The sequence below is a fragment of the Eleginops maclovinus genome, chromosome 19, assembly GCF_036324505.1.
Source record: "Eleginops maclovinus isolate JMC-PN-2008 ecotype Puerto Natales chromosome 19, JC_Emac_rtc_rv5, whole genome shotgun sequence".
Lineage (NCBI taxonomy): Eukaryota > Metazoa > Chordata > Actinopteri > Perciformes > Eleginopidae > Eleginops > Eleginops maclovinus.
This window is the reverse complement of record NC_086367.1, coordinates 21,719,318-21,861,960: the sequence shown is the minus strand read 5'-3', so window position 1 is coordinate 21,861,960 and position 142,643 is coordinate 21,719,318. Positions and strand designations below refer to the sequence as shown.

General features: G+C 41.1%; 9 protein-coding genes and 1 long non-coding RNA gene across 20 annotated transcripts in view; 8 read left to right on the top strand and 2 right to left on the bottom strand.

Moving 5' to 3' along the window:
* The window catches only part of LOC134881616 (D-aminoacyl-tRNA deacylase 2-like), a 1,806-nt gene extending 743 nt beyond the window's left edge, over window positions 1-1,063 (top strand). The window contains exons 2-3 of the mRNA XM_063909107.1: window positions 8-77; window positions 371-1,063. Of these exons, the coding sequence (XP_063765177.1) occupies window positions 8-77; window positions 371-684 (384 nt within the window). The 3' untranslated portion in view covers window positions 685-1,063. The remainder of the gene's footprint in view (window positions 1-7; window positions 78-370) is intronic.
* A 703-nt stretch (window positions 1,064-1,766) lies between these two features.
* On the top strand, window positions 1,767-12,828 carry LOC134881960 (uncharacterized). 2 transcript variants are annotated; one of them, XM_063909576.1, is made up of 19 exons: window positions 1,767-2,004; window positions 3,196-3,319; window positions 3,558-3,694; window positions 3,786-3,955; window positions 4,441-4,636; window positions 4,741-4,979; window positions 5,064-5,149; window positions 5,258-5,319; window positions 5,509-5,747; window positions 6,455-6,647; window positions 6,885-6,923; window positions 7,029-7,149; window positions 7,594-7,735; window positions 8,037-8,204; window positions 8,602-8,704; window positions 9,144-9,733; window positions 10,502-10,619; window positions 10,869-10,938; window positions 11,389-12,828. In XM_063909576.1, the coding sequence occupies exons 2-19, from the start codon at window positions 3,196-3,198 to the stop codon at window positions 11,715-11,717; spliced, it is 3,126 nt and encodes a 1,041-aa protein (XP_063765646.1). In that variant the 5' UTR covers window positions 1,767-2,004; the 3' UTR covers window positions 11,718-12,828. The 2 variants fall into 2 exon arrangements, with proteins under 2 accessions (XP_063765646.1, XP_063765645.1); XM_063909575.1 differs by having other exon boundaries at window positions 8,602-8,713.
* On the bottom strand, window positions 12,455-22,334 carry LOC134881961 (uncharacterized). Its single transcript, XM_063909577.1, has 5 exons — window positions 21,872-22,334; window positions 15,294-15,639; window positions 14,727-14,930; window positions 14,403-14,613; window positions 12,455-14,014 (listed from the first exon to the last, which is right to left on the bottom strand). Exons 1-5 carry the CDS (start codon window positions 22,229-22,231, stop codon window positions 13,762-13,764), a joined length of 1,374 nt encoding a protein of 457 aa, XP_063765647.1. The 5' UTR covers window positions 22,232-22,334; the 3' UTR covers window positions 12,455-13,761.
* A 930-nt stretch (window positions 22,335-23,264) lies between these two features.
* Window positions 23,265-27,027, bottom strand: yipf6 (Yip1 domain family, member 6). Its single transcript, XM_063909579.1, has 2 exons — window positions 26,450-27,027; window positions 23,265-25,663 (listed from the first exon to the last, which is right to left on the bottom strand). The coding sequence occupies exons 1-2, from the start codon at window positions 26,804-26,806 to the stop codon at window positions 25,316-25,318; spliced, it is 705 nt and encodes a 234-aa protein (XP_063765649.1). The 5' UTR covers window positions 26,807-27,027; the 3' UTR covers window positions 23,265-25,315.
* An 88-nt stretch (window positions 27,028-27,115) lies between these two features.
* snapc1b (small nuclear RNA activating complex, polypeptide 1b) lies at window positions 27,116-32,395 on the top strand. The gene is made up of 10 exons (XM_063909578.1): window positions 27,116-28,229; window positions 28,765-28,921; window positions 29,009-29,149; window positions 29,971-30,075; window positions 30,156-30,305; window positions 30,906-30,959; window positions 31,068-31,130; window positions 31,228-31,366; window positions 31,831-31,902; window positions 32,026-32,395. Exons 1-10 carry the CDS (start codon window positions 28,069-28,071, stop codon window positions 32,076-32,078), a joined length of 1,095 nt encoding a protein of 364 aa, XP_063765648.1. The 5' UTR covers window positions 27,116-28,068; the 3' UTR covers window positions 32,079-32,395.
* A 466-nt stretch (window positions 32,396-32,861) lies between these two features.
* Window positions 32,862-68,869, top strand: syt16 (synaptotagmin XVI). 2 transcript variants are annotated; one of them, XM_063909610.1, is made up of 9 exons: window positions 32,862-32,917; window positions 33,517-33,572; window positions 33,744-33,892; window positions 44,800-44,973; window positions 49,616-49,849; window positions 53,695-53,939; window positions 62,965-63,423; window positions 63,579-63,768; window positions 63,930-68,869. In XM_063909610.1, exons 3-9 carry the CDS (start codon window positions 33,880-33,882, stop codon window positions 64,241-64,243), a joined length of 1,629 nt encoding a protein of 542 aa, XP_063765680.1. In that variant the 5' UTR covers window positions 32,862-32,917; window positions 33,517-33,572; window positions 33,744-33,879; the 3' UTR covers window positions 64,244-68,869. The 2 variants fall into 2 exon arrangements, with proteins under 2 accessions (XP_063765680.1, XP_063765679.1); XM_063909609.1 differs by lacking the exons at window positions 32,862-32,917; window positions 33,517-33,572; window positions 33,744-33,892 and adding an exon at window positions 36,822-36,943.
* A 1,135-nt stretch (window positions 68,870-70,004) lies between these two features.
* Window positions 70,005-75,291, top strand: LOC134881725 (uncharacterized). 2 transcript variants are annotated; one of them, XR_010168076.1, is made up of 4 exons: window positions 70,005-70,349; window positions 72,308-72,393; window positions 72,919-73,037; window positions 73,861-75,291. It is a non-coding gene; the product is annotated as an uncharacterized LOC134881725 (long non-coding RNA). The 2 variants fall into 2 exon arrangements; XR_010168075.1 differs by having other exon boundaries at window positions 70,010-70,349; window positions 72,922-73,037.
* Window positions 75,292-76,837: 1,546 nt separating this feature from the next.
* LOC134881697 (sphingosine-1-phosphate phosphatase 1-like) lies at window positions 76,838-95,813 on the top strand. The gene is given in 4 exon segments (XM_063909214.1): window positions 76,838-77,368; window positions 77,371-78,083; window positions 84,474-84,563; window positions 90,866-95,813. Coding segments are annotated over 4 exon segments (1,593 nt in total). The 5' UTR covers window positions 76,838-77,130; the 3' UTR covers window positions 91,418-95,813.
* A 2,448-nt stretch (window positions 95,814-98,261) lies between these two features.
* On the top strand, window positions 98,262-101,218 carry wdr89 (WD repeat domain 89). Of its 2 annotated transcripts, none has more exons than XM_063908464.1 (3): window positions 98,262-98,476; window positions 98,852-99,364; window positions 99,606-101,218. In XM_063908464.1, exons 2-3 carry the CDS (start codon window positions 98,873-98,875, stop codon window positions 100,248-100,250), a joined length of 1,137 nt encoding a protein of 378 aa, XP_063764534.1. In that variant the 5' UTR covers window positions 98,262-98,476; window positions 98,852-98,872; the 3' UTR covers window positions 100,251-101,218. The 2 variants fall into 2 exon arrangements, with proteins under 2 accessions (XP_063764534.1, XP_063764533.1); XM_063908463.1 differs by having other exon boundaries at window positions 98,262-98,480.
* Window positions 101,219-102,909: 1,691 nt separating this feature from the next.
* ppp2r5eb (protein phosphatase 2, regulatory subunit B', epsilon isoform b) lies at window positions 102,910-141,911 on the top strand. 7 transcript variants are annotated; one of them, XM_063908457.1, is made up of 14 exons: window positions 102,910-103,481; window positions 112,638-112,801; window positions 132,023-132,219; window positions 133,787-133,888; window positions 134,926-135,018; window positions 135,197-135,327; window positions 136,079-136,138; window positions 137,034-137,142; window positions 137,716-137,769; window positions 138,027-138,077; window positions 138,162-138,281; window positions 138,812-138,939; window positions 139,478-139,579; window positions 140,349-141,911. In XM_063908457.1, exons 1-14 carry the CDS (start codon window positions 103,453-103,455, stop codon window positions 140,446-140,448), a joined length of 1,440 nt encoding a protein of 479 aa, XP_063764527.1. In that variant the 5' UTR covers window positions 102,910-103,452; the 3' UTR covers window positions 140,449-141,911. The 7 variants fall into 7 exon arrangements, with proteins under 7 accessions (XP_063764527.1, XP_063764531.1, XP_063764530.1 ...); XM_063908461.1 differs by having other exon boundaries at window positions 102,911-103,312; window positions 112,641-112,801; XM_063908460.1 differs by having other exon boundaries at window positions 102,911-103,312.
* The last annotated feature ends 732 nt before the right edge of the window (window positions 141,912-142,643 follow it).

Sequence of the window (142,643 nt, the reverse complement as noted above, 5' to 3'; positions counted from 1 at the left end):
ATTTCAGATCGACAGAGGAATGGTGATCTACATCTGCTTCTTTAAGGGAGCCACAGACGACATCCTGCCCAAAATGGGTCAGTGACATTTTTTACTTTGACCCACATAGTGCATTAGCATTAGGGTACTTACATCTGACTTTGACGATTTTCCCATTCCTTGGTTATATTCTGCATATTGCAATTTCAACAGATCGTTTGACTGTACATTTTTCAATTTTCTATTAACGGTTGAGTTTTTTACTCCTTGTTTTTTGGTTTTTCTCTCACTATATCAATTTGTTATCCCTGATTCGGATACTGACCCTTCCTGCGCTGCACTTTTCTATAATTCCCTTAATATAAGGTGTAAATATTCTCCCTGTTCCCAGTATCCACACTCTTGAACCTGCGTCTGTGTGAGTCCGACTCGGGGAAGATGGTGTCGGTGTTGGAGCTCCCCGGCAGCATCTTGATCGTCCCTCAGGCCACGCTGGGCGGGAAGGCCAAAGGTCGGGCCATGCAGTACCACAACAACATCGGCAAAGAGGACGGGCTGCGGCTGTACGGCGCATTCGTCTCTCTGTGTGAGAAGGAACTGGCGGCTGCTTCAGCTGAAGTGACGGTGAAACACGGGACGTACGGAAACAGACAAGTGCTGAAGATGGACACCAACGGACCTTACACACATCTGATGGACTTCTGAGGAATGAAGCTTGGATTGTGTCATTTAGAGTTCATCACTGCCTCTTAATTAGTGTCTGAATATCTACCAACAGGTTGGGAAATGGCTAAGACTTCATGTATTTAGAGCTGCAATGATAAGGCGATTGACAGAAAAGAAATATATCAAACTATTTTGGTAAATGAGTAATTGTTCAAGCAAAAAATGGCAGAAAATGCTCAAATATGGGAATTCCCTGCTCGTCTCTATCTAATATTATATGAAAAATGATTATGTAATGAGATTTGAGAAACTGGAATGGACAATTAACTATTTTCTGTCATTTTTTAGGACATTCAATTAATTGATCTAGAGAATTATCTCCAGATGAACTGATAATAAACAATAATTGTTAATTGCAGCCCTGTGTGTATTGATATTTGAGTTGTGCATATATGATGATAATAATATGTGTTTGTGTAATTGCCCTAAGACATAGGTAAATATAATACAAAACTGCACATTAGAATCACATTTCCTAGGATAAGTAGTCTCAGAAATGTGTTCACAGCCACATGCACTAAAATAGGATCAATTTAGTAAAGATTGTTATAATAAATAGTTCTACAATGAGCCATAGGGACGCAGGAGTCTCCTCCAGGCCAGCAGGGGGCGCTCTGTTATGTTTCAGGTAACCGAAACGAACAGCACTCAGAAGCTTTGGTGACAGCAGCGTTTGCAACCTGCGTTAAAACTGAGCCTCTGTCAAGTGAGCAGTAAACATGGATAATGTCATTTCCGGTTCGTTATATTTTATACAAAATAAAAGCATTTAATAAGACAAAACATTCTAAAAGAAGGTTGTTTTTTTAACTAAGACCTCAAAATGTAAAGCTGTACTGATACAATGCATCATCTGGATGTGTTTAGTAATAAAACAATGTCAAAAATATATACACACAAGCTATATATACCTTGATTTGTATATTATACTATATATACGTTAACGTTTAAAATGTTATGAAATTGTATGCCTTTTTTATAAATTAAAATATAGTTTAAAAAAATCAAAAACTGAACTTCTATTTTGAAAATCTCCATAACCGAGACATGTAACAGGGCTGCTACTGCTAACTTAAATGAGTGAACCACCAAAGGCACATTTAGCCTCTAGTTTGTCCTTATATTGAACAATTTGGAGAATATATTTATACATTCAGATAAACGTAACTAGTCGAAGTTGTTAGGGCAAACAGTTGAGTAAAAAAACCAAACGCTTTAAAGCTGAGTTTCCGTTGGAGAAGTTACTGCTGGTGTAACGAGGATTTCAGTCAACCAGACGCAGGATGTGCTAACGTTAAGGTGGGTATACAGGTCAGTGTTTGTTGTGAATCATGAGTTAAATGAAAATGACGTTTATATTTTTTGGAGCTCAAATTTAAAGCAATGGTCTGAGTATTTTGTTCTTCTTCGGAGATTGGGTAACGTGTCTTTATTATATGGAATATTATGAGTTATTTTATTTTTCCTAATTAACAAATAGATTATTTATTGATTCGTTTTCAGACTTAATCAGAAACAGGTTCATTGTCAAGTAGGATAACAAATATTATAACAAAGTTATGCTAAATGTGGTGGAAACTTCTGAAGCAATGGAGACGAAGAGAGACAATGTGGAGAGCTGGAACTTTGAAGGCAAACACTGGTCTATCCTGAGGCAACTGCCCGAGAATTGACAATACATGTTCTGCAGCCACGAGTTGACACAGCGGTTGCTCAACCAGTTCTAAAGATCTCTAGTACAATACGAGGTTTTAACCTGTTTGGAATGGACAATCAACATTGCTGAGTTGCCACACTAAACAAATATGGATCCTCAATCTAACTAAAGCTGTCGCACATTGGATAACAATGTACTTCAGGGAACCTAAAGTCCAGATAAGGAGGGCGTCTAGATGTCCCTAAACAATAAACTAATCTCAGGTCAGCTTGTGCTCGGTCTGGCATCACCAATGCACCCAAGCTGTCCCTCTTTAAAGGAGATTACAGAAACCCGAAGGCCAAAGAAAATATGCCATGGGAGCGCAGACAGAGGAAGGAGAACATTATGAACCAAGGTTAAACACCTGAGCAAAATATTCCCTAACACCAATAATTTAAACATCTTTAGTGCTGCAATGAATATTTAACAATGCATTAATCGATGCAGAAATAACTATTTGCAACTAGTTTTGATCATCGTTAATGCAAGAATGGCATAAATATTTTAGGGGTTTGGATCGACAAAACAAGACAACTAGGATCTATCTAGACTATTTTTGACAATTGATTAAATTATCTACCCTGAAAATTGCATTGCTAATGACAATAAGTGTCTGTTGCAGCCCTATAGTTGAGCAATTCTACTCATTGCATGTAAACAATTAATTAAATACCATGAACAGTTGTTTTTTAGATCAGTAGTCCCTGCATCTTTAGATAAGTTTGCCTGATTTATGATTGGTTATGTGATTGCATTGAAGGGGTTAAATATTGTTGTCTCTTCCCTCACAGATGCCTTCTTTTGACTTGCTGCATAAGGTCGAGCAGTTTGTGAAACATGGAACGTTTTCTGAAGACGCATCAAAGACCTCGAAGAAAGTGACCAAAGCTGCGAGCAAAAAGTTCATCTATAAAGGTAACTCGGAGCGAGTATACACAGAGTCGCTTTCATAAAAGAGAACATTTATCACTCAATGGTAAGCACCCTCTGCCTGAAACCAGAGCCCAGTCTGCTCTGATTGGTAAGCTGCCCAGCTCTGTTGTGATTGGTCAACCGCTTACAAATGTCCCGCCCCCTAGCCAATATAAATCCACCACACACAATCCTCTAGCCTGACTTCTATTTCCTCCCCCCCATCCCCCCGGTCCTGCAGATGGCTGTCTGTGGCGTTCGTACCGAGGCCGCCTCCTCCGAGTCGTCAAGAGCGACCAGGAGGTGAGGGAACTCATGGTCCGTTTCCATGACAACAACCACCACGCCGGCCGGGTCAAAGTAATAAAAGAGATAATGGTGAGTTTCTAGGATATCATTTTTGATCGACAGAACAAATAAATGAGGATAATGTGGGTGAAATAAAAGTGTTCCTCCTCTGTCCGTGCAGCTGAGGTACTACTGGGTTGGAGTGACGAAAGTTGTGAAGTCCTGGATCAAAGAGTGCGCTGTTTGTCAGAACCGAAGTGTCCCAGAACCGCATGAACCCCCCGTCCAGGTCTGCCTGGCCTACGGCTGCGACGCAACCAGCTACATTTACCCCGAGCTCAGCTTCCACAGGTTACACAGATTTTAAGTCTGATTAAAAAGGACTTGATGGTGCTCATTTTGTCCCTCTACTGTTACACGTTTACATCCCGATCAGAGTGCTCTAGAGAGATATTAAAATCAGGTTATGAAAACGTCTCTTTCATCCAAAATCAGTCCTCAAGTAATGCATAACACCCACAAGTGATATAGCTTATGGTATAAAAAATAAACATGATTTATGAAACGAATACGTTAAAAAAGGCTGCTGATGTTATACTGTGCCTGTCAAAGGTTACAAAATAATTAGCAATTATTAAGGTATTTCGATCTTTTTGTAGGGCAGAAAAAAGTAAAAGTAAATCAGTTTTTATTAAAGGAGTGAAAAGTTTTGTAAGATATCAACAGACGTGGAAGATCTGATGAATAAAGACCCGTCAGTCGGTAAATCAAAGAGACCCGAGGAGAGAGAAGACTTTCCTTCTTTTCAGTTCTAAAAGTTTAACTCGGTCCCAAAGGTTTCCAAAAGTGGAAGAGCAACGGCGACGTTGGCTGGCGGTGGCTCAGAGGGACGAAGGCTCGCTGCGCACAAAATCCTGCCTCTGCTCGAAACACTTTGAGCCGTCCTGCTTCACGCTGAGCGACGAGGGTCAGATGACTCTGTCACCAGACGCCGTACCCACCATCATCCCTGTGACAGCGCAGGAGGACCAGGTGAGACAAGCACTTTGAGTAGGCTCAAATTGATGATCTATCTACTGAAAAGCAATAACACACCCAAAAGTCTCCATTTAAGAGTCACCCTTCCTGGTTTTCAGGTTCCTGTCGCTTCAGATGAGGACTTCCTATACTCCAGCAGCGTTGAAGACCTCTTCTCTGCTGCCAGGGGAAGAACCAGAAGCCCCACCGATCAAACCTCCGAACGACCCGCGGAGTTGCAGGAGCATCAGTACTGCCTCCCAGGTCCAGACACTAGAGACATCCAGAAAGTGATGGAGGTAAAGAGGAGGAAGACACTCATCGAGCCGAGCTTCAAGCTGTTCAACCAGATCGCCAGGTACGTCACGACGACCCCTTCTTCAACGTGTTACAGGATGCATTTTGATTTGATTTGATGAACTGTTTTGGTTACGTCCTGCAGGTATCTGAGCCACAGAGTCTTACCAATGCAAAACAAGAAATCCAGAGGTAGTTTGAAAAGGATGAGTAAGCGCTTTGGGCTAAAAGGTGAGAGGAAAGAGTGAGAACACTTGCCTCTTTTAATCCTCAATTAACCAGATTATAGCAGCTGATTAAACGGAAAGGCCTTAAAGAAGTGTTTCTCTTCTGCTTCAGACGGTGTGCTGATGTACACTCAAGTCTCTCCTCCTGTCCGAGTGCTACGCAGCAGAGCAGAGGTCAGCGTGATTTACCTGCAGTGTATTATGAGTCCTGTATCAGCGTCTTAAAGAGAATGAAGCTAAAGTGCAGGAACCTTTTATAAAATGACACTCTTTCCTGTCTAAATCTGTACTTTCTTGCAAGTAAATGCAAAAACACCCTTAAAAAATACTACAAACACATGCTTTTTTGCCTCTTATTGACAGGTGAACTCGATCCTGCATCAGTTTCATGACGACCAGAATCACTGCGGGCTGGGAGTCTGCCAGCGTGAGATCACAAAGCGCTTCTACTGGGACAGCATGACCCGGGAGCTGGCCCGCTGGGTCTCCTCCTGCCAGACCTGCATCAACAGGACCAAGAGGAGGTGGCTCCGCTGCAGCGTCCAGACCTGCCCCAACGGCTGCGGGCCGGTGGAGCGCGGCCTCGGCCTCACCTTCCATAAGTATGAGGAGTTTTGTCCACATTAAGGGGTCTAATAGTTATCCTGCAGGAGAGGAGCAGACACTGAGGCTACATAGATAACTGGGTTTCTTAATACTTAGTTCTTTAGGTAGGAAGTCGTACTATAATTGATGCTTTTCTGATAAGTATTCACTGTATATCCTATCATTTATTATTCTTTATGCTCTTTAAATTATTTTTATTCTTAGCCATTGATCTAAGTGGACGCCTCTTTTAACATATGGAAGCCCGTTAATGCCGATAAAGGAAAAAAATCAGAGGAAAAAAGCTCCTGTAATTCCTTATCCATCATTGTTATCCTTAAATAATCAGAAAACGTTTCAGAATAATGACTTAATATCTCAAAATAATGGAACACGTACATAAAAAGATTGACTTGTTTCTCAATTTAATAAGATATTTTATCAAAACGTTGGATTAGTATCTTGAAACTTCAGGAAAATAAGGACTTAATATCTGGAGTCTACCATTGGGATTATTCAAATGTGTTTCCATCATGCCTCTTAATTAATATCTACTTTTATCTGAGTCAGCAAATTAACCACAATTTGATTCTGAGGATTTGTTCTTCATTTATTCTTCATTTAAAACCACTCAACAGAGGACTAACAAATCAGCTCCCAAGAGTTAAATTATGAATATATGCAAATGCTTTCTGAAATATCTATTCATCCGCCTTCCCTCCAGGTTTCCTCTGGACAACACGGCTCTCCTGCGTCAGTGGTTGAAGGCGGTCGGTCGTCCTCACTGGCATCCTCGGCTCGGCTCGTCCGTTTGCTCGTCCCACTTCACCGAGGACTGTTTCGACCGCAGCGGGGAGAAGGTCACGGTCCGTCCAGACGCCGTGCCAACACTTATGGTGCACGGCGGCGAACAAGAGGTGAGGCTTCAGGATGAGAATAAGAAAATGACAGTAGGGGAACAGGAAGTGAACTCCTGTGATGTTTACTTTTTTAAACACAGTTGATTGAGCGGTGTCTTCTGTCACAAATTGAAACCCATTTTTGCCTTTTTTTAAATTGGTATTTTCATGAATAATTGCTTTTATTTGAAGTGACTTTTGTTTAATTAAATGTTGCTTAATTAACTGTAATGTGATGTGTCTTTTCCCCCTCAGACTCCAATCAGAGGTCCAATCCAGCCTGGAGTAGATGAAGTATGATCATTTGGGGTTGAGCGAAATATCGCATGTTACAGAAGAACAAAAGAGTCAGTCAAATCAAACTCTGGTGCCGTCTCACCTGTGTATTTTATTCGGTAGGCCTATTTTGCTAAGTATGATGCCGTGGAGCTCTACCTGAGCAAACAGACTTATCCTCCTGGACTCAGCTACGTGGAGAAGAACACCTTCAGGAGGTTCTGCAAGAAGTATTGCATCAAAGGTAGGTACAAACCAGAACTAGACCCTAAACAGATTTAGAATAAATGACTACAACAGGTCATTAGATTACTCCAGGAGGTCTTTTGTGTCAAATTAATGTACGAGTTCAATTTATGTTTACTCTGGAACAAGTATTGCAATTGTGATATTTGTTGGATTATGCTTTGCTTTTCATTAAGGGGTACCAAGCAAACTAAGATATGGAAACAGTGCTCTTTTCTAACAACACAGCAGTCATAATGTCTTCTGTGTTGCTATGTAGGGAAACAATCATTCAAAGCAACCAGACACCTCTAAGACCCTTTAACAAGCCTCAACAGATGAGTTTTAATCAGGATTAGCATGCATTTACTTCATATAATGCCAAGCTTTCCAAATAATAACAAATGCAGATAACACCTCACGTGAGTTCCCTCGGTCAGCTGATACTCCCCCGCTCTCTCAGGCGGCAGGCTGCACATAGAGAAAGGAGGCCGGCTGTGTTTGATCCTGAGGAGCCGGCAGAGAGTGGAAGAGGCCCTGGTGGAATTCCACGACGAGCTGAACCACCTCAACGCCAACAAGTGTCTCAGACTGCTCAACGAAAGGTGAGCGGGGGGTCTGCTCTGTCACTAATAAACTTGATTCATCCCATTGAGAAACTCCTTTCCTTTCATAACAGAAAATCAACCAATAAATGACGGCTATTTCTAACATATTTAGCTTTAAACTGTCAGGATTAATCAGAGGAGTTTTGCACGTGCAGTCTGTTTAGTTGAGCATACTTTTATTAATCCATTTCATACCATCCTGGTAGGACATCTCTTTTCAAGGAGGTTTTCTTCAAATTTAGATTGCATTGAACTCTGAAGGTGCATTTATTTAATACCAAGCTGATGTCATGATCAGGTACTTCTGGAAAACGATGCGACCTGATGTGGTGCAGTGGATCAACAGCTGCTCGGAGTGCAGCAGGAAGACCAAGAAGAAGAAACCAGAAATCCAAACACAGTCACACACAGCAGAATCTCCTCTGCAGACGCTGAGATCTCCACAGAACCCTGAGGATCTAGACCGGTGTGTGGATGTAGAAACACTTCTTTAATCATCACGCAGGACTGAATGTGTTTTACTTGTATAAAGACTGCAAGATCCAGTACTAGCAGTACAAGTAGCTGTAATTTGAAGAAGTCTAAGGGTGTAGCGTCTTCATGAATACACATACAACATAATACAAGTAGCAATAGACACGTGTTTGGCTTTTAGTCAGCATTATAAAGTTAATATAACAGTTGTAGAATAACCTCTTACATTTCCATTTGTCTCCTATAAACCTTGCTGTTATTGGATTGGAAACCATCTCCTGGGAAAATGGAAAATGAGGGCTGGATTTTAGCAGTGTGTCCTGTGCAGTGTTGCCGACTCCTTTCCAAATAAAGGTGATAATCCTGTCTCTGTATCTTCCTCCTGGCAGTGGGAGGGATGCCCATGATCACAGCGATGATGGCGAGAATGGTGTTGTGGAGCTTGATGAAGATGTTGGTGATGAAGAGAGTTGGACAACACCGATTCTAGAGGCCAGAGGGGTACGTTGCACAGCCTCTTGTACTATTTGTAAGGTCTTAAACTGTCCTAATAGTAGTTCACTATTTATTATTTCTACTGTTGATGTGTATTTGCTAGTTATCTTTATGTTTAGTACATCATTTAACATGTTGCTGTAACCAAAAGAAATTGGGATGAAAAGATATATATAATCAAATGTAATTATCTCCTGTGAATCCCTTATATATGGGCATGCACTCTTTGCTATCTCCAATAAAAAGTAGTACTCAGAGAAATAGTTACTGAGTTTAATACTAGAATGACTATTGAAATTACAGATAATAACGAATGCTGCAGCTACCTCTGAATACTAAGAAAGACCCGGTACACTGTTATGAAAAAGGCATACTCTATTTACAAAGTGAGAACCTGAAGACGTCTCACAGACTCTGTTTCTCATCCAAATCCTAGGAGAACCCTGTGCCCCCTCCGTCTTTAACTCCCGCCAGAATTCCCATCCTCGTTCATCTGAAAACACCCATTACGTTTCAGTTGAGTACTCCCATAATCCTCCAGCCAAGGACTTCTAACGACCCTATCCTGGGCAGACTTTTCCAGAAGCAGACAAACCCCTCCAACAGTGTAGACCCGGTCCATCTGAACCCTCAGATAGAGGAGCAGGCTGGACCTCATGACCAGAAGGAGAGTGTTTCTCAGGCCAGAACCCTTCACTTCGTCAAAGTCCAGAACATCATCAACTCTCTCCCAGAGTCACATTCTGCACCTGAGATCACAGCTAAACACAAAGCTCCACAAACTAGGACCGAGGCAATTACACCTCCAGGTCAAAGCAGAGGGCTAAACACCCAAACCAAGAGCCCGGGCAGCACCCAGCAAACGAGGAAGAGAAGGAGAGACCTGGACGGGACGTCTCCGGCTAAAAAGATCTCCAGCTCTGGTCTGGAGCCTGTCGTGGCCCCGAGCTCCAAACCCTGGCCCGTCTTCACCATCGCTGACTCAACCCCGGCGCAGACAGCCAAACCCCCTCCTAATGTGGACAGGTACGTACCAATACTCACCTCACAAAGATGTGCTTTTTTTTTAAAGAGATGACCCCTCAAACAGTCCAGACTTCCAGGTAATATGATTGGCAGTGACGGGTGAATCATTGATCAGTCTTAAGTACTTTTTTCGCCGGCTAAAAGTACGCACATGTGCCACAACTTTGTTTTAAATTCACAAACAAAAACACAAGTAACAAAGGCGGTGAGTAAAGCTCAACATTTGTCACCCCTGCATGTACAAATAAGATGTGGACTAACAATCTAAAGATATTTGGGGCACCTAACTTGATATGTTAAGACACCTGCACCTGTTTTCTTCTAAAAGATGTTGAAAAAGGGGGATATACTGACCTACGTTTTTAGAACAACCTTTATGTATTCGATATTTGTTTCACTTTTGGAGAAAATGTACGTTATTTAATAGTAAATTCTTCATGATAAACATACAATTATAATATCAGTTTTACGTTAAAGTGAAGTTGCATCAGCAGGTCAGATTTTTAAACTATTGAGACACGTCTTAGGTACTTGATGTGAGTTGAATGTTTTGGTGTGTATCATATGGGATGTGTTTTGATGTATACACTGGCTATGTCTCGAACCGGACACTTCAGACAGTGCACTGAGGTTCAGGGTCCTGCATTGCAGAGCACTGACATCTGTGGTGCGCACCTTCGCTGATAAGTGTTCGATTCGGGACAGCACTTAACGTTAAGCACCTGGCGGAAGTGACGAACGCAAATCTGCTTATGTGTGTGTGTGCAGCGCCACTCCCCTGCAGAGGAACAGGACTCTTCAGGCCCGGACGGTCATCCAGCAGTGCAGCGAGGCCAGGGTTAAAATCCAACCAGCGCACGACGGGGCCGACGCTCAGTGGGCCGAGGTGGGTGGGGTTATTCCTCTGTTAATTTTATTTCAATGATCTTAAATGTATATCTTAATGGTTCTTCTCGACTGTTTGGTTTCACATTTTCCGCTTGGGATGGGCCGAAATACTTGTGCTTTCTGTCTATCACACCCTATGGAGTTACATGAAATCCAGCCCATACATTCATGGTCCTCAGAGGAGCTTTCAGAGGTGGTAGATAAATAATCTACAGTAAACATCTTCACTGTGCCTCTCTGTGCTCAGATCCAGGAGGGATTGGTGGTTTACGTTTGCTTCTTCCATGGAGCCACGGAGGAAGTCGCTCATGAGATGGGTGAGACGTCTTTAAACTCTGCAGACTTTCTCTGTGACTAAATATTATAGTCTGGTTAATATTCCTCAGATAACATGTTAGTTATTAAACATATTGACAGATGAATGCATGTATTAAAACCGATATTTGGATGTAATTTAGTAAAGGAACATAAGTGTGTTCATTATGAAAGTATTTAAGAGATACTTGCAATTGAGAAAAATCATGCAATTGAAATCAAAACCCAACAAATTCAAAGTTGAAAACAGGAGATAAAATATTTTAAAAATTGGACTGTAATTGCAAATTAATACAGGAGAGATAATATTGACTTAACCCCCTAAAGAAACCCCAAAACTCTACGTAAACTCATCTAATCCTAATGGGACTTTTTATTCCAGCATGATGTTGAGTTAAAATATAAAAATAAAGGCAGTTTTATTTAATATTTCTCCGTCCTCTCCTCCACAGCCAGCAGTCTGATGACCACCAAGTTTTTCCGTAAAGACACCGGACACTCTGTCTCTGTTCTCAACCTTCCCGGGAGCGTTTTATTCATCCCCCAGGACTCCCTGCTCGGGGAGGTGGGGCCCAAGAGGAGTAGGCAGTACAGAGGTGGGGGTGAGCTGTGGTTGGGGGGGCAGCTCTTCTCCACCCTGATCTCTGCCTGCAGGGAGATCATGTCCGGCTCGCTGAAGTGTAGGATGGCCGGCGTGAAGGTGGAGCAGGGGGCTTACGGACAGAAACAGGAGATCAGCCTGAAGTCTGCGGAGCCGCTGACGCTGCTGCTGGAGTTCTGAGGGGGGGGGGGGTTAAAAACAGACACTGTGTGTATAAAGCTACACCCCCCACCCTGAAAAGCCTCCATTGGACTCCTTTGTTTACTTCCGGAACCCAGAGACATCACTAAGTAACAAACACACTTTTATTGGCTATCGTTTCAACACATTGTACGTGATAGGCTAAGGGGCGGGACATCTCTAAGCAGTTGACCAATCACAGCAGAGCCGGCCAGCTTTCCGACCTCTTTCAACATTCGAAGCAGGGTGACATGTCACAGGAGAGGCAGACAATACAGATTTGATCCTGAAAATATGGACAGAAACACTGAGGCAATTCTTTCTTTGTATACTTCTGTTATTGAGTAAATATAATACTCTAATTGTTTAGAGTACATCCTTTGTTTATACTGTATAGTTGAGAGCAAAAATACAAATATAATTAAACGTGTTTTATTGTATTTAACTGTCTTTCTCTTATATATAGGTAACAAGTATATTAATATAATGGTATTTTGGTACTTTGGTACTTTTTGCTCGGGTTAATTTAAATAGTTCAACTGATTCCCTAATTGTTTTTGTGCTGTGTTACTACTTTAAAATGGTCTGGTTGTCGTTAAGGGCTTGAATGTCTTTCAATACAAATGTCTACACAAAGATAAACCAAACAATAAATACAATTATAAATAAATTATACGGGGAGGCAAAAGAGGAATGAGAGAAAAAACAGAGAAGGAACAAATAAAACAAATGCCAAATGAAATTCAGGATCATTTTATTGTGAATGAAACAAAATTCATAAATACAGAAATGAATCCAGTTTAACTTTCTGTACTTTAGGACCTAGAAAACATGAAATCTGCTTCTTTATTTTTCATTTGCATAGCTGCTACACTGCATAAATAATAAAGTCACTGCCAAACTCTTTGTGTTTAACTATAGGCAATAACAGATATTACATCAATGAAAAAGACATTCGAACATAGCAAAGAGAAAAAGGAGCGTGGAAGTGTGGGTCCGTTAGACAAGACTATTTATTACTGGTGGGTACGTTTGACATACTGAAATATACAAACAATGAAGTTTGGAGCAATAATCAGTAGTTTGTAATAAACAGTAAGAAAACATTCAACTGATGACTGAAAGCCTGTTCAATACATAAAGCCTCCTGCAAGTCCATACGTATCTTTGCAGTAGAAATGCGGCAAACAAGGTACCATTAAGTCTTTGGGGGAACGTTTACTGTGCGTTCAACACTACAAGACAGACTTCTCACATTAACCATTTGGTTCTGAAACGAAGGCTTGGACGTAATAATAATAATAATAATAACCACCAAGATATGGTTTATAATTCAACATTTAAGAAAGAAAACATACAGAAACTTAAAAACCAAACAAAGAATTCAAAATAAAGTGTCCATAAACAAGAGCAAAAACAGAAACATAAACCAGGCCTGATAACTGACCCGAGTCTCACTGGGTTTTAGTTTATTTAGAATAATACCATGTCTTTATCTGAGCCAGGCTCGGATAACAGACATTTATTTTCTATACTTCTAAAAGCCATTTTTACCTGGTTAATGCAACATCTCCCATACCTGCCGTTTTCATTATTCATTCAGTATGATGTGCGTTTAACATCAGTACAACAAAACAGAGTTCTGGTCTGGCCTTTTTCAGCGGTCATATTGACTTCAGTGCCACTCCTGCAGAGGGTTCACATTGAACTTATAAGAAACGTTCCACTATTAGTTTGTTCTGTCATTTGAAACTTCACCACTTGAGGAAAAGCAGCTTTGAATGAGGGGTTAACACACTGATTGAGTTTTTCTAATTCGTGATCACTGTTGCTGAAGTGGACCCTGCATCTAGTACATTTCAGTGCTTCATCTTCAAGGGGTTCCGAGTCAAAATGATGGCAGCCGTTGCTGTAATATTTGATTGATTGTCCAAAAGAATCATGATTTTATATGATGCATTAAAGTCTGAAGAGAACGTCTCAGTTCCGTCAGTCTTCAAACCGTTCTGAAGTCTTCCTATTACTGAGGGTTAAAGCCCCCTCTTCAGTCACCCTCCCACACACAGTCACACTCCCGCAGCGGGGTCCTCCGGCGCATCGTGGTGATGACGGTGATCCGGTTCTCCGACAGCTCTCGCAGCTGGTTGATGTGCTCCTGTACGCAGGGGCTGGGCCAGGGGTGACCGTTCAGGTAGTCCCTCAGGATGAAGGAGCGCTCCACCAGTAGCTCCAGCTGCACCAGGTGCCGCAGCCGGTGGAGGCTCAGCAGGTCCTTCTCTGGCTCTCTGCGGAAAAACCTAAGGGGGGAGAGACAGGACAGGTGAGTCTTACTGCATGAAATGTGAGAAATCCAGTGTTTGTTTCAGTGTTTTATACAGGGTGTAAGTGTAGTATTGCTCCTGCATGATTGAGAGTATCAAGCGCCAAGACAGCGTGATGCACGGACACTTTAAAGATCAGTTAAAGGTTTAACTTTATGCTGGTAAAGCTTATAAAGACACAAGAATACTTCCCTATTTTAAGTGCATGCAGCCAACTAGTTTTCACTATAATTCTCTCGAAGCACAGGCAGCCACATGTGAATTTGAGACAAATAATCCTGTTAGGAGAAAGCCACTTTGCCGCAGAAATGCACTTGTGAGAGTGTTCCCAGTCTAAAAACCTGAACTGGTTTCTCTGTCTCACCGTATCCTGAGCGTCCTGAGCTGGGGGAACAGCATGGGGATGCGTCTGCAGAGGCTGCCGCTGGACCGGTTCTGCTCGATGTCCAGGTGCTCCAGAGACGGGACTTTGGGTGCGATGGAGTCCATGTCCTTCAGAGTTATGGCCACTCGCAGCGTCAGCCGGGACACACTAGAGGGGATGGTGGTGGTGTAGGCGGCCAGAGAGTTACCGCCTGAGACGACAAGGAAGAGACACATTAAAACCTCTGGATTTATTCAGCCATCTATCCTTAACTATCTGGAGGAAAATCTTACTTCTAGAAGGATAAAATGCATACGGTTTTACCGATGATGGTGAGCGTCTCCAGCTGTTGGAGCGGACTCAGCCAGGACGTGAGGCGGCACTCGATGCCCTCTCTGATGTATCTGTAGCGGACAGTCAGCGACTTCAGCGAGGTCAAGCTCCTCAGCGCGTTCTCCGGCAGGATGGTTTCTGGGTAATCCACCAGCTCCAGACTGGTCAGCGCTGGACCGCCATACCGGGGAACTCCTAGAAGAGGAGGAGAGGGTTTGAGACAGAGTTTTACAGACTAAAGGGGGTTTAAAGAGTATGGCAAATTCTGTGAGGGTTTTCAACATGTTATGCATGTGTGTACTGTTATTTAACCCAGTTGTAAAATAAATAATTGGACAGGTTAATTGATGAAGGAATTAATTGCTTGATGCAGCCTCAATGGGAGGCACAAACTGGGAATATGTTATCATTAATTGCGTAATTTAATGTCAAATAGCACCAATATCTGCCTCTCAACTGTAAGGATTTGCTGCTTTCATCTTTTTTACATTACTGTAAATGAAATATCTCTAATAACAATTATTGAAAATACAGGTGACCGAGGTGCTACTGGCTCACCTGGGTGCTCCGGGTCAGATGGACTGAGGTAGTCGTTCGGCAGAGGCTCAGGCGGCTCCCCTCTCATCCCCCAGGACAGGTGCTTCAGCTTCTTCAGGCTCAGCAGCATTTTGTGGAAGACGGCGCAGGGCACCGGCCTCACCGTGTCCAGCCCGTAGCCCTCCCCCTGCTGATGGAAGAGCAGGAAGCGCAGGTTGACCAGCTGCGACACGGCGGTGATGAACTCCACGGTGCACGGCAGCCTCACGTTACACACACTCAGGTGAGTCAGACGCTCCTGCAGCTTCTGGGTGAGATTACCCCCCAGCATGGGCTCCTCCCAGGTGCCGTTCCTCACCCCAATGTCCTTGGCAGTGGAAAAAATCAGAATCAGAATTGTCATTCCTGTCCTAATTCTAAATATGGTGTCCAATCATACCCGGGTCACAGTGACATGTTCCTAATATCCGCTTACAGATTATTTTTGATTCAACAGTTGTGTGTAACCTTTGACATCTGCTGCTAATACACTGACACTTGTTTTATTTCACTACATATCTGCCCTCTGACGGTCAGTGGTGTAAATTAACTAGGTACATTCACTCAAGAATTGTACTTAAAGGTCCCCTATCATGCTACTTTTCAGGTCCATAGTATTTTGTTGCTCCACTATGACATGTTTTCATGCTTCAATGTTGAAAAAGCGCTTTATTTTACTCACACTGCCTGTACATAAATGACCACTTTCACTCCGTCTGAAAACGCTCTGAAGAGCCCATGCCCCCACCTTTGTAAAACCGCACTCTGCTCTGATTGGTTAGCTTTCGACTCTGTTGTGATTGGTCAACCGCTTAGAGATTTCTCAAATGTCCCGCACCTGAAAAAAAGGCATCGCTTGTTGCGCCGTACCAGTTTATTACAAATAAATATTGATAGATTATCAGTAATCAAAGTGACACAGACATCGGATTAACCTTCAGCAGCGTTTGTATGACCTTCAGCAGCGTTTGTGTGACCTTGAACACAACTTTTGATCACAAACCGCAAAGACTGTTTATAGCTATGGCTCTAGGCTAAAGTGAAGCAGCTTTCTTGCTCTTTCTTGGCTGCTAGTTCACTGGGTTTTGTTCATACAGTGATGAGAATACCAATGGAATCCGTGGAATCTCAGGCTTCAAATGATATGTGGTTTGTGCAGATAGCATGAAGTAAACAAATCGCCATAGCCAGTGGCGGCGGCGCCAGAGTATTTTTCTGGTTCAACTGGTGGGGCTAACCCATACAGCGATGGGGCTCAAATCAATGCCATAATTTCAATGTGAATATATATTCAATAAAACAACGCCCTCCCACAGCTAGAAACACGCACACACAGAGACGGACAGACAGACGGAGAGATGGAGAGAGAGACAGACGGTATAGTTAATAGTTACGTTGTCCTAAAGCCATATATAGTCTACCACACAACAGCTAAGAGTCAAAACACATCTCCAACAAATTAAGTATGCTAATTAGGCAACAAGACAAGGAAGAGCACCACCACTACCCAACAAAATTGTCGGCAGGCGAAGCAGAAAGTTGCGTCCATCTCAACCGAATATTCAAGCCAGCTGTATGTGCCAAACCAGGCAGCATTGAAAGATCTCTGCTGGTTACCTATTGGCCTTGAAGGGTAAATTTCCTGAAGGGGCGCCGCGGTACATCCCCGGGTCGTTGGCTAATGTCAGTGGTAGCATTAGCATCATGGCCAGAGTCCGTGCCCGCAGTGGTTGGCTGTAGCTGGCCATGCCAGCCCCTTTCCTCGTCCTCTTCCTCCTGCTCCATCTCCTCTTCTTTTTGCTCATCTTCGTCCGGCCGAGCCTGGCACATGGAAGACGCAGGACCGGAGTGGTCGTCTTCCCCTGCAGGTGTCAAAGGTGTGTCCTTATCCAACACGCCCGCCAACGCCATCTGTTGTTTCGTCCGACGACGTTTAAAAACAAACGTATCCGTGATAAAGTTTGACCTGAGCTTAATAGGCTACGAGCACAATAGAACTTCTGGTTAACTTCCGTGTGTTGAGGGTACGCTGGACTACTTCCGGTAGGTTGTGTTGTTGTGGAGATTGGAGATGCTAGTTTAGAGTAGCTGCTAATAATTTGACTGACAAAGTTTAAATATGAGTGGATTTCGGGTGAAAGAGAGGCGGTTGGCGTATCAACGCGTATCAACGCGTGAAAAAGACCGCACTTCATTGTTGCGTACCACTTTGTACGAATTTGTCGAAGTACAAATAGTACTATAAGCTTTCATAGCTTTCCAGTGGATGTGTCGGTGAGAGCCGAATGGATGGTAAGAGTACGGCGGGACGACTTCACCCCAAGCAAGATGAGTCGTGTTCGCAGCAGGCAAACATCTACTGACTTATATGTTAATTAATCAATTATTTATTTGAAATCTATATCAACTTGGTCTCCCTTCGAGTTGTTTAAATTCCCTCAAGTGGGCCTGACTCATTGAATATTAGTTGGTTTTATGGTAGGGCTAACAATTCTTGGTTGGGCTACCCTGGGCTATATGGCCATAGCTCACTCGGTGCTATGTAGCGTTAGCTCGTTTTCGTTCAGTGCTGATTTAGACGCTTGGTGTTGGAATTATGTTTCGTTTTGGTAAATGGTTAATATGGTCTGGTAGCTGAGTTTCTTCCCGTTAAGTGGGTATGCCACATTAATAGGTTGTTAAATGTTAACATGCCCTGAGACGCTGTTTCTTACAAGTTGCTGCGTCTGGGCTTAAGAGGTTTAACGTGTTGTGAACATAGACTGTATAAATAATGGACGTAGTATCCGTGACGTCACTCATGGGTTTATGAATTGTCTTCCATAAATCATTGTCAAACTATATACTGTATCAGCTGAAAGGAACAAGCAAAAACATCCTTGAAGTGCTACAAGACAAATTAGCTTCAAACAAGAAACAAATTAACAAATAAGCTTCACCTCAATAAATGAGGGTTGAAAAAGCAATCAACATGTGCATACTGGGTTCACTGTGTTAGTCCACGAGCCCTGAAAAAAGGATGGAACACTTCTAGACAGTCTGGTAGTCTACAGAGCTTTCCACATATGTTTGTACTCGGGCATCTGAGGTGTGCATTGCCTCCTTGCTTGCGTGGCAGAGCGATGGCTTCTCAGCCATGTTACAGGGGGCCCCTTGATGCTGATCATCATCAAATTACTTACATTTGACAACAACAGTGTCGATCTCTTGTCTGTGCATACATTGTTCATGAGACTGAAGCCCCTTTCACACTCAGCAGTGCTGCAAGGGATGGTCTTCATGCATTGTATGAGTGGCTTTAAGCTTTCAGGCTCACTGTCTGGGTGCTCAAGGAAATCTCTCATACCATTAACTGCTTGCTCTTCACCAAGATTGAATCGCCTGCAGAGTCGTTTCACTTGTTCCTCACCATGCCGTATGCCAGGGGTTGATAGCCAGTCGCCTGTATCCAGAACAGTGAGATCATGAAGCACTTCACCATCAAATGAGAGGCGCTTCTCCAAGTTGTTAATCAGACTTTGTAGGAATTGTTTTGCATTGATTGGTGTGAGCTTTGCATTTGCCTCCAAGGGAACAGATCCTAAATGTCCCAAAGCGTGTGCAGTCAGTGCTTCCTCTAATTTCTCTCCTTGGGTATCTTAGAATGATGCCAGCTCTCTGATGGTGCGCTTTAGAAGATGGTCTGCTCTCAAGAGTGTGACAGAATGGGCCTGTTGCTGAGACAGGTTTGTAAGTTCAGACAGTGCATCAAACATGAGTCAGAGGTCACAAAGGAATTCCTTGCTTTGCATTCAACGTGCCAGGCCTCTATAAGTTTGTCTCTCTTTGCTGCTTCTTGTTTGGTCGCCTGCAGCATTTTCAAAGTGTCTATCGAGTGCTTCATATGATGTCCACACAGCCTTTACAGAACGGAAACTGCTGGCCACCCATACTTAAAACTCTGGCAATTTTCAGGACTTGCGAGACCACTTCTTGTACTGCTTCCAGAAGCTCTCGTGAATTTGTATTGGACTGACTGTAGAGATTGTGGATCTTCTCTAGGAACACTTTGAAGTGGTTGAATGCCTGAACCTCATCCACAGCATCAGATACAGCCAGTTCCAAATGGTGGTTCATGCAGTGCCATGTGTTGAGGTTAGGGTACCTTGCTGTCAGCCTGGTTGCCACACCAGAGTTCTTGCCTAACATGACACTGGCGCCATCAAAAACAAATGAGACCCAATTCTTTTGAAGCCACTCTTCAGTGAAGCCTGCAGTGTCCAAACAGTTCAGCAGAGCTTCTTCTATATCCTTTGCCCTTTGGCTCTCCAGCTCAACCAGCTCCAGGAACAAAAATGCAGGAGTAGCTCCATCCACTGAGGCTTTCAAGTTGACAACCATTGCAGATTTGTGGCTAATAGATGTAGCCTCGTCAATGAGAACAGACAACTTGCTTGAAGACGTCACAATACTGTGAAGTTTTTTTTTCTGCATGTCTTTTGCTATGTGTTCTACAATTTTTGCAGAACTGTACCTTGAGTGCAGACTAGTGCCCATGTTGGCACTATTTTCTTATTTTCTGACGCTCAATGAGACTATCATGGTCAGTAAAAGGTTGGTTCATCTTTGCAAGATAGTGTGCTGTTCCGAATACAGAATCTGTCTCAGCAAACACAGTCTCTGACACAGCTCTCACCAAATCTCCAACTAAATCTTGTCCACCCTTCTCCGTGAGCTCCTGGGCTATTTTGTGAGCTCTGGACGTCTCATGTCGTCTAATCTTGTTTCTCAAAGAGGCCAGAGATGTTGTTCAGCTTGAATCGGAGGACTGGATCTTAAAGTGCACCCACTCCTCAGACATAGACACTCGTTGTTCTGTGAGGACACCGGTTGATTTTGTAGTGCTGCAAACAGAACAACCTGGAAATAAAAAAAAAACATGACTAGTTATCATAATACACGTTTTTACCAATAACATCTGCTGAAAAGAGCCAATCTCCACACACACACTCTCTCACACACACACACACACACACACACACACACACACACACACACACACACACACACACACACACACACACACACACACACACACACACACACACACACACACACACACACACACACACACACACACACACACACACACACACACACACACACACACACACACACACACACACACACACACACACACACACACACACACACACACACACACACACACTTCCCTTACCTTGCGGTAGTGCCGGGCTCGTTCTCTGTCACCGTTAGGACAGCCTCCTGACCTGGCTCTTCTTCTGTAGTGGTAGTAGGGGAAAACTTCGGAAACATTTAAATATTGTCGTCTGTTTTCGTTTCATGTTTGCTTCCTGTTTAGCGCTCCGCGAACTTGAATGGTGGACGGATCACATTCTGATAACGTTAGAGAAACGCGGGGTTTGTCAGAGCCGAACAAAGTGTGTTGCTGTTGCCTAGCAACAGGCTACAAGCGACGGAAGCCCCAGACGTCCAACAGTATTAACACAGAAGGGGCGAAAGCGTTAAAGCGCAGTCACAAAATGATGTTGTTACGTATCATCGCTCATTTTTAAGAGTGTATACGGAAATCACTGGCATTTTCTAGTGGGTATACGGCGTATACCAGCGTATCACGTAGACTACACCACTGCATACTACATCTCAGAGATAAATAGTGTACTTTCACTCCACTACATTTAATTAAAACCTTTAGTAGATTTGATGATGAGAAAATATAATCAACACTTAAATCATACTTTTACGGAGCCGGGGGTGGCCATAGACAGAAAAAACGAAAAAAAAACGAGGCCAGGCTTTACTAAATTGTGCGCACGCGCTATAATTCGAGGCAAACGTTTGCACGTTTTAATTCAATCAAAGAATAGAGAGCTGCTGGGGAGTGATGGGAAAGGAAGGGGTTGAAAGTTCTTTAAAGATATTGACAGATTCGAACTTCGCAGATCAATAACTCATGAACATAACGTTTTTAAAATAAAACATAAGGGACTTCACAGCCATAGGAAGGTAGACAACGAGCAACAGATCAGTCTTTATCAGAACAGTTCGATATGCGCCGTCCTCCACGCGAGTTCATTCATTGGTTTCTGTCTGCGGACGAGAGACTGTAGGGACCGTCAACAAACCGCAACGCCGGATATATATGATCTCCAATTCATGCTTTTTTATTTCAAACTATTTTCAATTACTTGCACAATAATGTGGTGCAACCAAATCCCTTCCACACATCACTGGCGCATTGCTGCTCAGAGTAGTTTTATGGAAATATACTTTTAAAACTTTGTGGAGATTTGTTTATTGTAAACTTTTTTTAATTGAATAACCTTGCACCAGGGACTACGGGGGCCACTGAAAAGCTTTGCTTTAAGCATATTTTGAATGCAGGACTTGTACTTGTAACAGAGTATTCCAACGCTCTGGTACTTCTACTTTACTCAAGTACAAGATCTGAGTCCTCCTCCCACCTCTGAGGGTATTCTATAATTTCCCTTATAAATTTATACACACAATAGTTTAGAACTAGGTTTACTCTGCCACACCTTCAACTGGGGAAAGTGGGCCAGGTTCTCCATGTATTTCCCCTTGTATTTCCTCCCCCCGTCAGCGAACAGCACAGCAGTGAGGGACGGCAGGAACTTGACGAGGCGCCGCCACTCTTTACGCCGCAGATGTCGCACCGCCACCCGGGTGAGTTTGCGGTGGCGCAGCATGTCCCAGAAGCCGTACGTGTAGCGGCGCAGGTCGCACAGCACCACGGTGTGATCCTTCCACAGGGACGGCTGGTCGATGAGCATTTTCAGCTGTCTGCAGCCGAAGCGCACCGAGTGTTTCTCCTCGGTGCTCAGGAAGCTGAAGATGTAGACCCAGACTTCAGGAGGCAGCGGTAGGAGATCCTCCATCGTGAAGAGGGTAGAGGTTACCAGCTAGTGCCGCTACATGTATCTATGGGTAACTGCATGCATGAAGCACGGTGAGCTTTTGTTGACACTCCGCCCCGTTTTGAAGGAGTCGCAGTGTGGTGACGTCGATTGTTGTTTAAAAAAGAAGAAAGAAACTGCACCCAGTGTGCAGTCACAGGATTAGAGCCACACACATTCTGGGATGTGACCAAGTTTTTCAAAAATGAGTAAATTCAGAATAATGTTTTCTATTTTTTGGGCATGAACCACCGTGCGCTTTTGTTGAAGGAGTCGCTGGGGGATGACGTCAATTGTTATTGAAAAATCTGGAAACGCTTTCTGATTTTTTTCAGAATTCTGAGAAATCCCAAAAACATTTTCTCGTGTGGCAACAAAGGAAAACATATTCAAGGTGTGACCAAAGGTAGAAAAACTACTTTGAGTTTTGACCTTTATTTTATTATTCTGAAAAATGGATATTCAGGCATTTTTAATCTCGAAATTGTTAACCCACTGAAAACTTTGGCTCTAGACTAAATACAATAATTACATTTAATGAAAAGTTAATATGATACTAAACGTAATGATTTCAAAGCCATTTTCAGGCTTTTCAGTTAAATACTTGTAAACCTGTATTTAAGTTATATTTGTTATATTAAAAAAGCCCTCAACTCAACTTGACTTGACTCTTGCCTTTAACTCTTTATCCACTAACCCCTCGCCCCTATTCCTCCTAGATTAGCACTTTTTACTTTTGTTGTTATTTTTCTTTACCTGCTTGTAAAATTGATTTGAGCGCCAGGAAAAACGCTATATAAATAACATGTGTTTATATTATCTTAAAAGCGTTATTCTCCAGAGGAATTTTAGAGTAAAGAACTAAAACCTGCCAGATGGAAGCATTTCAAAGTGAACACGTCATCGGTAGTGTAGAGAGTTGACTTCTGAATGTCCTAAAAAAGTGTAAAATATATAGAAATGATGTTAGTAATGTGAAACAGGTTGAAGGTAAAAGAAGAGAGCAACAATCAAAGCAGATTCATTATAGTTTAATCTTTTTTACAGGAAATCATATAAATTAAAAGAAGTCAACAAAACTAGACTTGGTGATTTAAAGGAACATAAAGAACAGGTTATCTTTCTACAGAGCCAGGGTCAGAGGGTCAGAGGTCATCAGAAAGATTAGTAGAAGGGCTAAAACATTCGACTGATCCCAGAAGCAGAGCGAGATATCAAATCACTGATGTATTATCAGGTGTGTGGTGTCACATGTCCTATAAGAAATATTACAATTTTACTTTTTTGATTGACCTTTTTTCCCCTCAACGTGATGCATCCATTTCCTACATTTCCCAGAATGCTGTTTTCAACCCAACATTGAAAAGTATAGATTTCCATAATTGGTCAAAGAACATCTGATCATTCACCACAAAGTTAACATTTACCAGTAAAGATGGAAATCTAAATGGTTTAAGAAAACAGAAAGAAGTACATCTCTTACTCGAGACAGAAAAAGGGTATTAAATGTCCTGTTGTCATAAATATTCTATAATAGGAAGCTCTGATTTCTTCTAATATTAGTTGTTTTGCAGTTTGTGCAGCCAAGAATGTATTCAAGAATACTTTAGACAATAAGCACAGACAAAGGTTGACTTATTAAATGCTTTATGATAAAAGGCACAAGGAGTAGGATCTTCCTCATTCATCACGTATGACCCTCTTTAAGCATGCTGCCTTCTGTATCTGCAGTCCTGTGTTCTGGACGTTTCTGTGAGTAAACCTCTCTTAAATAACGTAGTCACAAGGTGCCAGATTGTAAGCATGCATGCAAAGACAAGATACAGAAATGGCGAACACGGTGCTGAAGAAACGCAAATACATCCTGGGCAAAGTACTAAGCAAACAAAGCTTGTTCCAGAGTAAACCGGGTGATGGCTTTTAAAGTTTTGTTTACAAACCACAACCGACAAACCCTACTCATTGTGCCTTTAAACAAATAACAGCTGACTGCCAACGTGCAACATGCCTGCCTTACAGAAATGACAGAAGCTGTTAATCAGACTGACTTATTTTTACATCTTAAATCCAATTAACTTTTTGAATCCACGTGGCTGCAAGAGCAAAGGTGACACCGCTATGCAACTTAGGGAGTTATATCAGAATGAGATGTGCATCTGATGTGCATCAGTTTTAGATTATATCCTTAAGGAAACTCTTGGAGGACTATAATTATCCTTTCTCCTGCTGAAGGTTGGATGAGAAGATTGATACCCTTCTAGTGTTGGTCAAGAACATTCAGGTGCATAAGACCACATAAAAACGAATTACACGACATGTTAATTAATCCTTTATAGTTTAGAGTTGTTGGTAGTTTGTTAACTTTGGACAGAAACAATCCAGTTAATTATCCCTCTCCCTATTCTTTATGCTAAGCTAGGCTGTACTTTCATATTTCACAGACATGAGATACCTCCTGTGGCCAAGAGGTCGTCCCAATCTCTTTCCCTCTTGTTATCTGACAAATAAAAACAACATTTTCCCCCAAAATACTAAAAGAAAGTTTGTTGAAAAGGACAACAATCACCAATAATCACAGTTCACAGTGCACAGCTGCTCACTAATAGCCCAACAGCCAGGATGCGTGGTCAAGCTGCAGAAAAGCATCTGCTAAACGTCTAAAAGTAAAGAATTTAGGATGAAAATGACCATAAAAATAAACAAGTTCTTAGACCCAGAGATAGAGGAAATATTATATTGTAGCCCTGGTAGTTCCAACATTCATAGAGCACATACAAGACTATGTACCTTACCATTACACAGCTCTTAAATGTGAAGATATTCATTAGCTTTCACCATCTGCAGCACAGCGTCCACCAGACTCTTCTGAATCTGAGTGCGATTGCTTTGCCTGAAAGGAATTATTTTGATGTCCCATGAGCCTTTGTGCTTAAACAGAGGCCCAGAAAGACCCACTTCAGCAGTCATTCATCTTCCCTCCAAGGCAGATCCGGTAGTTTGAGTTATTTCACTCCACAAAAACCTTCCTCATCTCTGTCAGTTTAACACTTCCTTTTGGTTTCCCTTCTACTGTGACGGCGAGAACGTCAGGACCATCCAGCCGATCACGAAGTAGAAGAGGAACACCGGGTAAACCACCAGCGCCTTGCGTCCGGGCGGCTGGCTGTCGGCAAGGAAGGCCGTGGAGGCGAAGGTGGACCAGCCGAAGGACGCCGTCACCACCACGAGCCGCACGATGAAGCTGACCGTCCCCGAGCCGCCCACCAGGACGATGCGACACACTGCCATGGCCGCCGTCAGAGGCATGATGCAGTAACCCAACACACACAGGCTCTGGAAGAAGGAGATGGTGCCGCCCAGCAGCTTGGAGTTCAGGGTGATGATGATGGAGCCGAACCAGACGATGACGAAGACCTGGGGGAAGATATATTCAACGTGTTAGTGAGTAGGCAGAGGAGACAAGATATATTACACTTAGTCAATTAACGGATTAAAACAGATTAACTAGTAAAAATTTAACAATACAATACAGTTGTGCTGTGATAAATGGAAACCTTTGGATTTTGATTTGTTAGTTTACAAAATGAAGCTAATTAAGCTTTTTTCACTCTGATCCAAACTTAAGTTAAGGAATTATTGATTAAAACAAATGTTTTTTACATCGTGTTTTTGGTATTTTCTTGTTGTTTTTTCTGTCATCTTTGTGTTGTTACTGTTATCAGGCTATCAGTGGTGTAGAGTAACTTAATACATTTACCCAATTACTACGGGACTTACTTGAGGATTTCAATTGTTTGCTATATTGTACTTTTACTCCACTACATTTATTGAATACCTTTAGTTGCTAGGCAGATTTGGATTAATGATGTTAAATATAATCAACACTTGAATCAGAATTGAGTTACACCTGGAGTAAATACAAAAGCTACCCTGCAGTACACAAACAGATCTATTGATGCTAATACTTTTGTACTTTTACTTCTTTTAACAGTATTCCTACACTCTGGTACTTCTTCCACCTCTGTATATAGTTACCATTACCACAAATGAGTATTAAAGCATCCTGTTTTTTAGAGGGACGAAGACAGTGTCCTGAATTTGGAGAAGAGTGTCGTGATGACAATCCTTTTTAATAAAGCGTTCCTGGCGTATGATATTGGCTATATAAATACACTTTGAATTGATACAACAGTCTGATACCTCAGCGAACTGTGGCCCCCCGTGGTCGTCGCTGTCGGCCGCGCCTCCCTGGAGCAGCAGAGCCAGGGTGACGCAGAGCAGCAGCGGGCCCCACAGGTCCCAGTCCCGCAGCAGGGCGGTGCTCCTCTTCGGGTACAGCACGTGGATGAACTTGCTGCCCACCGCCCGCAGGTCCCGCAGGATGGTCTCCTTCACGGGTTCATCTAGCGTGGAGAACTCATCCTCCCCCCGCTGCCTGTTGGAGGAAGAGGTTCCCATGGGCACGGAGATGTCTCCCTCCACCGGGATGTCCTCCGAGATGGAGACGTCCGACAGGCCGGCGAACGGTCTGCTGGCCTCGTCCGCTGACACCGCCATGTTTGTTTTATTAATCTCTCTGTGGTTGAGTTAATCCCGGGAGTTCAGATGACCCCAACAAGAGACTATTTAATAGATAACGCTCTAAGGAAGAAGCTGGAGGGACACTTGTTGCTGTAAATCAGCGCGTTGTTGGGTTCAGGTTGTTCCAGTTTGTTCCGCAGCTCCACGTCAGCTGAGCTTGTTTACTTCCGTAGAACGCGAGGCTCGCACATCCGGTTGGTGCATTCGGGGACAGGATCAGAGAATCAGAATTCTCCCAACTCTCCCAATCCTCTCCCTCTCCCAATTTATTTTACTGTTAGAAGGTTCTGTAGGTGGTTTACACATACGAGGTATTTGTTTCGGTATAAGTGGTGCATACAGAGACACAGAAAGAAGAATATGTAGTAATGATTAATAAATAGTACTTTTATAAAAGCTATTTAAAAAAAACAACAATTGTAACAAATGAAAAATAATGACAATATTTACCCAAAATATAATAATGTGGGAAACTGAGTACAATAAAGATGTAACAAAATATGACTTTACTGTATACTATATTCATATATGCCATACTACTTCAGTTGCAACAATACACCTATAAAATAGCAGATTTTCGAGTCAAATCACTTGTGGATGTGCACCATATATGAAGAATGGTCATACCTAAATATAATTATAAATCATATCTGTGCAAAATAACTTGAACAGATCACAGTCAAAGAAAAAAAATCCTTACAAAAAGTACATGTAGGCTATAGTATCTCTCCAACGTTGCCTACTATACTTGAGTAAACAAAAGGTACTTATACTATGCAATTAATATGCTTGTAACATATTTGTAGGCTGTCATCATTTCATTAATCTGCGTAAAATATGTTTGTACTTCCATACATGAGAATTATTCATAGGCTGTATGATATGGGAATTACTTTGCGTTGTACTCGTGCATAAATGTCACTTCATAAAAATGTCCCAGCAGTTGTTATTGTTTTTTTTTTTTTAATGAAATGATATTATACAACAAAAGCCCGACAATTTTACACATTTCTGAAACCTACAATTCCTGAAAGACCAGTTTAGGAAAAATACAACTTTGTGGTGTACTTGAAGGCATCACTAACGCTGGCGAAGTGGTCGGGTCCTGATGACGAGCAAAGCCGTCGACAGTCGTTCTGGAGTCGTGTCTGTGTGTGTTTACATCCTGTGTGTGTGTATGTGTGTGTGTGTGTGTGTTCCTTGTTTTTATCTCTATCTTTACATTAAAGTAGTTCAACATGACGACTGCGTCTAGAAGGCGCGGAGAGATGGAGCCGTACCGTGCTGCGGTGACGTCAGACTGCGAGAAGCTGCTGAGTCGTTTCCATGAAACTGACTCTGTCCGATTCCAGGTTTTCTCCAAGATATGGAGGGAGATGAATTTCTCTCAGATCTTCTAGTGAGTCTCCCTGAAACGTGTTATCTTTGATTAATTCATTTATATTTATAATATTTTTGAAATGTATTATTATTTTATTACTTCTATTCAAAGGTGGGAGAAGTACTCAGATCTTGTTCCTAGGTTCAGTAAAAGTAGAAGTACCAGGTCCATTAAAGTGTTCTCAAAGCTGGCAAAGGTGCAGCTAGTGTTAATGGCTTTGTATACTGCAGGGTAGCTGCTGGATTTACTCCAGGTGGACTAAAGTCTGATTTAAGGGTTCCTTACATTTCACATCATTCATCCAAATCTGCCTAGCAACTAAAGGTATTTAATCAATCTAGTGGACTGAAAGTACATCCTTTACCTCTAAATTGTAGTGGAGTAGAAGTACAAAGTAGCATAACATGGAAATACTCAAGTAAAGAATAATATAATTATCAGACAGTAAATCATAATCAGGTTTCCTGCTGATCTGTTCATCTTAAAGAGTGTGCCGGAATGTTCTATTTTCAGTATTTAACACGGTATGTCACATGTTGTTACTTTTTCGCAGCGGCACTGTGAATCACCAGAAGCGAGCGTTCAGCCGTCTGATCCTGGACTCGGCATACAGCTTCTTCCTGCCTCCCTTCAGCTTCCAGATCCGGGTGGGAGGACTTTACCTCCTGTACAGCCTGCACCAGAGTCAGACTGCAGCGCCGCCGGAGCAGGTCGGGAACACAACACAATGTCTTTAGAGAGTCGGTCAAACATTAAACCCTTAAACCAAAGTTACTCTGTTGTTCTTCTGGCTGCAGATCCGTCTGGCATTGAAGGACTGGGAGGACGTGAAGAAGTTTGAGAAGGACGCCATGGACGCTCAGCACCTCGACGCCATTTACATCCTCCGACAGCTGATGCTCAAAAAAGCTTTTCACTTCACGGCCATGCCCACTCATGTGAGTCTCTACTTTAAAGAGGCCCTATTGTGCTTTGAGGAGTTAGTGTCTTTCCGGGTCGGGGGTTTAAAGGTGTTTTTGCAGGTAAATGGAATAGAATCGGAGGATGAAACCCTCTTTATTTGTCACATACATGCACACAGCAGAGCACACACAGTGAAATTGGTCCTCTGCATGTAACCCATCCTAGTACTAGAGCAGTGGGCAGCTATTGTGCAGCGCCCGGGGAGCAATGGGGAGGGGGGATTGGAGGTGTCCGGTGCCTAGGACCTCTCCAAGTAGCAGTCCACTTTCCATATTTCAAGTCTGTTCGGGGACTTGAACCGGCGCCCCTACGATTCCCAGTCCAAGCCCCTACTGACTGGGCCACTGCTGGACCATAGGAAAGAGGTGCTGCAGCAGAGGCAGTTTTAGAAAAGTATGGACAAAAATGCCTGTGTCAGGAACATCAATCAAATATTATATCCATATTGTTTTTGACTTTCCTTGAGATGAAATTCAGTAGAATCATTTTTTGTAGTACATTTTAATTCATTCATTTTAACCCTTTAAACACCTTTTATTTAACATATTGCTACTATTTTTTAGGGTGTTTAAAATATTTACTTTGATACATTTTATATTTATGTGCAGGAAACCAGTAAGAAAGCATGTACTTTTTTAGAAATACAGTTCAGTCAAAGTTGATATTTTTGAACAGGCTTACTGATATGGCCATAATCATTCTAAAAATATACAACACAAACTTGCAAATCCACATATTACTCTCTAACTTATTTAAACTCCTCCTCTTCCTCCTTTTCCTCCTCCTCTGCTACCAGCTTGCCTTCAAAAAGCTGAGGAAGAAGGAGGTACCGGCGCTGTGTGAGAAGTTCATTGAGCGCGCGTGTCGTCCGCAGGAGTTCATCAACAACGATCTGCTGGAGGTGAGCAGAGAACCCCCTCAACAAAAACACTTTCATACGAAATCATTTAAAATGAAGTCGTGTTGTTTTTGTTGTTGCAGGAATTGTCCAACATTCACGAGCTCTACGGGAACCTGAAGTCCTCTGTCTCCGAGACGTCAAAGGAGTCGTCCGTCAACCTGATCCGTCAGGACCTCATCCCTCGGCTGCGCAGAACTGTGGTGGATTTCCATAACTGGCAGCACAGGAAGGTAAGATTCACTACAGGTGATGCCCTCATTACCGTGACTATATGTTGTATAGTATGGGGCACCAGCGTATGTAATTGAAGTCACCGGTACAGGTAGCAGTGATTTGAGCTCGGATCACTAGATCTGCACTTTCCTTGTTGTTTGGAGTTTGAATCATTGTGGTTTTTGCACTTTGCTTTGTATAAAAGAATCAGCCAAAATGAAATGTAATGGATGAGAACAACAGATTTTTGACTGTGTAGCTGTCCTCACGCTGTTTTTGGTTGTAAAATAAATGGTATTGCAAGTTATAACGTCGACGTCATTGGAGAGGGCACGCGTCCAACTAGATTAGCCAGTTTAGCTATCCCTCTGGGATATTGAGTAGGCAATTCATCACAACAGGTGTTTGTTAAAAGGATATTGAGTACATACCTGCCGTATCCCAACAGGTGCTTCTCCTACAAGACCTAAAGTGGTCACTTTGAATCCTTTTGCATTTGTTTTATACTTACAGAGACAAGTCAGTTATTTTAATGCTTGTTTATCTGATTTTTGTTTGTACACTATGGTTGATGCTCCAAGCTTGTCCTGATAAGATGCTTTGTCTTGTCTCGACAGGGTGACTCTGAGGAAGAGGAAGGCAGTGGCGAGGGAGCGTCATCTCAGCAGGATGTGAGTTACACATCATTTAACTTACTGAAGTTTCAAAGCGTCTCTGGTTCCCCTCATGATCCTGCAGGATTTGAACTGTCGACTGAACGCTTGTTTTGTTTCCCTCAGTGCTCCAGAAGAGCCGGGCTCATCGCCTCCATCAAGTCAAAGGCGTACGGAGAGGCACCAGAGGTTTGTGTTTCATGCTGTAGCTTCAGTCTACTAGTATTTACAATGTGTGTTGAATATGCAAAGTGTAAAATAATCTGTGCATTGACGTGTCTCGCAGGCACGGAGGTCGCGGCGTCATCGGCAGGTTGAGGTGGATATAACGAGCAGCGTGGCCGGAACCTGGAAATCGCCAGCTTACATCAGAAGAAAGATAGCGTCACTGAGAGTCAGAACCAATGAGAGCCTACATGTCTCGGGTAAATCCCTAACGCTTCAATACCACTACACAGTTCCTTTAGTCCTTTACATGTGAATACTCCACTTAATCACAACTTCAAATAACATTTGCATCCACAGCAGAACAGATTTAGACCTGAATGTAAATTAGAGAAAGATGGGTGGAGTTTTTCCACACATTGTTTGCTTATATTTAGTCATTTGGATAATGAATACAATTATAATGATGTATTCAAATACATCACAAGTGTTATGAGATAGAGGAGAGATGCAGGATTTAGCTCTGAGCTCATTTCCATAATCAACAGACACTAAAACCATTTTGTATGATTATGTATTTGAGTGATTTGCTGGATCACATGTGACGAAATGAAGCTACAATTAAAATGTTATTGCTGAATTAAAAGCAGATGCTTTTAAATGAACTCCTACAGAGCTTTAAGGATGTGAAATAATCCGTATTCATTGAAACGTTTCCCGTCAGATGACATGCATAAAGGAGTCGCATCGGCGAGTAAGATCACCCATCTCACCTCACTGGGCTTTGCTGCTGAAGGTACGTGTCTTTAAAAGAAACGTTCACTCTTTCACACTAAAGCCCAAAGTCTGTCTCTGTAATATTCACACATTGATTTATTGACTTGATCCCTTTTTATAATGTGGTTTTTCCTCCATTCAGATACACCAAATAGACTGAATGGTGGGAAAGACAGGATAAGAGTACCATCCTGAGAGGAGCTGTCGATTAGAACGTTTGTTTTAAAGCGAGTTTATGATCTTGTCGTTGCAGGGAATGTGTTTCTTTAAGGTTTGAAGGTTATTTGTGGTTTTATGTGGCTGAAACTGAAACAAACAAATGTGTGTTTTACTGAAAACATACTATGACTCGATGTTTAAAATGTTGAAGGAATGTTTTACAGCCATCACTTGTTGAATGTTGACCGTTTATCTGCCGCTTTTGTTCATTTTAGTCCCAATTTGGTTGAACTTTTGCCTTTGACAGTAAAGGCAGCGATGGTTGTGTGTGTGTATACAAAGTGAAGTCTTTCTGTTCTGCAGCGTTTTATTCCATATTTATAATTCAAGTTCACTGTTTTTTATAAACCATATTTTTATAACATCTACTCTGGTCCCGTCTCTTTCTTGTGTGATATCTTTTTCATGTATTTGCTTTTATTCAAATTCCCTCTGTTTGGAAAATGTGGTGAGTATGATACGTTATATAACGACACAACTTTATTTTCAACGAAGAGAAATGTCCGATAGAATTGGTAAGACTTTAAAACTGTGAAGCACAAATCTTTCTGCTAATATAGATGGTTGTTTTATAGCAGTTTTGAGAAAGGAAATATCCATATTCTTCCTAGAAATAGTTAAAATACCGAATGAATTCGTGTTATATAAAGGTGTTTTGATAAAGCCATAACCAAACAAAGCAGGCAATGAGTCACTAAGTCAAGTTCTAAATTTGCATATTTTTGTCGACTTTATTTAACATTACTGAGGAAGACAGTGTTCATCAGTACTGATATGTTTCAAAGATTGGAAACGGCTAGAAGGGGACAGTACCGGTACGTACACTTTGCCTAATTCTTCACAGCATTATTTCCTACTTTTAATAGACGATGAAAAACAGTTTGAATGTGTTTTTTATGGCTTACATTCGATACCATATGGCAGAAATGGGCAAACACTGATTGACAAATGTTTCCAATGTATTGTTTTTAATTCACTATTATTCATGTCATCCTTTTTTAAAGAAGAATAACAATAGCAAATATATGTAAGCAACATGTCATAGCCTACACATTCAAAATACTGGTTCACTGGTACACATACTTTAGTTTTCACTGCCTTGTTATTCTTAAGGCTTTTAATTTTGGTGTGATATTAAGCAACCTGTTATTGTTCTTAAGCTTCTAAAAATGTCTTTGTTCATAAAACCAGTTTTGGTGTGTGTTAACACCATGCTGTATGTGATTAATTAACAGACAAAAGGCTTTAACCTGAATTTGGCTTGTGTTTTAATTTGAGGGGTTATCTTTACCTCCCTATATATATTGCATATTTGAATATGGTAAACAAATGTCAACAAGTAGTAGCTTAAACAACTCAGAGTCAGTTCATTTTTACTAAATATATGAAATTATATAATCTTTTGTCTTTGCAGGGCACCACTAGTGGACGGACAACACGTTTAGGGACAATGGGATAAAATCACAAAAGGTATTTATTATTCTATTCTTTACTAAATTATTCCAATTTAAGCCAATTATTTCTAGAGTTTTTGACACAAATGCATAATATACTGATAAGGTTATCAATTCAAGGTTTAGAATTCCCCAAATAAGTAAACGAGACTAGCATAAACAGCATGAGTGTTGATATTTCCAATAGAACCTGAAGGCGTCCCCGTTCACCGCTGTGTGGCTGCAGATTTCTGCGGGTCTGGAGGATGAGGAGCGGCGGGGATGCTGCTGCCTCCGCCGGTGATCTGTCTCTCGGTTCTCTGGTAGTCTGAAGCACCGAAGCCATGGCCTCCGACAGTAAGTACCGACCGTCTGTTCACCGTGTGGCCGCCTCTGGTGTGTCAGTGCCCGGTTAAAGGATGTCCATTCAGCCTCTCTGGTTGGGTTTGTCTGTCTGGAAAACGCCAGGATGCGTAGGCCAATTAATCCTCCTTTTACCCAATAATGTCGATGTTAGCATTTTATCCACTTTATTGATATTTAAGGGCCTTTATTGATATTTAAACATGTAATAACCGCATATTTCTTCCTGCAGGGGCTAATGGTCTATTGTGGTACTCACTGGAGAGTTGCTTCATCATGGCCACTGAATTTCTGTATTAAATGTCTTATCTGAATATGGGTTAATTTTGCAATCCTTCACGGTGATAATGGTGGCTCTGTAGCATTTAAATGCATTGTCTTAGTCTGCTGTTTTATAACACAGGCCTGCAGAAAGCCTGTGCTATATTTAACTGCGTTTATTAGTATTTTTAATACGTGATATTCCTGCAGTGGCTTACACATCTGCTGTGATTTTTTACTTTATATACAAATAATAATTGTACTGAAAGTGTATGCAAACATTAGATGCTTTTACTGTGTTAGAGTGATTCCATTTAATATAGGCTATACTTCTACTTCCCTGCACTTACTTGACAAATAGTTACAGGTTTAGATTTAACAGAATAAGTAAATCATTGATTAATAATAATAATAATATTGATACAAAACCTCATTTACCAAACCATTGTGATTTTTAGTTGTATTTAGTATCATTTTTTAGTTTAGTATGCACTTTTGTTGTGTGTTTGGGACAGGTTAGGGAACATTCACTTGTGTGTCACAGTAGGAAACACACAGGTGACACTGATAACATCAACGATGACTGTGCTGCATTCAAGTGCACCACAGCCAGTGAGCTAATGTGCACAATAACCAGACCCTGAAACTCAAGCAGGGACATTACATTCAGCCTCATTCATTTTATTATTTACACCTCTGTTCTTCCTACTGTGACATGAAGGATCAAGTTGATATTATAGTGCCAAGATTTTAGAATCTGACTAGTTTTAGATTAGAGTTCTGTATTTAAATTCTCTCTGCCTGGTGATTAAATAAGGATTCAATAAAGAATATTAAACACCCACCTATCCAGTTTGTAACACAGGCTTTCTGAGAACGATGTCAAACAGATAATAATAAATAATAAAACATTACAATTATATTTGAACTATTATTCCCCTAGTCAAGCTACTGGGTCCTACATTTCCCATAATGCATCTCAGTAGATTCTTTAATCATACTCTGTCTGCCTGGTGATTAAATAAGGATTAAATAAAAAACAATAAAGAAATAAAATAGTGATAAAAATAAGAATAAATACAACAGTGAGACATTTGAATCATCTTTAATTTATTAATTACAATTAAAAACATTTAAATGACAACAGAAACATTTTAAATTGTATAATTCTCTGCAAAACTTCGCCTTTTTGTTGAACAGTTTTATGCAGAAGAGGATAATATACAATTGAATGCAGCACAGCGCTTTGTCACCGTTGCAAAGTGTCAAAGTGTCGAGGGAATTTAATGCAAAATACTTGCTCTATTATTTAATATTATCCATCAAATGAACTTTTTTTCCCCATAAAAATGCAGTTTTAGATAGTGCTGTATGCGGGAACTTCAACTCTTAATAAATAGTTTGAAATCTGAAAACAAAATGAAATATCTAAACACTAGCTTGCCCACTGAGACGGATATTATACCCAGTTGGATATTGCTTATAATCCCACACACTGCATGCAGCCTCCTACCCGTCTCCCCTCTCGGGATGTGACGAGAGTTGTTGAGATGTAAATCAGCATCAAAGAGCTCCTCTGGCTCCAGTAAACAGAGAGAGGCAGTGAGCCATGATGCTTCTGGTTATTGTGGCCTAGTTACAGACTGCCTCGATGTCTAATTCATGGCAGAGAGGAGAGAGAGCTCTCAATCAGGACCCAGGAGTGATACTCAAGTGTGTGGTGTCTATATGTGTGTGGTGAGCTGTAACAAGAAGTGGAAACGTCCATGAAGTCCTTGATTGTTCCAGTTTGATAGTGCTACTGACGGGAAAATCATCTCTATTTTTTATTATGTTTAAGTGAAACATTTCCAAGATGGGAAATATATTCACTGGGGTTCGATGTTTGCCCCCAAATGGCCAAAATAAAGCACTTATGGCAGGTTTAACCAAACAGGAAGTGTGCTGGGAACTATTAAGAGCTGAAAGAGGCTTTAAAAGCTGTTTGTGACTGCACTCCTTTATTTCTCTGCAATTGCACACAAGAGTTCCTCCGACTATCAAACCATCATCCCGATAAGGTTTTAAAAAGGCCCTATTATGTACTTTCCCTTTCTTGTAGTGTGTTGGGTGCATGTCAATGGTCTGCAAGGGCTAAAAAGACACAACTGGACTCCTATTAACTCACAGAAGACACTGACTTCACAATTTAACACTAGGGCTTCTATTTGCTTCTAAGAGGCGGGACATCTCTAAGCGGTTGACCAATCACAACAGAGCTTCCCAGCTGACCAATCAGAGCAGACTGGGCTCTGGTTTCAGACAGAGGGTGAAAAGAGGTGCTGCAGCACAGGCAGTATGAGAACAATAAAGAGCTTTTTGAGAAGCATGGAGACATGTCCCAGGAGAGACACAACATACTGATATGAACCCGAGTGTTTCATAAAGTCTTATTTTGAAAACAAACACCACATTTTAGCAGCTCTATTGTCCTGCACTGCAGTGTTCGGTGGGTCTCTCTCTCTCTCTCTGCCTTCCTCTGGGTTGTTGTGTCTCGGTGATTTACAGGAAGAAAAAGTCTGCCTCGCCCAGAGGGAGGCGGGGAAGTTCTGATGAGTGATGGTTCGCTCAGGGCGCAGAACATTTAGTTAGATTTAGTTTAGTTTTATTAGGGTTGGAGTTTAGGAGATGGTTTAATTTGTTTGTCTGGGAATGTGGATTATAGGAGGATAAGAAAGGAGTGGTTAGGAACAGGAGAGAAGGAGGAAGTCAAAAACATGGCCAGTAAAGGAGGAAGGATTCACTGTGAGTTTTGATTTTACCGTCTTTTTCCTTAAATGAGAAAACTGAGATGAAGTTCAGCCCGGTTTCTTATTTCTTGTCTTCATCGTTTAGTTCCACTTGTTGTTATTTAAGGAGAAATGTATTTCACTTCCTGGTCGTCTTGATTTAATGCAATCCAAAACTTAAGTAGAAGTTTAAGAACCACATAAAAAACAACACCGTGTCAAAGGAAGGTTTTTCATTGAAAAGCAAAAAGTAAATCTATGGGAGTATAATCAGGAAAGTGTACTTTTAGAGGTAGGGAAAGGTCCTCTCTGACTGTTAAACTATTGAATATTATTAGCAGGGATTGATTGTTTGGCTTGCAAAATAATGAGAAAATAAAGTTTAGGTGATCAACCAATTAATGTATTGACACATTAGTTCAGCTAAAGGCTACTCTTAAAAGCGTTTCTCACTGGGATCAAGATTTTTTCGAGGAGAGATCTGAAGAAACAGAACAAACGTTATCCAACACGTACGAGCTTTAAATCCCTCGGACTGGGAAAGCCCCAACGTTGTATTTGAGATCCTTTTATCTCGAGCAGCTTCAGTGGGAAATATATTTTTAGATCCATAACACTTTTTTTTCCAAAGCTTCTTTATCCGTGTGACGTACCAGCTAATGACTTGATCCTTTTGAGCACCATTTGGAGGTAAACATATGAAAGATAGGTCCATATTTACTCCATTTATGTGATGTTTGTTCCATCAGCAGCAGGTCTTTTGGCTCTCATGTTGTGAAGGTGCCATACGGCAAGTAGCCAGCAGGTGGCGCCTCAGCATCAGCGCTGTAGAGCTTTACTGGTGCTGGAGCTACACATTCTCTGCTGAGCCTCTGATGTAGAGATAGAGGGGGGTGTTAGCTTGATTCTTAAAGGTCTATTCATTTTAGAAGTCATTTTTTGTGCTTTAATGCTGGATAAAACCCTGAAACCCTGTAAGCATTAACAACCTGAGGGGTTAAAAGTAAGTCAAACAGTGCATTTAAATGTTAAGTTGATATCTAACAGCTTTGCACTATCCCATTTTGTACTGATACTGCTGCTCAATAATTTCCCTTGGGATTAATTAAGTTGTGTATTATTTCCATTCATTTTATGTCAAATTGTCTTAAAACTGTTGACATTATCCTTTAGCTTTTTCAATTTCACACACTTCTGTAACATGAGAGCAAACTAGAGATGGAAGTTCTCTACCTATAATTCATAGAGAGGGATTTTATTTAGATCCACTATATACCATCCTATATCATCCCCGTGATTCATGCTTTAGTTTAGGAGATACTTATGGAAGAGGGAATACTTTGGTGAACATTTTGCAGCTTTGCTTACAAACGCTTTTTGTTATTACAAAAATATATCTAGATGTTACACATTTAATCACATTTTGAATGTTCAACAGGTCTGATTCACAACTCTGACTAGCTTCTGCCCTTTAGCAACCAGTGCTCATAGGTATTGTGTTATTAAGACCTGTCTGGCCTTCAAAAATAATGGACAAGACACTATCTCTCTGAAAGAGGCTGAAATAATTGTAATGGCTGTGTAACGTTTAAGGACCGTGAGTGTATTTGAAGACTCCCATGTTTCTATAACACAAAGAAACACGTTTCCCTTTTATATTAGTATAATAATATCTAGATGGCATGACATTTCTAATCCTCTGCTGCTGGTTCGAAGTAAACCACAGTGTTTTCAGGGTTGGTTGGATGGAGTATACTCAGTAAATGTGAGTTTGATCCCAGAGTTGTGGCTGTTTGGTTCCCTTGCTTTATTCTCTGAGCCTGTCTGAGTGAACCCACCTCTGAGTTGTTGTTGTTGTTGTTCTCTTCTTATTCATTGCCGTCTCCTCATCTCAACGCTGAGATGCTCTCATCCTCAAATCTCGTCGGCCAATCAGGACGAGCAGACAGACAGCGCCATGGTAACATGAGACCTTCTTACACGTGGGTGGGAAAAGGCACACTCATTATACCTTAATAGAGCCACTGGGCTGTTTCCAGGGAAACTATGACTTTCAGGTGTGTGTGTGTGTGTGTGTGTGTGTGTGTGTGTGTGTGTGTGTATGTGTGTATGTGTGTATGTGTGTGTGCGTGTGCGCGCGCACGCACGCGCGTGTGTTAAATTGCCTTGTGGTCAGTGGGTTTGTGTGGGACTGAAACATGATGTGCTGATGTTTTCCGGGACGATTTCACCTGCAGTGCCGATAACAACAGCAGCCAGTGAACGTCACGTCAGCTGTTGAGTTCAGGGCGTTTTGTTTTATAAGAGATCAGCATCGTACAGAAAGACGGTAAAACATCACAAAGTAGGGACAAGATATTTAAAGGTTTCCAGAAGTAAATGTCGTTATCTGGTCTATAAAACTGGTTGTTGACTGAAAGATGGAGCACTTTCCTCGCCTTGGACGAACATTGATCTCTGAACGGCAGAAAGGATGACCGCCTGCTGGACAACATGTTCTCAGTTTAAAAACGAGTGAACAAATTCCCAACTTCACTGCCTAACAACAAAAGGTTTTAATCTGTGGAACAACTGTAATGATGAGGTGAAATACTGTGAAACTTTATTGAAACTACAAAAACGATTACAAAAACCAAACTTCAAATGGTTATGAGCAGGACCGAAGATTTCCGGATTATTGTTTCTCTTTGACGATTTCTTTTTTTAAATGTATCTGTAAAGATGATTTTATTATTATTAAGTTATTTATTTTACAAAGAGAGGAATTTTATTTATTTTTTAAAACGACGCAAAAGGAACTGAACTCTATGACTTTCGATTAGCCATGTTTGCTAGAGGGGGTGGGACTAGAAACGCTTTCATGCTTCTTCTTCTTGCCCCTTTTGAACGTGAGCTTTATTATTTAAACTGTGTAAAACATTTTTAGATAAATCTTTGTTAACATGTTCAATAAATAGACTTATAAATAAAATAAAGTGAGAGCCTTTGCAGACATAAAGATATCTAAATAACAACAGAGAGTTACTACAAGTCCCATGGTGCATTTCAGCAAAAAACACGGACCTTAAAATCACATTCTCACGCTCTGATTTTGCATCAATGATGTTAGGTGCATTCAAAACACTAACTAGCTTCTTCTCTATAGCACTAGTGATGAAAGTTATGTAGTTACTTTTGGCCTCACTAGTTGGTGTTTCTCCAGGCTCTTTTGAGTCAAGCTGTGACTATGGAGTCCGGAAAGGTGCTGCAGGTTTCTGTAAGCTACACCTTGTTGTCTTTGAGCTACCAGTAGATGCAGATGTAGAGGGGGGGAAAAGATGTTTGAATCTCCAATCTTGATTTTAGATTTTGCTGTCCCATTTTGAATCCAAACCCACACACGCATACAGTAGTCCTGCAACTAAGTAGACACAAACGTAGATGACCTTACATCGAACTGAAAGACACAGCAAGTCCTCACTTTATTCATTGCACTAAAAAGAAGAAAGGAAAACTACAAAGCGCCATGTTCAGGATCTTAATGAGCAGCAACAACGTGGCCTTCTTCTTCTTCTTCTTCTTCTTCTTCTTCTTCTTCTTCTTCTGCTTCTCCTCCTCCTCTCCTCCTCACATCAAAGTGCTCTCTCTTCAAAGCCGGGGTGGAAATGTCAGCAGCTGCATAGTAATCAGGGGATGAGGATTTAGTATTCACACACACAAACAACCTTTCTCCACCGTGTCTGTCACAGATTAGCCGTTGTGGATTTTTTTTTATCTCCATTGGTTCAGTCTCTCCATCTCATTAGCCTGATCCGACGCCTCTCATTGACTTCTGGGTCACATCGCCTCCTCTAATCCTGGTTTGTACAATAATTCATTATCACTCGAGTTAAACACATTCTACAAACGGTTTCATCGATGCTGGTTTCCTGCTGCTAGGATAATGCAATTTACTTTCCATTGAGTTTGTTTTAGAGTCATCTCATCTCATTTATTCTGAAGAAATGTTAGCGATGGACAACGTTAAAATTGAAGCTTAAACGTTTTGTGGCAATTCCAACAAAATCACCGTTCCTGTTAACACCCTGAACTTTATATTACCATCATAATCTACAATAGCAAGACTTCAATGAGTGTACAAAACCTGGGAAAACATTGTGTTTAGAGAAGATGTGACTCACTGCAAGCACGAGAGAACCTGGAGCATACAGTCATAGATGAGAATACAAAATATTAGGCAGATGGGTGCAGCAGTGTTGAAGATAAACACACACACACACACACACACACACACACACACACACACACATAACCAATCTCATGATCCCCTACAGCAGATAATTAAAAATCAAAAGTGAGAATCTGCGGGCTGTAATAATAACTCATTTGTTTTATTATTAACTAAGGATTCTTAGTATGGAATAAAATGGCAATCTAATACAGTTTATAGTCTTATATACAGTATAGAAAATGAACATAATGTAGTGGACAGAATAAATATATGTAAAGATGTGATAGGGGTTTAGTAAAGGTGTAGTAAGAGGTTAGTGTGTGTACAAAATAGTGTTGTGTTCAAGAGCGCCAAGCAAACACAGGTCTCTGCATTTCAAATGAAGTGCATCGTGTGTGTGTGTGTGTGTGTGTGTGTGTGTGTGTGTGTGTGTGTGTGTGTGTGTGTGTGTGCGTGTGTGTGTGTGGCAGGTGTGAGGCCAGACTTTGACCCGGGGTTTCTTCCTGTCCATCTGGATGCAGACAGTAGGAGGCTCTCTGAGCTCAACACTGAGCTCGGTGTCTGAGCAGCTGAGAGGGGAAACTCCTCTTTACAACTGCACCCAAACACACCGTCCAGACGTCTACTGTCGAGCTGCGGTCTTTTAAACCAATTTACACTCACGGCCTTATCTTTTTTTCAATCAGACCTCTCTCCTTAGACCACAGCTTCAGATTCAATTTTGATGGGTATATGTTTCTTTTATACAATTTATTCATTACTTTTTTATTCATTTAGTCAAGATTTAAGTCTCCAGTGAGATTTCAAATGGTTGAAAGCTCTAAAAAAAAGTATTACTGTGTTATAGTGTTTAATTAGTTGTGTAAATTATTATTATATTGTATGTTTAACTTCATAGAAAGCCTCCCAATAGTGTCAGGATTTACGATTTGGAGTTATTTGATCTCTAATACGTCTATTTCCTGAGTATTTCCATGCTGTCGTACTTCATGCCTGTACTCCCATGCATTTCAGAAGAATATATTGTACTTTTTACTCTATTTCATTCATTTCAAACACATATTTTAAATCGTATTTGAGTACAGATGCAATACTATACTACTAATGTAACATATAATTTACAAGCAACTACTACATTTACGCATTAGTGAGACAACTGAACACTTTTAATTTGCATTTCTGCAAAATGAGTACTTTTACCTTTGATACTTTAATCACATTTTGCTAAAAATACTCAAATTCCGGACTCTGACTTGTAGACTGTAGTATTTTTTACATTTGGATATGATTACGTCTCCCACTACCACCAGTAACCAGCCAGCATTAAATCCCTTATGTCATTTTGACGTGTTGGTAAACAGATAAAAAGAACATCAACGAAAACACAGATAAATCCCCCTCCTCCTCCAGGTCTGATTTCCAGAGACAGTCTTTTCTATCGCTGTCAGAAGTGTGTAGGTGAGGGAGGAGGAGGAGGAGGAGGAGATGTGTCTTTTATAGAGAAACTTGGACAGTGTTACTGAAGTGTTGCCGTCTGTCACGTGTTCACACTCTCAGACATCTCTCTCTCTCTCTCTCTCTCTCTCTCTCTCTCCTCTCTCTGTGGGAGGGAACAGCAGCTGAACGAGAGAAAAGAGAAAGTGGGTCGAGAATTATTCTGCTTTCTGTGGGTTTTATTTGGAAGACAATACATCCTTCAGATATGAAAGAGGGAAAGTAGGTTGGTGGCTCAGCAGATTGTACATTTTATAAAAGCATTTCAATGGCTCTTACTTTGGCTTTAAACCAATCAGTGATGGTTGAAGAACTGAAGAGTTAAACAACTCTTACAACGTAAAGCTTTCAAAGTGCAGTGTCAGCATCAAATTAGAGACTGAAAGGGGCCTTTCATGGTTTACTGTAGTGTGTAATATAGGTTTTAGTGCATGTAAATGGTCTGCAAAGGCTAAAATCCCAGTGTTCCCTCCAGAGGAAGTTTCTCTCCCGCACACATCAATATATTACACTCTTCTATTGGCTAGCGCTCCAACACATTGTAGGTGATAGGCTAAGGGGCGGGACATCTCTAAGCGGTTGACCAATCACAACAGAGCCGACCAGCGTACCAATCGTTGATCCTCCTTAGCAACGGCCATTAATGAGCTTAGCAGCGGTGTGTTATCGAGTATTAGCAACCTCTGGAATGTCCAAATGGACCAATCAGAACAAGTATTTAACTAAACGGTGTGATAATCTGAAATGTTAGTCTACTGTAAGTACTTTTAATGTATATTTAATGCTAGTACTTCGGTAAAGCCATATAGCTGCTGTAATTTTGCCTACACACACACACACACACCCACACACACACACACATTGCCTGGCATTGTTGGTGCAGATTAATGAGGTGCATCTGTGCAGCGTGGGAGATTTAATTCCTTAAGAGCGACACGAAGGTGCCAAAACAAAAGGTGCTGCATGGAATAAACAAAACATAATAGTATTTAACACACACACACACACACACACACACACACACACACACACACACACACACACACACACACACACACCTACGCTGCAGAGTCCTTTATTTGGCGCGGCTCTCAGCGGGATGTGCATTCGTCTCCTTTTTCGCTCCCATTGATTCATTTCTCTGCTCGCTGAGATGTTACCGTGGAAACGGGAGACAGGCGACCCCCCGTTATGCGTTTCTATTCATCGATGTTGAGTCTCAGTAATTTACCCCTCGTATCATCTCTTACTCCAGCGGTTTCTCACTTCCTCCTGCTTTCTGTCTGGTTTTCAATCATCTGCTTCCTTTTTTCTATTTCGGTCCGGATGTTTTATTGCCTCTCCTTGATTATGTTTTTATAGTCACTTCTCCGTCTGCATTTCCATATATCCATCTCTAATGTCTTTCAATTCTTTGTGTTATATTTGACCAAATTTAACTTTAATTTCACATGCTTATAAAAATATCTTTATTCTATGTTATTTTATTTGTTTTAATTTGTGATTATTATTTCAATTCTAACTTATTTTTGTATCTTATATTATTTAGTATTATTTTATTATTATTTTTATTTAATTTCTTTTAATTGTATTTGAAATATTTTTTTATCTTATTTATTGTATTTTATTTGTATCATTTTTTTCTTTTAATGTATTTTAAATTGTATTTAATGTAATTTAATTTATATTAATAATATTTAGTTTGTCTCCCCCAGTACTCTGCAAAAAAGCTTAATAGATGTAATACTTGCAAATACTCCCTATTACCAACCAGTATTAAATGAATTGATGTGTCGTAAATCCGTCAGACAGCAAAGGATGGAAATACTCACATGATGGAAAATAAAGAGTTGAGCAACAGCTGCACAATATTTTTACACTGACTGTACTTGAGCACGGCACTGAGGGTAACTCAAATACTAAAGTGTCACTCGTTGTGTCTGTGTGCTTCACATATACCATGCGTACTGTGTGTGTGTGTGTGTGTGTGTGTGTGTGTGTGTGTGTGTGTGTGTGTGTGTGTGTGTGTGTGTGTGTGTGTGTGTGTGTGTGTGTGTGTGTGTGTGTGTGTGTTTGTGTGTGTGTGTGAATGCATCCAGACTGCCTGTTTGTGTGGTCTGATCAGTGTGTCATTGTGTGTCCTCTCTCCCTCTCCCTCCTCCTGCCAGTTCCCCCAGAGGCCATCGGCTTCCTGTCGGCGGTGGGCGTCTTCATCGTGGCGTTGGCCGTCCTCTTCCTCTTCATCAACAAGAAGCTGTGTTTCTCACGTGTCGGGGGAATGCCCTGTCTGGAGCAACATGGCCGCCGGAAGAAAGGTCGAGTGGGGATCCGCCAGGGGCTCGGTGAGTGGGAATCTGTTGGTGTTGACCATGATGCACTCTGGGATATCACTGGTAACTATTACTACCTCCTAGATAATTAACAAACTGCTTGAAAAAAATCATCCAAGAGTCAACAACAGTGTCTTCAGTGTCAAGAGTTGGTCAAATAGACATCTGTAGTGAAAAGAATTGCATTAAATATATATTTGGTGTGTTTTTTTGCAGCTGGCATTTCCCAACAACTCTCAACCATTTACATGCATTAAAACCTATATAACACACTACAGGGAAGGGAAAACCCCAAACTAACTAACATGTGTATCCTCTCAAAAAGAAAGACTATTTCCCTTGTTTTTGAAGTAAATATGAGAACGTCTCAGAGCGCTGTGGCTTTCTAGTCAACACTCTCGTTTAATATAACTCAGTATAAGAGAGAGAAAGAGAATATTTGACTCATGAATGTGTTATAACTCCAATTAAACCCTTCAGTAACGGAGGGACAACGTGGGTGAGTTTGTGTTTGCGCAGCGCTGTCTGTGGGCGAGTGTGTACGTATGAGAGAAAGACTTGGGTGAGTCAGCCATATACTGCCACAAAGCTCTGCTGCGGCTCACAATGGGAAAAAAAAAGAACATTAAAGAAACCTTGGAGAACATTTCAGCAGAGAAAAGAAAAAGCACAGAAAGAGAAACAGAGGAAAGGGGACTTTTGTTATTCTCTGTTTCCGTCACACAGTGAAACTTTTTCTTTCCTCCCACTTGTCAAACACTGAAAACACAGAGCAAAGTTTAGGAGAATAAAATGTAGGAATTAAAGGATCATACCGTGGTTTTTGCACGTTGGAATAATGTGAGCAGAGAGCTTATTGTGTGTATTGCTTTTTATTTTGACAAAAAAGCACAATTTGTAGTGTGTTATATAGGTTTTAGTGCATGTAAATGGTCTGCAAAGGCTAAAATCTCTGTGTTTCCTCCCGGGGGAGTTTCTCTCCCACACACTCACCCGCATAGCTGAAACGCCACCATAAGACTCCTTTGTTTACCTCCCTAACGTAGTGACATCACTAGCGCTCTGCAACACATTGTACCTGATAGACTAAAGGGGCGGGACATCTCTAAGCAGCTAACCAATCAGAGCAGACCGGACTCTGGTTTCAGACAGAGGGTGAAAAGAGGAGCTGCAGCACAGGCAGTATGAGAAAAATAAAGAGCTTTTTGAACATTAAAGCATGGAGACATGTCCCAGTAAGACACTACATACAAATATGAACCTGAAGATGAGCAGGAGAGGGAAAGGGCTCCAAATAAAATGCAGATTTAACTGGCGACTCTCGCAGCAGACAAAACCAGAGTAAGTTTAAAGGTCAACATTATTATAGTTGTAAAGTGCTTTGATAACCTGGCAGTGCTACAATGAGAGCTGTCTCTTGGTGGGCTGAAGAGGGTGATTCCTGCACACATTTAATTCTGTCTGTGATTCATTTTAACTCACGATTTGGTAGCTTTTTTCTAGCTGAAATCCAACTCAGATTTTCACAGTTTGCTTTAAATATCAAAATGTAAAGAAAGAATAGGTTACTTATAGCCTCCAGTGGGATGGTTGCCTCCAGGTAAAGCCTGTGAGTCAAACGTTGAGCAAACACTGGGCTGGTCTGCTCTCACCTGCAGCAGGTGGAGTCTCTGGTATTTCCAGTTGATTTCCTGAACAAACAACATATCCTGTTTGGACTCAGCGCTCAAGGTAGGGGTTCTTTTGTTTCTTTTGGCTTTTTCAGTCAAATCGAATTACTTTTATTTAAATCTAATAATTTAAATCATTTACGTTGTACAAAGAACAATGGGAAGCTCATGTGTCACTCAGATGTACTTTAGTACTAACATATTTACAAACGAGAGGGTCTCAAATGAAAGTACTGAACTTTAATGAAAGGTTTAGTTACATTTCTTAAAGTTTTTCATCCCCTTCCTATCCAGTAAGATCTTATACCTCATGTGTTCTTTTGTTATAATAAGGGAGAATAATCATAATTCTAAAGTTAATTCAACTATTTAAAAAGTGGCTCTGATTAGAGTTAAAATGCATCGTCAGAGAGCTGAAAAAAGGGCTGTTTTTCTGATAAACTTTTTAGAGATTAGTTCTCACAGGACGGCAAAACCACAAACACATGACGATCTGAGAGAATGAGATGCATTAATGTAGATTAAACTACCCAGAAGTAAACATCTACAGCAGTAATATGCAACGTACACATTATTGCAGCAACTTAATTCATCAGTAACATCATATACTTAATACTAAAACACTGACAGTTCATATTTTAACCATCCATACATTTTCCTGATTGTGATCAGATACTTAAATCATCTTTTAAATGCAGGACATGTTGTTAGTCGTGGAATATTTTCCCAGTGTGGTATAGGTTATTTTACTGCAGTAAAGGATCTAAATACTCCTTCCGCCACAGGGTGTTTGTACTTACTTACTTAAAAACCCTAGACCACCAGCATATTCTTATTTTTATATATATTTAAATGAAGATGTTTGCACACTTACATATTGTATATAGAGATTAGTCAGTATAATGATAAGCTGATTAATTCATTAACCATATAGGCATATATTTCTAGCTTCCTAAACATTAAAATGGTTCTGCATTAGGTAACTCTATTATATAATATTACTATATTTAATTATATTATTTTATTATATATTATTACTATATTTTATTATATAATATTACTATATTTTATTATTTTATTTTATTATATAATATATCTATATTTTATTATAGTATTAACATTTTTTTTAAATTCAAATTATTTTATATTATATATTTGCACGCACAATGTGGGACTTATGTACTTAAGGAGCCTTTTTCTTTTGGGTTTTGGAAGTTCTCATGTGCATCTGTACATGTATGTATTTGTGCACCTGTGTGTGTGTGCAGTGCAGTTACATATATGAGCCACATTACTCCACTGTGAGAGCGTCCTGTTCACATCTCCAGGAGAAACGAGTTAACGGCGCAATCAGCCGCTCTGAGTGGGCGAGCGGCGGCAGTGGCGGCTTCCTGCTCTGTAACCATGGCGACGCTCAGGTAGAGGAGGTGGTATTGTGACCTGCACTTTAGAGAGGAGGCCGCTCGATTCACGCGTCACTCATTCAGCTGTTGCTATCCAATTATGGTCAAATTATGATGTGAGTGGAGTGACCCTCTGCTCCGCTAACGCTAACAGGTTCTATAATTTTTTTCAAATCACAAAGAGACTGTGTGTGAGAGAGAGAGAGGGTTTCTGTGTGTTTAAGAGCACTTATGGGCGATTATTTTACCAGCACAAAATGGATTAAATATCCGTGAGACACTGGTGTTTCAATCCTTTCATTCAGCCCAGATTCTTGTTGGTTTTTGATGCAGTTGTTTGAGAGGATTTGAACAAAACTGGTTCTTAAAGTATACATTAAGGGCTGTATTGGATGCAGAACAACCACACTGATAGCACAATGGATCGATTACTTGCAACCGCTAGATGTCCCATAGCAAGATAAGATAAGATACACGTTATTGATCCCAAATTGGGAGACATTGTCGCTACAGCAGCATGTTAAACAAGGCATTGCTCCATGACGTTTTGTGCAGATATCCATGTGGCAAATGATACAGGCTGCCTTTGTGCTGGGAACACACTAGGCAGAAAGAAAGAGACCTTTTGCAGAAGGAAAGCTGCAGGTCCCAAACTACGGGGTGCAGAAGCATTCCTCAAAAACTACAAGGAAAGGAGAGGGAAGGAGATAAACGTATGAGGCTATTGCTGATCTTTGCTTAGTAGCATAAAAGGGGGAACTTTGAGCCAAATGTTTGCATTTAACTGACTTAAAATACGTGTATACGGTTTGCGTGCCAGCGCGGTAAAGACTCACTTTTGGAGTCGTTGGGAAACTGCAGGTTTTTAATCTCTGCGACATCTTCATTCATATGTTTTGTTCATATTGTTTTCTGGTAAATACTGTTGTATTCTATCTGTACTACAATGGGCACTGTCCTAACGTCTCAATGACCTCTTCGGGTCAGAAGTGATTCACTGAAGGGTATTTATGCTTTTTCTCAATCTGGACCTCCTCTCCTCTCCTTTCATTTCTTCATTGTCTGCTCATATGTCCTCCTTTTCTCTCTTCCTTGTTTCCTTCTTTCCTTTCCTTTCCATTCTTCATTGTTTCTTCTTCTCCTCTCTTTCATTTCTCCCTTCTCTCCTCTTTTTGCTCTACTCTCCTTTATTTCTTTCCTTTCTATAACTTGTCTCCTTCTTTCCTCTTATCGTTTGTCTTGTGCTTCTTTTCCTACCTTTCTTCCTTGTTTCCTCCTTTCCTCTACTTTCCTTTCTTTCTCTTCGCTCGTCTCCTTTCTTCCTCTCCTCCTCTACTCTTCTCCTTTACTTTAATGGCATCCTTCACTCTTCACCTCTTTTTCCTCAACTTCCATTCTTCCTTGTTTCCTCCTTTGCTTCCTTTCTCTCCCCCTTTGTCCTCCTCTCCTGTACTCTCCTTTATCTATTGTTTCCTCCTCTCCATTCCCTTCCTTTCTTCCTCTCCTCTTTTGACCTCCTTTCCTCTCCCAGCCTCTCCTCTTCCTCACCCCCTGTGTCTTCCTGTGTTTATCTCCCTGCAGTGAACAGTTACGGAGAGGACGATGATGAAGGCAGCAGCTCGTCTGACAGTGAAGAAGAGGTCCTGAAGCAGTTTGAGATCTCGGTGTCTCGCTCGCAGAGTTTCCGTGCTCCTGCCGCCTCAAACAGCGGCGAGCAGCAGCAGCAGCAGACCCAGCTGTCAGTCAGCCGCCGACACAAGTTCAGCCGACTGTCGGACCAGGAGGAGGGCAGCACGGAGCCGTCAGACTGTGAAGGTGCGGGGCCAAACCCTCCCTTAACTCACTGCATTACTCTGCATACATTATGGTAGCGATGGGGGATACAATGACCTTTATATCCATAAACATCTGCAAAGGTCAAAGCGCTGATATGAAGTGTGCCAGTGCGTGTGATGCTTGTCACTCCTGATGATCAGGTGTTATCCTTTATGGCAACCTTTGCAACCAGTGAATGAAAAGTGTGTGAATGGTGACTTTTTATTGTGAAGCACGCACCGACTATAACAGATTTAAGACTATAGACTAAAGACTATGAAAGGTTTAGACTAAAAGACTAGACTAAAGAATAAAAGACTAAAGACTAAAGACTAAAAGACTAGACTAAAGAATAAAAGACTAAAGACTAAAGACTAAAGACTAAAAGACTAGACTAAAGAATAAAAGACTAAAGACTAAAGACTAAAGACTAAAAGACTAGACTAAAGAATAAAAGACTAAAGACGAAAGACTAAAAGACGAAAGACTAAAAGACGAAAGACTAAAGACTAAAAGACTAAAGACTAAAGACTAAAGACTAAAGACTAAAAGACGAAAGACTAAAAGACTAAAGACTAAAGACTAAAGACTAAAAGGCTAAAGACTAAAAGACGAAAGACTAAAAGACTAAAGACTAAAAGACTAAAGACTAAAAGACTAAAAGACTAAAGACTAAGGACTAAAGGCTAAAGACTAAAGACTAAAAGACTAAAGACTAAAGACTAAAGACTAAAGACTAAAGACTAAAAGACGAAAGACTAAAAGGCTAAAGACTAAAAGACGAAAGACTAAAAGACGAAAGACGAAAGACTAAAGACTAAAGACTAAAGACTAAAAGGCTAAAGACTAAAAGACGAAAGACTAAAAGACGAAAGACTAAAAGACTAAAGACTAAAAGACTAAAGACTAAAAGACTAAAAGACTAAAGACTAAAAGACTAAAAGACTAAAGACTAAGGACTAAAGGCTAAAGAATAAAGACTAAAAGACTAAAGACTAAAGACTAAAGACTAAAAGACGAAAGACTAAAAGACTAAAGACTAAAGACTAAAGACTAAAAGGCTAAAGACTAAAAGACGAAAGACTAAAAGACGAAAGACTAAAAGACTAAAGACTAAAAGACTAAAGACTAAAGACGAAAGACTAAAAGACTAAAAGACTAGACTAAGGACTATAGATCACAGATTATGAAAGACTAAAGACTAAAGACTAAAAGACTAGACTAAGGACTAAAAGACTAAAGACTAAAAGATGAAAGACTAAAAGACTAAAGACTAAAAGACTAAAGACTAAAAGACTAGACTAAGGACTAAAAGACTAGACTAAGGACTAAAAGACTAAAGACTAAAAGACGAAAGACTAAAAGATGAAAGACTAAAAGACTAAAGACGAAAGACGAAAGACTAAAGACTAAAAGACGAAAGACTAAAAGACTAAAGACTAAAAGACTAAAGACTAAAAGACTAAAGACTAAAAAACTAAAGACTAAAGACTAAAGACTAAAGACTAAAGACTAAAAGACTAGACTAAGGACTAAAAGACTAAAGACTAAAGACTAAAAGACTAAAGACTAAAGACTAAAGACTAAAAGACTAGACTAAGGACTAAAAGACTAAAGACTAAAGACTAAAAGACTAAAGACTAAAGACTAAGGACTAAAGGCTAAAGACTAAAGACTAAAAGACTAAAGACTAAAAGACTAAAGACTAAAGACTAAAGACTAAAGACTAAAGACTAAAGACTAAAAGACTAAAGACTAAAAGACTATAGACTAAAGACTAGACTAAGGACTATAGATCACAGATTATGAAAGACTCTAGAGAAGTAGCTTGTTAAACTTCAATCATAGAACATGATGTGATGATCCTGACGGCTGTCTGCTCTTCTGTTTATTTTATATAAACATATATATGTTATACTTTATATAGTTTGTCAAGGTTGAATACGTTGCAATGACCCACAAGGCACCTTTTGACTCTTGAGACACGATGTTTTCCTGTTTATTTCACAACAAATGGCTTCCTATTGCCTCTGAACCGGGTATCAGAGAGCATTAAAGATCCCCATATCCATCCAGGTGCTCGAGGCTAACCTGTTAGCAAGAGAATCCCTGATGTGGATTGCAGCCTGAGTCCAAAACGTGCCACCAGTTTTAACGTTCCTCTTTGTGTTGCCCAAACATTTGTATGAGAAGGGTCAGGGAGATCCATTCTGCAGCGCTAGAGACCTGACATTTCTACAAACGGAAGACCAGCAAGACCCACCGCTAATCCCTCCCGGTGTCAATGAGCCAAAAGGCCCCGAATAACGTTTTTACTGCAGATTATGGGCTGTAAAGAGCTCAGGGAGGCTCAGTGTGATTGCACCGCTGTGGCTCGATCATGTGAGTGTGCGGAGGGACAGCGGCTTTAATTAGGACACTTGTTTTTACTCAGTGTTTTTTAAAAGCAGCCTGGAAGTCAACAAAAGAAAACCAGGCGATTTAAATTCCTTTTCTGTTGTTGAATTAACTTGTTGGTTATTTGTAGGTTTGCAAGCTATTAAAGTTAACGATATGATCTTTGAAAACCAAATGCTTGAATACTAAAACGTTTGTATGTGTTTGTTGGGCGGAGTTCTTGAGTTGTTGTTGTTTTACCCGAGGTGCTGTGATATTTAGCGACAGAAAATAGGAGCATTACGTCGTCTAGTTTCATGAATTTCCGTATTTAAGTTTTAAGCATAGATGCCCAAAGCTTTAAGCACTGTGGTTCCTAAAATGTACTTCCTAAAAATTGTGATTAATAGTAATCCTCCAACATCCACCAAAACATAATCTGGATTATCATCTGAGCCGGGATCATGCAGCTCCGTCTATATCTGATGGTGATATTTTCCCACCCAACAAATCAAATTCTCCTGCTACACATACTGAAATGTATTAGTAAAGGTCATATACTGTAGTTGCAACAATAACTCAATTAATTGGTTGATTAGTTTATAAATCAATTAACTATTTCAGTTATTTTTCAAGCAAAAAGGCCAAATATACTCTAATGTCAGCTTCAGAAGGTTCTTTATCGTATATAAGAATTACATGTGAAACTCTGGGTCCTTTAAATGCATTTTCACTGTTTTGTTTTTACATTTTAAACACTGAACCATTCATTTAAAATCCAATTAACCCCCAGTGAGAAATGAAGGGATTTTATTGAGCTACAGAAGACAGTGGAGCAAAGACTTCCAAGAAACTTATGAAAAAGACCCTTGCAACAAAGCTAGTTGCTACTCAGGCTAACATGCTAACCAAATAGCATCACATTTATTATCCTCCAATTTAGAAAATACAATCTGGAACTGTTTCCTTTTAAGCAAGCAGCTGGTTGTCTGTGGGTGGTGACAGCCTTGGTTTGGGGTCATTCTGTCTCAACTGGTATTTAATTTCCATCTTTAACCAACAAAACACACACACACACACACACACACAGGTAGATGACTCACCTCAGCCCGTTGCTATGGCCCACGCTCTATGCAGCCATTGGTATACCAGGCAGGCCGACTTTAATGATGGTGAAGTGGAGATAATGGTATTGATTGGTCTGAGGAACAGCCTGTCCTCCGAGTGTTTCTGTCTCAAAAATAGGCCGAGGTTTGACCAATTACACAATATCACTTCTAGCTCAGATATTTTGAGTTTGTCAAATGCTACATTTGTCATCTTCACAAAGACAAACAATCTGTGTTAGTCTATGTGGTTTATTTTTACATTAGGTCTTTAATATATTTCAGAATGCCTCAATTAGTTTGTGTGCATTTGTCTACTAAATAGAAGTACCTAACGCTTCTGTGTGTCCTTTCCCTGCGCAGAAATGGAGGCTAAGAGCCAGCCGCAGGGTTTCCAGGACCCTCTGTCTGCAGCATTGGAAGAGACCGAGAGGGTGGCGTCGGCGGCCTCTCTGGACACACCTGCGACCGTCAGGGCATCGGGCGCCAGGGATAGTCCCACACTGAGTATGAACCGGCAGGCTGCAGACGGCAGCGAGGACACGCAGAAGGCCGCAGATTGCGTCAAAAACGACATCACTGACAGCTCGTCCACCTGGAGCCCCGAGGTACTGCAGACACTGTCATCGCTAGACTTTCATCTAAAAGCATTCAAACAAACCACACACCAATCGCTCAAAACAACTCTTGGCTCTTATACGGACTGCAGTTCTCCATAAATGTTTGTCAATCGCTTTAATGTCAAAACTGCTCCACCCTTTGAGAAGCTCTATGAATCAAGCTGCTATATTAATGTACTGAGGCTTCCTAACAACCATGTGCTGAACAGCTAAATACGAGGATAGGCTTCCACGATTTAAGGAGGTTATTGTAACAAATTGTGTCGCATCGTATCGCATTATAGCGTATCGAATCATATCGTATCGTATCGCATCATATCTCATCGTGTCATATCGTATCGCATCGCATGTCATCGTATCGCATTATAGCGTATCGAATCATATCGCATCGCATCGTATCGTATCGTGTCATATCGTATCGTGTCGTATCGCTCCGTATCATATCGTATCGTATCGTGTCATATCGTATCGTGTCATATCGTATCGTGTCATATCGTATCGTGTCGTATCGTATCGTGTCATATCGTATCGTGTCGTATCGCTCCGTATCATATCGTATCGTATCGTGTCATATCGTATCGTGTCATATCGTATCGTGTCATATCGTATCGTGTCATATCGTATCGTGTCATATCGTATCGTGTCATATCGTGTCGTATCGTATCGTGTCATATCGTATCGTGTCATATCGTGTCGTATCGTATCGTGTCATATCGTATCGTTTCGTATCGTATCGTGTCATATCGTATCGTGTCATATCGTATCGTGTCATATCGTATCGTGGCGTATCGCATCGTGTCATATCGTATCGTGTCATATCGTATCGTGTCATATCGTATCGTGTCATATCGTATCGTGTCATATCGTATCGTGTCATATCGTGTCATATCGTATCGTGTCATATCGTATCGTGTCATATCGTATCGTGTCATATCGTATCGTGTCATATCGTATCGTGTCGTATCGCTTCGTATCGTGTCGTATCGTATCGTGTCATATCGTATCGTGTCGTATCGTGTCATATCGTATCGTGTCATATCGTATTGTGTCGTATCGCTTCGTATCGTATCGCTCCGTATCATATCGTATCGCATTATAGCGTATCGTGTCATATCGTATCGTGTCATATCGTATCGTGTCATATCGTATCGTGTCATATCGTATCGTGTCATATCGTATCGTGTCATATCGTATCGTGTCATATCGTATCGTGTCATATCGTATCGTGTCATATCGTATCGTGTCATATCGTATCGTGTCATATCGTATTGTGTCGTATCGCTTCGTATCGTATCGTATCGCTCCGTATCGTATCGCTCCGTATCGTATCGCTCCGTATCATATCGTATCGCATTATAGCGTATCGTGTCATATCGTATCGCATCGCCGTATCGCATATCGTATCGGTCATATCGTATCGATCGATCGTATCGTGTCATATCGATCGTGTCATAGCGTATCGTTCATGTATCAGTATGTCATATCGTATCGTGTCATATCGTATCGTGTCATATCGTATCGTCGTCATATCGTATCGTGTCATATCGTATCGTGTCATATCGTATCGTGTCGTATCGTATCGTGTCATATCGTATCGTGTCATATCGTATCGTGTCATATCGTATCGCGTCGTTATCATATCGCATCGTATCGTGTCTTATCGTATGTGTCATATCGTATCGTGTCATATCGTATCGTTTCGTAGGTCGTATCGTATCGAGTCGTATCGTATCGTGTCATATCGTATCGGTCGTATCGATAGTGTCATACGTATCGTGTCATATCGTAGCGTGTCATATCGTATCGTGTCATATCGTATCGTGTCATATCGTATCGTGTCATATCGTATCGTCGTAGCGTATCGTGTCTATCGTATCGTGTCATATCGTATCGTGTCATATCGTATCGTCGTATCTATCGTATGTGTCGTATCGTATCGTATCGTTCGTATCGTGTCGTATCGCTTCGTATCATACCGATCGCATTATACTGTATCATATCGTATCGTGTCATATCATATCGTGTCATATCATATCGTGTCATATCGTATCGTGTCATATCATATCGTATCATATCGTATCGTGTCATATCATATCGTGTCATATCATATCGTGTCATATCGTACGTGTCAATATTCGTATCGTGTCGTTCGTATCGCTTCGTTCATATCGAATTGTATGCAATCCAATCAAATCACAGAATGAATCGTGTCACATTGTATCGTACCAGATTGGATCTATCGTATATACCAGGTCCTACCGTATTGTATCGTATCACATTATATAGAATTGTACCGAATCGAATCGGAACGCGTCGACACGTGTAATAAGCATTGAGTTGGAAGCCGTTTTCTCTTCCTGCATTTCCAGTTTGTTCTGATCTTCAATTTTATGAGTAATGGTATCATTTTTAAAAATCTTGAGCCAAACTAATTTTCCCCGTTTGTCTCAAGTGGAAAAGAAACAAAATGTAGGTCACAGCGACTTTCAAGGCTCAAGCGTTTGTATAATTGTAGTTTGAAGGACTGCAGCAAGAAAAACGCTCTGAGCAATAACAGAAAACCAAGGACATAAGAGGAACATTATGTTTAAGAGAAACAAAATCCATTTACTGCAGCTGTATATGCTTTTAGCTCCTGAAACAAGCTCTGTTCCTCAGTGAAAGAACATCCTTTAGTTATACATTAAGATAAGTAGAAACAGATTTGTCTCGTTGCCGCCTGATGAACAAACTAACCATATCTTTGCTTTACTTTTTATTAGTTCAGGCTAGGTGTTCTCGTTACCTGATATTGCTGAATTCTAACCAATCAGTGTCGAGTAAAGTATTTGTCCCAATTAATGTTGGATCTATGAAAAAAAGGGGCAACTTGGTTTTAATTAGTTTATAAAATCCAGAGAAACATCTTTAAATGCACAGTAGCTCCGGGACTATAAGGATTGTATAGCTTCTTAGTTTTGATGGTAAATAAGGTAAAATCTTAAAATATAGAAGGAAGAATACGTCATTCTTTTAACCATAGATTGATGATCCCATTTGCGAATTGGCACAAGCTTACTGTCTAGAAACAACCATTTCTTCCTTACCGTTCTCAGATTGTTCATGGATACGTAGAAAGGTTAATTTTCTAAGCTTTCTCCTTAAATCTGTGATTGTTTGGCAGCTACTTCCAATTTCTTTAATTTGCCAAACAAATTAAGGAAGTTCAGGCAATTCAGAGATCTGGGACGAGGATAATCTCTCTGACAAAACGAGGTAACAATGGTTTGTGGAAATATCACCTTTTGCACACTGCCCCCCCCCCCCCCCAGACTGAGACGTCACAAACTTACTGACTCTTGAGACACCTTCAACACTTTCTCAGCTCACAATAATCCCCACAAAAAAAGGAAAACCCGAGGCAGGGATTACTTACTAAAGGGGTCAGCGAGCTCACATCATCCCTGCTGTTACCCATCGTGCTTGGCAGAGGTATCCTGATAATCATGGAGCTGTGAGAGGATTATCACTCTGCCATGTTGTCCTCTCAGGTTCATTTTGGAGGAAACAAACCAAACAGGGTTCACTGAGGCCTCGAGGTTTTGTATAAATAGTTAATATTTCCTTGCTCGCCACGCTGCGATGGCTAACAAAACAGAAGCTCATGAATAATAATCACTCTGTGTGTGTGTGTGTGTGTGAATATGTGTGTCTGAACTTGCTTACACCTGTTTAACAGTGTGTGTGTGTGTGTGTGTGTGTGTGTGTGTGTGTGTGTGTGTGTGTGTGTGTGTGTGTGTGTGTGTGTGTGTGTGTGTGTGTGTGTGTGTGTGTGTGTGCTGTGTGTGTGTTGGTTCATGTAGGAGAGTGAGAATGTAGAATTTAACAACCTCTCAGTCACCGCATCACACTCTGAAATTGGGAGCAATCTGTGCAGTGAACACCTCCCACACACACACACACACACACACACACACACACACACACACACACACACACACACACACACACACACACACACACACACACAGTACACAGAGGGCTACACTGATATAGAGAACGTTTCATAAATAACAAATGAGTTTTGGTTCAGTAGGGCCACAGAGAAACCGAGGGGGAGGGGGAGAGGCACAGTTTATTTATATAGTTATATAACAGCTCTGCTAACGCTAGAGCTAGCACTGCTGATACTGCTAATTATACTTCCTAAACTGGTACAGCTCCTTTATTCAGAAGTACTTTCACTGTAAACAGACTGATATTATAAATAACTCTTGTGCAAAAACTGTCGGCAGTCTGTAAATGCAAATCGAAACTTATTGAGCCAGTTTTTGATTTATTGTGACTTATGTGTGTGTTTTGATCTGCAGTCTTGCAACACCTCCAGATTAAAACCTACAAATCTGAGGAGCAAATTCACAATCAATTGATTGCAACCACAATTGTAACCTCTATCCGCCCTGTCTCAGGGTCCAATTCACAAATGATTTAATAACGCAATCACGGACATGCTGTTTGGCAGCTGAGTGCAATTTGCCCTTTTTTCCATCTTTACTGCAATTATCCATGCAGCAAAGTGTATGCATTTAAGGCCAGGAGAGGCTCGCTACTTCCATCCCAACCCCCCCTGAAGGCAATTAAGACACAGGAAAGGGAAAAATGTAAGACCAGGATGAGGGAACGGGCAGTGAGCGAAGAAATAATGTGTTTCTTTTATAACCTTATTTTTGATTCATTATGCCTCCATGTCCGCGAATAACCGTGGCCAGAGGCTTCATGTTTTCAGGTTTGTCGTTTTCTCGTGATATCTCCGTAACGCCTGGAGGGACTTTCATGATTTCTGTCACTAACATCCAACTGGATTCCAGGAGGAAGTGATACGCATTTGTTGGTGAAAAGGTCAATTTAACTGTGACTTCACAACACATATTTTGGGAAACTTGACTTGCGGATATAGGGGTGCATTTCACTTTGTGCTAGATTAGGAGCTGAAAAAGCAGTGCATCACCTCTTAACCTTAAACCCATCCCACATAAATATCATGATTTGGATTTAATTTGTACATACTATTTGAGAATTTTCCGTTGATGCTACTTTATACATCTACTCTGCTACAGCTCAGAGGAAAGTATTGTACTTTTAAGTCCACTACACACTCATTACTTTATATTTAGAAGATATCCTTCAATTCTGTGATTCAGTTCATACTGCTAATATACCCAGAGAATATAAAGTATTACAAACTATGATACTTGAATGTATTTGCTCGTAAAAACAAAACACAGAATAATACAATATTAATATTAATAATAATAATAATAATATTAATAATAATAATAACAATAATATTAATATAATAATAATAATAATAATAATAATATTAATAATAATAATAATAATATTAATAATAATAATAAGCTTTATTTGTGTAGCACTTTTCATGCTTCAATTGCAGCTCTCGGTAAAACAAAGGAAAACAAAATCAATTAAATTAATTCATTAAATACGACATACATAATACAAATGTTATAATTAATACGATTAATAGAAGTCAAATGATTGTCCAGCAGTCAGTAGGGGCTTGGACTGGGAATCGTAAGGTCGCCGGTTCAAGTCCCCGAACAGACTTGAAAATATGGAAAGTGGACTGCTACTTGGAGAGGTCCCAGTTCACCTCCTAGGCCCTGCTGTGGTGCCCTTGAGCAAGGCACCGGACACCTCCAATCCCCCCCTCCCCATTGCTCCCTGGGCGCTGCACAATAGCTGCCCACTGCTCCTAGTACTAGGATGGGTTAAATGCAGAGGACCAATTTCACTGTGTGTGCTCTGCTGTGTGCATGTATGTGACTAATAAAGAGGGTTTCATCCTCCATTCTATCTATTTCATCCTCCGATTCTATCTATCTAAACGTCACTTCTTTTCGCTACTAAAATAAATAAAATAAAATAAAAATAGCAAATATTAAAGGAATAAATCATTTAAGAGTCGATAATAAAAAGCTCACTTAAAAAGACGTGTCTTTAAATATCAACATTTTTAATCAAGCCATTTTGCATGAGAAGTACTTTTGTTTGTTATAAATTACAGACCTTTCCGCTGATCATATCATTGTAGGCTGCTTTGGGATTAAGGACTAGTTCCTCCACTTGGCTCAGGATTTTTTAATTTCCAAGCAGAGCGTATTAAAGTACCAGAAGAAGCGCTTTATAAATACTATGTCTTAATGTGTAGTATTTTAGGAGCCGAGTAATTCTTCCTGCAATATTCAGTATTTCTTGTACTGCTTGAGAGGAAGAAGTGTTTTATCGTTTGAGCGTCTCCTCTCTTCTCGTGTTGACCTCCTGACCTGTCGCTCAGTACGCTCGAGCAGCGCCTCCGTGATCATGTTATCTTTCGCTGCTGTTGCCATGTCGACGGCGACACTCGGCCGCTCTGTCAACACTCGACACAATCGAGGTGGTGTTTGCTGATCGAACGGGAGGCTGAGATTGGCTGCATGAAGAAAAGAGGTCGAGGAGGAGGGGGGTTTATCTTTCTGCTTTATGACCGGACAGTTTGGCTCTCTGGACATTTGTGTGAAAAGCTTTCATTCTGTGATTGCACGTCTTTATAATCAATGAGTAGTTCATTTTGACTTAACTAGATCAGAAAGCTCCTAATTTGAATCCAAAAATCTACTTCGTCTAGTGTTAATGTCCTTTTCTTTACGTCCCCTTCAATTTCATTTATTCCAAACAAATTGAAACATGTACCACTTACAACTTCGATTTAATTCATCATTTTTTAAAAAACCATTAATGTTTTTAAGTCGTTTTTATAGAATTAAGTGTCAATTATCTCTATTTCTGTGCTCCGTTGGAGTCTCTGGACATTTGTGAAAAGCTTTTTTAGACTCATTCTGTGATTGCACGTCTTTATCATCAATAAATAGTTTTTTTTGTGGTTAAACTACGTTAGAAATCTGCTAATTTCACAAAAAAAAGTGACTTTGTCTATTGTTAATTTAACAATTGTTCACTTTTTTTAATGTCTCCTTCAAATTCATTTATTTGATTCAAACTGAAACATGTTCCACTTAAGACTTCTAATTATTTCACCTCATTTTTAAGACCATTAATGTTTTAAAGTTATTTATTTATAGAATTAGATGACAGTTTTCTCTATATTTGTGCGCAGTTTGAGCCTCTTAGCGTTTGAGTGAAAAGCCTTTTAAGAGTCATTCTGTGATTGCTCTTCTTTGTAATCAACAAATATTTAATCTTACTCTCGCTCGATCAGAACTCTGCTCATTTTACTCAGTTTATTATCGATATATATTGGACGACTGTGGCTGTGAGGGACTGCGCTCGTCTTTCAACCACAAGGTTGTCGGTTCGATCCCAACCCGAGCACTCAACATGTCGATGTGTCCTTGGGCAAGACACTGAACCCCGAGTGTGTGTCATTGTTAGTCCCTAGAGCAAGTGGTACTGCTCTGCATGAATGAGGTATGAATGACTCGTAGTATCCAAAGCGCTTTGAGGGTCAAAACGAGCTGTACACTCCATTTACCATTTATATTTTGTTACCTCCAGTGCAAATGCATTTATTTTAAACAATTTGAAGCACCCCATTATTGTTTCACCTATTTCACCTTTCACCAATCATTTGTATAGTATCAGGTGTCGTGTTTCGTGATTCTTAAGCAGCAGTCTACCAAATCTCTTATGTACTGAGTCAAAAATAAGTGTAATGATAAATGGACAAGGATAAAGATCAAAGTCTACAGCTGTACATTTATATCAATGAGGTGGAAAAGTAGTGACAAATAAAATGCAAAATCTACAGTATACTTATGTAACAGGAGTGGATTACGCTGCAGACGCACTATTAAAACATTTCCTATTGTAAAAATAACCTAAATCCACGGTACAGCGGCTGTACATCAAACTGCAAACGTTTCAAAATCACATTGCATCTGTAAATGATGAGTGTTTGAAACACAACAGACATATTTTTGGGTTCATTTCAAGGGATTTTCTGGATCCCGAAGCAGAGAGGGGATCTGTTTGTTGAGCTGATAAGATTACCGTCATGCTCGGGGAATCAGGACAGGCGAGTCTTTGTTTGCACTTCTTCTTCTGTTGCCTTTCGCTTCATATTTCAGCGGATTGTGTGTAAAGCTATAAATAGGCTGCAGCAGCGAAGCCAGAGACTAATCAGTTCAGATGTAGTTTAAAAATAAGAACTACTAACCCTTAAGCATGTTGTATAAGATACTGTATATATAAATGCCTCGGAGCAGCTCTGTCTTTTAAGATTTGCAGTTCACTTAGCATCCGTCCTTACCAAACATCACCTAAAGAAGCTTTCATCACAGTGTGCGGTACATTTAGCGAAGGAAGAAGATTGTAGTTTTGTGGGTGTTTTTATCGTTATTTTGTCAAATTCAGGTTTTGATTTGAGTGTTTTCATGTAAGGTTGCCACTTATTAACCTTCTGGTAGAGAAATAAAGTCAATTGTTGGTTTTCATCTGTAGTTTCTGTGATTTTAGATATGAAAATCCAATTGAAAGGTTTTATTTCATATGCATTTTAGCTACAGAGTATTTGTTGGTGATGATTTAAGTCCTCGGCTTCTCCAACATACAATATACGGAAAATGTGACGCAATGGTGTAATTAAAATGTAGGAATAAGTTAACCAACCTGGTGAGAATCTACAGCTAAGAGGCTTAGGTTAGCATAGACATTGAAAAAAGAAAACAGCTCCATTTACCAGCTCTCAAAGTCTGACGTTTTTTAGTTTGTTTGATGAAAACAAAAACCCGAAAGAACTAGCTGAACATTTTTTGTCCAGCAGCAGTGACTTCCTGGAGTATTCGCTGGTTGCCTGGGTACAGTATGAGAAAAAAGGAAGAGCATGTTGAACATTAAAGCATGGAAACATGTCATATGAACCTGGACATAAGCAGAATATGTCCTCTCTAACAACAGACAGTGCTGAATTATGTACAAACGACCTAAAAGAAGCTTGCTTTATTCTCTCTTACAGCCTCCCCAGGGTGAGCCCACGTCTGAGCCGGTCAGCTCAGCTTCCTCTCGCACCCCCATCTCTAAGTGTGGAGACCTGGTGCTCTCCCTGGAGTACCGCGCCGACATGGAGAAGCTGCTGGTGTCCGTGATCGCGGCCCGGGACATCCCCGACAAGGCCCGCAGCGGCATGGACTCCTGGCAGGTGCACATGGTGCTGCTCCCCTCCAAGAAGCAGCGGCACAAGACGACGGTGCAGAAAGGCTCGCTGCCGCACTTCAACGAGACCTTCCGTTTCTCGCGCCTCGATCCGTCCGAGCTGCAGATGTCGGCCGTCCGGTTCAGGCTGTACGCGCTCGGAGCTTCACGGATGTCCCGCGAGAGGATGATGGGGGAGAAGGTGCTGCGTTTGGGCGGGATGAACCCGGACGGGGGGACGATGGAGACGACGCTGGTGCTGGAGCCTCGCAGTAACCTCAAGGTGATTTTGTTGCTGCCAAAAATGTGTGTCATTTTTTTCTGTGGGGGGGGTGATGATTGCTCAGGAGGTCTTCCACCAATCAGAGGGTCAGTGGTTAGGGCATCTTTACGCCAGATTCCCTGCTGCTCACTGTGTTTACGTGTCTGTATCATCAGAGCTTGGACTCCCAGCAGAGCCTGTCTGCAGTGTCTCACAGCGACAGCGCCTCGTCCACTCAGTCTCTGACCCACGGCGGCGTCCCCGAGCTGCTGGTGGGTCTCACCTACAACGCCACCACGGGACGCATGTCTGTGGAGCTCATCAAGGGCAGCCACTTCAGAAACCTGGCCATCAACAGACCACCAGGTCAGCAGTGAGACCACAAACACTGGACCAACACAGAGATATTATAGCCAAATTGATACTGATTTATGCATTATCGGAGGGTCAACGGTTCGACCCCAGCAATAACAATATAAAACTCTTTATTCCCACCCTTCTTTGTCTCCCCTCCCCCCTTATTTCAGACACGTATGGGCGTCTGACCCTGCTGAACTCGGTGGGTCAGGAGATCTCTCGCTGTAAGACGTCGGTGCGTCGCGGCCAGCCCAACCCCGTCTACAAGGAGACCTTCGTCTTCCAGGTGGCGCTGTTCCAGCTGTCGGACGTCACCCTGCTGGTCTCCATCTACAACCGGCGCAGCATGAAGCGCAAGGAGATGGTGGGCTGGATCGCTCTGGGCCAGAACAGCAGCGGCGAAGAAGAGCAGCTCCACTGGCAGGACATGAAGGAGAGTCGAGGACAGCAGGTCTGCCGCTGGCACGTCCTGCTGGAGGCGTAACATAGAGGGAGTTTATTACGTTGGAGGAGGAGGGTGGATATTTGCAGACAGGACGATGCATGTGGCTTTTGGAGGCGATGGATCCAAAGACTTTTCTCAGAGCACATCAACATCAAACCTGCTTGGGTGTTTGGCGTCGACGTGGAGAACAAATTCTGCCATTCTTGAAGGCCGACACGAGATTAAAGGACGTTAATAAAGGGTTAGTTTATTCAGCGTAGTGGAGCACTCACTCTATTAGTAGTTCTTTGTCAGGTTTATTATTTATAAAAGCTGAAGGTTGTTCTTACAGAAAAGTGAAAATGTATTTTACAACGTCGGCCTCCAAGAGGAGCGGAGAATTTGTCCTTCATTTCTTTTTATTCTTTTTTTAGGCAGCTGCTGTTTAGTTTTTCAATTGAAATGCCATGCTAGAAAGTACAAAAAGGTGTGTGTGTGTGGGGGGGGGGCTTGTCATTTATAAATCTTGCTGTTCTTCGACTGGCTGGCAAATCAATGGAGAAGCAAACAAAACTGCAGAGCGAGATATTCAGGGGGAAGATGACGCAGACAGGAAACTGAAAGAAGAAGTTAGATCCATAAAAGTAAAGCTGTTTACATAAAAATGCCAATCTGACACATCCATCTACCCCATCCTCTTCTGATTTACTACGTCACACGCCTTCTGAAGCACATGCTCTTAGTCTAAAACATGAAATTACATAAAATGACAGTTTTTTTATACAATATTTGGTTTCAAACACACCAAGTTCTAATAATCGCACAACAGTCGTAGGTAGAAATGTCTATAATTCGGAGTTTTCTTTTGTGATTCCCTCAGAAATGTCTCAAAATGTGCACTACACATTGATGGAAACCATCACTAGCTTCAGTGTTACCATCATACTGAGAGGAGAAACACACGAGGGGGGTAGAAGTGAGATGTTTTGTGATTCAAGTGGAGGATTGCATAGTCTTGTTCATATTCTACTTAAATAAGCCAATCATTGACACATCCATCCAACCCTTAACAATAATATGTAGGTGAAATTGCATAATTTGGTTAAACCACACCAACTACGTATACTTTCATAGCAATAGTCGATAGAAATGTCCATATTTTAGCTATTGTTTTGCCGATTTTCTTAAAATTTCGTACAGATTTGTACTTTAATAACTCAATGAGTGATAGATCCATTTTCCCTGTCCTCCTCCGGTCATACTGCGTCTACGCTGTGCAAAATTACACACCATAACGCATGAGATATCAACATTTGTTTCAATCACAAATATGCTGATATTCGCCGAGCAGATGTGGGTAGAAATGTGCACTACATATTGATAAAACCTCACTAGTTTCATTGTTACCACCAATGGGTCACATGACCATCAAATACTGAGTGGAGAAACACACGAGGGGGGTAGAAGTGAAGAGGTTTTGTGATTCAAGTGTCACAGGAAGGCGTTTCATTCATATTCAGCACTCATTCATATTCTCCCGACACGTGTGGCGTACTACGGGCAGGATGTACCAGCAGCTGGAGACTCTTAACCCCGTCACCATGAGAGCTATCTCTTCCCCCGTCGACACTAAATTATGTTATTTGGCCCGGGCTTCATCTCCTTCACAGGGCAAAGCTCATTTCAACACCATCAACGCTGAGCTGAAAAGAGGCTTTAAAAATATCTCTCTGCAGCTGTAACATGCGATGAATTACCCTGGAAGTGTGTGTTTTTTCTCCCCAACACACTCGCTTTGTGGTAATTGGTAGTTACAGCTGTAGAATTGTACAGTGCGATGACGGTAATGCCGCTGCTAATGCTCATCCTCTTCCAGGCTGAGCATCATTGAGTCATAAGGCAGCAGTTCAGCCCAGAGGGGGGGATTATATTTGTTTGTGTCGAGAGATGCTGTAGCTCCAAACCCCTCGGGGAGTGTTTTTTGAGCGCTTGTTTACTTCAGGCAGGTGACAACATAGCTTGTAAACTGCAAGAAAAAGATTCAAAAATACAAAGTTTTATGGTTTTAAAGAGTCTAATTACGTTTGGAAAGTGGAGCTTGACAAGCGCACTGAAATGCTGATGCTAGTACTAAAGGGTCAGTTCACCCAAATCACAAAGAAACCCTATCCCTAGAACACCCCTACAGGCATTGAGCCATCCAGAGTTTTTTATGACATAAATACAATTTATTTGTGAGCATAAAACAAGTTTTTTCCACGTTTGCTTAACTCAGACAAAAACAAAGGTAGAAAATGTTGTTAATTACATGTTTCGGGACATCTATGATTTTTGAATTTGCATCGTGGTTGAAACTGCAGCCCGTTTCTTCTAATGGGAATGAGATGGGACATTCTTACGCGTTTGCACCTGTCGGCAACCGTAGATTTATACCAAAATACAAACAGCACACGCCTTCAGACACAGCCACAGAGTAACGTTACCGTACAGTATGAAAAGCACAAGACCAAAACACCATGATGGAATATAACAGAACAGGTTAAGACTCAAACCCAGACAAAAGAAGCTCCTGTCACATGAATAATCGGCAGAATTATTAAAGCCAATCATGCATTAAACATGAAAGTAACTCATTAACTGTGAAATTAATCGTCACAGATACACACCAATGATCCACCACATCAGAACCACTTCTCTCTGTTCAAATGAGAACACAGTGATTTATTTATTAATCCAGGGACGTTACCAGCAGTGAAGACTGAAAACAAGGTCGTGGGATTCAAAGATGAATCATAAGTGGAAGGAGGGCACAATTAAATGGACTCTTTCTGTGTAATCTGAGAAACGCAGGAAGCAAGCTGTAAATGCTGTGTGTGTTTAGACTGCAGATATGTGATGTCCTTCAGGTATAAATGAAGCAGGTGTGAAGAATAGGAGTGCTGCTCAACGATCTATGTTCTGTTGAATTCAAAAGCATTTCCTGCGATGGCTTTGGAACATAAACACTCAAAGATGAAAATGTGGGGATTTTGGGTTGAATTTACAGTTAGTCAGGAGTTAGCTGCAGTTAGCATCTGTTGTGTAAAGATTTGGGGTTAAAACAACCACTTTGTCAACATATTTGTATCCTTTTATCACAAAAAATCGCAAGTTATAGCACAACAGAACGGCACAATTTGTTCATATTTCAACTATCAAGCCCCTAAATGCTGGTGTTGACCCGCGATCCTACGTGTCAAATGTCATTAGACTTAATATCAGCACTCCTCTTCCGCAGGCTTCATATGTGTGAGTGTGAAAAGTGACATGAACTATATTTACTGCACAAACTGATTTATTTTATGCATGTCGAGTTGTTGTACAAAGTCTATAATATCTATTCTATATTTTCTAAAATAGTAAATGTTTATTGTTCTTATTAGTATTTCCCAGGGTTTCTATTCGTACATACAGTATATATCTATGAACACGTCTGCATGCTCAGTTTGAGGACGCGGGTTTCAGATGTTAGACAATCGGGTTGTGCTGCAGATGTGATACTCTGATGATGAAGTGCCTGATGAAACATATCCACCATGATGACGAGAGATGATCCAAATTTGCATGAAGCCTTCTTCTCGTTGTTCCCTGTGAATGCTGCTGTTGGACTGCATGCATGAAAGGTGACTACAGGGCCCAAATGTGGAGACCTGGACCAGGACTGAGGTCCAAGTCAGATCAGACCCAGGTTCGAATCCACAACAGGAAGTTAAAACAAAGCCAAAACAAAGACTAGACCAACTGAATGCTAAAAATATCAAACAAAGAAGATAATTGTTTTCCCGAAAATGAAACGAAATCTAGGAAATTGAATCCAAATATTTACAATTTGAAGGAATGTATGTGTTATTTGATGGCTAAGTTACTTGTATGAGGAAAACATTTTAGAATAACTTGACCTCCTGAAGTTTACTTGGCTTTCTGTAACTGAACGAATCAGTGTTTACAAAATAAGTGTCGAGCTTTGGTCAGTAAAGACATTTCTCAGCCAGGTTTCATCATTGTTGCTTCAACTTCTGTCAACTCTCCCAAATTGCAGAAGTAGTGAAATTATTCCATTTCTTTCTGATTCCAGCCTCTAAAATGAGAGGATTTCCTGCTTTTATTTGTGATTTTCATTATAAAACTAATAGGTATTTGGAATTTTGGTCGAACAAAACAAGACATTTAGGAGACATCCTGATTGGCTCAGTGACGTTGCTTTAAAATAATAATAATAATACTTATACTGTATAGTACATTTATAGGCGCTCAGTGTCACTCTACAAGAACATTTCATACAACAAACAAAGCAATGAGGAAAAATAAAACCAAAAACGAAGAAGCTATTGAACAGAAAGCGTTATGGACTGCCGGGTTGTAACGTGACACAACATATTGAAAATAATTGGCAATTACAGCCTTAATTATCACAACTGAAAAAATTCAGTTAGGTCTTATATCTTCATTGGCTTCAAAACTGGAAGCTGTAGATGTTCTGTAGAGACGGAAACACTGATTCTGCAGAGGCTTCGGTCCTGGTCCTGGTCCGGTCTGGTTTGGCCCGTGCATGCTGAGCCCCTGCAGCACCCAGAAAGCACTTTTTGTACCAAGTTTTGTCGTTGCCAATAAAACCCAGAAGATTCCCCGCTGTGGGAACGTCTGCCCGCCATCTGTTTCCTTGGGTCCGTCTCCTCGTCCCGTTCAGACGTCTCAATTCTGAGAACGAGGCTTTAGTATCACCAACAACAACAGAAACACAGCAGCTCAGCCTCCTGAGATTGGTAGTAGAGATTTCCACTTCCACGTAGGAAATCTCACAGAGTGGATTTACAGATTAGGGAAAGTATTTTGTGTTTTTGGCGAGTTTAATCTTCGGCAGCAGATGCTTCGGTTTTAAGATTTAGCCTACAATCATGGATGTTGCTCTGCTTTGTACATTTCATTAGCTGTTCAGTTTCAAGTGTTCAGTAACCCTTATTCTTTCCCAAAGATAGGGAGTTAACAGCCTCATTTGACTCATTCTTAAGATCTTTTTCCTGTTCCTGGCTTTAATTATCTAGCTTTGGATCACTAAAATCTACAATTTATTTCCCTAAAGTACTCTATAACTAAACTCATATGGGAAGGTATAGCCAAACAATACTGATCTTGGTTTTAATAACCAATATATGTCACTATATTATGTATTTATTATAAGAGTAAGGGTATATTAGCACAAAACAGTGGCTGCTTTGTTGACATAAAACATGAAACTAAAAAGTATTCCAAATTAAGAAACTGCCTTTTATTATCAATATATACATTCTTTAAGTTTATGCATTCAAAGTTAAGACCAAGTGATGGAAGGTGAGAAAAAAAGACCGCTCTGGCATTTAAAGTAAATGATAAAAAGAGGTTTTAGAGACAAGTTTTAGGGTTAAAAGTTGCTTTTTATATCCTTTTTTGTACGGTATCAATCAATGAAGTTGTCTAGATAAACAACACGTATTTTTTGTATGTTCATTTGTGTTTATATCAGGTTTGGAAAGGATTGTGTGTCTCAATATCACAATCTGCTTTATTGCCAAACAGGTTGAGGCTCACATAGAAAGCTTGAGTGTTTAATAGTGCAGAAATAAACACAGTAACAGTACTTAAAGGTTAAATCAAGAACCCAGATGTCCTGTAAGACAAAACAAAACAAAACAGCATGTTTTTCCTTCTTCTGGAGGCAGACAATTCACGCAGGGTGAAGCTGGAGCGTCATCACTGTGCTTACTCAGTCTCCTAGCAACAGGAAACATCTGCCTCCGGGAGGACCAATCAGGACGCACCCAGAGAGGTGTGTGTGTGTGTGTGTGTGTGTGTGTGTGTGTGTGTGTGTGTGTGTGTGTGTGTGTGTGTGTGTGTGTGTGTGTTGTCTATTGTTGCTGTGAACGGGATATTTTAGGAGGCTGGAGAGCCGAACGCGTCTCACCCGGGAGGAGCTCTGGAGCTGGATGTGTGTCTGCAGGGACCGAGGCAGCGTCTGACTTCTGGCCGAGCAGGAGCGTCTCTGAGTCGGTGTGAGGACGGTGGATGTGGCGCCGAGGAGCGGAGGACTTTAGCGGAGAAAGGGAGGCTTTATAACTGGGATTTACTGACCTGCTGCTGGACTGAATTATAGGTAAGAAGCTTTGACGGATGTCTAATGGATTTATTGGTGGTGGTTTTGCATTTAAAACAGCAGCTATACTCTTTCTTTTTTAGGGGCGTTGGGCAAGTTTATCTGTAAAGAAGCGTTCAAACACCTATGCAAAAGTCAAGTAAATGGATACAAGACAACTAAAATGTATAAGAAAATAAGATTTAAACAAAAAATAAAATGCAAAAAGATCATACATGTCTATAATTCTGCATGAAAATATATTTTAAACTATATTTATTCTAAAATTAAAAGGAATAAAAACACATCAAGGCTGTAAAGTAAATCTCAGGACTCCAAATGAGATGGTCTTACATTTGACAGATACACCGAGAGATTGAGAGTGACATGTGTGTTAATAAAAGTATTTTTATAATCCTAATAATGTACTATATAACAATATAATGGATTATCTAAACAATCCACTGTTGCACTGCAGGTCAAAACAGGGCTGGCTATAAATGAAAAGTATCTTAAATGATCATGTTTGGTTATAATTCAGCTGTTTTACACTTTAGAAATGCACATTTTCTACCAATATTTGTTTATTACCTTCTGCTGGAAATATTTGCTCTAAAAGAAAATGCATAGCAAGTGTTGCATGCACACACACACACACACACACACACACACACACACACACACACACACACACACACACACACACACACACACACACACACACACACACACACACACACACACACACACACACACTTCCCACGCAACCCTCTCCTTATGCCCATGTATCCATCGTCATGCATCATTCTCCCACAGATGAAACACTCTGCAGTTGGATGTTAAAAGTGAGTGAGTCACTGCAGCAGCTTCAGGGGGAAGCTGGCGTGAATGTTTCACAACGATAAAGCGTCCCACTCTGTGTTTATCATTGATTTATGGCATTTTAAATAACACACACACACACACACACACACACACACACACACACACACACACACACACACACACACACACACACACACACACACACACACACACACATCGCCCTCTTATCTCTCCTCCTCCTCTTTCTTGACTCTTATTGTGCTTCCAAGGACAGCAGATTAAATAATAAAGGGTGAAATCAGAATATTATACAGCAGTGCGTACAGTTTTTGAATGTTTGTATGTGGTAATCCTTAAAATAAATTGCAGATATATTGACATACATTTCATATATATAACGTCTCATACAAAAATGTACGAAAATATTTTCTAAATATTATTTTATTCCCTTTTCATAATTTTAAGGGTGTTTTTTTTATTTCCACCTTTATGTTATTTCTTACTTTTATCCAATTTTATCTTTGCTGTTATATTATTCATTTTAATGTATTTATTTCCCTTCCATTTTGTTATGTTTTATTAGATGTTTCTTTACAAAAACAGCTGCTGTAATGTAAACTCTGATACAAGCTTTACTCCAAAACATGTCAACATTATTATCAGACTATTTATCAGAACATTTGAATTGTATTTCAAGTGTCTTACTTAAAAACTCAAAGTAACTTCACCCTGGTTTCATCCGATGGCACCATGATAGACTGTGAGCACGCAGTTTAAGCAATGCTTTATTGCACACGTGGCAATATCAGATACAAAGCAAGTTCTCAGGAAGTCAGCACCTGGTTCAAAATGTTATCAAGGGATTAAATGAGCATTATCTGATGTTGGTAGTAGATTTTATTATTGGTTCACATGATGGATTAAAAAAAGGAGGACTTATGTTCATATCCAGGTTGCAAAAATGTAGTTTTAGATCAAAAAAGTCAAATAACAGAAAAGAAAACATCAAATTCTTAGCAGCCCCGAAACACTGTTTAGTTCCTGCTTTCATATTCAAATGTTTTGTTTCCATCTTCCTCCTCCTCCTCCTCCTCCTCCTCCTCCTCCTCTCCTCCTCCTCCTCCTTCTCCTTCCTACCTGTCTCTTCCCTGCAGGAGTCTAAGGGCGATGTGGAGGTATAGATCAGTAAAGACGCATTGAGTCAGAGAGCTGAGCACCGGCTGTGGAACGTCAGCAGCAGGTAATCAGAGCTACCATCTTCACCTCGTTTACCCCCAGTGACACTTTCTGTCATAAAGGTGAAATTTAATTTGGAGAAATGAATGGAAACAGGTGATTTGATGACCCTTTAAAGCATGCAACTGTAATTTTTGGTCTGTGCAACAAGATGCTTTTGACATATTATCACCTTAATGTTAAAATAGGGAACACGTTAGCAAACAGTACCATATTAACACATCCAACGCAAATAAATCATCATCTTTAATCCTTTTCGCTCAGGTTTGGGCTCCACCCACTCCACTAAATGCTCCTCTATGGTGTTAGCCCGATGTTACTGTACAACTAGGCTGTATAAACCAAAGTAAAAAGGTTTGAATAAAGCTGTATAACTGTGAAATGTGGCTTTGAAAAGGCTTTTGTAAGCTTTATATTTGTTCAACAGCGGGTTCAGCACATTTTCTAACTGTGTTGTTGAGTATAAATCAGTTTTTCTTAATAATTAAAACATGTTTCCTTCCTCTAATCTGTGTTTCGTTGCCTCCAGCAGCCCCTTCCCTGTGAGAGAGACCTAACCATTCAACAACGTCGAAAGTTGCCTACTTCAAGAGGAAATATGCGGAGGAGGAGGATTTACACGGAGGCCTACATGGATATTTTCAAAAAGTATGAACCTCTTCTGTTCCTCTTATTGATCAGAATTTCTTTTCACTATTCATGTCTTTCTAAAGCAGATGATGTAATGTGTTTTTCTCTGAGGCTGAGCATCCTTGACCCATCTCAAGTGTTTGTGTTCTCTGCATTGTTTACTTTCTTTAGGTATTTTTATATTTCTCCTCACCTTTCTGTTTGTAATTACTACCCATAACCTTCTCTCTTTGTGCTCGTTTTACATAACATCCGTCTTCATTTCAGTTCATCCTTGAGAAAGTCAATAATAACGATACTCCATTTTCTGCTTCTATGCAGACAAATCCGTTATGATCATGACAGAATTCACTTCAAACTGAAATTCAGATAGTTGACGTCATCCTAATAATTTCTCATGTGATAATCATTAACAACAACAATCACTGGAAATCGCTCCAACACATTGTACGTGATAGTCTAAGGGGCGGGACATCTCTAAGCGGTTTACCAGTCATCACAGAGCCGGCCAGCTAACCAATCAGAGCAGACTGGGCTCTGGTTTCAGACAGAGGGTGCAAAGAGGTGCTGCCAGCACAGGCAGTATGAGAACAATAAAGAGCTTTTTGAACATTAAAGCATGGAGACATGTCCCAGTAGAGACACTACATACAAATATAAACCTGAAAGTTAGAATCATATGTCCAACTCCACATGGGATCCATCAAATCAAGAACAGCTGAATAAACTGTAATTAGAATTGTTACCCTTTGAGTTTAAGATAGTTTTAAGAACTGCGTGGTGGTCTTCTGCTAAATGCATTAGAATACATGCTAAAGGCATCTGTGTTTGTCTCCTGCAGCACCTGATACTGCAGGAGGACCGGGGCTGCATCCTGAAGCTGTCCCTGGAGAAGCTGAGGTTCCTGGAGGACCCCGAGGCCTACCTGAGGCGCTCGGTCCTCATCAACAACCTGCTGAGGAAGATCCACCATGAGGAGGAGGAAGTCGAGGCTGAAGAGGAGGAAGAAGAAGAAGAAGAAGAAGAAGAAGAGGAAGAAGAGGAGGATGATGTAGAAGAAGAAGAGGAAGAAGAAGAAGATGAGGAGGAGGTCATAGGAGAGAGGGGGCAGAGGAGGCTGTTGTACCCGGACAGGAAGAGGGTAAAGGTGCTTGTGATGGACTGCTGCTCTCCGGCGTTTGGTCTGGAGGAGCTGCAGCGGTACCGGCTGGTGCCATGTTATCCATCAGCCGGGTGCCTGTACAGCCTGGGAACCTGCCCAGGCATCGCTCCCAACCACCAGGTACTTCTGTACAACCTGGACGACAACGGATGACTGTCCAGACCTCACTTTCAGGCTCTTATTAAGGAAATGCAACATCAGTTCATGCTAAGAACATCCAGACATAAAACTGTTTGTTTAAAATCACCTAAAGGAAAGCTGCTGTTGTTTTTCCACTCAAAACCTTTGAAGGACACGGTGCGTAGGGTCTGTTTTGTTCATTTCCAGGAATGTCACCTGCTCTTGTCTCCTTGCTGAGAGGCAGCAGTGGATCAGGATCAACAGGGTCTCTGATGTTGATGTCAATCTCTGTCGCAGCGTCACTGCCATTTTACTTAACGTGCACATTCTGAGGGACTTGAGACGGGCTGTTAATGTTGTGTGATGGATTTTTATTGTTATTGTTGCTCATGTGAACCGTGAGCGAATTCAGGGATTTACAGACTGCAGGCCACTATTTTTTGATGCACTTTGGCTTGCGGGGAGCATACGTGCTGAGTGCTTATGTTAACTTTTTATGCTACCGTGTGATTTATGAAATATTGTATGTTACATTCCCTGGACTGTGTGAATCGTCATGCTATCTCAAGATATTCTCTGAGGTCTGTTTACTGCCTGTGGGAAGACTGTTGCATCACTCTGCTGCCCTCTGCTGGTGCAGTAATTCCCCTTAAAGCCCTCTCAAGCGGCTGATAGTGTTCCTGTCTCACAGTGAAAGTGAACGAAAAGTAATTACGGTTCTTTAAACTCCCAATTTAGCATTACAAGCAGTATATGAACATTTAATGACGTTTAACGGAGGCTTGTGTATAAAAATGATGAGTAAAATACAGATAGAATAGCCTATCGAGTCGTATATTCTAGTATTCTTAATCTAGTATAAAGATATTTCTTTAGGAGAACTTATAATTGCCACCAAATTCTGTACTACACCATTATAATGTGTAAACAACATGTTTTAAAGGTTTATGAAGTGCTTATAGTGTTAAATAGATGGGGGTTTATATTCAGTTTTTCAGAATAAAAAGGGAACAAGTCCTTTCCCTTCTTTTGGCTGAGAATTGAAAGGAGTTGTGTGGTTTAAAAACTGTTAGTCCTGGTTGTAACAGCAGCTGATGTTGTCACAGAATAATGAGTTTGTCTCAATCGTCAGAAGATACTCTCTTTTTATTTATTTATTGTGGCACAAATTGCTTTGTAAACCAGACTACTCTCTTGTACGACAAAGAGGATTATTGATTCATCCTTCTTTAGTGTCTCTGTCTGTGTTTTGAGTTTTCAGTCCAGGAGTCTCACTAAAAAATGTACATCATGATAACAATCAATGGCCTTCTATGGAAAAACAACAACAACAACAACAACAACAACAACAACACACTGCAGGCAACTATTTAAGAGAAGCATGATATTTTAAAACAAGAATTTATATTTTGATGAAAATGCATATTCCATATTTAAGATAAACTATTTTGAAAAAAGGGCCAGTAAACTTTTTTTCAGGTGATTGATTCTCAAATAAAGTATGTAAGCTGAGAATGTCTTTCTGGTTGTAATGTGTCTTTGTGTAGCAGAACGAGTACACAATTCATGCATTCACACAGTGTGTCAACCTATCTACAGCTCATAGTAATGGTGTTATTATTTAATGTTGCATTGTTAACGTTTGGTCATTTGTATTCATTTCAAAGCTAAAGTGTAGATTGTGCTTCAAATTAATAGGCTGCACAGAAAGCGCGGTCAAGTTACGTTGTGAGGTTTCGAGCACGTACTTTTTTCGTGAGCGCCAAAACTAATGCTGCGTTCAGGTGCTCCTCCCAAACTCAAACTTTAGAGACTCAAATCCAAAATGCCAACAGGAGTATCCAGATTAAAAAAAACTATTCACGTCATAATGTGAATGAATGGATAATTCCTAACAGTCAGATATTTTTTACATTATTTTAACGTTATTATCATTCACTCAAGTGATGCAGATGAAGTGATCTGCAATTCACTTTTTATATATATTTTTTAATTTGAATACAGTTGTAATTCAGGGCTAAAAAAAAACGTTTCTGTTAATGTTCAATTAATTGTTAGACTTTTAAATTAAATGTTACTACATTGAGGTCTTAATGTATAGCGGTTGAGTATAAGAAGTGGGTCTTATACTTGTATACTTATTATTTGATGAGATATTTCCTAATTAGGACTTCTCTAATTGAAGAGTATTTATGGGTTTATTATACATTGTTAAGCGAAAAAGGTTCCAAGTATGAAGGTAAAAAGACCCCAAAGCAGAAAAACATATTAAATATCAGGCTGCTTACTTATTAAATATAAAAATAAATTTAAAAAGTGCAAAATAAGTTAGAATAGAGGGATTGAATATAACATGTATATACAAACAAAACATAAGAAGTATTTGTACTTTACTTAATTCATTGAATTTAAAGTTTAAAATAAAAACCTCTAAAATTCCCAAATTTTGTTTTAAATATGACATTTCCGACAGTACATGAAGGCACCAGTAAAACGCGCGCTCCCGTCGAACTGTCAGTTTCAGGCTGCAGGTCATGAAACCACTCAGTTAGCGGGTCATTGAACGCATCCGAACGCTGTCGAACGAGGACCGACCTGTTCGCTGTGTTCGTTATCGTATCAACGAGTCAATTAATGACTTTTTCTTTCATTTAAACTACTACTTGTTACTTGTTGTGGTTTAAAAACGGTCCGGGGTTCTCTTTTCTATGATGCACGGGTAAGCTAGCTAACGTTAGCCGCGGAGCTAACGTCAATCGTCCAGTGTCTGTGCGGGGAAAAAGTAGCGGAGTTCGCGTTCCTTTTTTCAGGCTTGCTGGAGGCGAATAAATGGGAGTAAACATGGAGAAAAATAATCGTTTGGTAGAGCTGTATTATTATCTACAAGACCCCCACCTTGTTGCCCAATTTCAGCGCTTTTGTGGGGTACACGGGACGTTTTCGGGGACCGTCTCCAGCAAAGAAGCAGACCGGACTCAGTCGCACAACAACGGGGCTTGCCACCGTCACATCACCGGGGAAAATGAGAGTGAAAACATGGCTGGAATTGGAGGAGCTGGGGAAGGAGAAACAGAAGACTGGCTGTTCGGAAGAGGGTGAAAAACAGAGGGGAGGAAAGTGAAGATCCTGCCCGGAATGGAGCACCTGTGTCCGCAGCAACCTCCGGGGAAGAAACGGTGGTTGTGGGAAATAACGGCCGTAGTCTCCATGGAGCCGATGGTCATCGCGCTGCACGTTCGGACTTTTCAGGGGCAACCGCGGGGGGAGAAACGGTTGCTGTGGGCAATAACGGTCGTACTCTCCAAGGGGCCGAAACCGTAAGTCACAGCGCTGCACAGCATGTCTCTTCAGCGTCAAACGAAGAGAGGGAAACGGGGAAAGAAAGTGACGACCACCCACCCAGCAGCACGGTAAAACCCCTCCGTAAAAACTCTCTAACGGGCGATGCAGGGCAAGAGTTCCTCATCGGGAACCGGTTGCTGTACTACATGTTCACCTTCGGAACCGAGCTGGGCAACGAGCAGTTCTACATCACCTTCTTCCCCTTCGTGATGTGGAACATGGACGCCTTTGTGAGCAGGAGGCTGATCATGGTGTGGGTCTGGGTCATGTACCTGGGTCAGTGCACTAAGGATGTGATCGGCTGGGCCCGGCCCGCCTCGCCACCTGTGGTCAAGGTGGAGATGTTTTACAACTCTGAGTACAGCATGCCGTCCACACACGCCATGTCGGGCACTGCCATTCCCTTCTCCCTGTTCTTCTTGACCTACGGCCGGTGGGAGGTACAGTAAATCAATATTTGATGTGTAAAGTGTTATATAATATGTCAAATGTGAAGGGCATCTGCAGCAGAGAAAGGGAAGTTTCTAGTAGCTGATTCTTCCCAAGAAGGAATCTTGCGAAAGTTCCTCATGTGCTGTTTATCTATTCGTCTTTGTTTGCAAATCCAGAAACACTAGCAACATAAATACTGTCATCATCTCTACACACAGTCACACTCAGTCTGCAAGTGTAGTTCAATTACAGAGCAGCAGAACAGGCTAGTACCTGAATAACACTTGGGGAAAAACACAATATTGTCCCATTGGCACTGTTCTAGAAATACACAACAGACAAACAGTGTTTTAGAAATATCCCTCTAATCATATAGTTTGTCACAGATTAAAGAGTTGGATCAAGACAAAAGAGGATATAATGAAAGGTAGAAACACACTTGGCACATTTACTTCAGAAGCCTCTCTAACTACAGTCTCCAAAAGTAAATACACTTCACCTCTCGAACTGTGTTTTTCCAGTGACTGAACATTGACATGTATACAGGATGCACTGGTAACCAACTGTAAGAATGAAAAAGGCAGCCTGTTACTCTTGAAGTCATTTAAATACTGCGGTTTGTTATTCCACATTTCCAGCATCTATGGCGGTGATATGGAAATGAAGAAACCCTAAATCATCCCTCAGAGGGGAAAATGTACATTCTGCATTTGACCCATCCCAGTGTTAGGAGCAGTGGGCTGCCAACGGTGCCTTGCTCAGGGACACCTCGGTAGCTTTTGGTTTTTGGGGACTTGAACCGGTGACCTTTCCGGGTCCCAAGCCAAGTCCCTACGGGCTCGCCACCACCGTCCTATAACAATGAATGAAGCACAATCCTTCTCCACTAGCCCCTCACAGCACAGCACAATATATTATTGACTTTATAATAAGCCTGCAGATAATGACCCCTGAGGAATGCGACAGTACAGTTTGAATCAACCCCTACATGGCCTCACATTAGGTGTAGCACAGTGTACATTGTGTTTGTGATAAATCTTATATGATTTTAGTTTCATTGTTGTCCAAATACCCCACATTGAAAGATAGAAATTGCCTTTCCTCACTGCCTTGCTTAAGGACACAGTGACACTGGTCATCTGGGCTCAAACCTGTGTTCTCCTCGTAAACATGTCCCCCCAATAGGCCCCCCCTGCTATGCTACAACAACACAACTTAACATCTGCCAAGTGGCAACTCTTGATACAGGATCACTGAGAGCCTGCCCTCTGAGTCAGCGCCATTAAGAATTAATGTGTGGTCGGCCGAGTGGATTCGGTGACAGGAGGTAACGGCCATGGCGGCTGTTGAGCTGCATGAGCACATTTGTTGACTCTTTACAGCTCGTAGTACAGCGACATCAAGCTCAGTGTTGGTACAACGAGACGAACAGACAACCTGTGACGCGAACATGCCCTTTACACAGCGGGAAAGAGTGCTTTTGGATGGAAAACATCTAGAGGCTGGTTTACCCAAACGTTTGAACTATTCTAATTATAAAGCCAATTAATCAAGCTAAATTCTAGGCAAACAATGCAAAGATCATTGGTCCCAGCTTCTCTAATGTAAATACCACATCCAATCACAAATAGACACAAAGGTAAAAACAACGACAAGAACGCTGGACGAAAAACCGTGAACTACTTTGTGTAATGTTGCTGGTGCTTTATGTTAATGTATTAGGTGTACAGAATACATTGTGCTTGGGTTAGTATTTAATTAGCAAACTGATTATCTTTGGATTTTTGAAGGTTTTGTCATGCGAACAAGCAATTTGGATAATGTTTCACTACTTTCTGACACTCTGCAGGCCAAAAAGATTATCTGGCCATTCGTTGATGCTAATTTGAGTATGTTGTGGTGACATTTAGCACGTTAACCGCTCAAAAAGTGATGATTGTTCTACAGTGTGGCTACAAATGAAAACAAACGTTCACCCCTTCCTCAACTTTGGCCAGGTTCATAAAGATGTATAAAGCTTCCCAAAGCATTGGAACAACACGCAGTCAGGATTGAATTGTTTTAACAGGCCCTTCTCTGTTGTTCTTTTCTTAATCCCCTCCTATTTACTCAGGAGGAACAACACTCCATTGTGTGTGCAGTCTGTAAAACCAACAGAAAGTCTGTGTAGTCCACCTCCATTGTCTCACCGTGCATCCACACTGTGAGGACACGATAAACAAACTGCAGGAAGCCTGTTTGACTTTCGTAGAACTGAAATACGAGGACAACTGAGCCCCAGTGTGGCTGCTTATCACGCTCCTCATACTTTATGGCCGATTTCTGGAACAATAAGTTGATTTATGGTTAAGGAAGGAAATGATTGAGTCATTTTTTGAACAAAAAACACCCAACATTTGCTAGTTTCAGCCACTAAAACGTGTTCTTTTTATCATAGTAACTACAAAATGTTTGAGTTTGTTGGACAAATTAAATAATTGAATTAGTCATCTTGTGCTCTAGGAAATTGTAATATGCACCTGTTCCCATTTTATGTCATTTTATAGACAAAACAATTGATTAGAATTAGTATTTTTGTCACAACAGTATGCAAAAAAGTACATCTAAACACACGATCATATTTCCTTGCTGAATTAAGTACAATTCCCATAATGCCTTGTAATTTTCCCCCAAATCGCATGACTTTGAACAGTCATTATTCTGGTGTACGAGGGGACAAGCCCAGAGTTGTGAGCAAACTGTGTGGGCTGTCTGTATTGTGTAGATTGAATCACAAAGGCGAGAGTAAGGGTGAGATTGATTTACGACCCTCTGCATTCCCATCTGTCTTCCAGAGCAGGAGATAAGACAGTCAAACTCTGACCTCTGCGTGTGGGGATTCAAGATAAGACTGAAATAGTGTCTGTGTCTCTCCTTTCTGCTAACACTTCTTTCTGTGCTCGTCAGTCACAGTGTATCACCGTGTGGCTTTTCACAAGTTTAACTTTACCCTCTCACTAAATACAAAAACTCACTTCCCTCAAAAAACACTAACAAACTCAACCTCACGTCTGGGTTTCCTCAGGATTTGTTTCCATTTTTTAAAAGTTGTTCCCTTCATGTGAAAACGCAAATACTGATAACATTTTGGTTTGTAGTCCAGGTCATAGTTTTTAACAAAAATATAAGCCTACGGGACAAATTCCAGCTGTACTTACATTTACAGGAACTAAACATTAGGATTCCAGTGGTCTATCTTACTCGACAAATGCAATTTAAGCTATAAAGCAAACGCACCGTGAAGAACATTGACATTTCTTACCATAATCTAACTTCCGTTGTTGTCCCATTTTGGTCGTTGTTGGCGTTGTTTTCCAACTCTCTTACTGTGATTCATCTTGTCTTTAGTGTGGTTTGATTACTTTGCTGGAGAACCTGTGAAAACGTTGGTGTTTGGCAGTGCAGACCAGCGGACAGACATGACTTATCTTGTTCCTGGATCATACCCAGAGAGCTGTTTTTAAATATAGGTATTCTTGGTCGGATTCATCAATGCTGGCTTCCTATTTCTCAAGAAATCTCCATAAGTTCTAGCGTGGTTCCCATGGAAAGAAATAGCCCAGTCATTTGGACATCGTTAGACAATGCCACTTGGTCAACATTAAGTAGAAGACATTTTTGTACTGCTGTTACTCACATACTCTCAACCTCTGCCTTGATTTTGCAAATTTGAACTCCATGCCCTCACACAGAGTTTGGTACGAACATGTCAGGAGAAGGATGGACAATGGAGGCTGAACGTGGTGTTTCCCTAGTTTTATGTGCCAAGTCATTTAATAGATTGTCTTTGCAAACTTTTTTTGGGGGATCTATATTACACAATTACTAAATGGAACCCAGAGTAAATGATTGCAGATTGCTGGGTTTGTCCTCAACTCCCCTCCTGCTTGCCATAATGGCTTGGTAAGCTGCTGTACCGCCGCCTCAGCTGACTTGTCTCAGTAAAGCAGGAATGTTTGGATTTGGATTTGGTCCTCCTCCCCATCCCACCACCCTCCTCCAGCTCAGACAGTAACAAGGGCCAGATGTCCCTCTCTATGGAATAAACGAGTAAGGGTGAAATTAAAGGCGGGATGAGGGACGGAACAGAAAAGAGCAGTTCAAGGAGGAGACAGTAGAGATTAGACAAGATGAGACTAGAGGGCAGGAGATGGAGGAAGCATGGGGGAGAGAAGAGGGGATTAAGACAGACAAGTGAGGGAGGAAGAAAGAAAAACTAGACTGAAGGGCAGGGAGATGGAGGTAAGAGGAGAGGATAAGATGTGAAGCTGAGGAAAAGAGGATGGAGAGCAGATTAGATCGGGAGAAATATGTAAAGGAGATATGAGAGAGTTACTGGATTGAAAAAATCAGAGCAGAAGGATAAGGTGGGTTTAGTGTGATATAAATCCTCATTATGTCCTCCAGGAGAGCCAGAGCAGTTCACATTATGGTAAACAGGCTTTGTGTTAGACTTCCTCTCACGGGCGGGAACACTAGGCGGGAACATTACAGCTTTTTCCTGAGAGCAACAACTATCACAGTATAGCGTTTCCTAACTCCAAACATGAGTCGTACATTGTGTTGTCCTTCAGAGAGTGCAGGGGGGTATCAACCTCAAGTCTCTCCCGTTGCATTCAAAAGGGTTTTTATGGGGCTGCAAACAGAAAGGTTGGATATGTTGTACTTGACTGTCTGGAAGAGGCATTCCAGTACATTATACTGCTAATATTTCAGTACATTTACAAGAAAAGGGGACCTTTGCTTATAACGTAGTAGGGGTTTCAAGATTTCAATTCTTAATCGAGAAATCACAGACCAATGAAGAAACCAAACATTTCCGAGATGTTTTTTTCTAGACAATGGAACTTCAAATGTGTGTTGTTGAAGTTTTTAGTAACGGAAATAAACACATCTTATCAGTGCTTAAACTAATTAGGTTTGGGTCTTTTGCTGTGGTAATTCCGACATGAAAAAGAGACAAATACTCCCAACTTTAGGTTTGTGCGTAACCCCAAGGTCGACAAATGGACATCTTGGCAGTGTTGAAAATCAAACACAGCACACCCTGGGAGCTGTGTATGTGTGTGTGTGTGAGTGTGTGTGAGTGAGAGCGGAGGGCAAACCCTGCAGTGAGGCTTACTGTCAATAAGCAGTGTGCAGCAAACCAAAAGCCACACAAAAAACAACAACCATGTCTATAAAACTTTGCACGAGGCGACTACTGCACCGCTACGGTTATAGACAGGAGGCCATAGCGACCCGGAGACACAACATCTTCACACAGGGTTTCCTTGGTTCCTCTTCCCTTCTCTTACCTCACACTCCATGGTAATTTTCCCCAAACACAGCGATGGTCTGAGCATGTCAGCTGGCTGCATCCACCATAGCTTTACAGCTGATTCACACACTTAGTGACGGCTGTTTCTCAGCCCAAACCCCCCTGTGACATGACCTCATTTTGGAAAGAGGCCTCGGTTTATAATGAACACTTTGAATGGAAGCCTGGTGTTTGGAGAGACACCTGAAGGAGAGTCTCGCAGGACTGCTCTTACTGTGACTAGACGATAACACATTTGACCTGCAGACTCTTGATCTGAACGGTTGAAATGTTGCTGCTAAATTCTTTTTGTATAAGAGAAAAAACTCTGGTTACTCCAAAGTTATTTGCCACAGAGTGAGATCTTAAACGTTTCATCTTTATCTGATATTCTACATAAATGTGGGTTTATGTGGTTTGTAGTTTTTAGTACAGCATTCAATACTGAGTTAATGCTTCCTTAAAAAATGCATTATTACATTTCACAAATACTTTCCTTTTTAAATGTGTTTGTGGCACATATAATGAAGTCTTAAATCGTATCCGTATGTGCAGCTACTAGCTGTTCCTTTATCCGTTTTTAATAAGCATCAAGCTCCATTAATCTCGTGTCTCATTTCCCCTGAAGGCTGGAGGTGTGGGAGTCCCAGTGTTGGGTTGGGATTTGTATTGTCATCCTGTTCTGTGAGGGAATCTGAGCAACAACAGAGAGGACAAAAGGCTTTTAAAGAGTTTGCAAACCTCAGCAGCTTTCATCTGTCGTCCCTTTCTCTCTCAACTGTCACTAATTTTTCTGTCTGGCTGCGTTCACACTGCAGACCTGCATGCTGGCGCTCATACCCAACTTTATTTTAGACGCGTAACCATAAATTAATAAACCAATTGTTCTATGGATAGATCACTTTTGTTATCAGGCAACTATTTGTATTTATTTGATTCATATTTGTAACATTTTTCCAGCCAACTCATTTTCATGCTGTTGGTTATAACCTGCCTCAGCAGTTCGATCTCAGAGGTGTGTTGTTATTGTGTTAAAGAGTGTCTCCTCTCACCTCCACAGTACCCGTTCCCGCTGGGCTTCATCCTGGCTCTCTGCTGGTGTCTGCTGGTCTGTGTCAGCCGAATCTACATGGGAATGCACTCGGTCTTGGTACGTACACACACACACACACACACAGATGGTGTCGGCCGTGCCACCTGCAGTGCCAGATTGTCGTCATTCTGTCCGTCTGAACACGATAGCTGACATGTGGGAAACAGTATCCGAGCGGGCAGCAGGCTCTGATGTCAGCAACACAATCACCTGTGTAACCGTAGAGGTACAACACGCACAACAAGCACGCACCATAACAACACAAGTCTGGAATAACTGGAGTTTTCCAGGCTAGTTAAACAACAAGGATAGAGATCTTTCATCGCCACTCTCACCCAGACCAGGGCCATCTTCAAACTTAACCTTTGTTTTTGGCTAAGCCTCGCCTGTATAGTTTTGTGACTGCGTCTTAGCTTTAACTGTGACATAATATATTCACAGACAGGAATTTTAGCACCTGGCAAAACCTCAGAACTGTTTGTCAGGGTTAACAACCACGGGGTAGTAATTCTATATGGCGTGCCATACAATAGCTGATAGTGTTTTCACACTCTGTTCCTGTCTTTGAACACAGTGCGACAGAATTAAAGTCCTCTTTTGGGATGTGGATCAGTCTGAGTGTCAATTTCTCAACCCGACGCCACACTATTAGCCAGCTGAGGAAGACTGTCCGCTGAGGAAGACTGTCAGAATAAGTTTAGTGATTATTATTGCTATTTGCTCACAAGTTATTAACCTACTTGGCAATAAAGCTTATTCTGATTATGAACAATAACCCTTAGAGAGCATTTTGGCTGAGTAGATGAGTAATTAGGTAAATAGCACTAAACCAAGCGATTCCAAAATAATGTGGGGGTGGGTTTGGGCATTTTGTTCGTCGTTATATTCAATGCAAACATCTGGTGAAGGTGGAGAGAAAAGTTAGGTTTCTGAAGAACTTTGTACTCTTGTAAAGAATGAATCATAAACACGTCTGCTGTAAAGATATACACCACACACACACACACACACACACACACACACACACACACACACACACACACACACACACACACACACACACACACACAGCAAACCTTTAACTTGCAGTTTTGTTACAGCTTGTACGGTGTTAAACGGAGAAACGCTGTTCCTCTTCACCTGATGAATGAGAAAAATGTTTACATCGTCAACATCGAAGAGAAGTAACAAGAAGTAAAACACATTTTCACATTTTCCAGTAGAGTGGGAGTATAAAATGTCCTTTAAAACGTCAGTCCTGTTTTTTGTGTGTGTTGCAACTAGCGGGCAGGGTGTGAAACAGGAAGTGGTTCCACCCATTGAGCTGCAGACAGAATCTGAACGAACGTGCTCAACATGCTCGGGCCCGTATGTGGAGCTCTGCTCGGTGCAGATGTAGCCTAAGTGTTTAAGACGGTAAACGGTAGCATCTCTCAGTTATTACTGGAGAAACATTCACGCTTGCAAAAACTCGCTCCAACGTCATTAACCTGCTGCTCTCACATTATGAACACAGGTAGAATCATGGAAACCATAATGTTCCACTGAATGGGTTTCAATGGGTGTGTGTTCTCTTTGTCTTTCAAGTCTGAGACACTTAATGGGTTGCCAAGAGGTCCCCAATAACAAAACGCAATAAATAAACATTGCTGCAGAACATTTGAGAGTGTGCTCGCTTCAGTCCATAGAGCAGAGCCTATTTTAAAAATGGCTTTGTTCTCTACTTACAAGTCGGCTCTGGAGAGATTTGAACCTCTGGACAGCATCTGCAAAACACAACCACAGCTTAAAATCATGGAAAATGTTTAAATGAAAGTAGAAATGGCTTTGCTGAAACTAGTATAAAGACACACCATCTTGGGATATAAAATAACAAATAAGTCAAAATGGTTTTAAAGCGTGGGAAAGATTGGCAACGCTTTATTTGAGTCGAAATAAGTAAGTATATTTGTGAAATGTGTGGCATTGGTTAGAGCTAGGCTTTGTATTTTAGAAACAATCTAATATATTTGAGGAAATACTCTTGCACCACGACTGCAATCAAGTGCTCTGATATATGGAATTATTATTATTAACAATGTCTGGTGGATGTGGCACGATTGTAAAAGCTCTGTCCATTCAGTTCATTTTTTTAGACTTTTTAAACTACTGCTGGATATTTCCGTTGGGTCATTTAAAGAAGTCAGTGTTATCTTGGTTATACAGATATTATAAATTATTATTAAGCACCAAATGTGGATAAATAGTCTTTTCGGTGTAAAATAATTATCTGGGAAAAGTTGTCTCTCCTGCAATGGCTGTCTGTTGCTTTGGTAACGTTCTCCGTGGTCTCGGCCATGTCAGAGGGATTGATGGCTGGCGGTGTGGGAACAGCAGATCGTACAGTACGCCCGCTGGCCGTCCTCCCAGACAAACTGTAGAAGGTAATTCCACATCAGAGGATTTATTAAGAGCTTTTTGTGGGTGCCCGGGTGGTGTCGCGGCTGAGACCTCCACCTCAGGAACCACAAACACATCTGCCGGCTCTCACTGCTTCACACACTGTAACATCAGCAGCAAACATACTCCTGTTGTCCTCTGGGATAAACAAGACCTAGAACATTTATTAAAGATGATTCATTAATTCAGCAGTATTTCGATTTAAAGTGGGAAAATGATGATGAGGACACAAGCCTGAGTCATCCTGCAGAGTTAGGCACGCCTCATTCACCCTGGGGTTTAGCCACAGACAAGTTCATCCCAGCACAACTGTCTGTGACATCAGATATCAGAGAGCCCCAGGGAGTTCATTAATGGGATGTTCGGCTTGACAGTGAGCGGGCATCGAAGTCCTCGCCATCTTAATAAATTGCATTTTGGAGTAATATTCCTTTTGTATGTCAGGTGTTTGCAAAAGTCCTGCAGTAAATGTGTTCCATGTTGATAGAGAAACAGGAAAACACCCAATCTGGATTCAAAGTCATCTGTTTTTATACTATTTTTCACAGAGGAAGTTCATGTAACCTAACCGTAAATGTTGATTGAAACCTTTGAAGTAGGTTTGGTCGCTTCATTTCACTTCCTAATTAGCTACTACTGTTTTCACCTCTGCTGTTACGTCTCCAATCAATAAATACAACCCACTGCAGGGCATTGTTGTTCTGTTGACTAACAGCAGGGAACCATTTAACCATCTGCTTCCTTTCTAAAAGTACATTTACTATTTCTTCCGGTTACAGTTTGTACTCCACATGTCCCCGGTTTCTTACTCTCCCTCCCTTTCCTTCTCCTCCTGTTCCCGCATGAAACCAAAATCATGAATCAGAAAACAGTCTGGATAAAATCATCCGTCTGTAATCCACAAACTCCTGCTGCTCTCCCTCATGTTCATGTCTCCTTCATGCCCGATCCCGTACGACGTGAATAATGTCTGTAACCATAAATGCCTTTGTGATTCAGCCCAGACTTGCTGACTTTCCACCAGTGATGCTGATTAATGTAATTCCTCCCTTAATGTCTAATCTCCATTTAAGCAAGCTCTACGAAACCACATTTTCTGAAATATTCAAACCATAGCTGCTATTTATTATCCGAGAATGACAGTGAGGAAAACATATCTGTATATCAGACACATTTGGATCGTCTGACAATATATCACTATAATGGTGTCATGGATATATGGAGTTGCGTTGCAGGCTACATCACTAGCCAAATGTTCTTAGTCTACATTTCATTTTACATTTTTGTAAAAAGACTCCCTTAAAAGCATGCTAAATGAGCTGATGGTAGTTCCTGTTTCAACATAGAGACAACCATCTTTCCATTTCTTTGATACTACAGACATTAAAACATGATGATTCACAGGCAGGGTCAGGCAGTGTTTCCTGGAAAGTCTATGCTGATTTTGGGATGTTTATTTGCAGTCTGTGTTAGAGGGTTAAAATTCTACCGGGAAGGAGGTGTAACATTTGTTGTAGACAAAGCAGCCAGGGGTTAAGCTCGTAAGTCACCAGACAGCAGCTTTATGTTTTCTTTAACCTCCACATGAACTGGATTAGTTTCAACAATGAGCTCAGAAACACAACATTCGGGTCCAGACCCTCGAACTGAAGTAACATGAGAAGGTTTTAAATCTGCAGGTCACCCTGCACAGAGCACATTCCCAGCTGATAACACAGTCTGTCCCGGAGGCTCATGGGAACTGTTTTATTTCAGGGAGTGGAGTTCCATATGGCGAGCCATTAGCGGTCGCTCTGCCGGGCCTGCAGGGCTCTTAATGTGTTCTGGAATCACACCCAATGAAACTACTTCCTACTGCTTTGTTCTGCAGGAAGACAAAATAGCGGTCCCGCTACTGATGATGTCTGACTACTGATCACTCGCATGTTTGGGGTTTACACTTCTTTTAAAGGCTTCATTTTAAACCCTTAGTTCTTCTGTGTTTGTGTGGTGTAAACTGTTTGCCTCATTCCCGTTATAATCGGGTTGTTTTTTGGATATGTTTCAGATGGAAAGCGTTAATTGGTTTGTGCATTTATTCCGCCAAAACATCCAAAGATGTAAGCTAGCTAGCAGCGTATGCACCTGCTGTTTGGGTTCAGTTGAGCCTCTTTCTGATCGAAAACTCCCATTGGTTCACGTTATTTTTCTCTTGACTCGCTCCTTTTTCCTCTCGGCTCTGTACATTTAATGGAGCACATTAATGAGGCCCTGAGGTATGGTAGCCTAGCAGCTTTTGCGATCTGTCTCGCGTTGGGATAGAGGACAGAAAGGGTAGAGGAGGTTTAATGGTCGACAGATTATTAAGCCCTCTCAGGCAAGTAGTTCTTGAAGGTCTGGAGCTGTATAAAACATAGAGCTGAAAGTCAATTAATGAGTTACTTGATGTTGATCATACTTAAATAATTCCAGGATTTATCAGCCAACAACATTAGCAGTTACAGCTTCACAAGATTGATGTTTTTCCTTTTGCTTCAATCACAAGCAGAAATTATGTTTGGGTTTAGGGCTTTTTTCAATGTATTCTGACATGATAAAGGCCAAATACTTAATCTAGAAAACAATGGTCAATAAATCCACTACATGGCAGAGAAGCCTGTTTTCATTCACTTGCTATCCAAAACAGGTGCACCAATCAAACTTGTACAATCGTTCTGGATGTCGGATCTATTAGGTCATCATAGGGTCCAGGTGAACAGCAAACAGGAGTCTAATACAGGGTTATTTCTTGCTCTATTTCCACCCATGCTGACATAACACGCCCATGCATTTCCATTCATTATGTAAAGCACTTAAGATAAAAGCATCTATCAAATACCGTGAACCATGTGGACATTTTTACTCCAGTCGGCTCGTATCCTTTCAGAGCTGCTGGTCTTGTCAGTGGAGGAGAAAATAAGAGACGGCTGAAACTCTCACTCACTATCATAAAGAAATGGAGAGCAGGCTGATAAAGGTCTGCAGCGGCAGCAGTGGGGTGATAAATCACATCAGAGCTTCAGATGGGGGGGGGCAGTAAAATGTGTCCTTGTACAGTCAGTGTGCCGGGACGTGAGTTGAGCTCTGAGGCGCTCGCCGTGCAGCGCTGGTTAATGACTGACTGAGAGCACGGCTGATGTGTAACACAGCGTGTGTTTAAGCAGCCAAATAGATATTTAAACTGTAACAGGACCTTGGAGTCCGTCCAGCGCTGCCGTTTAACTGCGCTAACATGCCAGGCAGCAGAGGAAATGTTCCAGCGTTTGGCCAGAGGATTCAGGCTGGTGTTCATTTACAGTAACAGTCCTCCTGGGAAAGTAGACCCTTCTGTAAGCAAAGTGACACTGTGCACACCAGAGTCAGCCTGCTGAGCCACTTTTAAATCTCTCTCCACCCGCCACTTTGCACACAATGAACCTTTAGAGAGTATTTGCATGGGCAGGTTAGTTTATATACTCTTCAAAACTTAAGAAGTATTCCATTTTCTACAATATCAACAAGAGTTTTTATCTGCAATTTCTAATCTGTTTATATTAGTCCTGAATTATTAACAACATTTTTTCAGAATCCTCACTTACAGTCAACGTTGGAGCAGGAAGCCGGCTGTCAGTTATTGCTTGGGTCAATAAAAAACGACCATAATGAACTGTGTTTGAGTCCGCAGTTCAAGGGCACGTTGAGCTCGCTGTTTTCCTGCCTCCTCTTTTCAACTTCCTTTATCCATCAACAGAAAATGTAGTATAGTCATCTTATATATTGTTTTGCTTTTATGTTTGATATGTTATTTGCACAAAATTGTTCAGGACTTCTTAGTTCAGCACCTATATCCTGGCCCTGTGATTCAGTGGATAGTGCCGTCAGATATGTACTTATCCTTCTGTTTCTGTGTGTTTTTCCTCCAGGACGTCATAGTGGGCGTCCTCTACAGCATCCTGATCCTGCTCCTCTTCCTGCCGCTGCTGGACCTGATCGACGGGTTCAACCTGTCGCACCGCTACGCCCCGCTCATCATCGTCTGCTTCCACCTGGGCCTGGGCCTCTTCTCCTTCACCCTGGACACTTGGAGCACCTCGAGGGGCGACACCGCTCAGATCCTGGGCACGGGCGCCGGGGTGGCCCTGGCCTCGCACGTCAACTACCACCTTGGTCTGCTGCCCGACCCGACCCCGGAGCAGCTCCCCTACACCATGCCCGCCCTCAGCGCCGGCCTGGTGGGCCTGTCCCTGCTGCGGTTGGTCCTGGGCGTGCTGGTGCTGGTGGCCACCCGGGCGCTGATGAAGGCCATCACCATCCCGCTGGTGTGCCGGGTGTTCGGGGTGCCAAGCACGGACGTGAGGAAGGCCCGGCAGCACATGGAGGTGGAGCTGCCGTACCGCTACATCGTGTACGGGACGGTGGGCTTCAACGTGCTCTTCCTGGTCCCGCTGCTCTTCAGCTACGTCCAGCTCTCCTGATTTGGATGTGCAGTCAGTTGCTGGCTGGGAGAAACAGTGAAGTTATATTCACCTAAAGCCGTTCCCAGTTCAGATCTCCCAGCCAGAACCCCTTTCTACGTTTTCTGGGTTAGGACTGAGGTGGATTAAAGCCTGCAAACTGATCTGGGTGCTGACATGTTTTCAGTTTTCCTAACGTTGGCTCAGGAAGCATGAGCCGGGACATCTGCTCATTTTTAACAGTTCTCTGACCACTTATCTCTCTGATCTGTTCTTTTAGATTTATTTCAAATCAACCGGGTCAGAGCCAAAAAACCACTCCTCTTCCTCCAGCAGATGAATTCAGATGAAAGAGTGGCCTCTGACCACTGATGGCTACTGATAACTGACCTGTGTCTTTCTATTTACAATTTGTTTGAATGCATTTGTTATTGAGAGTTCAGACACACAAGTACGTTTTTGGAAGACTGAAATGTTTCCTTCCTTTAAATGCAACATGTCGGCGCCTTCGGGTGTACTTTAACGACTTCACAGTGACATATACAAACGCTGTCAGTCTTTTGTTGTTTGAAAATGATTTAGAAACTTGATTTAAGCCTCTTCAACAAGTACCTGAAACAGGTAATGGTACAATGCTGCGATTTCATCGTTTTATCTATAAAAAGAAAGAAGAAATTAGGAAGAATTGAAATGTTAAAAGTGACCAAAAGAGCAAAACTCAAAATAAAAAATCCTAAAAAACTGATATGCAACAAATCCTCATATTTAGAGGATCTGCAAACAGTGAATATTTTCAGTTCTTGGGTAAAAACATTACAATTGATTGAGTTTTCAAATGTTTTTGGTTGATTTACCTGATTCAGTTTTTAAACTCTGTGTGGTTCTTCGTCAGAAAGCTTCTGAATAATTCTTCTAAATCGTTCCCAACTTTTTTACGTCTCAAAGCAATAAGACTTTATACTTCCATATTCCTGTATCAGAGTGTACCCCCCCCCCCCCCCACACACACACACACACACCTGTGGAATGGACACCTGTGTTTTAAATGTGTTGATCTGTCAGACTAAAGCAGATTAACGTGTGTCAGAAATCAGAATCGGATCATTTTTGAGGTGTTTGATTGCATGTGTATAGTTTTTCTAATGGGCTCTCTCCACTCTCTGTTCCTCTCACTGTTTCTGTCTCCATGGCAGTTCTGAGATTGATATTTTGTTCCTTGCTGGAGAAAAGCAATGACCGGGCACATACTGTATGATCCAGAAGAAACAGAAGGAAGTGACACTCGGTTTGGGAAATGGACAGAGAAGTTTTAAATAGTTTTTATATGGGATGACGGGAACTGGACTTTTTGTTCTTTGCCCTAACAATGTAAACTGATGGCTTCCTGTGCGGGGAGAGTCTGGAGGCAGGAGGAGAGATAACGCTGATCTCAGGAGGGAAGACGCGTGCATCGCTGACAGGCAGGTCAGGAGGTGAAGAGAGGCGAACAGCTCAGGCAAAAATAAATGTTCTGCACAATACAGATTTATGGCTTTCTCACGGGAGCTGAAGCATTCAGGTTTTAGAAGAGAAAGGGAAAAGTCATCATTTTAGGAGGAAACTGGCAAGAATTGAAATCTAGGTTTTTATAGCCTTACAGTGCTAGAGATTGTTTACTATTTACTACTAAGGAACAAATAATAAATGCAGACATTTCTTAATTTGTACTTCACTTCCTGTAGTCCAGCATGTCCGATCTTCTTGTTTCCTCAAAGGTTTGTGTCCTTGATCGCAGCATTGACCGAAAAATAGAATTTCTTAATGAATTCCTCAGACAGAAAGCTGGAAAACATTTGATTGTGTTTCTGTTTCGTCGTTGTGTTATCTCAATATTAAGCTTTATAGATTGTATACGTCAACATTGATTTTTAACACGATACAGAACCAGCTCAGTTAGTGTTTCTGTGCCTGCAGCTCTGAACAGGATGGAAGATGCATGACAGATTCTCACGCACGATAAAACATGCATATAAACAGTTTGATAGGAAAAAACGTTCTGTCAGAAGTTTTTTAAACTACCTTTTTTTCCTCATCGTCCACAAAGACTCTCCTCCTGCCGACCTCCCACACAACAGCTGAGTCACAGTAAAGAGAGACCACTAAAACTGTCCTTAACCTCTCAGTGGAAATCCACTCCGCTATGGACACATCTGGACTGTTCCCCCTGTGCCTATTTTATATTTAAATAAGCAGATTATTATTATTATTATTATTATTATTACGTGGAAGGAAAGACCCAGTTAAACCCTGTAGCTGCAGACCACTGTGCATCTCTACAGCAGAACATCACTCAGAAACACCAGGGATGTTTCCACACACTTCACGGTGCAGAATCTCCCTCTCCTGGAGGCGAGACAGACTGCTGCACAGATTCACACATTCCTCCTCCTGTTTCTCCACTGTGGGTGAAGTGCCTTGCTCGAGGGCACTGTTAGGGGCTAACGGAGTGCTGGGGACGGGCAGAGAGAGTGTTCTTGGCAGTGAGGGCAGCGGGCTGTGTTGTTGTTTGTACGGTACTGTCCTTATATAAATGCACTGTTCCCAGAATGCACTGTGTTCCCCCCCTGAGCCGGGCAGGCGGGGGGAGCTGGTCCTTAATGTTGATTTTAGTGCAGAGTTTGTTATCTTATCAGAAAACAGTCGACGCTTTGTGAGGATTTAAAGCCGGGTTCAGGACTTTAACTGCAGTCAGATATTACTGTTCGTGGCTAAAGTATTTCAGTCCTTGGTGTAAATATATTAAGCTATTTAAGGCACTTTTTTATTTACCACCAAGATTACTTTTACTAATGCAGGACACTCTAAAGGACTGATTACTTGTTCAGCTATTTATTTTGCGTATAGAAAGTGGTTTTATATCCTGAAAAGCAGACAACATAACAGACCAGCTTCCCTTTTTTGCCTGGCTTGGATTGGTCGATTCACTTCCTGTGGCCTTGCCTCGTGCACTAACATATTTCTGCTTGTTGGTGTGTTTTTGTTTTTGTCTGAATGTGGTTTCCTCTCTGAACCAGATAAACAGGAAGTTATTCCCTGTTGATGTTTTTTTGTTTTTGATTCACACAACACACAAACCCTTAAATCTGAGGTTGGGCGACATTTGTTCTAACTGTCTCACGCCTCTTCTCTGGCAATAGATTTTAAACCTGTTGCTATTCATTAGTTAATACACATCCAGGTTGAATATCAGAGCGCCTGTGTGCCTGTGGAAGAACATGGAAAACAGACGTGACCATTTTGAGGTCAGCTGCAATAATCAGACAGAGCTTTAATAATTTGAGCACATGTCGGTGTTTACATCCCGGCAGCAGCTGGAGGTTTCCTCTGCAGATGGAGAAGCTATCGAGGAAATAAGATAGATACATCAGATTACAAACAAACTTCCTGACTGGGATATAAATAACATGAGGCCCCCACAAACCTCCCCCCCACACACCCACATCCAGGTCCATCAGTGTGTGTTGACCCAGAGAGGGTTGTATGGATGGAAGATGGATGACAGGAGCCTTAAATCACCTATTTTAGTTTGTGTTTCCAAAGTTTAGGTTTCCTTTTTGTCAAGAAATCTGGTTCTGCTCCCTTTTGAAATACAGTAAATTGCAGGACTTTGGGAAACACCTCCTATTTTGTAGAATACCAGAAAATTGTACAGTTCTATCCATACTGGCATCACCACGTTTTCTTCAATCGTATTTGTTTGTTTTTTTCGTCATTTGGTGGCATCTCAAATTGTATTTGTTATTAAACCACTTGAGTTATTTGTTGTGACCCACAATTGATTCAATCCAAGGAATACAAGACCTGACGTGTGTTGGCATCTGATAAACTCAAGAAAACTGATCACAGCACCTGAAAACCATTTGGTTATATTTCCTAAATGAGTAGGGAAATATTGAGTGTTTACAGTCCTCAGAAACCCCAGATTTTAGACCTTTTTATTACACATTTATATTGAACCCCTACATTTCTGTAGCATCCTTTATGCCCCAATTTCTGCTCGGCTCTGCTCTAAACAACATGGACGTGTGTGTGTGTGTCTTCTTTCTTCCTTAAGGCTGGATTTCAGAGAGTCTTTCATACAGAAAACATTTCTCACCTTGACCAAATATTCAGAGGGGTTGATCTGTGTATAGCTGCAGCTGCTCCCCGCTTCCCTGTAGTGCCTTTATTGTTCAAAAAATGTCGTGTTAAAACTCTGTAATGATTTCTCATCCTATCGTTGCCTTTTGCACTTTGTCGCCGCGTTAATGTGGAAGAGATGACTGAAGCATTTTCCCACACTGTCGCTTTTTTATCACTGCCTTTATGATTTCAGTGAGTCACTGTCATTCAAGCTTTTGTGTCAATGTTGAATAAATTCAAGAATATTGATTTTAAACTTTTGCTCGTTGTGTTTGAATTTACTGACACTGAGTCACTGAGTTTAAAACCAATAAATCAGTTGGTTTTGTTTCCAAATATTTGTTATTTTTTACTATTCATATTATTAAGAATATAGACTGCCCGGCCAAAAAAAGGGTCACACTCTAATATTCGTTGGACCGCCTTTAGCTTTCATTACGGCACGCATTCGCTGTGGCATCGTTTCCACGAGTTTCTGCAACGTCTCAACATTTATTTTATTTCTTGCATTAATTTTTGATCTTGTATTGATGACGGGAGATTTGGACCACTGCGCAAAGTCTTCTCCAGCACATCCCAAAGATTCTCAATCGGGTTCAGGTCTGGACTCTGTGGGGGCCAATCCATGTGTGAAAGTGATGTCTCATGCTCCCTGAACCACTCTTTCACAATTCGAGCTCGATGGATCCTGGCATGGTCATCTTGGAACATGCCTGTGCCATCAGGGAAGAAGAAATCCATTGATGGAATAACCTGGTCCTTCAGTATATTCAGGGAGTCAGCTGACCTCATTCTTTGGACACATTGCTGAACCTAGAGCAGACCAGCTGTAGCAACCCCAGATCATAGCACTGCCCCCACAGGCTTGTGACCTTTTTCTGGGCCGGGCAGTGTATGTAACTCCACAAAACAATAATGCATCAATAATTATAACCCAGTAATATAATAACTAATATTCTAAAATGAGCCATTCTGCACATTGAATACTTGTACTTTAAGTATATGTTGATGCTCATGTTCTGTACTTTTCCTTAAGTCAGGTCTGAATGCAGGACTTTGAGTTGTGTGTTTGTCCGCTGTGGTGTTTCTATTTTAACGTATTATCTGAATACCTCTGAGCCATCTGTGACCAGAGAGCAGCTGCTTCAACCAGAAAACTGCGAAATAATTTAAGACATGAAGAGAAACACAGTTTCAGAAGTTACTTCAAAGTTAAACATGCTTTTATTTGACAAGTGTTCATGTTTTTATTGACCTAATCTTTACACAAAACGTGAATGAATATCTGTGTGACCTCTAACGGGTGACAGCTGTGGCTGATCAGGTCGAAGGGTTTTTAAGGACCTCATTTCTCCAGTGTGGCCCTTCCTGCTGCTGCAGAGCTGCACCTCGTCCACAGATGGTGATGTGATGTGGTGAAGTGGAGTGGTGGTGTGTCACAGGACAGACAGTTTCCACTTCCCTCTGCCAGCGCTGCAGCACAGGAGAAAGAGTCCAGCTGCTGCTAGGAACATAAAGAGATTTATCTTTCCTTCATATTTTATGTCTTATTCTTATTATCTCTGTGTGTTCCCCTATCTGTGCCATGCTGACTAGTACTCGTAATGCTGCTGCTATGACTCTACAGAGATTATGAATAGTTTATCTTATCTTCTTCTGCTGCAACTCCTCCTTCTCTTTGTTCTTTGTCTCCTTCATTCTTGTATTCTGTCCAATCTTTAGGTCAGTCTGTTAGAAAGATACCTTTGTTCAGCACTTGCATAGATAAGATAACATTTCACGTTTTCTTGGTCATAGATTTCCACAGAAATGTAAGTACGTTATTTTCCACGAAGAAAGTGTAATGTCCACCTATTCAAACCTTCTTAGTGTTTCCCAGAAAGTCCAATTAGCCTCCAACAATATGTTGGGTCACAGCAGTTCAGTCAGTCGTTGACAATACCATGTTTAATATCTCTAACTCTAAATAATATTGCATACATTTCAGCTGGATAAGTTTATAAAACGAAGTATATGTGTCTTACTTCTCTCCAGGGTCAGATGATTTAAAGCAGACATGAGATTAAAGCTGGGGTTTCATTTCATTTCTTTAATTTATCACACGTGTAAAAGTATCACAAACTACAAGCTGCTGCTGCCACCTGCTGGAATGATGACTCAAAGCTCAATATACTGATTTCTTTTTAACAACAATGACCACACTTATAGCCAACTTCAGTGTTCAAATATGTTTTGTAAAGGGTTTGTTGGTATTTCTTTAGGATCATTTGCAGATTTTGTTCATGCCATGATGACATAACATAAAATAAAATCATAATCTGGTGACAACAAAGAGCAAAACCCATTGATTCACAATGTTATTATATCGTGAATTATATATTGTGTATTATTATCTATGTATTTAGTAATTTGTAGGACTGTGGATTGTGTGATGTGATAAAGGTTGCAGAATAGAATTTCAAAATAATAACGAATCTAAAAGTATTTCACTAAACAGCGACTCTCCCCGAGCCTTCTGGTGCTCAGTTTCTAACTTAATCGTGATGCCATTATTTTACACATTTTTGGATTATATTGAACGCTTAACATAGTTGATTAACTGGTTGATTAACTGGTTGATTAACTGGTTGATTAACTGGTTAACTGAATTTTCAACACTGGCGGAACCTTTAATCGGGGTAGAGTTCCGACACGGCCGTAAATATTGTGACACAACGTATTTCCTCCATGCTTGTTAGAAGCCAACGTAGCGTGATTTAAATATCCGTTCACCGGTTATTGATTAAAACGTTCATTTAAAATGCTTTATTATAACCTTACTGTGTATCGAAGAGTTGTGTCTTTAATGGCGACGGACGAGTCCAAGTAGACAACAACGTGTAGGGTTGCTTTTCCTTTACTTGTGGACTCTTCTAGCAAGTAGGTAGGTTTATAATAACACTCTATTACACATAACAACACTTCACTTATAAGTCCAATGTCTGATCCAAACGTGAAAGGAAAGCAACGCCAAGCCCCATTGAAGAATATATATGTCTTCTGGTTCTTTGGTGAACGGAAATATCTCGATTGCACAAATACGACTTATGACAAATTGGTATTTTAAAAAGCTTTATTCGGCTTAGGTTACATCCACCAAACGACACCTTTTTTTTTATCTGAAAAAGAGTCCCCACCACTATTTCTAACAAAGTGACATCCATGGTGATATGTGTTCAGAGGTATTGCAGTAGGCAGGAGTGTTTTACTGTAAAGCTCTGTGTGATCTGAACAATGTGTTTCCTTCCTGTCCAGTGTGTTTGAATCTCAGCTGTCATGGAGGGTCTGGAGGAGAAGCTCAAAGGTTTGTCCATCGCCCGGCGGTGTCTCCCGGAGGAGCCCACCTACCTGCTGGATGTGGCCCTTCAGCCGGCCGGCCTCCTGGCTGTTTCCTGCTCCAACTTCACCATCCACCTCCACAACAAGGACACTCTGAGCCTGGTGGGACAGTATCAAGGCCACAGCGGCCCGCTTTGTGGGATCGTGTTCTCCCACTCCTCCCCTGACTCCCTCTACTCTGGTTCTGCTGATGGGACGGTCCGGGGGTGGGACGTCCGCCGCCCCGGGACAGAAGCGGTTCAGGTGTTTAAAAGCGACCCGTCACATAAATACTGTAGCTTCGACTTGAACTGCAGCGACACACTCCTGTGTGCTGGCACCGAGCAGGTGAACGATGAAGACAGCTTCCTGGTTTTCTGGGACGTTAGAAATCCAGGCGGCAAGCTCCTCGGGGTGTATTCTGAGTCGCACAGCGATGACATCACACAGGTAATTCCTGCCATAACTCTACACAACATTTAACCTCTGGCCAGCAGAGAACTCACAGCTCTGTAGTGTTGTTGAGTTTTGAAATTGGGATCATAAAGTATGAGTAGTAAATCTTCTGTAGGTAGCACAGGATTTGTCTTTAATCTGGTTGGGTTTATAGATAGGAAATGTACCTGCAGGATTCTTGCTTTTGAGTTTGCTAAATGAAATGTAAATGTATATATCTTACTTTATCTTTTAGGTGTGCTTCCACCCTCGAGAGAAGGACCGGCTGGCTTCTGGCTCCACAGACGGCCTTGTGAATGTGTTCGACCTGAGCCGGGGGGCGGAGGACGAGGCGCTGCTGGCCACCTGTAACAGCGACTCGTCAGCGGGCTCGGTGTGTTGGTCCGGAGCCGAGTTCACCCAGCTGCTGTGCCTCAGCCATGACGAGGGGCTTCACCTGTGGGATCTGGGGCAGCTGGACACAGACGAGCCCCTCACCCTCTTCAGCACCTCCGACGCCCGCGGCCTGCCTCTTCTGGCTGACGGAGGAGGCGTGGATTACCTGGTGGGAGGCGGGTGGCTGCAGGAGGCCCAGAAGCTGCTGGTGGTCGGAGGGAAGAACAGCGGGGATCTCCACCTGATGGAGTGTGACCACGCTGGGCTCCGTCTGCTGAGGACTCTCGAGGGGGGTCACTCTTCTACGGTGCGCTGCTTCCTGTGGGACACGGCGGGGGAGGCTTTGTTCACCGGGGGAGAGGACGCTCAGCTTTTGCTATGGAAGCCAGGAGGGGAGGAGCTGACGTCGGGGAAAAGGAAATCCAAGAAGAGCGAGTCAGCTTTGAGACTCAAATCAAGGCCGCATAAAAAACATGGCTACCAGAGAGAGAAGAAGGGAGCGTAGCTGAGGAAGGCAAAATACTGAATCACACTGACTTTACTTCAATGCTAAAGGAAAATAAGGTCTCCAACTTTAGGAACTGACCCAATACATTTGTTCAAAATTGCATAACACACTGCATACTACATACTCAATCAGTGTATCCTGCACACTGGGCTCTATAGCTACCATTTAGTGCCATTAGAAGAAGACGCTTTGGTTGGACCACGTGACTATCAATCTTAACATTACAGATAAAAAACTATATTTGAAGGAAAACTGTAAATGATTAATGTGAATCAACATTAACTCTCTCACTCAATTCAATATTTTCAGTGTTATTTCATTATTTGATTCTTAAATAGGTTTAAACAGTACATCATGTATATGTATATCCTCTTATTTGTACTGAAACGTCACTCGACAAGAATCATAATTATTTCATCTAATAGTCAGGTATTCAAACAGTCTTCTCTAAAGTTTGCCATCGGACAGTCTTAAGAGCCGCAGTGCGTTCAGGGAATTTGAGTATGTCCAGTGAGCTCAGGTCTTATACTCAAAAATTATTGCAGTCTCGCACACGGATGGGCCCTGAAAACTCTCCACATCAATTTGACGTCAAACCATCTCAGTATGAATAGGGTGTTAGTATGCAATTTTGTGAGGTCCTGAGTCAATGGCACATACCAATCCTAAACAGGTTTGTAGTATGTTCACACTGGAAAAACAAAACTGCGACTCAAAGATTTAGCAGAATAACAACTCAGAGCAATAAAAAACAAAGTTTATGTTGGTTAGATTTGTTACTGGCCAGATAATTTACACACATCTTGCATACTACGTGTACAAAACAGCTCTTGAATTCTATCTGAAGAAACAATATACTGTGAATCTTAATATATTGTACACAGCTAAGGTTTCTCTAATAGTAACAGTTTTAAATAAAGATTTTCCAAATGTTTTATACCGTCCAATAAAGTGTCATTTTAATATTCCTCCCTTAAAGCCTCTGCATCACATCCTGAAAGTCACCGGAGCCGCAGTAGGATCGCGCTGAGAGGGCAGCTTCACTCTCAAATAGCAAAGAGTGGAATAACATGATTGGCAGTGCGAGTGTGTGTGTGTGTGTGTGTGTGTGTGTGTGCGTGTGTGTGTGTGTGTGCGTGTGTGCGCGTGTGTGCGCGCGCGACTCCACAGACGTCCTGCAGTGATTGAAGTTGGTGAAGCAACATCTTTACTCGCATGAGGGAGAAGAGTTTTATGGAAATGATTTTATCCATCAAAGCTAACAACCTGTTGTAATAAAACAAAACACATGGTGAGAGTCATGACTATTAAAATGATATTACCGGGGAAGAGATAACTTTAGCGGAGAATCAGAAGTATCCTCCTGATAACATTTAAAATAATGATCCAATATTTTACTTAATAGCGCAGAAAAGATTGCATTTTTTGGGCGGTCAAACTGAAACTGGGTAAACCCTTTCAGGTATCTTTGAAGCAGTTTAGTTTTTAACATTTCTGGAAAAATTATAAAAATGAATCTTCAGGAGCAGTAAAATAAAAAGCACTGTAACTACACCTGCTTTTATGGCTGATACTGTAAGTATACTGGTATAATATATCACAAAAAGAGCTTGTTTCGAGAGAAAAATGGCAAAGAGCCACAATTGAAAGTTTCAAAAACAGTCTTATACTTTACAATTGGATTCAGCATAAAGGAAACACTTTGATTTTAGACCATAATTACCATATTACCAAAGGAAGCTGGACTTATTGTTATTGTCATGATTGAGGATTTACAAGACAATGCAGAAGTGAATTATATCACATGTTCAAATTATGATTTCTAGTGTTTTATATCACGTTTCACCGTCTTACTTTTACTTAGGTGTTTGTGCGGCGTTCCATTTTGGGAAGTGAGCCAATGGGAACTTGTTCAGAAAGAAAATTAAAAAAAATGTTCTTTTCACAAATTTGTGTTTTTTATTCCAGTGATTTTCAGATTTTTTTGTAAATGTAATGCCTATAATCTTTCACATGTTTAGTTGTTCCTCTGAATATTAATTTACAGACTTCCCCTGGCTCAGTATCTTCTTTTTTTTTTTACCTACAGTGACCCTAATTGCTGTCAAAGAAGTATAAAGCAGAAGTTCAAATATAAATAGGCCGACAGTAGTAAAGTACAAGTAAGGTAAGGGAACACCTTGCCCACCCTTCACCCCCCTTTCCCTAGCACTGGCTATATTCATAGACAGTATATGTTTAAGTTATGTAACACTCTCCCTGCTAACATATCCCTCTGTAATCTAGGGGCTTGCACAGAAATCCACTCTTCCTTGACACCGCGCTGCAGCGTGCTGGACATATCATAAACCTACTATAAAGCCTGTTCGTCAAAAGTGCGGGTAAAAAAGTGTAGAAGCAAAGGGCTGGGCCTCGTACAGGTTTAGCCTCATTCCTACATGCTGTGTGTTGGAGACTCCGCACAAACACACTTTGCTTTCAGCCCCGATATCTCTTTCCTTGTCCCTTCCCCTCCACCTAACCATCAGTTTCAGGCTCTTGCACTTTGATTGACATCGCCTCTTGTCCAATCACAGCGCTTGACATTGCTCCGGCTAGCCAATCGGCGTCGTACGTCGATGTTTAACCCGTCTAGCAAGCTAATGTGCGGCTCTGTTATGTGTGCCATGGTCTAACCCAGCCAGTGTTGACAATAGGGTGAAAAAGAAACCAGCCCCGAATTATAAACGAGCTAAAGGATAAAACACCAAAAACCCAGGGGTTTGGGGAAGACAGGCAATTGAATCAGTAACAGGAATGTAATTGCGTAATCGTTTTTTATACAGCCGTGTTTTGTTATTAATGGGAGTTTGAGGATTATTCCGTTGGAAGGAAAACGGGTACTCGTGGGTTTGGCTGTTTTCAGGCCAGATTTTCCTGCTGTTTTGCCCGCTGCTGCTGCTTGGGGGAAAAGGCTGTTTCTGCACCGTGCTGGAGGTAGCCTGTTAGCCCCGATATATTTCCAAACGTAGGATAAACTCCGCCGCCGTCTCCGTTGCAAAACCCACAAGAGGATCAAGGTAAAGTACTACGATTGGAGAGCTAACAGCCAGTCGGTCGGCTGCAGCTTGTCGGGCTCGGGACTCGGGACGGTGTGTGTTTCCCCGGTCTGTCACTTAGCATTAGCACTGCTCCCCTTCCCCCTGTATTTACATCTGGGATGATGGGTGATCGCCCAAGTCCGCCCAGGTAATGTTATTTTATTAGCATTCATGTAAATATTTAGATTTTATCTAAATGTTGTGTTTTTGCAAGAATCACTGGAAGCTAGCTGGTGGCTAACAAGCTAAAGGCTACAACTTGAGCTAACCCGCGATAGCCGTAGCGCTAACGTTAGCTAGCTATCTTAAAATGCATTTTTTCTTTAATAAAACTGGAGAGCTTTGATAATACGACAAATCGTCTCAATGTCAGTAATATTTATTTGCTTTGTGTGCTATGAGGAGACAACTAGCTAACGTTGAAAGCGTCAAATTGAGACGCTCTGTAACGGTTAATCGGGAAGCTATCGTTGCTAGCTAGCTAGCTAACTGGCTAACGTTGGTGAGGTTATCGCGCTGTCAAGTTTTGAATAATATGCTGCTTTGCTGCTGCCAGGCCCAACATGGCCAAGCTAACGACAGCTCTTCTAAAAAAAAAACGACTTGATTTTTTAATATATGTAGCTGATACAGGTGGTGGGAAAATAATTAGAAAACGTTACATAAGTAAACGTACAAATACCACAATGCAACAATAGTCGGTTACCGGTAGAAGTCATTCATTGGAAATGTTAATTTATTTAACCAGGGGTGGAAGAAGTACTCAGAACTTGTACTCGAGTAAAAATAGAAGTACATGAGTGTAGGAATACTGTTTCAAGTAAAAGTGATGCATTGGAAATGATACTTCATTTAACTAGAGATGGTTCACGTACAGAAATCTTGTACCTAAGTAAAAGTAGAACAACCAGAGTGTAGGTATTTTCTGTTACAAGTAAAAGTCATTAATTGGATATGTTACATTAACCAGAGGTGGAAGAAGTACTCTCATTGTGTTCTTAAATAAAAGTAAAACTACCAGAGTGTAGGAATACTCAGTTGCAAGTAAAAGTCCTGCATAGGAAATGTTAGTCAAGTAAAACTGCAAAAGTATCAGCATCAAAATGAAAAGTTCTCCTAATGCAGATCTGCCCATTTCAGAATAATATATCTAATATGTTTTGATTATAATGACTGATGCATTAATATGTGGATCAAAGCTGGTAAAGGTGCAGCTAGTTTTAGCTTACTCCAAATGTAACTGAAGTTTTATAAAATTGTTGTTTATATCTCACATCATTAATCCACGTCTGCAAAGTAACTTAAGGTAGTGAAGTAAAAGTAAATGATTTCAACCTGAATTGTAGTTTGGTAGAAGTACAATGCAGCACAGAAATTGAAATACTCAAATAAAGTCCCTCAAAATTCTACTTTAGTACAGCTCTGTGTAAATGTATTGAGTTACTTTAAACTACTGCATTTATCGTATGGAAGTGTCAAGAACACTTTACTTTGAGTATTAGAAGTAGAAAAAGTTCCCCTCTGTTTCTTTGCCTATGTATTTTTATTAAACTGCTAATATGTTATATTATTTGGTTATTATTATTAACCATGCATTAATATAAAGCACAAGTTTACAGTTGTAGGTAATTGAGGTGGAGCTTATTTGTGATATTAACTATTGTTTTCATTATGCTTTATCCACGGGTTATTCTGTCCTTTTTAATATATCAGTTGTGTGGGTTGTAAAACGTCTTCAGTAGTGACTAGTCCTATGATTTAATAGTTTAAATTAAGACCTCCAGAAGGTTTGTTTCTTCCAGCACACATTGGAAACCCTGAGTTGGAAAAAAATACATTTACACATATTCAAAAGTAAATTAAAATCAATCAAGTTTTAATATAAGAGAAGATCACTTAAACATTTTTCTAAAAAGTTGCTCTTACAGCCAAACCATTCATATGTCCTCTGTGCAAAAATATTAAAGTAATAGTAAAGTGAATAAAGCCTTATATGTAGTCAAATACAATATTAGTGAAATAGATTTAGAAAGAGAATTGAAAAGGAAAGACTGATGTAAAGTACTTTTACCTTAAAAAAGTAATTGAGTAAATGTACTTAGTTAGATTCCACCTCTGAGACGGATGGCATACTTTGATGCTCTAGCTGATAACGGTCAATAAGTAACGTCAGGTCGAGTGTAAATGGATATTATCCTTATTGTGTTATGTCATAGGTGGTAGGTTAGAGGCTGATCCTTCTGATGTTAGGAAGCAGTGGGCAGGTTTGCCTGATATTAAAATCCTGATGTTAAATGAACCCATAGGTTGAAGGAAAAAGCCCTGTGAATCTGGCCTGAGACAAGTTTAGCTTTCATGTCAAGTGAAGCCAACTGTCAAATGTGTGGCGATCATCCGAGATGAACTTTGACTGGCTTTGCACTAAGATTGTATGTCTCACAAACTCTGAATATGCCACCGGTCTGTCATGTTTTATTTGTACAGGCGTCCATTGTTTCAACGTTTAGTGTGTGTGTAGGAGCAGTCAGGGAGATCATCACCACTAATGACACCCTAGTGACATGGATGATGAGAGGGAGAAACATGCATGGTGACGAGTGAGAGGTTCAGATAGAAAGAGATGAGGGGTTAGAATCAGTGCTAGATTTAGAGGTATTTTACTTCCATGAAATGAGCTTTACTTCAGTATAAAAACACTAGGAGACAGGTAAAAGTCCTGCATTCAAACTGTATTTGAAGTACCAAAAGTACAATGTGTTTTGCCTCTGAAATGTAGTTGAGTAGAAGTATAAAGTAGTGGGAAATATTACAGGAAAGTAGAAATCTCTCCAAATCCAAATATACTTAATTAGGGACTTTAGCTTTTTTTTCCACCTGTCCTCGGCCCTGTTGGTTTTCAATGAATGACAGTAGCATGCCAGAGGCCAGGTGTGGCATTATGCATTATATGTGATGGTATTTGCAATGCCAGTGTGTGTGTTTTTTTATGTGTGGGCGTACTCTTTACTTTAGATACTGTCATGCTGTTTCATCTTCAAGGCTTTTATATGTCACATTGTGTAGAGGGGCAGGTCCAGCCACTGCTCAGATAGCTCAACATCCAAAGTCTCCTGTGTTTATGATGACCCTGGTGTGTATTCACTGCCTCTTTCTTATCAGCTCTGGGTGGCTTCGTATATGTGTGTGTCTGAAAGTTGCGGAGTTCATTTCTTCTTGACTGGGCGATCAGTGTAATTATCCGTTCAATGAATCATACCAATCAGATGTGCCGTCACATTGCAGCAAGTCAGAATGGCTACAGAACGCACTACGAAGATGTGAGTAGTAGAACGGTTTGAAATGGTACATCTGTGATTCAATCTGATATTATTAGTGGCTGGAATCACTTATCTACTTATCAGTAACTTCTTGCTCTTGGACGTCAGTAATGGCCTGCTATGTTGAGGTTGAGCTTTTGGCTTAACCTTAGTACATTGATCTAAGGACACGGACATGTCCTGTATTTGTCGTGAAGGAAGCTTCCCTTTTTACATTGGGTTTTAAACATTTGTATTAAAGTTTGTGCCCGGGTATCTGAGCTAAAACAGTAGGATGAAAAGTCCAACACAGATTATATTTGAGTCCTTTCCTGTTAATCTGTAGTTGTATAAACATTTTTTATCACCCATATATGTGTAATGGCGTCCGTGCACGCATTACAACGATTTTTAGAGCTTTTTCTTATTTACATGAACATTTTGAAGCATTTTTTCTCCTTTTTTATTTATTAAGGAATACAATTGGGACACTATTTGCAGTTAACCCCTTTTTCTGGGAATGGATGATTGTTGGCACACCTACTGAGACACCTTTCAGTGTCCCAGTAGATGTGGTTATGGTGATCATTATATGACACTATGAAATATCATAAATGTTATGCCACAGCTTAAATATTGTCCCAATGAAGTTAAAGGTTACATTTCACAATTTCTTGAAGTGATTTCCCTGTTTTAGTTGAGTGAATCAGGACTGAATGCTATCATTTGACAGTTTAGTTAGTTTAGAGGTATTGCAAGTAGGGCTGGGCGATAAATCCACTTTATCGATTAACTCGAGTTTGTAGTTTACGTCGACTTGTTTGAATGAAAACCGGGGTTTCTCTTCAACATCCGCGAACGCTCCCGTAGTTCCTAATAGGCTCAACCCTCCCCCTGTGCCACGCGCACGTTTGCCATAGAGATACACTAAACAACATAGCAGCGAGTAGGGAAGAAAGGCACAGTGTTATCCGTAATTTGGAATTGGTTTGCGTTTACGGCGTCAGACTTAGATCAAACAACACCCCGGGTGATCTCGGGGATTTTTTTTTTTAGGCCATATCGCCCAGCCCTAATTGCAAGAACAACTCATTCATACCGAGTGTGTTTGCTTTCTGCGCCTCCTGGAGTTCCTTGAGGCTTCCTCCTGCCAGCCTCCTTTATATCTCCCATGTGTGTGTTTGTGTTTGTTCCCTCACTTCAGCTCTGCCATTTGTCGACTTCCTGTCGTACAGCAGCTACCTCCCTCCTCTTCCTCCCTTTCTGTTGCTCTCCCTCTTGTTGGCTGTGCCCCCTCCTCTCTCCTTCCTCCTTGTTCTTTAATCCCACCCTCCCTGATCCTGTTTGGATGTCATCTGGGCTCTTATGTAAGAGGCATGGGAGGGGAACGGCTTTGGTGCTCGGTTGCCATACGCCTGACCAGCCGCCGTAGCCTCGCTGTCCCTCGTGTGTTGGAGTGTTTATTGCTATTAGCCGCCTAGTCACACAGAGAGGTAGACATTGAGTGTCTGATGGTTGTACATGGGGACTCCAGTGCCCCTTCGCACAGGTAAGCTCGAGTTTGTACTTTAAGGTATTTCAGAGGCTGTAGATTGTCCGTGGTGGTTTTCACTTGTTGGTGAAAGCATGGAAGCGTTGACAGCTCTTCAGATGTTTCATCGTTGCCATTGGTGATGTAGCTAGGGGTCACTGACTGTACAACTTCACCGTTGCATCCCAAAATGCAGCAGCGTGTTTGATCAGAGCTTAGTGAAGCTGACTGGCAGTATGAAATCATTTTTGGAAGAGATTTGAAGTTGTGTTAGGGTGCACTGTGTACGTGAGGGTAGTGTTTGGCTTTGTTAGTAGTCATTGTATTTGCAGCACTCAATCACAAATTGTACAATCAATCCACAGCTTTTCAATACTCCTTATGATTTCAAATACTGCTACTTATTCTTTTACCATGTTGTACTTATTTGTTTTTGCTTAAATGCTTATATTTTTTAATAACGTATGCTCGCCTTTTTGTTTTATACAAAAGTATCCTCTTTTTCCGTGTGCCTTGTATATGCAGTGTACCTTTGCTGCTGTAACGCTGTAGATTCCCCTGCGGTGGGACAAATAAGATTTCTGATTTCTTAAACTACAATAATAACCCATAACTTTCAACATTCAAATGTTACAAAACAGAGGACATTTGCATCCAGAAATATGCGTTAAAATTTGGAATTATTATATTATTATACAAAGATATTCACTAAACATTTATTTAAAATAGAAAAGTGCCAAATCCTTACCTTGGAGAAGCTGTTTTTGGTCAGAAAATAACAAAAACAAACATTTCAATGGTTAAATGTTCTGGCAAACAACTAATTAATTATCAAACAAATTGTTTCCGCTCAGTCACAACCTCCATTCTCACACCGTCAGTTTGAATTAGAATCAGAAAACTCCCCTTTAGCCCTTGAGATAAACAGTTTGGGATATTTGTTAGCAGGCTGTGCTCCCCAGCATCCGCACAACAACGCCTGGAATTGTGGATTCAACTCCTTATAGTGATACAAACCAAAGCTGTCCCACTCCAAACCCTTACCTGCAGATCATCTCAGAGGCGTGCTGCTTTGTCAGGTCGGCGAGGCTGAACAGGTGTCCAGGTGTCAATTTGCTTTTTTGTTTTTGTTGTGTTTTTCTCACTCAGGCATGACGTGATGTTGGAACCCACTTTGTATGTCATTTGAATGAAGCCCTGTGCCAAAGTTTGAAAGGCAAAATGGTCAACTAGGGTTGTGTGTTCAGATACTGTACAGTGTAATGGTGTGCTACGAGCCAGTCACGGGACAGATCAGTGTTCAGCTGGAGATGTTTTCCCACCCTAGTGATGCCCAACAGAAGGCCTTCACTCAGATGGAGCATTGCCATCTATGTGGTTATTAAGGAAAAGACAATGAGCTGTGTTGACACATGACTGATTGGTTTTGTCATATGCGAGTATGTGTCTGTAGGGTGTGGCAGTAAAGAGTTTCGCTGAGCCCTAGTGAGAGGAAATGTATGTAATTATGTCAGGTTACATTTTTGAGACTGGCTAAGTTGGTTTAACCCTAGAGTGTTTTCTTTATTGATCAGTAAAATGCTGATTAATACCTAACACAAGTTCCTCAGGCCCAATGGTGTCGGGTTTTAAGTTGTCTTATACAAGTATGCAAAGATATTGAATAGTAAATGTTAAAAAACAATTTCTAACCTTTTATGATGAGCTAAAAATGGGCAATTATTGCTTGATATTTGACTTTAATGACTAATTGATTACCAAAATGTCTGAAATTCGTTATTGAAGAGATCTGTTGCCGTGCTTCACCTGAAAAAAGTGTAATATTAGGCTCCAGATCATACAGGTCATGTATTTTACATCAGGCTAAGGTTTATCCGTAATCCAACTACATTAGTTGTGTCACAGCAAATTAAGTTAATCAGCATCACATCGCAATGTCTGGGAAAACTTCGTTAATAGTCAGGAAAGTAGGGCACATTGTACAAATTGCGTAATTGGGGAAACCCTGTGTAGGGCCTAGATATGGGTCTGGAAAAGAATAAAAGGTCAGTTATTTTGAGGGCTGTTCCAAATAGTTTGAAGCTTCATTCATAAGGTTGACATTTAAATTCTAACAACGGAAGAATTGAATGCTGCATTCGTTTCCTATTGGCTGTTTTAACTTGGCACGTCTGCAGAGTTGCTTATGAAGTTAAGGCTTCTCTCACATTACAGTAAACCAGGATACTAGTTTTAAAACATTTAAAATTCTACTTATTAATCAGCCTCTAACCACATGTAGATGCGATGCTGCTCAACAATCCTTCATCACAGATCAGCTGTGCAGACTCGCATAGCTTGCAAAAGGCTTCCACTGTCTGCTAGTCACGCAGCAGGATCTGGATCTCTGGTGTGTTAGTGTGTGTGTTTGCACTAAAGGCCGAGTGTGTCCGGCTGCCTATCCTTCTCTGTCCACTCTGTTATAAACGGGGCCTCCAGGACATACTGTACGCCTGCCTGTGTGACTTTGACAGAGCATTAGAGATGCAGCCCGCGCAGAGCACGGCCTGCAGCGTCTCATTCTCGTCTTATTACATAACCGCTTCTGCTACAGTTGTAATTCTTCCCAAAGCCTTCATGTCATCCAGTTGAGTTTGTGTGGCCTGCATCAGGACATCAGAGTCTCCCGTTAGTGTCGCTTAGGTCCTCGCTCATGTGGAAGTCGGTTATTGACACAGAGTAAGACAATAATTAGATTGATACCGTGAAATGATATTCGGTCCCTACCTTGTTAGATGCTAGCTCAGTTTTTAGTCCAAGAGATTAAATATATCAACTATTGGATGAATCTGTGAAATTTGGCACCTTGTTTCTTGTTCATCAGCAGATCAAATCCTAATCGATCGGGTTATCATGGATTTTTTGTCTTGTCCTCTCAAAAAAGCCAATATTAATCTAACTTTTCTGATCATGACGGGCTCCCCTAGTAGCTAGCATTCATCATCAAAATACAGAAATTGATAGTATCTGCACACAGGGTTAAAGCACCTCTGCAGCGTTTCAGTGCACCTCCATAATTTGAAATAGACTAAACCACACTTACAAGAATCACTAAATAGTTGAATATGTTGGAAGGAATCCAGTGAACAAAGTTTCTGAATAGCTCGCGACATGTTATTTTGTGATCAAATGTTAGGTTGATATCAGGTTGCATGTCGACATGCTAGCACTACTGTGTTTACAACAATGAAATTTAAACCTGCAGCACACCGTCTGGCTCGCCGCTGCTCTAATGGGCGTGTGTGATGTATCCGCCAAATGAACACGCGTTGTAGCAGCCACTGAAATGTATATGGATGCCACCTTGATCATTGATTGTCCAGTCAGAAGACTCCAAAAACTCCAAGAACACACGCAAATTATTCTTTAACAGCCCCTTTATTTCAACTACAAGAAAGACATTCAAACATCAGTAACGTTCAGTATTAACGTGCTGAATTGGAAATTGTCACATCAGCATTTAATTGCTGTTGTAAAACTTTGTAATGCAAAAAAACGTCCAATTTTCTTGGCAGTTCCTCATACCCTCTGACAACTGAAAAAAATATACCCCAACTTGTGTTTTTTCAATGGGTGTGGTTCAGGAAAGTAGTTTAGCTTTAGTTTGCAGTGAAACGTATGTCTGCCTGTCTGTATGTGAGAAGTTTTTTTTAGATGTAATCAGCAGCTAACACAGAGCAGTGGACGTTTCCTCAGCTTCCTCCATATGTGACTACGCCTCCAGCCACTGCTCCAGTGTTGTGGGCAGACTGGTGTTTTCTAGTGTGTGTGTGTGTGTGTGTGGGTCCGTTGGCATGTAGAAGGGGAAGGCAGTGTGTTTGTCTACCAGGCTTCAACTGAGGGGTTAAAAGCTTCCCATGCAGGGAAAATAAGTCTGTTGTGTCTGCACAGGTTTGTTGTGACGCCAAAAAATGCTGAAGGGAGGTGGACTGACACAGGATTCAACAATAAAATGGGGATGTTTTCATGAGCTGACTACTGTAAAAAAAAGTTATGGAAGTGTAGCTCCATGATGATGTTAAAAAATGTCTTGTCATACTCATTTTAATGTTAATGTATATTCTATGATAGAAAAAGACCCCTGTTGATGCGTCATTTCATCATAATCTGATTTAATATTTAACAAATAATTCCCTAATTGTTTCATTTATAGATCCAATCAGTCATAGTGTGTTTAATAGTTAACACATAGGGGCTCCATTCATTCAGAGGCTCTTTAAAAAGTCTTGAATCACTTAATTGATTGCGTTTTAATGTGAAAGTCTTCTTCGCATGAACACTGACTGGTATCGAATAGGATAGAATTGCTGTTAAGAAATCATTTGTTATGTTTCGATTCTGCAACACTTTCAATACTGTGTTTGGTTAATCACTCTGCCCTCTGAACTCATGTCTAATATGATTGTATTAAATGTGTGTTTCTCCCCCCCCCTCCCAGCAGGGCTATGTCCTCGGCAGCCACCACATCTCCATCTGTGGACAAAGTGGACGGATTTTCACGGAAGTCTGTCAGGAAGGCCAAGCAGAAGCGGTCGCAGAGCTCGTCCCAATTCCGCTCTCAGGGCAAACCCATAGAGCTCACGCCCTTGCCACTGCTCAAGGGTAAGAGGAGGGTGTGTGTGTGTGTGTGTGTGTGTGTGTGTGTGATGGTGTCTCAGCCAAACAATAACAGTGTGTAACAGATCGTGGATAAGAGGAATAAGCTGTCAATGTAAGTCTTGTTCCAATATACTGTTTTTTAAACTCATGACTTATCCATTTTATTTTCAAGTAGTCAAGTTAACATGAATAACAATTTGAATGAGTTAACAACATTATGTAATTCTTTATGTTCTGTCCTGTTCTTTAGTGTATAGACTTGCAGTTGCTCAGTTTATTTATAGGCAGAGCAGAGAGCGTTTCCTACAAAATGTGTGACCGAGCCACCTGTGGAATGACCTGTTTACTTCAGCTTATTTTAAGAAAGCCGAGTAGAGGAGCACAAATCATTGATGATGGGAAGCAGAGCTCAAAGTATAATAACTGTATTACACGCATTTCACGGAAGGACATGGATTTAGAGTTTGTGGGATGAACCACTCAAAAAACCCCTCTGTAGAGAAGCTTTTCTCTTAACTGAGGTTAGGTCTATCCTTGTAAAACTACATAATACCATCCCCAAATCGTACTATTTAATCATCTTGAATGACAGAAAATGAAATGTGTTCACTTCTATAAGGGCCTGACGATGTTTTCCCTCCCGCCATCTGTGGTTGGATTGTGGCTGAGTGTTTTTAACATCAACATTTACTCTAATATCCCTGAAATTCCTTGTTGGTGTCTTTGGACACTTCTTGATTATATCTTATTCAGCCTGTCTGCGCGACGTGAGGGCCCGCTTTACCGAAGTACCTCGTGAAGTGTCGGTGGGTCAGTAGATGCCTTATTTTAATGTTGGCCTTGTCGTGCAGCCTCACCCTCATCGGCGTTTCTCCAAACACTTGAATCACAAGATCTCGACGTGAATTGTTGAACCCAGAAATTCTTGTGAAGCTTGTGTTGTGGTGACTACACATGCTAAACTTGCCAGTCATTTTCCTGCCATGCTAGTTTTGAGCATTTAGATCTTTGTTTGTGTGCATGTTATCTGTATGCCTAGACTGGTAAATCATGGTGGTGATCACACAGGGCGGGTCAGTGCTGGGGACTGTGTCTCTGATGGAAACACATCTGCTTCAAGCTGCTTGAATTTAGTTTCCTGGGAAATCTTGATATCTTTCTATCGTACACCAAACACACCATGTAATATATCAAACCTTTTTGGTTCATATTTAATACGGTTTTAGAGAAACAAAACAAGTTCAAAATGACTCGTTTAGATTGATTTAAAAATATCTATTAATTTCTTTCCCAAATTCTTTTTTTTTTGATAAAAATGTTTCGGAATTTAGTATTTTGATTCAAGGCAATTTTGTCATCAGAAAGACTGTGCTGAATAAGGACAATTCCAACAATTCAATAAAAGAAACTGAACAAATATGAATGAATCAGATGTAAGGACATTTTTAAATCAAAATAGTGCTTAAATAAAGTTTATAAAACAACAAATTGAATTAGTTTCTAAAATGAAGTGCTCTAAATCTAGCCGTCAGGGTCAAGTAAGTGACATTTTGTTATACTGTCTCTGAGGAATGTCAGTGTATTACTACACAGAGGAGTGTATTGATGTGTACTCATCACACTGCAGGCCAAAGTGAATTGGGCGATGCGTGGTATGCATTTAGGCGAAGCGTTACACAATGAGACATCCTCTTCACGTTTCACACAGCAGTGGTGTGGCTGCATGTTGACAGCAGGAATGCTGCCACACAGAAACCAGACACATCAGTCACCTGTCAGAGTTTAATGGAAAACCACTTCCTTGTTTATTCTCCGAACATTATAATGAGCACAGGATTTAACCCTGAACATCACCTCAGATACGTGTTGTATTTAAGGCCCTGAAGGATGTGTAAGGTAAAATCTCATAATCAACTCTTAAACAAATGTGAAGCAGCCAGTTTAAGGACATTCAAATAGTAGTAACTGGGTCATGTGTTCCCTAGTTCTGATTTAGTTTGCTGTTGCAGTTTGCACAATTGGTTGTTTGTTAGTTTTTTTGTGATCTACACATGTTAATAGACCATTACAATAGTCCAACCTTGGGGAAGTAAGAGCATGACTGATAAATTGAGTGTAACGTAACGTATTAGATGGTAGAAGCATGACTGCATCACCTCAGACGGAGGTTAAAGTCACAGCACACCGAGGTGTCATGAAATTCCTTATACATAATAAGCGTCTGAGAGAGAACTAGTTACCTTCACTATGTAAACGCTGAAGGTACAGAGCAGCACACCTGACCTGACCCCGCCCACACCATCATGCAAAGATAATGGAAATACACACAAGAATACCCAAACAACAACAGGCCTGTTTTAAGTTGCTTTTAAAAGGTGAGAATGATCCTAGAGAGCATCATTTCTACCAGCGTGATATTCCTGACATTTTATTTCAACTGCATCCTTAGATATATAACAACATTCACTCTAGTTATTACCTCTTTGCTCCTTTTGATGCGCTCTGGAAACAATTGTGATTTCCCTTGTGTCTAATTTTATCGAAACGAAGATCCAATTTTAGTGATGACTTTGTTATTTCTGACTCGTCTCGTCATTTAAGATCGTCTTCTATTTTAGTCAGTTTCTGCATTTAGGGTTGACACGTTTATTTAAATTTCACACTACCGTTGCGTGCAAGTGTGCCTGTATTTCACATTCACAGTTTCTAAGGCTTTGTCTTGTACCTCCAGCTGGGGGACATGCATACAAATGACTCGCAGATTTATGCCTTCTGAGTAAAATACACAACTGTTGTCAATGAAAAATAGAGGAAACTAGAGAGCTGCAAACAGATAAATTGGGGTGCCTAATGGGTCAATGCAATTTAGACTTTTGTGCCTTTAAGGGCTGTTTGATGCCTGACATTGCAAATATCAGAAAGCAAATGTGACACCTGTGAATCAGAGGTTTTATTCTTTGAAATAGTAGATGGAGATTCAAAGGCCTAGAACCAGACTCAAACCGTTTCCTTGTGACTCAGGTGTTTTTATTTTTAAAACTTGTTATATTACTCTTTACCTTTTAGTGTACTTCGTTGGGAATTTCGACTGGCAAAGAGTTGAAACCGCCACTTTCTAGATGGTTGCTCGTATATCAAAATATGCACTTCTGTGTAGTTGTGTGTTTATACAGTGAGCTTGCCAGCTACATTTGCCATATGTGTAAAACGGACAGAATGTTCTTTCACTTCTTGTCGGGGTTTATTTTAGTTCGTCTTTTATAGTCGTACTGTATTTATCTTCGCCCGAGCCGGCACATGGTTGGGTCTTTTTCAGCACCTCGTCGCTTCAGCTTCACACGTTCACTTAACATTCACACAGCTCCATACATTTCTCACCTCCTCAGTACAATCGCCGTCTGCTGCTCCCGACCGCAGAGCAGCTCCACTGGAAGTCTCGCTTTCCAGGAGGCTGTTTACTAATCTACTGGGACATGTCTCCATGCTTTAATGTTCAAAACGCTCTGTTGTGATTGGTGAACCACTTAGATAATGACCCGCCCCTTAGCCTATGAAGTACAATGTGTTGCAGCGCTAGCCAATAGAACCATAAGTGTTATGTAGTGATGTCACTGTTCCAGAAGTAAACAAAGGAGTCCAATGGAGGAGAGAGAAACTTCTTTGGACGTTGGGATTTTTGCCTTTGCAGACCATTCACATGCACACAAACCCACCACACTAAAGGAAAGAGAAAAGCCTTAAGAAGCACAATAGGGCCTCTTTAACTGTGAAGATTAGTGTTGGAATACGAGGAGTTGGAAGCTGTCGGATGGTCTTAACTGAAAACAGATTCATGCACATTTTGAGATTTAAACATAAACTATAAAGTAGCTTAGGTAAAAAGGAACCATATTTCATTAGCAACAATACAAACCTATTATTAGACCAGTTGTTGGCAAAGTGAGAGCTTGAACTGGTTGGTTTTGCTGATCTTAGTTTGTGAAGTCACTGGAGTGTCTCGTACATTTCCCAGGATTTGGATCAGGATACCTTCCATGTGGTCACAAGAAAACCACGCTAACCTTTGAGGCTTCCTTTCCCTCCCATATATGTCTGCGTAAACCAAGGGGAAGAACAAGGATTAAGTTTGCCTCGCCCGCTCGTCTGTCGTGAACTTTAAGCCACAGACAAACACAGTGGACTCTCTGTGACGAATGCCATAAGCCCCTCGTTGAACCAGTCACATTAAATTGGTCAATTAAATTAACCATTGTGGGAGCCAACCTCATATGACCATAACACATGTGTGGCCTTCAGGAACGCCAGTGTTTTTGGCTTCTATCTGTTCACAATATTAAGCTGCCAGAAAGATGTATATCAGGGGGGCGCTTTATTTCATTAACAGGCCCCGAGGTCATCTTGATTCTCGACCGATTTGGGGATGTTTTACTCCAGCGTTCAGTAAAGAAGTTGCTCTTTTCACGATTGTTTTCTAGTACAGTTTATTCCATTTTACATTCATTGTTGCATCAAAGTTATTTCTCTTCACTCCCCTAGTCCCCTTTGAAGCTTGAACTCTGATTCTCTGCAGTATTTATGTTGCTTCAATCTCTTTGTAGGACTGTTGGTTTTAAGAGATGGAGATACAGAAGGTGTTTTTATTTCCAGAACACTTTAAGCGGCATAGTTTGCGTTGTTTGTAAAAAGGGATTTCCTTGTTTCTATTACTCTTGTTTTAATATCTGAAGAGAATGTAATCACTCGGCGTAGCAGTGAAGATGCAAGTGATGATAAGAAATATTTTCAGGCCAAACCCGTTCTCTTGCGTGTCCTGTATTTAACCTTTTCTTATTGGATCAGTTTTTCCCTTTTCGCTTTCTTAGACAAATCTGCTCTGCTGAGTTTCTTTCCCCATTACCATAATCCCTCTCCCGCCTTGAGGTACACATGTACGCAGCAGCAGTCGAGGTGGGCGTAGATCCGGACAGCTGTACTCAATGCTGTCGATTTAGCAGACTGCAAAAGCACATCATCACTATGCACAAATCACATTTTCCTCTTCATCCTCCTCCTCCTCCTCCTTTTTATACTTGAGGGTTAGTCACTGTCACAGGTCAGACTTCAGCCAGAAACCAGGCAAGCGTAGTCTTGGTAGAGCACGGTAGATTACATAAATCCCATCGCTGGCTGTGGAGCTCATTCTTAGACGTTCAGAGGAAGACCAGGAGGGCGCAGTTTCCTCAGGGGGATCCCTGGGCAAAAAGATGACGCACGCTGCAGGAATTTTCACAATAGAGCCAGTCCTATTCACATCATACTCAAAGCAATGTCCCTGGTACATCAGACAGTTGCTTACCACTGTGCATTTAATGTATAATTATTAACAGGACCAATAAAATGCCTACGAGTTATGGATGTCACCTTGGACATAACTTGTTTGAGTTGTGTCTAGCTCTGAAATGGCATCCTGACACTACTAAACATGTCAGATTGATCTGCAGAGGTCTGATTTGTATATTATATTGGGAAGAAAACCCTGAAACATTTCCCCTTTAGACGTTAGTGTGAAAGCTGCTTGGAAAACTGTGACCTTGGAATACAGTCACTTAGTAAACATACTCGAACAAGCTAGTCAGTGTTAGCATCATTGTTTGGTGTTATGTCTAAAACACATATATATCAGTGTCCAACCTAATTAAATAAACACCCTCGGAGGTATCAGGAACATGTGTTGTTGGCAGTACAATGATTGTAAAGTATTTGATCTTGTTGACTAAGAGGTGGTAATCGGTCACAGTCTGCAGTAGTAAATCTTTCTGTCTTTTCAGTCAGAGGCATGATTTGTTTTCAACAGCTTGTTCAAACAGGACAGGACAAACCGTACTAACCCAAATGCACACATGGAACCACATTATGGCAATCCCTCCAAAGCCTGATAAGTGACAGGTTCAGTTTATGCCAATTGTTTAGCATGTTTGTACAACTTTGGTTGAGCAATATCAGCCCGCAGCAGTGTTGCTGTATCTTTGGTCCTGGACAAATTATGTTTTTTGATAATTGAGACTCTTCCAGCTCTGTTTTCTCATTTCTGCTGGCCACACCAACAGCAATTGTTCGATATTAAAGCTGTGTATTCAAAGATCTTACCTGACCACCAAAGTTAAGCCAACAAAAACTCTCTAAATGCCATTTTTCTCAAGTGATATATATTCCAGTGACAATAAATTAGCCTAATTTGTCAGATTTTGGGTCACTAAGTGTCCAGAACTGGAAAAAAAAGTAGATTCCCAAACCGATTTTCCAATGTTTCAGGGCAAATAAAACTACTGTATGGCCTCCACTGTGTTTTAAACTCCAGGTTAGTGGTTTTTAATCCCGTAAGTGAACGGGAAATGACGGTGTTTTCACCTCCTTTTACAACTTCTGGCAAGCTGCCCTTAAGCAAGGCCCTTCATTTCCCAGCACAAGGCTCAGGTTGTATCACACAGCTCCTAAGTGTAACTGTGAAGCAAATACAAATAGCATGAATGCTCATCCTCAGTCTCCTAATCAATAGGGGTTAACAAAACAATACTTGGAGGCAACACCTGTTCTTGTTGCCTGAGGACCCCAACGGTTCTTCATTCGTTTGTGTTCCAGCATGCATATCTCCAATAAACATTCATGAGAGAAGGGCGGGAAACACTGCCAGTAAGAGTTGGCCTAGCAACAAACGTACATCACATGGCCTACATGAATCCACCTTTCAGGTCCCATGGTACGAAAAGAAGTCTGCAGGGGTATAGTAAATGTACATCAGGAATTATACAATCTCATTTACATGCATGTTACGGTTGCTGCATTCTTTAAGCTTCATTAAGGGTTACCACAGAGATGTTCGCTGAAGGAGGTGGAACCAGGAATGCAAACAGAAGAGAGAAAGAGGAGAAGGGTCTGGCGGGAAACCTGGAGAGGGATTAGGAGTTGTTTAATGTTTGATGGAGGAAGAGGAGAGGAAAGAGATGACCTATGACTTGATGCTTTTCAGATATTTGTTCAAACATAACCAGATTCTATATTATTGAACCGGATTCTTGAAAAAAAAAGCTCAGTGTAAATCTCAACCATTCAAATCCAAAGCTTGTCTGTTCTATAACATGACATTTAACAACAACTGGCACAGCCAATCGCTGTAAACATGTAACAGATTAGCTTACTAGCAGAAGTGCTAGCTCAGATACTTGTGACAGTCATGTGACCCTTTCCCTGATCAGAGGCTACCCAGTTGAAACCCAGTGCGTTGGGTTCTGGAAGAATAGTAATGGTCCTTCCGACAATTGTACAGAAAGCTTCTATTTGACCTTTGATTTATTTAAACCTGTCTCTGTAAATCCAGTCACCTTATGGAGCTCCAATATATCAAGGCAGTGTCAATTACAAAAAAGAAAAACACACCATGAAAAGGTCTTCCACAATAGAAGCATAACTGAAAGAGAAAAGGCAGAAGCATTTAAGTAAGAGCTGTTAACCAACATTTGTTCACTGATGAAAACGGACAATTCATCTGGTTTAATTGGCACCTTCCTCGCCCATGCATGTTTGGCTGTGAAACGGTGAGGGTAAATACATAGTCCAACAACATCCCAGAGGAGGGGATAAAGACGTGTAATTAAAAATCAGGTTTCATGTCCTCCTCCTGTGAGTGTTTTCCTCCTGGAGGTTTTTTCTCCTCTCCTTCCTCGCTGACGTTAGCTGCTTTGACGTCGCACAATCGACCTCCTCCAATCGCAGCCGCTGTGGAATAAATGCAGCAAAAACCTTGCAAACGCAGCCTGTTAGGAGCACATATTGTTTTTTATAGCAGCAACCTTGGCTAGTGTGGGCCAGATCCTCATGTGGCTGAGTGTGTTGTCTGCATTTTCAGACTGAATTAGTTTCCTCTCACGCCCACCCCGTGTTGGAGGAATGATCTGTTGCTGACCTCTCTGGGCAGCAGGCTTTAAAAAAAAGCAAGGGGCAGAAAATAGAAAGCAAGCGAGACTGAGTTTTACAATGCTGCCCAGCGAACCCTCCCCTGTCCCTCTGCCCGCGGCTTCCTCTGGTCTCCGTTCGGCCAATGAAGCCCACCGACACGCTGCCTCGTCTTCCCTCCCCTCCACGTCCTCCCCCTCAGGAGAAACATGATCCACGAGGTGTCTCTTTACATTTTTCCAGCCCCACTCGTTACAAACAAGCCACAAGAAGGAGCGTGGGTCCACTGAATTTCTGCCGTCCACATGTTTGGCTCAAATCCGCTCACACCGCAACGTTCATGACTGTTGTTTTCTACCGTGGGTGCCTAACAGGGAGAGGAAACCTGATTAAGTGAGTGGTGGGATTCATGAATGTGGGGCTGGGTGTGGGGGTGTGGGGGGGGGTGCTCAACAGTAGGAACGTTGAGTGTTAAAGTTAGCCTCTGCTGTGAAGGGCTGTCGCTGCTACCAGCCCGTCAAGCTTGTCGTGTGTGTGTGTGTGTGTGTGTGTGTGGCAGAGGGAAAAGTAGACTTAAAATGGACTGGGAATGGTAACAGAACACGGGTGTTTTGACTGACTGCGAGGAAAATGGAACGTTTCCAGGTGGGATGAGTACATGATTGAGAACATGTATTTCTGATTCCTAGAGGAGGAATGTGTTGGTTTGTATTGACAGTGCGAGGGTGGATTTTATCTGTGAATGGGATTCTGAATCGGTTTTGAATGGGAACCAGTATCAAAGAAGAACCAGAAGTCCTTTAAGGGAATGTGAGTTGAAAGTAAAAGTGAAGTGTCGTGCCCAGCTTGCAATGACTTCAGGTGTTAAGCATGTCCCAACGTAAACACAGACTACTGATGATCAGTTTTAAATAATGTTAGACATTTTCCTTTTGATTCATGTTAGGTTTATAAAATGCTAAATAAAAAAGGCTTGCTATATTCCCTTAAGCACATTGTTTTGTTTGGAAACTGACATTTGATGACATTATTGCTGATAATTGATTTTACAGACAACCCTTTTATCAGAGCTTGTTGCTCGATTCTGATTTAATTTAGGGGGACCCAAATAGTCTACCAAGGAATGAAATGTTGCACTTTGTAATACGTGGTGCTCTGGACACATTTATTGCAAACATAAAATTAGGTATTGAGGCTCAGCCCTAATCCAGTACACAAAGTGGAGAATGTTTCCTAGAGACCCTTCTTCTGCTCACAACAACGATCGTATATCGAATACCGGCTCTCGTGTTGGGAATGTGCCGCAGCAGAAAGTGTTGCTCAGGTGCCAGGCTGACACCTTCTGTGTTGAGTTTCATTACGAGGTGCTCTTGCTCCTGCCAGGTGAGACCTGTGGGAGACTCGGCCTCTCTGACCTGCACTTTTGAAGCTGTCTTTGTGCGAACCGTCCAATTTCATTATTCCTGATAACGCTTCAGACTTTGAGCTGATGCTCTTCAAACGGCTTCAAAGAAACTCTTGACATGAGCAATCAGCTGTCAGGGTTTCGAACCTGTGACCTCTCAGTTATGCCAGGGTCTGTCCAGCCAGTTCCAAACAATGCTACCCTGTGGATTTAATATTGAATATATTACAATAACTGTTAAATGATGGTCTTTATATCGTCAGACCTACGGTTATTGTGAGGGTATTTTAAGAATAATTCATGCTTTTCTTCCCTTTCCTAATCTGTTCCAAATGATACTACTTAAGCAACTTTTGAGACTTTTTTCAGACAAAATAAGTTATTTGTAGACTACCTTAATACCTTAAATGATCTACCATCACTCTTGTTCCATACAATGTCAGAAAAGGGGCTTTTTTTTGCATGCATTGATTTTATTGGACAGACAAAATGAATGTAGGGGGAGAATGAGAAGGGTACTCCATGCAACAATGGTCCCACAGCTGTAATCAAACCCAAGGACGTTGCTCTTAAAGGCAAGACTGTAAAAAGTTTTATTTGTATGTGTTTTTGTTAAACACATTTCATGCCGTTTGAAAAGAAAGATCTTTGTCTTTTCATTGCTCTCATTCCAAGCTCGCAGGAGTCTTTTAGTTTGTCTGTGGGATAAGTTTCAGACATTTAGTACCTGCGACACCTTGTTCCCTTAAAACAGAAGCGAGAGTGACTAGAGCCTCTGTAGCTGTGCCATCTGCCGTGTTGGCTACAGTAGCTGGGAGCAAAGTTTACCCAGGATGACTGCATGTGTTAATGATTGACAGCAGCCTGGCGCCTTGCAGGAACGCTTATGTGAGACCTGAGAACATGGAGATAGGGACACGGGTAGATTGTATTTGGGTCATCAACATATATTTTCCATTGCACAAATCCAGCCCAGTTACCTGAACCAGGCGAGCACATGCATCTGAAGTTTGTGCATGTGTAGGATTTTACTACGGTTTGTGTGCTACTGTCAGTATTGAGTTTTAGGATCCACTGTTTCTTAATCTGACTTAATCACAGTAACAGGTCGAGATTGTAGAAAAAAACATCAAACTGTTACTACATACCTGGACATGAGGTCACTAGGTCTTTGATATACCTTGTTTAGAGAATAAATAATACAATCTTGCTCCTACAAAGTAAAAGTTGAACGCACAAAAGGAAGGTTTTGCTACAGCCTGACTACATGTGGTCTGGCCATTGGCTAATGTTTGCTAATGCTAATGCTTGGTATGTAACGGCCATTACTGAGTTGTTTTTTACCCTCCACTTCTACTACTGTTAAACTACGATATGCATTAAGCATTTGTATATACGTACATATCCTTATTTTGCGACCACGTTGGCATTACAGTTACATTCTCTTAATTTATCAAATAAATATGTATAATTTACTTGGTTTCTCAGTTTTATATACTTGTACACATAATATATTTGAGGTTTTATAGTAGAACAATCCTTTTGAAGATGCCATGTCCGGCCAAGGAAGCTTGTGATGGCAGTTCTGCTATTTTATTGCATTTGACTTGGATGATGGGTGAATGATAACTGAAAGATAGAAGTAATTGCAGCCATCCAGCAGCTCAGTAACGCACACATTTCTACAGGTCAGCATGTGCTTTGCGTTCTGACTTGGTGGTTAACTCGGTTTCAGTTGTTTCACTGTCTATCTTTTTCCTTCATCTGTTCTGGTCTGCATGTGTCCTTCCTCACAGTGACAACATAATTCCTTTCACATCCGTCACTGTTGGTGTTTAGTTGCTAGTTCTCTCCTTGCACCAGGCACCGACAACACCATAATCTAGATCTATAGAACCGCAGAATGAGTCCTAAAACCCAGGAATGAGTTAGCATTTGTTTTGTTTCAAATGTAAAACATTTTGAAGATTGTTTTTGTTAATTTGCCTTAAATAAGGTCTGGGGTAAACAAGAGCGTACAATATGTTTACATTATGTTGTAGATCGTTGAATAAGTGGCACATAAATGTCCGAACGTTAAGCGCTTGGATTCTAAGCGGTGTTGATGCCAAGTCATGCAACCGCCATGTTGTTCCCTTTTTATAGCCTAATGTTAGCTTGTTACTTCTGCTGATTGATTTTACCTTTCAAAAATAATGAAAGTGGGGTTAATATGTGGAGATTATCCTGCTGTAAATGTGTGATTTTATCGAGAGAGCTCTTACGATGCAAACTTCCGAATCCGCTTACAAAAATCCACATCACTGCGCCACAGAATACCTCCACATTTCCAGTAGGAGTCACATCGACCTTTCTGACCTCTTTAATTCGCAGTGGTGCTGGACACTGCTTAGCTGCCTCCATGTGATTACATGTGTACTTTCATACGATTGTCAACACAGTGTCATGATAGCTGACCAGTGGGTCGAGTGCCAGCCTCCTGTGGAGATTTACTTGGACAGCTGATGACGGCCATGTTGCTGGGTCACGTCTGTCTTCCTGTTGGACTAAACAACAGATGTTCTGACAGTCAGCGTTTATCGTCTCTCCTCACTGTAATCCTTTATGTAATGTTTAACCCCGATGCAGACAGCCGTGCCTGCTGGGAAACGCTTCTCTCTGACAGGAAACATGACGCACAGTTTCATTTTGATAAAGATGCCAAGTGTGTGACTTTTTAATGATACTCTGTATAGTTTCGTATTAAGCTACCGATTTAGCTTTAATGGTTTGGAAGTTTGATGGTTCAAGTTTATCTTTCCACATTTTATCCCTGAACATGTCTTTGGTTGTGTAATGACAAGGGCTTACAGTAAACATTTAAATGAAACGTTTTAGTTGGTACTTTTCGCACGTTACTAACTGCAATAATGTAAATGAGCTGCAGTAGATTTAATCTGCTGCTGGGGATATAAGTGTAAGGGGGAAAGTGATATGCTACGTTTTGCATGTTGGTAAAATAAAAAAGGGATGGAAGACATGTAGGTATCAGGATCCAGGCTCATTTGTGTGCTGTCTGTTTTAGGCTTGTATCAGAGAGGTTACACATGTACCTATTGGGAGTATTCTGGAAAGAATCAGAAATACTTCAATAATCCCGAGGGGGAAATCGTTTTCTCCCATTAAAGAGGCCCTATTATTCCCACTGTGTGCCTCTACTGGGACATGTCTCCATGCTTTAATGTTCAAAAAGCTCTTTATGTTTCTCATACTGCCTGTGCTGCAGCACCTCTTTTCACCCTCTGTCTGAAACCAGAGCCCAGTCTGCTCTGATTGGTTAGCTGGCCGGCTCAGTTGGAGTGCTTGCCAATAGAATTGCAACTGTTACGCAGTGAGGCGTTTCAGGAAATTCCTTCCGAGATTAAAGCCTTTGCAGACCATTTACATGCACAAAAACCGATACGACACACTACAGGAAAGGGCAAACCCAAACAAGCATAATAGGGCCCTTTTTTGGGAATTATTTAATTCAACGAGTACATAGAGTTTAATCTATCGACGTATGCTCTGAGGGATAAGAAAGTGGCAACACTTTCTCTCTAACTTTTCAGGAGGCCCTGTTTTAATCCTTGTCTATTTCAGTGACACACAATAGAAGTACGGTTGGTTGTTCAGGATAGGGTGCGGCTGGCCGGGTGATTAAGGTTAATTAGAAGCCACCAGCAGTGAGGAGAGCAAAGGTCACACCGGCAGCGCCTTCACATTCCTCCATCGATAGCCCGGCATGTCTTCCTGACTGTTTCACTAATCTCCAGTCAACGTCCACCTCCACTGTTTATACCTTTTTATGAGACTGAACCCTGACATTGTGTACATACATAATATCTGCAAACTGACCTTCAGGCTGCCGGGTCGAGCAACCCGCTGAGTCCATCTGTTGGACCCTCTCTCTCTCTTTTTCTACTGCTGAAACTCAAGCCAGCTCGCCCACTCACACACACTCGCTGCTTTTATAGACGAAGGGGCTTTCCCCTTAACACTGAGTGTGTGTGTGTGGACTGTTCTTAAAGAGTGCGTCGCCTGCTCAGCTTTCACCTTCCTCGACTTGAATCTCTGCAGCGCTGTGTGTACAGCGGTATAACCTAAGAATAGTGGAGCACAGAATAACAAGTCATGGGAAACCATTACGTTCAGATGCATCATAATGGTTGTAAATATGGAAATGTGACTCTATTAAATATATATTCATTTTACCTCAGAAAAGGGAAGTTATATTAGTGGAAAATCTGAATAAGTATATTTGTGTTCCGGAAGAAGCATTGCCCTACTATGGATTTATACAATTTGACAATCATTGAGGGTTTTAGTGTTTGAGTAGTTGCATTTGTGCAATTTTGCTTATGATGGCTGGACCGACCTGGTTATCCCCTATAAACACTGCAGACTAAATCATGTTAAGCTTATTGAGCTACATTAAAATCTTTCTTAAAAAAAGACTCAAACCCATGCGAGTCAATAAATCCTGACCCTGCGTTCGGTGGATTGACGCTGTTATGTAATTAGCCTAACTTAAAGGAATTCCTGCGGTGAACCATCCGACTGCTCTCTCGCGCTGTGAGTCGTTACGCTTTTTTCCGCCATTAATTAAGCAGCGGTGTCTTCTCTGTTCCTCTGCCAAGGAAGCTCAGATGAGAGTCTCTTCCAAAGCTGAGAGACAGAGCAGAGCAGAGCAGGAAGGAGAGAGTTAGGGTGAGGCTGAAGCCAGAACATCAATGTTTCCACAGTTTCTCATAAAGCATCTCAGAATAGTCGTGTTGATATTAGACCAGTTTGCTTCATGGGAGAGGGGAGGATTTTATTTTTCCCAGAACACAGGACACTTCCAAATCTGCTCCGAGACGAATTATGATATTGAAATGAACACATTTTGTCTGCCAAGCAGCAGCGGACTAAATTATTCTATCCTTATTTCAGTGTTCAAGATTTAGCTTGTTGTCCAATACAATCTTGTTTTAAAAAAATAATGTATTTACAGTTTCACAACCCTGAAGGGAGGGACAAATGAAATGTTGAATTAGATATATTAGGTTAGATTTCCTTAATTGATTTGGGAAATGGGTTTTGTCACAGCAGCATGTCAACAAGGCATTGCACATGAATTAAAAAGCAGATAAAAATAGAAAATGATGAAAACCAGCAAGCCTTTATTCGTCCATCAGTGGGGAAATGTACTGCGTCAAGGAAAAAGAGTATACTACTATAGAAAGTAAGGCAAATGTCATTAAGAATATACGATATTTACAAAAAGTACACAACATAGGAGTGAGTAGGAGCTGCCACAACAGTCAATATTAACGTCTCAACAGTGAAAGATAAAGAGTATCTCTATCAAATACACAATATAAATACACAGAATAAGTTAGTGTAACTGACACATTGTAAACATAGGGTGCTATTACCTTCCTTTATACTAGTGTGAAGATAAAGAAAAGATACATGTATTATTATATACTGAGAACTGTGACTTTCCAAGAACAAGCACAAAAAAAAAATCCCCCCAAAGACCCTTAAACCAATCCAAACGCAGAGCAACATTGATTAATAAACACCTAAATATATTTCATTTACCTCGGCCTGCCATATGGACCTGCAGATCAGTAAAGTAAAAGTTGGTTTCAACAACTCTCTGGCTGTCCACTGACACAGTTGCGGTGAACCCTACACTCCACCGGCCACACGGACTTCTACTCGCCGCTCCCGCTGCGATGCATCCATAAATAATCCTGAACATGATGGCTGGCTTATGTACAGAGAGGCCGACAGAGCAGATCAGCCACGGCCAAACACTCATTACAACCCCTGCCTGCACCCGCTGCCCACATTGACTGCGGGATTAAAAAAGATCACATTTGTACCAGATAAATGGATTTGAGGATACAGACGGATGTTATAAGTAAATGCCACTAATGATACGGGTACTTTTTAAACAGGAAAGAGCTTTAGCAGCGGTCTTATGACAAATTGTTCTGGCCAGTGTATGCGTGATTTGAATGAGCGTGAACATCGTCATAGGTTTCAGGGTTATGTTTTAACATGGTTAGTCATGCATATCAACATTACATCATTTAGGTTTGATTAGGCTTTAATGGAAAGCAGTCCTGGCCATATTTGTCACTTTTAGGTCCTTTGCAATTAAAAAATAACGAGTTGTGGTGATTAGAAGAAGGCACTCTTGCTTGCGGCTAGCATACGTATTCCCATTCTGCCCTTCTGCTTTGTTCTTGGTATAAACATCCAGACCAGAAGCAGCATTAGTTTGACATTGGGCTGCAGAGCCACCTGTTTCACAAATATATAAAAGTGTAACTTCTTAATGTGTCCTTTTGTCCTTGGAGTGCAGTTTAGCTGCAATGTGGTGAACTATAGTGGAGAATTAGCAAGTTTAATTATCAATTAATCGTTTAACCTAAGAAGTCCCCTCCAGGCCTCAAGGAAAAGATGAGGTTTGGCAGAAATACATCTCCAACAGTTATGATAATTCATAATTAGTTCAATACATTTTAAAGCCAAAAGGCCAAAAGCCAGTTGTGATTATGCGAGGGTTGGACTTTTGGTTGTCAACTTTTTAATTTGGAAAATGTATAGCTGTGTTGAATGTTTTACCCCTCTCTCAATTGAAGTCAAACCATTAAGTACTTTGACTCATGCATAGTCCCCAGAATCCGATCAAAGATAAGTATTGAATGCAGAGGTTTGGTACGTGATGGTTAAGGCCTGATGAGTGACTTTGTGTTGGGTGTGTGTCTGTCGGTGTGTATGTGTGTGTAGTAGCTATTCCACTCCAGGGTTGTTCCTTGCTGATGTGCGTGAAAGGGTAGTTTCTGGGTTATTCTAGGCTGCAGACACACACTTATTCTCTCTCGTGCTTAAATACAGTGACACTCTCTCTCTCCCTGTGTGTGTCTCTCTCTGTTCCTCTCCCACTTCCATTCTCTCGTCCTGTTCCAAGCCTGTTCGCTCTGCTCTGTCTCTGTGGAGGGATTACTGTGTCCTGTGTGATTATCTGTCTATTAATAGCTTCCTTTAAGGCCGTTCACATGCTCTTATAGCGGCAGAGCTGCAGGATCCCGAGGCCCCGGGCTCCGTAACACAAGCCGACCCCAAATCCTGCAGCCAGTAATTACTGTAGTGAACTACAGCGTACAGTACGCTAACGTAACTACTCACCAGGACGTGCATACACAACCAACATGCACACATTCACTGCAATGAAAGGGACCATATGGAGCTATTATTTAGATACTATGCAGCGTCTCCTGAGCCGTATCTATCCTGTGCGCGCTCTGTAGATGTGCATACTTGCAGTCAAGTGGGGAAGACATATTTTAAGACAGATTTACAACTGTATATTTAACATGATATACTTACATTTCATACATTATATCATGCTTAGGGTGCAAGTGACCTGCCTAAATGTGGTCTATTGACGAATAATGTTAGATGTTTTACTTGCTTGACAAACTAGTATCTAACTTTCTGTGTGTCTATTAAACCTAAAAACAATGAAACGAAGACATCTGAAATAAGTTTAAGCACATAAACTACTGAGGGTACATCACTACGACAGACCCCTTTCACATTATATGTACCCATTACATCTTTTTAAATATAGAAATATGGATTACAGCAGTTTTAAAACTGCTTTTGCTTTCATATGATTCACAGAATTTCTGCTGCTCTTATCCAGGGCAACTGAAAAAAAAGATTGAGCAGAACTGAATATCTCGCTCAAGGACATGTAGACTTTGCAGCCGCCTTAATATTCTGGTCAGCACTCTTTTTAGGTATTTGGAGCAGAGAGTGATCATATCACATGCAGGGCAAAGAGGATTGTGTTTGATCTTGTTGGCGGGTTAACGGTGAGGTACTCTCCTCCTCAGATTGTAGAGTATTTTCACCCTGGTTGCATTTGAGTTGAATGCATTTGCTCTGATTTATGCCTGGGTTTTATGAGAGAGTGTTGAGCTCTTGGTTGTTCATCCCACCACGTTCTCTGGCTCTGAGATTAAACCCTGCAGAGGCCAGGACTCCTGCCAGTCAATCAGTGGGTTTGAGGTTGTTAGGGACTGGCCTGGTTGGACTCATTGAGCTGAGCTGCAGCAAGAGGCCGGCAGGACGGGAGTAACTGTGGCATTTGGATCAAAAGATGTACGGAATAATCACTTTAAATGAGATCTGCCAAGGGGTTGTTTTCTAGGACTGGAAACTGCACTTTCTGTACGAGCGGTCAGAGCTCGAGGAAGAGGATTTTGAGAGTTTGAAACCTTTCATTCTGACCGGCTGAACTTTGACCTCGGATAAAGACTGATGGCCCTGGTGGCTAATGTATTTTCTAAGATGTGCGTATGATCCACTGGCTTTTCAATGATCTGTTGTCCAACCTGCACAACAACAGCAACCTGTGTTGTAAAAGTGTTTTGTGTTTTTCTGTGAAATAAACCTGAAAAAGGAGTTATTTGAGAGGAAACGATAAACAATCTTAATACCTCGAGAGGCTGAAGAAGCTCCGGAAAATCTGCAAAATTCTCCCGTGTTTAAAAAAAAAAGATCAACATCTAAAGCTACCACCAATCCAAAGTATGAGCCCAAGGTAATGTCTAAATAATGAATGCATCAGTTAATCACTCTGCGTTATGGAGAGGTGAAAAAGTCATTCCATTGTTACTCAAAAAGTTTCTCACTCGTGTAAACGCCGTTTGTTACTCAACATGAAGTGCAGCAGAATTGAAAATGACAAATGATAGCTTTGAAGTTTAATTAGGAGCACACTTCTGACACACACACACACACACACACACACACACACACACACACACACACACACACACACACACACACACACACACTGTAACTGCTGTGGTGAATTCAGAGCAGCTTATCTGTTACATAATGAAGGCCCGGTCCTGCTGGGACGGGAACATCAGTTCTGGGCGATGAGGGAAGAGAGTCGTGGTCTCGCTGCAGGTCTGAACTCTGTACGACCCCAAGTTTCTTTTCCCACTGGGAAGGGGGGGGGGATCAGAATAAAGAAACCTGCCGACTTGTTCTGCTGCACATCCACACGGACTGTGACAGCTCAGCATTGGAAACCCTCGCTGCTGGATAATGAGTCTGTCACACTCATCCTCCCGTACAGAGAGCAGATGAATTAGTGAGGTGCTGATGCAGAGCAGGGGACAGATTTCTACATCTGATGTATGCAGTGGAAGCACCCCGTGTTTTCTCTGACTCATGGCTGAACGATTATGATTTGAGGAAACAACTAATTGCCAATTTACTGAGTGATGTTGCAATTGCGATATGATTTGCAATATTGGAGGAAAAGATCAATTTTGAAACATTATTCACAATATAATTACATTTTAAAAGACGATTTGTATGTAGGATTCTAATTTAGGAGCTGTTCTCTGCTTCCTCTATTACAATACTAAATTCAGAATAATATTTACCAGTTAAAAATCCAGTTCATTCATATCTATAAACCTAGGGGTGTGAAACTTATATCCATCTGGGAATACTGGCAAGTCCCTAACACGGGGATTAGTCCTCCTGGTTTCCTCTTTCAGGATTGTTTTCTTAAGTAAACCCAGAGTGCATATGTCTCTAATTGGATATTGTATGGTGAAGACAAATATCTGCCTTTTCTTTTGTTATTTTTCATCTTTTTCTGAGAATGTATTTCTAATTTTCAACTGGAATTTGACCAGCGACACCACAGTTACAACCGTCACTCAGACAGTCTTGTCACAAGGTCGTTCATTGTCTCTGTTTTTACTTCTACTGTCGTCCACAAAGAACATCCTATTTCTTTCTCCATTCATTTAACGTTCTTCTCCCTTCCTCTCCCTCAGACGTGCCAGCGCCGGAGCAGCCCGAGCTGTTCCTGAAGAAGCTGCAGCAGTGCTGTACTGTCTTTGACTTCATGGACACGCTGTCAGACCTCAAGATGAAGGAGTACAAGCGCTCCACGCTCAACGAGCTGGTGGACTACGTGACCGTCAGCAGGGGCTACCTGACAGAGCAGGCCTACCCCGACGTCGTCAAAATGGTGAGGGGGGGATGCACATTCAACTATCACCACACAGGACTTTAGAGAACCTGTCTCAATAAGACCAGGGTACATTTCAAACACTCAGGTTAGCCTCTCCTAGAGTTTTAGCTTTAGTCATATTTAGTTTTCCCCGATATGTGAGTGGTGCACAGCAAAAATAAACATTGAAAATGATCTTTAAGCAGAATATTTCAATTAAAAAAGCAACGTTTTTAATGTCTTTATGTAGAATATGTCACTCACTTGAAATAAATGTGATTATTGACTGTTAACTGAGGGCCTCTGGTTTACATTTTAAAATAAAAGCATTAAAACAATTTCATTTCTACGGAATCTGTTATCACAGGACTTTTATTCTGAAATATTTGCAGTATAAATGAGTAGAATATTGGCGTTATGAAAGAAAGGGTTGGTAGCAAAGAGTCTTAAGTTGTATACTGTCACAATTTGATCAGCTTTCCATTGTAATCTTCTGTTATATTATTGCTTAATAGCGGTTGTATTATATAGACGGTCCCAATGTTTCCTGAGGATGGGATGCCCTTGAAACAACCCTTTAAAGTTCAAATCATTCAGTTCTGCTCAAAAACTTTCCCCCAGATTCCTAAATCTTCAGAAGATGAATAACGTTGCGTTACAGGCTGGTTTTTCATTCATTTGCAGCGGTTCCCTCCTTGTAGATAAAAGCCAAACTCATTTACTCATGCAGAGCCGTAAACTCACCACACTCGAGTCCTGACCCATTTCCAGCATTGCTGCCGTGTGACCCTGACGTGCACTCCCACACTTACATCAGCGTCCCAGAATATAGCAAGAAGCTACACACACAGCTTCAACACAGGGCAAGTTTAACTGTGTTGTTGTTGCCTGAACAGACAGCCTTTCATTTAATGTCAGCATTACAATATCCCTGAGTCAGTGTTTTAGGTTTTAGAAGTGCATTACTGAAGTAAGATCAGATGACTGTCTCCAATCTGCATCTTTTTGAAATAGTTTAGGGAAACATTCCTCAAAAAGATAGACGGATTTAAGTCCTGTGAATACTTCTGTGTCTGTAAATCTTATCTGTGTGCAATCAACAAAAAAACAGCCACAGAAAACTCATGTAGGGTCAGGTGTGGCGTCATTCAGGGACATCAAGCTGATCTTCATGGCGTCACGATTGCATACTAAGCCAGTTAAAGATGTGAGGTGATGCCAACATGTCTATAGCTAGCTAAGATGCATCCTCACACATTCAACAATCAATCAGTCTCTGTGACAAACCAAAGGACACAAAAAAAAGAAGCCTTTTCATGTTGCTACCTAGATACAGCTAACTTGTGTACAGTGGGTGTGTTTGCACACAGGCAGCACACACACTTCAGGACAAACATCTGCCTTAAAAAACGTCATGCAAAAACTGTCATTGCATTGCTCTGTTTGCAGCGGAACACACAACGTACCAAAAGTTGGTATCGTGCTTGATCAAGTACATCTGCAATAACTTATTTGCATGTTTAGGATATAATTGGGTCGTATGCCCGCTGATGAACATGTCCTTCTTTGTGTTTTTCTGTGCCAGGTGTCTCACAACATATTCCGGACCCTTCCGCCCAGTGACAGTAATGAGTTTGACCCCGAGGAAGATGAGCCCACGCTCGAGGCCTCCTGGCCACACTTACAGGTAAACACAGCCTCCAAAAAGTGTTTGTGCATTCACTTATAATCAGTATGTAATGTTGCTTAATTAATAGACACAACAGGCAAGTTAAAGGTGGACTTATGCTCCATTTCCTCCCTTTATGCATCCACTCGGCTGCTTATAGTGCAGGCTACCAGATACTGACATGTGACTGGGTTGGCATATTGGTACCCAACCTTGCACCCCCACTGCAACAATTTTTATTGCCCCAATGAAGTCAAAATAGATGCATGACGTGTTTTGATTTTGATGGACTTGCATTAAAACTAACTGACATCAAACACTGTGTGATGCTGCAAGAAGTCACTTTATTTTCGACTGTTTTGTCAAGAAGATGTTCTGCAATGTGTCTAACCCCTAAAACCACATGTCTGCCTGTGTCCTGATTAAACATCAGGACACAGCGTGGTAATTACCGAGCTTTAGAGGTGTTTATGGGCTTATTAAAGACCCACCATCCGTTTAGATCCAGGCTTGCTGTTTCCTTTCGCTTCCAGATGAACAGATTTTCTGTCAGTGTGAGGTGGTTGTATTTTGCTCCTGGTGGTTCAGGCGGGTTTAGTTTTAGGTCCACATGTAGAGCCAGCTCTCTGGTCTCTCACCTCCCCTCCTGCTGCCCAGGACTCCTTTAGAAATTAGATGCAAATCTAATCTTTGCTGGTAAAACTTGTTTTCTTTTGATTCATTTACCTTATTTGTCCTTCAAATACTGGCCAATGCCGACATAGTTTTTTTACCCAGATGTCTCACTTTACACTACCTTTCTGACCTTCAAATCCAGTCCAGTCCCAGTGTTTACGGGGTTGGATTAAGGTTTCTCATTTCTACATATTCTTGTAATTTTATTTGACTTTTTGTTGTACAGCAGGAAGTCTTAGTCTAGTTTGTGTCCAACATTAATCAGAGTTACTATTAAGTGAATTCAACCCACAAAATGTGACAAATCTTCCGGCACAGCAGCTGATCAAAGAAGTTTTAACGTCAACCTTTCTTCCTTCTTCTTCTCTCCTCCTCTTTAGTTGGTATACGAGTTCTTCATCCGGTTCTTGGAGAGTCAGGAATTCCAGCCCAGCATTGCCAAAAAGTACATAGACCAGAAGTTTGTCCTACAGGTGAGTCCGTCTGCTCCACATCAGTTCCTCTATCTCACTCGTTTCTTCTGTCCTCCATGTTTTGTTTCTCCCGGCTGTCTTCTTCGTGTCTATTTTGCTTCCACGTTTTTTTCTTCACTTCTCTTCCTCTGGGATTATGATTTCTTTATGTGTCTGCGCTCCTTCTCTCTCCGCGCAGCTCTTGGAGTTGTTTGACAGCGAGGATCCTCGGGAGAGAGACTACCTGAAGACAGTCTTGCATAGAATCTACGGCAAATTCCTGGGTCTGAGGGCTTTTATACGAAAACAGATCAATAATATTTTTCTACGGTGAGTAAACATTATCTGACGAAATGTCTAAAACCTTTTCTATTTTGAATGTTGTTTCCACTATAATAATCACAGGATTCTTAGCGAAGTGTATCCCTGTTCCCCTGTAACTCCAATATAAAGTGTATTTATGGTTAGACATTTTTTAGCTGCTTCCACGGAGACATGTGTGAAAATCTTCTTTAGACAAGAGAATATTTAATGTCTTTTACTGGAAATGAACGGAAATCTTGCAAAATATATAAGACAACAATAAGCTTAATGACAGCTCAGATTTTATCCTATTTTTTTTGTTAGATTACCACTATTTATTGTCCTGAAACACAGAACCACCATCACGCCAAACTGCAACTAAAAAATCAGTTTTGGAAGAAATTTCCCCCAAAAAAGAACAACATTCCAGCTGCTTTGACAGACACCTATTCACTTTAAATATATGTTATATATATTTCACTGCTTTTAACTCATCTAAAAGACCCACAGTTAAAGGAACAAGCAGGGACAATGTTCCCAGAGTAATAAATATAAAACAACCGGAGTGTGACCTCCATAATGTTCCCTTTAGACACTACAGCTGATGCAGAGGGCAAACACATGTCCTGATGTCCTTTTAGCAAATCATTTACTGGTGTTCTCTAGTTTTTGCTCAATGTGTTCATTTAAAAATCCTCTGGTTTTGCCACCTTTAGTCGTTGATCTCCTCTCTCTTGTCTCCTCTCCCCTGTGCCTCCCTCTCTCTCTCTGGCTGCAGTTTTGTTTATGAGACGGAGCACTTCAACGGGGTGGCTGAGTTGCTGGAGATCCTGGGGAGGTATGTGGAGGCCTCTTGCACACACTTACACACACCTCTGTTAGCTGATGCTTTGAGACAGAACACACACACCTCAGAGCACCAGCAGAACTGAGTCTCTACCCTGATAATGATATAAGAGTGTCCCTCATTTAATCAAACTCTCTTAAGGAGATCTTCTTCAAGAGACACCCCAGATAGCAAAAGATTGATAAGAAAGGAAACCTCAAAGGCTGATAGTGAAAGTCCTCTTTTTATGGAGCCAAATTATAATAGATGTGAAGTTCAAGGAAGAGTCAGTAGAAGAGTCTGACTTGTAGATAAGAAATAAATGAATCCTCTCAGCTCAACAGTGAAATAGAAAATAAAGACCTGACTCTCACACACAGTTTATCAGGTTTGTCAGGATTCGTTGCTCAGACTTCTTTGATAAAAACTAATGAAACATTCTATAATATTGCTAATCTGCTTACAGCTACTTCATTGTATTGTGTATTCAGGTTCAAACAATTGCTCTATTAGTTTGCTTACATAAAAAAACAACCAATTTATAATAATTGATTTAACGGTTTGGCTAATCTTAGCTTTACTCCGTTTATTTTCTGGCATAAAAGAGGGAAATATTTCATAATTCCAGCAAAGAAGGTGCCGCAATTAGCTCATCAATTGATCATCAATTGACCGGAAACATTTATAAGGACCATGTGAACAAGATCCAGACATTTGGAAAGAGGGATGATGTCTGTTTGGTTAGAGGAGCATCATGTCTTTATTTCTCCTCCAGGCTCCTCTGCCCGTATAAACAGCCTCCTTTATCCTGCTCATTGATCTCCCACTTGCTTTCAGAGCGTCACAATGAGACCCTTTCATGTGTTCATGTTTAATTTATGTCTATATTTTCTCCCTTCTCTCTCAGTATAATCAATGGTTTTGCTCTGCCACTGAAAGCGGAGCATAAACAGTTTCTGGTCAAAGTGTTGATCCCCCTCCACACTGTCAGGAGTCTGTCCCTCTTCCACGCACAGGTAACACACCTCTGCTTGTGTGTCAAGGCTCTCACCGTCACAATGATAGTTTTTCTACCACGTGGGCCTCAAAGCGTCTGAACCTTACGTTAATGTCTAGATCGGAAGTCTTTCACGGTTTGATACCTGGTAACTTCCTGGAAATACAAAGCGTTAACACCGAGTTGCTAGAATAATTTACCATAGTGTCAAACCTACACATGCTTTGGAAGTCATACAGGTGTGTGTGATACCCTGACATGACGTACTTTAAATAGATATATATATACTTGTACGTCAGCTAAGTCTTTCCTAAGTGATCATAACTTCATGCCTCAAAGCAGGCAGCAGAATATGTTTTTTTAACTACAGTAAAGATTGTTTTTGAAAGATTAAATGTCAACAAATTAAACATTTTTTAAGTTACTATTATTTAGTATTATTGCATTTATCTGTTTTCAAAATAATTTGGCTTTGAGGAATTATTGAAAATGACTAAATGAGTTTTTGTATTTGAGTTTGTGCAGGAACTGTGGTACTGTTGTATGCTAAGCTAAAGGCTATCCTCACATGTTGTCTCCTCTCTCCCTGCAGTTGGCATATTGCATTGTACAGTTCCTAGAGAAAGACCCAACATTAACAGAACCAGTAAGTATCCACTAACAGGGAATGACAGCTGTTATCTAATCGTCTCCATCATTTATTCTCCATTAACTCCAGCGTGTGTCTTTGTGAGCTAAAGGTGAACACAATCAATGAATCAATTACTGCCACAGTATCTTTGTGTGTCACAGCTGGTAATTGATGTGGATGAAACCGGGGCAGACAGCGCCTCACTGAGGGGGAAAGGAGAAGTGTAATGAAATAAAACCTTTTGTAAACTCAAGTCTCTTTTTCATCTTCAGGTCATCAGAGGCTTACTGAAGTTCTGGCCAAAAACCTGCAGTCAAAAAGAGGTGAGGCTTGTTGTGAATTTAACTTGGAACAGTGTGTGTTTCTGTCTGTGTGTATGTGTGGTTAAAAATGTCTCTCCTGTGCAGGTGATGTTTCTAGGAGAGCTGGAGGAGATCCTGGACGTCATCGAGCCCACACAGTTTGTGAAGATCCAGGAGCCGCTCTTCAAACAGATCTCCAGATGTGTCTCCAGCCCACACTTCCAGGTCAGTGAGCGTCCTGCACCAATCACCCGTCAGGATTTAAAAGACTGACACAGTATCAGCAATGTGGTGTAGAAACAGGCGTGAACATAATGTGTTCAGGACTGGGTGATAATAGTTAGGAGTGTTTTAATACATTTTTTCTCCAATCATGTTGAAGATACATTTTTAAAGTGTCCTTTAAATTCATAGAACCTTTTACACAAAGGAATTATCGTTATTTTGCATTTCGTCGTATATTCAAACATTTTTAAATACACATTTGTAAAAAAAATCCTAAAACTATTTATCCTTTTATTTTTTAAATACTTTGTAGTTTTGTTTGAACACTTTTCATTATTTTATTGTATTTCTTTCATTATTATTATGTATTATATTTTTTTATCATAACTTCGGGCAACACCTATAACTTTTAGGCTTCTGTCAATAACAAAGACACTTGGAAAATGAATGGGAGAAACCTAATATTAAAAAGGTAATATTCAGGACTGTCCGCAGCCCCTGAGCCAGGTTTGTTTGTGTGTTGGTCTCAGGTTGCAGAGCGAGCTCTGTACTACTGGAACAACGAGTACATCATGAGTCTGATCGAGGAGAACTCCAGCGTCATCCTGCCCATCATGTTCGCCAGCCTCTACAGGATCTCCAAAGAGCACTGGAACCCGTGAGTAACACTTTCTGTACAAAAACAAGACCGCATCTGATCTGTTTTAAGAAATTAGCCACATTCTTTGGGGTTTCCGATGATGTTACTCTGACAAAACCAAAACCTCTGAGTGCACGAGAGACTTTAAAATGCATTTAATTACAACTCTTTACAAAGTTAACATCCTAGTATTGATACAGAACAGCCTTTTGACGGCACACTCGGAGGAAGTCACTCCCTTAATAACATATAAAGTACTGTTGGTAGGTTTTACATTATGTGTATGGCCAGGATCATTTGTAATTCTATAACTTAAAACACTTTTATTATAAATTGATGAATTTTATTATGCTAATTGAAAGTATGCTAAGCTAACGTTATCATGACAATGTGTCCAACTTCTCTTTAGGTTTTAAAAGTTTGGATTATTTACTATTAAACCATATATTCACATTTCAATAAAGTAGGAAATGAAACCTACGTACTGCTCCTTATATGGACTGTTAATCCAGATGTTCTGTCCTCAGTAGTGAACTCTGACCCTCCCCTCCTGCAGGGCCATCGTGGCGCTGGTGTACAACGTACTGAAGGCCTTCATGGAGATGAACAGTACCTTATTCGATGAACTCACAGCCACTTACAAGTCGGACCGCCAGCGGTGAGGAGCTGCTCACACTCATCATCACATTAACACATCAACAGTGTTACTATCATCATCATCATCATCATCATCATCATCATCACACCCTACAAATATCAGCACGAATATAAACAGCGCTTATAAAAGCAGCAGCTCTAATGAGAGAGTTAGTAACCGCACTAGACGTAGGAAATCTTGTGAATATATTCAGCTCATCAGTTACTCATAAGTCTCCTCCCAAATACTTCTGAGGTCTAACAAACCTTACTGTCCCTCCACTGACCTCCTCCATCTACCCTCTGTTTGCTGACTCATTGACAGGCAGTCTGAACCTTAGTTCTGTTCATGTCGATCAAACACATCCGTTATATTCAGACTTCTGTAAGCTTGTGTGTCCTCATAGCTTCCAGCGTTTGATTAAAAATCAAAAGCACCCTCCAGAAGATTCTTGCTTTCACACTTTATCTGAATGAGCTTCACTGCGTAGTCTCGCACCTGTAGAGCCGCGAAAACGGTCGACTTGCGGCAATAAAAGTCACACATTCACCAGTAGCAACATCCAGTGTCTGCCTGGCAAATCTGTTTAAAGAAAATGGGCTTTGTTTTGATCGTTTCCATGTGACTGATACGGCGAGAAAAAAAGGCTTCTATCTCACTTTTACTTTGATGTAGACACATTTATTTAGATCCCTGAAGAAACCAATGATGTATGAAGAGTCAGAAGTTTCAAAGCACACTCTAGTGTCTCAAACACTGAAATAAACTCCATGTTGTTTGTGTGTCGCAGTGAGAAGAAGAAGGAGAAGGAGCGGGAGGATCTGTGGAAGAAGCTGGAGGACTTGGAGCTGAAGAGGGGCCTTAGGAGCGATGGGATCATCCCAACTTAACGAAGACAGCGCCGCGCTCCCCCCTCTGCCCAACTCCCCTCCTCTCTCCCCCTGTGACTCCCCCTCCCCTCCATCCTGACCCCGACTCCCCCCCCCCCCGACCCCCTCAACATCAGCCATGTCAGCTCTGAGAAATCCCCGATACAGGCCGCCGTCTCTGGATGGACACGGAGAGCCCGCTGGTTTCTAAATTGTTTTTTTTCTTATGTTTTTTTTTTTCTCCTGTGTTTGTGCGACTTACTTTACAGTAGATTCATCACGTCTGTTTTCATGATTTCAACAGCACTGTAAATAATTTTTTTTCCCTTTAAACTGATATTATTGCAAACAGAAAAACAAAACAATAATAATAAAAAAGGAAGAAAAAAATAGAAAATGAGAAAATGACTTGTGTGGGCGGGTGGATTAAAAACAGACAACAAAAAAACGACGTTTGGACTTTAGGACGCGGGAAGAACTCTTGGAAAACAAAAAAATGACAAAAAACAGAAGATAGATCGAGTTTAACTCTTCATCCCGCTCTTCTTCCGTACAGTCCCGTGTGTAATTTTTATTTTCCTGGTTGTCCTCTTGGCTTTTCCTCTCGTATTCTCTGACTTTCTGTTCCCTCTCTCCCTCCTCTCTAATGGGGCATCTGCCCCCGTGTGGGACGTCCGACTCATAATGGGTTCCCCCTTGCTCATTAAGGTTGTCCCGCCCTCCTGTCGACAGGTTCCTGTTTTGAATGGAGTAAAACCACTGAATAAATCATATTTTAAAAACAATATCGGGGACCTTCAGTACACACAGATCTTTGAGTGCGTTTACATGCGTGTTCATGGAAAAGTTTGGAGATTTGGATATCATTTTTCCATTCTTTAATTTAAAATGTACCTTTTTCAGTCTCAAACGACCTACTTTAAGGTCTAAAAATACTGAAGAAGTTGATATTTCTTCATCAAAAGACATCAGAAGTCAGCAATATCCCTTCTTTGCATTTTACCTTTTGTTTTTTTGCATTTCCTGTGGCTCCTTCACAATAAAAGCCCATATGTTTCCATCACTTTAATGTGAACTAGCAGCAAGATCAATTCTGATACAAAGCAATCAACAAATGGGGGAAGGCAATGTTTATTGATATCGCACTGGTGTACAAAAAGTTCTTGTGCAGTGTATGATAACTATTTGAAAGCTAGCAATAAGGCAAAACAGGCAGGATTGGAGGTATTTGCACTCTTCCCTGCCACTCACAAAGAAATGATTTTCTGCATTCATGCTGTGCATAAATCACAATCTGGGTCTGAAATTGTGACTTACTACACCTCCATGTGCAGGACTTTTGTTTTGCTTACTAGTTTGGTGGACAGATCAACTGGTGAACAGAGAGACATTAACATTACAATATTAACCAATGAATTAAATCACTTTTTAATGCAATTGAGAAACAAAATAAGTGTAACTTAATGAAAAGAGAATCATTGAAATGTCCCGACTCCATGCCTCTGTCACATGACCTCGGATACTTTTCATTTTTACGAAAAGTTAAGCGTTGTATCTTTTGCTGAAATGAGCTCACTGGTTATTTCAAATCCTGTTTACCACCATTAACTTTTGCTTTTTTGGATCACAAATAAGAATATAAAGCGCGTGAACCCGCATGTAAACGCACTTCCTCCTACCTCCCCGTGTCCTCCCCTCAAAACAGACTCCTTCTCATCCCGTTGATTTAATATTCCTCCTTCCCTCCATCTTTATTATTAGTTTTCTCTCTAAAAATGAACATTTTGACCCCTCCCTCCCTCCTTATACCCCTGGTATCAGTCTGGCACTGGTACCTGCGGCCATAACAGGGACAAAAAAAAAAGAGAAGTCCTCAGAGGAGCGCCAAAAATCTTCCTCCTGTTGTGAAAAGCTGAGCGCCCCTGCCTCACCTCACCCTCACTCCCCCCCCCCCCCCCCCCCCTCCGCATCCTCTGCTCACCTGGGGGGCGCCGCGTTGACAGTATTACCACAACAACAACAAAAAGACGACCTTGTACATTGTTATGAATGCAGTACACTGATAATCTTGTATCTTGTAGTAATGTTTTTGCTTAGGAAACTGTGGAGCGGAGGATCCAGTATATAAAGAGGTATTATGGAACAAGACTTCCTGGTATTTATGATAGTGTCCCCCCCCCCCCCATCTTTTTATTAGTCTGTTTTTATTTCATTTT

Bases quoted from the DNA above. Each gene is read 5' to 3' on its own strand.
- yipf6 (XM_063909579.1), bottom strand. From the start codon at position 26,806: ATGGCGGTGTCAGCGGACGAGGCCAGCAGACCGTTCGCCGGCCTGTCG. The intron at 25,664-26,449 runs GTATCAGACTGT...ATCTTCCCCCAG, and splicing joins GGGGGCCACAGTTCGCTGAG to GTCTTCGTCATCGTCTGGTT.
- LOC134881961 (XM_063909577.1), bottom strand. From the start codon at position 22,231: ATGGAGGATCTCCTACCGCTGCCTCCTGAAGTCTGGGTCTACATCTTC. The intron at 14,931-15,293 runs GTGAGCCAGTAG...CTCCTCTTCTAG, and splicing joins ATCTGACCCGGAGCACCCAG to GAGTTCCCCGGTATGGCGGT. The intron at 14,614-14,726 runs GTAAAACCGTAT...TTGTCGTCTCAG, and splicing joins GGAGACGCTCACCATCATCG to GCGGTAACTCTCTGGCCGCC.
- syt16 (XM_063909609.1), top strand. From the start codon at position 36,916: ATGGCCAGTAAAGGAGGAAGGATTCACT. The intron at 44,974-49,615 runs GTGAGTGGGAAT...ATCTCCCTGCAG, and splicing joins GGGGATCCGCCAGGGGCTCG to TGAACAGTTACGGAGAGGAC. The intron at 53,940-62,964 runs GTACTGCAGACA...TCTCTCTTACAG, and splicing joins CGTCCACCTGGAGCCCCGAG to CCTCCCCAGGGTGAGCCCAC.
- ppp2r5eb (XM_063908456.1), top strand. From the start codon at position 108,141: ATGGTTGTACATGGGGACTCCAGTGCCCCTTCGCACAG. The intron at 133,889-134,925 runs GTAAACACAGCC...CCTCCTCTTTAG, and splicing joins CCTCCTGGCCACACTTACAG to TTGGTATACGAGTTCTTCAT. The intron at 138,078-138,161 runs GTGAGGCTTGTT...TCTCCTGTGCAG, and splicing joins AAACCTGCAGTCAAAAAGAG to GTGATGTTTCTAGGAGAGCT.
- wdr89 (XM_063908464.1), top strand. From the start codon at position 98,873: ATGGAGGGTCTGGAGGAGAAGCTCAAAGGTTTGTCCATCGCCCGGCGG. The intron at 99,365-99,605 runs GTAATTCCTGCC...TTTATCTTTTAG, and splicing joins ACAGCGATGACATCACACAG to GTGTGCTTCCACCCTCGAGA.
- LOC134881960 (XM_063909575.1), top strand. From the start codon at position 3,196: ATGCCTTCTTTTGACTTGCTGCATAAGGTCGAGCAGTTTGTGAAACAT. The intron at 3,956-4,440 runs GTTACACAGATT...TCGGTCCCAAAG, and splicing joins CCCGAGCTCAGCTTCCACAG to GTTTCCAAAAGTGGAAGAGC. The intron at 10,620-10,868 runs GTGGGTGGGGTT...CTCTGTGCTCAG, and splicing joins CCGACGCTCAGTGGGCCGAG to ATCCAGGAGGGATTGGTGGT.
- snapc1b (XM_063909578.1), top strand. From the start codon at position 28,069: ATGACGACTGCGTCTAGAAGGCGCGGAGAGATGGAGCCGTACCGTGCT. The intron at 28,230-28,764 runs GTGAGTCTCCCT...ACTTTTTCGCAG, and splicing joins AATTTCTCTCAGATCTTCTA to CGGCACTGTGAATCACCAGA. The intron at 29,150-29,970 runs GTGAGTCTCTAC...CTCTGCTACCAG, and splicing joins TCACGGCCATGCCCACTCAT to CTTGCCTTCAAAAAGCTGAG.